This window comes from Pelmatolapia mariae, linkage group LG5 (genome assembly GCF_036321145.2).
Source record: "Pelmatolapia mariae isolate MD_Pm_ZW linkage group LG5, Pm_UMD_F_2, whole genome shotgun sequence".
In the NCBI taxonomy this organism is placed as follows: Eukaryota; Metazoa; Chordata; class Actinopteri; order Cichliformes; family Cichlidae; genus Pelmatolapia; species Pelmatolapia mariae.
The window spans coordinates 2,246,136-2,390,314 of record NC_086231.1 but is presented as its reverse complement, the minus strand read 5'-3'; the positions used below and the strand labels follow the sequence as shown (position 1 = coordinate 2,390,314).

The 144,179-nt window shown below is 42.9% G+C and overlaps 6 protein-coding genes and 1 long non-coding RNA gene across 7 annotated transcripts in view; 3 read left to right on the top strand and 4 right to left on the bottom strand.

The window, feature by feature from the left end:
- The window catches only part of ssuh2.1 (ssu-2 homolog, tandem duplicate 1), a 17,511-nt gene extending 11,149 nt beyond the window's left edge, over positions 1–6,362 (bottom strand). Inside the window, exon 1 of the mRNA XM_063472769.1 lies at positions 6,300–6,362. Within this exon, the coding sequence (XP_063328839.1) occupies positions 6,300–6,324 (25 nt within the window). The 5' untranslated portion in view covers positions 6,325–6,362. The remainder of the gene's footprint in view (positions 1–6,299) is intronic.
- Positions 6,363–7,915: 1,553 nt separating this feature from the next.
- Positions 7,916–11,589, top strand: dynlrb1 (dynein, light chain, roadblock-type 1). Its single transcript, XM_063472768.1, has 4 exons — positions 7,916–8,028; positions 8,348–8,423; positions 10,042–10,209; positions 10,904–11,589. The coding sequence occupies exons 1-4, from the start codon at positions 8,026–8,028 to the stop codon at positions 10,945–10,947; spliced, it is 291 nt and encodes a 96-aa protein (XP_063328838.1). The 5' UTR covers positions 7,916–8,025; the 3' UTR covers positions 10,948–11,589.
- A 1,873-nt stretch (positions 11,590–13,462) lies between these two features.
- On the top strand, positions 13,463–21,497 carry map1lc3a (microtubule-associated protein 1 light chain 3 alpha). Its single transcript, XM_063473325.1, has 4 exons — positions 13,463–13,631; positions 16,609–16,664; positions 17,514–17,620; positions 19,930–21,497. Exons 1-4 carry the CDS (start codon positions 13,592–13,594, stop codon positions 20,093–20,095), a joined length of 369 nt encoding a protein of 122 aa, XP_063329395.1. The 5' UTR covers positions 13,463–13,591; the 3' UTR covers positions 20,096–21,497.
- Positions 21,498–25,432: 3,935 nt separating this feature from the next.
- On the bottom strand, positions 25,433–30,425 carry eif6 (eukaryotic translation initiation factor 6). Its single transcript, XM_063473324.1, has 7 exons — positions 30,329–30,425; positions 29,932–30,081; positions 28,949–29,034; positions 28,628–28,803; positions 26,476–26,652; positions 26,211–26,395; positions 25,433–25,999 (listed from the first exon to the last, which is right to left on the bottom strand). The coding sequence occupies exons 2-7, from the start codon at positions 30,036–30,038 to the stop codon at positions 25,990–25,992; spliced, it is 741 nt and encodes a 246-aa protein (XP_063329394.1). The 5' UTR covers positions 30,039–30,081; positions 30,329–30,425; the 3' UTR covers positions 25,433–25,989.
- Positions 30,426–32,322: 1,897 nt separating this feature from the next.
- LOC134627338 (uncharacterized) lies at positions 32,323–41,594 on the top strand. Its single transcript, XR_010093896.1, has 3 exons — positions 32,323–32,792; positions 37,273–37,397; positions 37,627–41,594. It is a non-coding gene; the product is annotated as an uncharacterized LOC134627338 (long non-coding RNA).
- Positions 41,595–46,291: 4,697 nt separating this feature from the next.
- mmp24 (matrix metallopeptidase 24) lies at positions 46,292–119,605 on the bottom strand. Its single transcript, XM_063473323.1, has 10 exons — positions 118,986–119,605; positions 91,521–91,669; positions 89,307–89,423; positions 80,824–80,923; positions 79,228–79,432; positions 69,258–69,419; positions 65,893–66,107; positions 61,191–61,329; positions 56,476–56,742; positions 46,292–51,741 (listed from the first exon to the last, which is right to left on the bottom strand). Exons 1-10 carry the CDS (start codon positions 119,133–119,135, stop codon positions 51,377–51,379), a joined length of 1,869 nt encoding a protein of 622 aa, XP_063329393.1. The 5' UTR covers positions 119,136–119,605; the 3' UTR covers positions 46,292–51,376.
- A 22,218-nt stretch (positions 119,606–141,823) lies between these two features.
- Positions 141,824–144,179, bottom strand: part of fam83c (family with sequence similarity 83 member C) — a 16,323-nt gene continuing 13,967 nt past the window's right edge. The window contains exon 5 of the mRNA XM_063473321.1: positions 141,824–144,179. This exon is cut by the window's right edge and continues 381 nt beyond it. Coding sequence (XP_063329391.1) covers positions 143,801–144,179 — 379 coding nt within the window. The 3' untranslated portion in view covers positions 141,824–143,800.

Here is a 144,179-nt window from a genome sequence, read left to right as displayed (position 1 = left end):
ATTGAATAATCAGGCTGTATAGTACCATATCACCTATTAGAGCACTTCACTCTCACACTGCAGGCTTACTTGTTGTTCCTAGAGTATTTAAAAGTAGAATGGGAGGCAGAGCCTTCAGTTTTCAGGCCCCTCTTCTGTGGAACCAGCTTCCAGTTTGGATTCGGGAGACAGACACTATCTCTACTTTTAAGATTAGGCTTCAAACTTTCCTTTTTGCTAAAGCATATAGTTAGGGCTGGACCAGGTGACCCTGAATCCTCCCTTAGTTATGCTGCAATAGGTGTAGGCTGCTGGGGGATTCCCATGATGCACTGGGTGTTTCTTCTTCACTCCTTTTTTCGTTCTGCATGTAATCATTAGTTATTTTTACTCTCTGGCTCTCTTCCTGTCTGAACCTCTTGTTCAGACTGCTGCCTGCATCTGTCTCATGTGTAGTCGTGTTTTTTCAGTATAGAAATTGTTTAGCTGCTTGGATGAAACGACTGAAACGACTGAGACGCAGCTGTGCCATTTCAACACAGAGCTGTGCACATCAGCATTATCTAACACAGAAACAAAGGGGCTGATGGGAATAAGTCTCCCTCCTACAGTTTAAGCAAGTTAGGACAAAGTAGCAGCTTCACTATGAACACCATCTGAACACCCACAGCCTGGTTTGCTAATCTTTTCCTGGCTTTGAACGGATCACTTTAATTTCTGTCAACACACCTACACGGGACATCTAGTGATTCACTTCAGTGTTTGTCTTTAGTCTACACAGTTCCTCAGTATCAGTAACCTAAACAGTGCATAACGCCTCAGCTAGAATTATCTTTGATTCAAAAACAGATCTCTCTGAATAAACCGTCTCATTTGGACTCAGCACAGAACACTCTGATTTATTTTCATCAGAAATACATTTGTGCCCTTATTACTGACCTGACAGCTGCGACTATTAAACAAATTCATGCACATTAGGATATGTGAACTGCACCCTCAGCTAAATGGCGCTGCAAAATTAAGGCTCTCGGGCTAAATTTGGCCCACTTTATATTCTTAATTATGGCCCACAGCTGTTGACTGTACAGTGACACATGCTGTGTGCAAGATATGGAGCCACAGACAGAGCACAGAGATGTGGAAGCGTCACAGCAGCACATCTCAGCTCAAAGTTTCACTGTTACAGGTGAACCACACGATCACAGAGCTCTTACTTTTCCTGTCTAAACGTTTTAAAGTCTAACAAACCTTTTAGTCGACTGATTAAGGACTCATGTTGTACATGACATAACTTCATGACACATGCAAAGTTCATTAAATAATGCAGATCAGTAAACTATGAATGTGTATCCTCAGTTTTCTATTGATTGGGGCAGGGATAGCTCAGCAGGTAGAGTGGTCACCCCATGATCAGAAGGTCGGGGGTTTGAATCCACTGAACAGCTACCCTGAGGTACCCCTGAGCAAGGTACCGTCCCTACACGCTGCGCCTTAGTGGCTACCCACTGCTTCACTGAGTGAATGGTTCATATGCAGAGAGAGTAATTTCCCCACAGGGATCAATAAAGTATACATTATTATTATTGTAGTGATGCACGAGTATGTGTAAAATTTGTCTGGTATTTAAGGTTTAAACGTCTCGGAAGACATTCAAAAATCTAATCAATTAAAGTTGATCTACAGAGAATTACATTTTTATAGGACAATAATAAATCAGCAGAGATATAAACACAGACAAATCTATAAACACGGAGCCAATTAAACATCTGTTTTTCAGATTTATTGTTCACAGCTAAAGTTAGTTTTTATGTCCACACTGGTATTTGGTAGTATAATAAGCAATAATAACCCCCACGAGAAGCACAAATAGCATATTTTTACACAATAGATGCGATTAAACCACTTCCACGGCACCGTGCAGCCATTTAACATGTGCGTCACGATGTTGCCCGACACAAACACTTTGTCAGCAACCCAACAGCTCTGAGTGTTTTTCACCAGCCGGGTTTTCTTCCAGATAAAAATACAGAGCCAGCGAGCTCGTGGCGAGTGGTACACAATACCTCTGGCTGAGGGATAAAAATATCAGCGAGAAGGTGTTTCCCCCCACAAAAAGATCTGGGCTGAGATGGTCACAGTGTGTGAGAACGCTCTCAGGGAGGGAGGATGGAGGGAGGGTGATGGAGGCACATTAGGAGAGAGAAAAATAAAAATAGAGTCAGAGAGGGAGAGAAGGAATGTGAAAACAAAGCCAACTTATTACTGAGACTTTAGCTGGATAATACATCCAAAGCCCCTTCGTCTCCTTTTCTTTCTCTGAAGCTCACTTTCTAAAAGTCTGCTTTAACTCGAGATCATTCAATTTGACTGAAGTGACTAAATTTACTGTTTACTGGAGCTGCGATGGTTCCTCAGTTAGACCGTTAAAACAGAATTCATTAGCAGCTCTTCATTTTAATAAATCATTCGTTAAGCTCATCTGATTTTCCCCTACTGTCTGTCATATACGGTATATACTGTTACAATGTTGCAGGCCTAAATAATGAGCTCTGGTAATGAACTCTTCAGAGGCGATAAATGCTTTACGCTCCACTTCCAAACGCTCCCAGTGTGACATCGTCGTCAAAGACACACAGCTGGTCTCAGGGCGACGTTTAGGAAACAGTCAATCTGTCTTTGGTGCAGAAACACACTGAACAGAATCAAAAGTAATGGTGGCTTTGGCGGTCAAATAAAGTTACTACATGATTTATTTGGTGTTTTAATGATCATTTAAATGATCTGAAGCTTGTGTTTATCTTCAGCTCTTTGAAGACCACACTGTGCCGTGCTCACCAGTTTGGCTTGGTTCATTAAAATTTGTTGATTTGGTTCGATTTGGTTCGTAAATCTGATAAACTGGTTTTGGCAGACAGATAAACACTGAGACATAATCTCCAATCTGATCTTCTGTGATGTTCAGAAAAAAGTATTAATAACCTTTTTAGGTCACTGCGCGTCTCGTGACACGGCGCCGCTCAGCGTGTCCCCCTCACACCATCAGACACCTCCCACACACAGATTGAAAGGCTCCATTATTACAGCTTGTTTAGTGATGTCTGACCAACGCTGTGACCAAAACCTTTTGCCTGGTCATATTTTACATGTTGTCACATTGAAGTAGCAGAATGTTAGCCAAACTAGAGACGCAAAACAAGCTTCAAAAACTTGGACATTTTGTCCAGTTAAATGCTAAAAGCATTCAGTTACTATACTGGCTGTGCGATCTGTGCCTTGTTGCCAGACTCCTGGGTAGGTAGGACGTCTTGATAACTGCAGGTCAATAAGCAGTCCTAGAGACCATCTGCAACCATCTAACAAGGAAAAATAATGAAGAAAAAACACGTGTTCCCCATCCGACTGGAAAGTGGTTGCTGGAGGTTGATGGCGATCACTGTGAAGTACACTGATAAAACATCACTCACATCCACTTAGAGACCAGTCAGTGCAAGGGAGGGTTCACCTTCAAAATAAAAGTTTGCCTTTCAAAGCATGCTGGCTACAGCACAGAGGAAAAACCTTTATTTTGCAGGCTCACGTCACACTTTTACTATGGCTTGACTAGTAGTTTAAACAAGGAGACAGGTTGGCGTCTACACCTCATCACGCTCTTTGCAACCAAATGACCCGGCAACTGCCAAGAACCTGCAGCAACTACTGGGCAACCACATGGAGATCACACGTTTCCACAGGTGTTACTGTGGCTCCTCCAACCAACGACCACGGCAGGCTTAACATGAGGACACCGATGACGCGCAACAATAAACACATGAGATGCACTTCTGTACTATTTGCTCCTTTTATTCCACATTGTACTGTCCACTATACAAATCAGTACATAGGATCACATGTTAAACAAATGCACAGACTGCACAACAACTCACAAAATAAGAATGCAACTCACAAAATATTGCACCAATTACTATGACAAACTACAACATCTGACTATGATATTAACTAGTGCATTAAACTATACATCAAGTTGTGGTCAACAGAAGGTTTCCCCTCATGCTGACCCTACCTTTCTGCTCATCAACATCAGGTGCAGTGAACAGGTGTGTGCAACCACATTTATCATCTAAAACAAACCATGAGTCATGCCCCAAAACCGTGCACCAATACAGTGTGTGCATCTAAACCAACCCTTGTAATCCAAAAACAGGAAAAACTCATATGGCTCCTACAGCTGTGTTGGTTATATAAATGGAATAACATTCTTCATAACGTACCGTAAACTTCTAAAAAAAAAAAGAAGATTCATTAGCATGAAAAACGGTGATAATTCATATGTAAACAATGTGTGAGGACAATGTCAAAGCTCATGGCATCACATCCAATATGGCAGACAGGAATGCCCAAACCAAAGAGTCGCCCCCTGCTGGCCATTAGAGAGAAGGCAGGTCCCCGTGACCTTTGCTGTGAGAGACAGAAGCTCCAGTCGTTGGCAGTCACGTAGGAGCAAGCAAAACAACACTTTTTAAATGGTTATAATAATGACAGATCTTTGTTTTTATGACCATCCTTACATGATTTTTAATTTTAAACCCTTTGATGAAAAACAGTTTAGTTTCCTAATTTCCTGCATTTACTACATTTATTTTGGTATTTTAGAACTTTTACTTTTGATACTTTGTGTCTTTTTTAACAGTGTTATCATGGATGTATTGTTATGACCACGGGCCCTGTACATATGATAACAGTGTCGTACTCATGCAAATAGTTTGATGGCACAACAACATGCGCCAGTAACATTTTATAGCTGCGACACACAGCTCAACATCAACATCTAATCCAAAGCCTAATCTAAAGGTCCATGTGGTAATCTGACACAACAACCTGAAGTCATTAAAAATTAAAATATGACCATATTTATTTTTATTTATTTAATTCTTTAATTTGCCTGACTCCATCTGTCAGCCTGTCCATCATCACTGCGAACAAGAAGGGGCTCCGATCCTGATCTAATCCCACGGACATCAAAACATCACAGGTTCACAGTGATGAGTGTTCTGAAACAGAAGTGGTGCTCCCACTGCTTTATGTATTCCAAGGAAGAGGGAGGAAGTTACAAACTGATCATACCACACATCACGTGCATCGCTATGAAACCAACGGAGCAACGGGCAAGCTGTTTTGTGCCCTTGGCGTTATCAGCACCTGTAAAGGGAGTTGTCTTCTCCAACTGGAGGCTGAAATAAGTTCATCTAGTTTTAGAACCTTCCACAGAACAGTGTCACAACTAAGCATATGCATAAGCACTTAAATACTTTAAATTAGAATAACAGAAATTTTCTGTTTCACTGGTTAAAAGTCCACTGCCCTCTCTCCTAGACATCTCCATACCTCTGCAGGTATGTTGTATGGACCAACCACCCCTCCACTCTTCTTCTTCTTCAAAGCTGCCCTCACTTCCTCCTTATTAATTCTCAGTTTTACTAACACTTCCAAATTTACTATCTTCCCTCCTGATTTTCTTCAACACGCTCAGTCTGTTATCACCCTCACCTGCTGCACATCCTTTCCATCTCAATCATCTATCTAGCCAATAGATACGAGTCATTTATGGGACGTTATGGGCTGTCCTTGGGCAGCATTGGACTGTCTGCATCTGTCATTGATGGAGGTAGTGTCAGAAATATGTGCTGCTTGAGCTGCTGATGGACCATCAGTCAGCTGGAGTGAAGCTGGTTGCTGTCAGCCATCCTGCTGTGTGTTTTTTATCTGAGATCTTTCTTCTCCCGCTGCTGGTTAACTTCACTGTCTCTCACTTCCTTGTTCTGCCCACTTATCAGCCAATCAGCACACAGTGTCATACATGTCGAGCACCATGTGGTTTGGATTTTGGAGTACAGCAGGGGCGCACCTCTCTGCAGACGGACACCAACGCTGCAGCAGAAAGGAAGCCTCTGGCTTTTCCACCTCTCTCCTCCCCAACACTCCCAGTGCTCCTGTTTACTTTTTTCATCTCCCAGTAAAACTTTTACACGAATCAGACACGATGCATTGTTTTGTTTTGTAATTTCTTTTCTACTTTTATCGCGATAATACTGTAAGATTTGGATTATCGTGAGTTGTCCAAGTGCATCCCTGATAATGAGCAGACTGTGGTGCGTGTGTGTAGTGTGCAGAGCTCCGGGTAATCATTAACTCCTGAAACACAGAGGAGCGTTTTGAACTCTCAGCCTGCAGACGCTCCTGACAACTTTAAAGACCACAAACAGCCGAAGAGGAGCAGAGCGCTGGAATAAAAGCAGCTCTCTGCTCCCTTTGAACATGCTCACCCAAATCTTCTTCTTTCTCGTCCATTCCTCCGCTGCTCACAGTCCTTAAACGTGAATGAAGCTCCTAACAACAAGTCGCGCGCGGTCACGGTAACAATATACCACAACTTCCGGTTACAGTTTTCAAAGACAAAAGCTTCTGTGTGGGATACAGTGTGCCACATTTCCTGTGAGGTATGCGCTCAGTGTGTGAACTACAGCCGGATTTATTAGAGGTGGTATTTTCATAATTTCAGTGTTTTTTATTCTGTTTTGACTTTTCTTTAAAGTCGGTTTAGTTTCAGTTAAATTTCATTGTTTCAGTTTAGTTTTTATTGTCTGAACTGTTTAGTTTTAGTTCCGTTTTATTGGCTCCAGTGTCACTTTTAAACTTTGTGGTTTTTATTGTATGGAGAGCATACTTCACAAAATCGTTTTTGGTTATAAAAATGTTTTCCACATCTATCTTTATTTATCTAGTTAGTTTTATAATAACATTGATCTGCTGTTTTATATGAAGACATGAATAACAACACCAGTCAAATCTGTTGAAAATGCTTAAAGTGTTTGATGACTTTGCTCCAAAGGTCTCAAAAAGCCTTTTTAAAGTTCCTTTTCTCATTTTTTTACTAAAACTCTCGTCCATCGCGTTCCTGTTGGTTTTACTTTGAGGGGTCCGTCTGTAAGCTTCCGGTCCAGTCTTGGCTGCTCAGGTCTCACTTTACGCTGTCATTTTGTAAACAGGGTGGCCGCGCCCACCAATGATATGCAAACCATTCAGAAATAAATAAATAAAATACAATAAAACGGAATAAAAATGTCCAGAGTTTTCCTACTAGATTATAGTTTTTTGTTGAACTGCACGACATTTTACAGGAATATGAATATGTAATTTTTACCACATTAAAAACTAAAGTGCAAGTTTTACTTTATTAATTAATACATTTTAATCCCATGTTTATAAAGCGCTCTAAAATACTGTATATGCAGTATATATGATATAATATTTAATATGTTTATTATTTATTTATTAAACGTAATCATCTGCTGTTTAAACTTTACTGAATCTGACGCTCTGAGATTAAATTAATGAAATTAAATGAGAAAAATATGAGAACAATACAATTCTATAACCTATGTTTCTCCCTTTTTTTTCCTTCTTTTTTTACCACTGAACTACAGTACGGTAACAATTATTTAATTAATTAGAAATAAATTAGTAACATGTCACTCACATGGGACATTTCTGCACTGCGAATGCTTTTTAGTTTTGTTAGTTTATTATACAAGTTATTCTGTTGTTTTATTTTATTATGATTTTGAATTAGAGGCTTTACCTTGTCTGTATTTCTTAACCAGAGTCATCAGAACCGCGTGACTTTACGGCATTATCTAACCTGGGAAATCCCGGTTCTTTGAAATCACATGTTATGTTTTTAACCGAAGTGACTAAACAGTGTAATTTTTTATGGTCTCGATGCAGACTGTCCCACTTGTTTAATATTATTTTTATATGACAAAGAAAAACGAGGGCTTAAAATTTGAATTTATCGAGGCGAAAAGGAATAAAAGAGGCGGTGAAAAAAAATATTGGAGAAATCCGACTCTTCGGTTTGGACAGTAAACGTAGCAGTTGCCCCGGAGGTTCTTCTTCTTCGCTTGCCGTCAACAAAACCGGAGTGCTGCCTGCTAGTTTACAGAGCTTTGAGAGGGTTTTTTGGCACGAATTTCTCCACAAAAAACGAAAATGGTAGGATAAGAGGACAGTTTGACAAGTATCTGGTGAAACTGTTCACATATTTGGCCATCATACTGTAATTTATCAGTTTTACAGGACGGAATTTAATAAATTGCTAACTGAAGCTAGCTTGCTTTTGCTAGTCGGGCGTTGTCAGTTTAGCAGACGACTGCAGCTTTATTTTTAACCTTTTCTCCCCCTTGTGTTACCTTTTAACGCGCTCGCTGGGAGATTATTTTAATCCTGTGTTTGTTGCGGTGTTAAACGATTTAAATCCGTTTATCAGCTCACATGAAATGACTGATTTCTCACTGTTGTCTCCGTCCCTCAGGCTGAAGTAGAAGAAACTCTGAAGAGGATTCAGGGCCAGAAAGGAGTTCAGGGAATCATCGTCGCCAATTCAGAGGGTGAGACGACAATGATGTCATTTTCCCCCCTCTTTTAAAGACCTTTCCGCTCTTTGCGTGTTTCTTATTGTGACTGCCACAGTGTGTTTAGCAACTATAAGTCCTCCGGGGTCAGATCCAGAACTCAGGTTTAATAAACTCCGGGTTTGTTAAAACTGAGGCAAACTTTAGGTTTTATTTTTCCCGATAGAGGCCTAACTTAAATTTATAGTCTGTTACCATGATAACAGATCCTGTGACCCTTCCCTAATCGGTTACCATGGTAACAGACCCTGTGAGCCTGTCCTAACCTGCTCCCTGCACGTGTTATCTCTGGCTCCTCCCCTACTGTTACACCTGAAACACCCAACTGACCCTGGAACGCTGAAATCCCGGTTGAATCGATCCAAATATTAATAATATCGGTACCAGTGTCAGTATCAGATCGTGATACTTAGTTTCAGAGTGTTTCCTCAAAAAGTAGACATCCCTTTACAAACACAGTCCTCCTGCTCCTCCTCTTCCTCCTCCTCTCTGTCTCATTGTGTTTTGTTGTTGTGCCTTCACATGACCTGTTTGTGCTGAGCAAACACATGTAGGCTGTAGAGATAAAAAGGAGCAATCTCACAGCTGTAAGCTAAAACACCGCACACTGCCGTGTGTGGGAAGGCGATTCATGATCAGTTTATACAAACCCAAGAAAACAGAAGTGAGCAGTGAAAGAAACAAAGTGAGGAGGAGGAAACTCCCTCACAGACCGAGACCCCCAGCATGGAGACAGAGGCCACTGGTCTGCCTTTCTGGGACTGATTTTATCACACTGATGAGTAAAAGACTCAATTCAAACTTTTAAATAATGCTCTCAGCACCTTGAAACATGGTGCACTGCTCTGTCCTGAATAAACTGCCTTCATATGTTAAAAGCAGCACAACCTAAAGTATGTTGGATAATAATATCACAATGTCTGCAGACACTACAGTAATCATCACATAGAGTGCAAAATAAACCCGAGAAGCATCCTTAGTGCTGCAGCAGCATTCACTCATCTTCACGAATGACTTAAATCTTGTCTCTTATTAAATACTAAAAAAAATCTTCCATATATTGATTATTGTTTCACTACCTGATCAATAACAAGTTAAACAACATTTAGTTTATAAGGAAAACATAATTGTCATTTGTGGAAAACAATCCTTCGAGCTGTGATAATTCCATAAAAATCAGGAATGCTTGTTTCATATATGAACTTTCACATGCACTTTTTTCACTCTGTGAAATGACTTTATTATTGATGTTGACGTGTTTGTTTTTGTCTGCTGATTTTTATTTAACCCTGTTCCTTTAATTTACCACACTTACATTTTCATTGGTACATAATAAAGCTGGAATCCCATCAAATTATGAATTTAAATACTTTAGCTGTAACTTGACAGGACAAAATGTTACCGAAGACAAAAGTATTTTCCTTCTTCGTCCCATTTTTAATTAAGGTTTTTGTTGGGTTTTTTTTGAGTAATTGAGATCTATTTTACTGTTACGCTTCAGTTTCAGCAGCAGAGAACCAGTAAAATAAGGTGTGATGTGGTTACTGGGTGCCTCCACGTGTAAATGTCCATCTCATAAATGTTTTCCCTTCAGGAATCCCCATCAAGTCGACTCTGGACAACTCGAGCACGGTGCAATACGCCGGGCTGATCCACCAGCTGGTGATGAAGGCCAGGAGCACCATCCGAGACATCGACCCCCAGAACGACCTCACCTTCATGCGCGTGCGCTCCAAGAAGAACGAGATCATGATCGCTCCAGGTGAGAGCATCTGCTGGGACGCTGTTATTCCAGTTAACTTGACTTATAAATGCTTCAAAAGGCTCAGACACGGTCCCATTAGCTGAGCTGAAGCCTAGCAGACAGCCACCATCTACCTGTCTGTCAAAGAGGCCACAGCCCTAATTTTCAGTTTTACTGGTGTCCAAATGGAAGTGTTATAAGAAAAATTCAGCCTCTGTTCAGCTGTTATAATCGACAGTTATCCATAGAAGTGGTTTTCGTATCAGGATGACTCACTGCTGGAGCCTCTGGTGGACGTGAGCTGCAGTTTGTGGCTCTTCAGTGTCGGTTTCATCTTTCAGCCCTGCAGTCGCTGCTTTTGGGAAACAAGTTCTGGGGGAAAGTCGGGCATTCAAATCATGCCTTTTATCTGTTTACATAACTTTCCATAAGAATTGTGTTTTGCCACCTGCCATGTGAACCAGAAATGAGAAGTTTAGAAAAAAATCCTGCCCAAGTCCAGAGAGGTCAGCATCTGGCAGGGAAGATTATTTTACAGCTGCAGCAGCGGTTTAGTAAAACCTGAGATCAGCTGTTTTTATCATAACTCTACATTTTAAAATATTAAAATGCCCATTATTCAGATTATTTCCTGGCTAAAAGGGCTGGATGTGAACATATAAGATGCTTTCGTTCCTGAAGTAGTTTCATTTTTTTTCCTTTTTCTTAACAGATAAAGACTTTTTCCTCATCGTCATCCAGAATCCATCAGATTGAAGATGAAGGAGCTGACGTCTGGCTGTTCGCTCTCTTTATCACTCTCATTTAAACGGCCCATTTTCTTTTTCTCGTTAAATCAAAATTTGTGTTTAGCAGAAGATTTTTCATGGGAAGTAAGGTTGTAAGGTCAGGATGTGAAGGTGGAGATGTGTGATCCCGAGGACGGTCAGTCGGCCTGCAGGAGGATTTTTGGGTTGTGTTTTTTTTTTTCCATGTTTTAGCATTCCAGCTCCTCGGTTTGTGTGTGTGTGTGTATGTGTGTGTGTGTGTGTGTGTGTGCGTGCGTGCGTGCGTGCGTGCGTGCGTGCGTCTCATGTCACCATTTATTTCATGTGTAGCAAGCAGCCAGACGTGCACGCTGACACACGAGTGACCAGCGAAGTCGCAGACATATGACTGGAGCAGAGCACGCTGGTCTGCAGAGGTCCAGTATATGAAGCAGAACGAAGGACGTGCTTTGTTTTATTTAGCCCACCTTAAAGGAAAACTGCAGATTGTTATTTATTGTTTTGATGGTTAAAAATGTTAAGGAGCAGTATTTCACCTGTGAGCAGAGAGCGACACTACAAGCACGTCCCTGCTCTCGCGTCAAGTTTCTGTTCATTTGTAACAATTAAGAAATACAACAATTGAAAACTGTCCTGTGTCTTTGTCTCCTTACTGGTTTTTTGGGGGGGTTTTCTTGTTCAATAAGAGACTCGTGCATCTATCATCAGCTAAGAGTCTTTCATTTGAGTGTTTTGGTAAAAAGGAGGAAGCAGATAAAACTACTTGAAATATCATCCCGTTGCTTGGTTACACATTCAGGAGACAAAAAGAGGTCGGCATGTCACCTCAAGGAAAAACATCCAAAAACAACCCAGCAGAAAAGCAGCTGCTGAATGATGCTTGGTGTTAGGGTTACAACGTAGGAGGGACACTAATTTTGAATCATTATTGAAAATAACAGGACATGAGTGCATGTGTAGAGTCAGCAGTTACATCTGGTTTAAAAATGCTTTGAGGTACCTCAAAACAAGAGTTTAAAAAAAAGCTTTTTTTCAACCTCTGGAAGTTAAAGTCTGCTGCTGTAGTTCTGCCAAAGATTTGATTTCAGGACTCTGAGGCCGTGTTTCAGTCTTCATGTCTGACAGATCACTGCAGAGAAGAACTGCAGAGTCAGCTGGTAGGTTTCAGCTGATGCGTTTGCTAAAAGCAATCATTTTCACATTTCACGGTCCTTTCATTTTTTTGTGCATCACTTTAAAATCATCTTCAGCTGCAAGATTTGTTTCTTACACACTGCTGGGAGTTTTGTACACAGTACAAAGTAAAATATTTGTGTCTAAAATATAACGGAAGAAAAGTCGAAAGCAACATAATAAAAATATTTTGACTTCAACCATGACCTCAGTTCCAGAAAATCTGGGAAACTGTAAAATACAATGATTTGCAGATCTAATAAACCCATTTTTTCTGTGCAATAGAAGATAGAAAACATGTCATATGGTTTAATTGAAAAATGTTCCGAGCCTTGTTCCTTACACAAAAAGATTTCTCCAGATTCTCAGAATCTTTCAGTGATATCATGTGTTGTAGATGAGGAGATATTCAGTGTTTTCAAATGTTATATCAGGAGCAACATTCTGAAAATGTTCCACATTTTTATGATGCAGTTTCTATTGCAGGTAAACCTCTGCCTCCCTAAATGCTGTTTTTATACCCAAACATATTACTGATCTATTGCCAGTGAGTCACAGACATGCTAAATGTTCCTCCAGCTGTGTTTTTAGTACTGCTCACTTTTCCAGCCTTTCATTGCTCATCTCCCATGGGCGAATAAAGTACGAGTTTATGAGATCTGCAAATGATTGCATTCTTTATTTCAAATTTACGTTTTATTCAATTTTATTTTATTGTTTAATTGGGGTTTTACATTCTAACTTTTAAAACTTTAGTAAAGTACTCGAGTTACGTTCCACTACAGCACATATCTCGTTAATTCTCTCAATAACACTCAGTTTTGTCTTCCTGTCTTTATAAACGGTCATCAAAGGCACAAAGTATAAAAAAAGTAAAAAACATCCAAAAATAACAGCGAATGAACACAAAATAGTCATAATCACAAAGAGATGAAGATCATCATAGATGGAGAAAAATGGATAAAATCAACACAGCCGATGAAAAGTATATGAAAATGTCTATGAACACAAACAAAACCATCAGAGATCACTGAGACACCCCATCCCCCACCTCATTTAAAAGAAAACCTAGGAACGCCCCTGCTGAAGCAAAACACAGCCTGACATTACAGCTGATTCACGAACCTTTCATCATTTCCTCTCAGTACAAAATGAAAACGCTGCTGTGTCGTGTTAAACTCTAAACCACCGTGTGAATCGCGGGCTGGGGTGTATAACTACTTAAACTTTGCACTTCTGTTAACGTGAACGTAAAGCTACTCTCTGGGTTCAGGGATCGACGCACGGCCCCTTTAAATGCAGCGGGTGACGTCAGAGGCTCGGTTTACTGTCTTTGTTTGTCCGGAGCTGTTTTGGCTTCAGACGAACCAGAGACTCGAACCGAAGAGACGGACCTGCGCTGTTGGCTGTAACTACTGCGTTATTCATTTGTGTATAACTGTTTAATAACCGGGACCGAGATGCCATCCGACAGACCCTTCAAACAAAGGAGGACATTTGGTAAGAAAGCCCCGGGGAAGGTGTTATTTAGCTGGCTTAAGTGCCTGCAAACAGCCGCTGAGCTGCTAGCCCGTTAGCCGCCTAGCTCAGCTCTTTGTATTTAAAGTGCAGTGAAAGGGTGTCGGTGCTGTGTTACTGTAGCTGCTACAGGTGTCCGGGAGCTAGGGTAGGTAGGCTAACAGAGTATTTCTTTAGTCGCGAATCAAAGGTGAAAATCCCGTTTTTACTGTGTGAGGCAGCAGCCTCCGGGCCGAGAGGTGTTAAAGGGCCATCTGGGTCACTGTCCGGCTAGCTCGCAGCCAGCTAGGCCTCCGTTTACACGGCCGGATCACCTCACTGGTCTGTGTTTGCTAAAAGGAAAAACAACATGTGCTGACACATTATCCCAATACACGTGTTCAGCGATTTATGTTGAAATATGAGGTCGAGAGACAGCCCCCCAGAGCCGGGCAGGGAGGAGCCCGGAGTCGGACTCGTTGCATAATCTTTCCATTTACAGAGGAGCAGCAGAGATGCAAGAAACGCTGCATTCACCGCCTTCTGCTCTGTGCTTATAACCTGCTTTCAGCCGCTCCTGTAGACCTGTGCGTGCTGTTTGTTTAGCAGCTGTTTGAATTGTGTCACACTGACACACATTACAGAAGTGTTACACAACAGGGGACATGTTTACCACACTTGGAGTTACTATAATACGCTTTCCAGTTCACTTTTATTCATATAGCACCAGTTCATGTTAGGGTAAACACCCCCAGAACCCCAACAATCAGATGATCTCCTGTGAACTGCACATGGCGACAGTGGGGAGAATGAACATCCATTTAATGAGAAGATACCATTCTCAGGGAGAAGCAGCCGTCTGCCTCCACCTTTTTAAGGAAGGCAAAACAAACCACAGAAGAGAAAACAGCCAGTCGTCTGTTTATTGCAGCAGATACAATAATGTTTTCAAAAAACCCACTCAGCAAATATTTAAACGCTTCATTATAGAGTCGCTCTCGGACGACTAAGATTTCAGTGTAAACATTACTGAAGACGGGCGTAGCGACTGCAGCATCATAAATCCTGTTATGAAGCCCTGAGCTGAGCGTTTGCCCCGTCGCCATCTTGTTTGGATTGATCAACAGGAAAGAGTTTACTGAGGTCACAGCAAAGGAGCAGGCCGTTTTCCCATGAAACTCTGCAAATCTGCGACCAGATGAGTCGCCCTCTGCTAGCCATTAAAAAAAAGGATGGATCATTATTTCAGCATCTTCTTCCTGAAATTTGATGGTAGACGAAGAAAGAAGACAGACTTCAGCCTTGGTTGTATTCAGTTGCCGACACGGACAGCTGGAAGCACAACGGCTCCTGTTGTGCCGCTGCCTGGGGTGCATGGTAGTTGGTGCATTGTAATGCAAATTCTCTGTGGACGAGTCTTCACAATCACAAAAAATCAACAGTCACCGTCTGATACCAAAATTTCTTTCACTTGTGTCCTCGTGGACGTGAAAAGTATAGTCAAGGCTGCAGACAGATGGTTCAGGGTCACCTGATCCACCCCTAACCCCATAAAGCTTATCAGAAAGGAAAATGTGAAGCCTGATCTTAGAAGTGGGAGGTGTGACTCTCTCCAGGAGCCCAGTGAGGATGAATATTTACATTCAAACTGAAGACAGGTGATCTTGCAGAACCTGGAGCAGGACTGTAGCTGGCTTCCAATAATCACCTCCACACTGAAACAAAGGAGCCATTCACACTCAGCTGCTGCTGCTCTGAGCCACCTGAGCTTTGAACCCGGCCGGTATTTGAAAAAGGAAAAGCAGTTTTTCTGAAATAGGCCAGTAGGAGGTTCAGAGAGGGCAGCATGCTGTAAAATTAGATAGTGAGGCAGTAAAAAAAAAAAAAAAAACATTGCAAAGCTTGAAATGGGTACTGAAAGGAAAGCCTGTGGGGATTAAAGGAGACGTTTAACATAATAATGATATGCAAAGCTGTGAAGAGATGCAAACGCCAGAGCTCTGCCTTGAAAATAAAAAAGACTTAGTGTGGAAGAAGAGGGGAAAATACACTGATGTTAATTAACCACGTCGTTAAACAGATCCTCTCTGACTACACCTAGTTTACTCTCATGTCATTTTTTTCATCACTTTTAAGAAGCTTTAAGCATTCTTTACCTGAAAACCGACTAAAATGATCATTCAGTCGCCGGTTCGTTGTCTCCCAGTTAACTGTGTAGTTCGCTGACTAATTGTTGCAGCTGTGTGGGTGAATGGATCTCTGCACTGCAACTAAACAGCTCTGTGATCTCTGAATGCATTCACACATCGCACTAGAAATGAAACGTTACAATAGGGCGAGGAAGCAGGAGGTTAGAGTACACAACAGGGATGCAGCGAGGACACAAACCTGTAGCCTTGTAGAGCTGCGGTTCCATTTCTCCCTCATCTGGAATGCAAAATTTGTCACTTCTTGTGGATTTTCTGACAAAACACAAACTCAGTCTTCATCTGGAGAGGAGAGAACTTTAAATAATACAGATAATGAAAATATCCAGTGTTTTCCACAAAGTCACATCCTATTAGATAATAAATGAATTCGTGCTTATGTGTGCGGTGCATTCATAAAAGCTCATACTGAGCCAGGAAAATCCTGGAGCACAACAGAGCAGTAACCAGCTGCCCCACTGATGAACTCACCATCATGGCCACAGTATCCTTGGTGAGCTCAGCGCAGCGGCACATGAAGCAGCTTCTGGTTAAACTGACCCTACAGAGGTGACGGATGGCTGCCGTCACCAGCTGGTAGAGCTGGAGTCTGTCTGATTACAGGACTCGAGGCAACACCCACATGTCCAGCCTCACTGTAGGGAAGCAGACATGAAGTCAGAGTAAGCTGGTTGTGATTGGCTGGACTTTCAAAATAAGAGGATGGTTCCTGGTTCAACTGAACAAGAAATGAACTTTCTGTTTTTGTGACCATTTGTGTCTTTTCTCCACAGCTGACCGGTGCAAAGAGGTCCAGCAGATCCGCGAGCAGCACCCCAACAAGATCCCCGTAAGCTGCTTCACACCTAATCACACCACACTTCACTGAGCTTTGTTAGTGGAAATAAAGATGATTCCACTGGGATGAACCGGAGGTTACCAGAGTGCAGGAAGCAGAGGGTGGAGTGTCTGAAAGCAGCGAATCAAACCAGTCTCCAGTTCAGAGCGATCGATGTGATGCTTCGGTCCACAGTTGACCTTGTACTAAAAATGTCTTCCAGTCAGAGATTATATATAAAGATTTAGATCATATTACCCAGAACAGGTTTTAATCTGAAATTAAGTTTTGTTAATTTTGTCTTTGTGAGCTAAAATTTCAGATGTGACTTTAAATAATTACCTCAAAGTCTTACAGCTCACAGACTCCCTCTGTAGTTACACATTTGTGTGCTGTTATATTTCCATACAGCAGGAAAAAAGCCAGAAAATCAGGTTTCAACCACAGACTGTACATAAAAGATGGGCATGATTAACGTCATGTGACCTGTTGTGCAACTGTTGTTTACAAAATGAACATCGTGTTTTCTTTAGACAGACATGAGGCTAGCAAGCGTGACAAACAGAGGAGTCGCCCTCTGCTGGTCATTAGAAAGAACATGTTAAAATGTCCGACATGCTTACACTCAGGGCTGTGCAGGTAATTGTTCTAACAGACTAGAAGAAGGTTCAGTTCAAATATGGTCATGTGTAGTTTTAAAGAACATGGCAGCAGCTAAAATGCTAAAATCAAGCCTACAGAGCAGAACTTAAACCAATCAGAGACTTCATGGTGGCTGTGTGCATCTTTTGTATACAGTCTATGTTTGTAGGGCAGAGTTTTTGTCTTAGTGACACTCGTCTGTGTGTTTTGTGCCTGCAGGTGATCATTGAACGGTATAAGGGAGAGAAACAGTTACCCGTTTTGGACAAGACCAAGTTCCTGGTACCGGACCACGTCAACATGAGCGAGCTGGTCAAAATCATCAGGTAAGCAGAGCTGCACCAACATCAGCACTGCAGGTTATTAGCTGGCATGTGTGCATCTGTGTGTGTGTGCAGCTGTCAGTGAGCGTGCATTGTAGTCTGTAGTGTTTAAAATACATTTACTGCAGTTTCAGGTCGGTGGATCTGGCACAGTTCGGTTTGCCTGATGAGGAGGAGAGGCTCATTCTGTTCACAGAATAATGGGCCAATAAATTAAAAATTTTACAGTCCAGCAGTAAAGACATATAATAAACCATAATATATCTGTGGTTTGTGAGGCCACTGGTAATAATTATCATCCAAATGCTGAGGAGGCAGAAATAAGATGGTATTTTTTTCTTTTTAATGCGAATCAGCCATAAGAGTTAATTAGCTGTAGGTCCGTCGTGCATCAGTGGATTTACAGATGGTCAGCGTGCTGGAGTTTGTACAAGATGAAAGCGTTGGCCTCTAAAGTGAAGGCTGAGGGTGGAAAATGAAAGAGGAGGGAGGTGAAAAATAATAATGCAGAAGTGTTCTTCGATTCAACATCCTCAGTGTTTAGAAAAAGTGAAAGCTCCGTCAGAGTTTCTGTAATGAAGCAGGGTTCAGTTAACAGTGCTGGGCACTCTCAGCACACGTTTGTGTCTCAGCCTCAGTGAGGCAAAGATCCTGTGGTGACTAAAAAATCAAGGGTGCAGTGTACTCCACCCAGGACAAGGTCACCAGGATCTCACCCTAGAGCCACAGCTGGGCTTAGCCTAAAGAAGGCTTGGTGCACCCCAGTGGGCCCACCACCCAAGGGGGGCGCTGTAGGGGTTTGGTGCAGCGGGGAGGTCCTCGACGATCTCCTCTGAGACTCTGCTCAGGAAACAATGGCTCTTCATTTCACTGTAATGTTGTGCTGCCCAAAGCCCCGCAGATGACCACAGGTCCAACACAGGAACAGCATATAGCCTGTTAATTTTCAAAATAAGAGTCTGCAGCCTAAAAGCTCTGCTGGTGAAACACTTCCTGTGTGACGTGAAGCTGTGCAAAGGACCGAGCAGAACAAAGTCAGAAGTGTCAGATGGGTTCATCAAAGAGCCAGAAGCCACAGATGAGAGGTAACAGCTGATTACCTGCAGCTCAGGTGTGTGAAGCTGCTCCTGATGCAGACTGAGTATGTGCAGGTTAGGCTGTTTGTTTGATTAAAGAGTCTTGGAAATGATAACCAGCAAGTTTGACTAATAATTCAGTAACTGGAGACTTTTATGGAAATAAATCTTAAAAATAATCAGCGGATGAATCGATGGTGAAAGTGATCTGTGGTTCAGCCTTTACGGTGAATCGGCTGCTGCTTGTTGATTAAAAGCTCTAAACGAACATAAAAGGATATTAAAATCAATACGCAGAGAGACGGGCGGCCGATGTAAGACCTTTAGAAAAATGCGCTCGCTCATCCTGGACCTTCTCAGGACCCACGTGATCGACTTCTCAATCAATTCTAAGTGATTTTAGGCGCTCTTTATTTTGAGGCGAGCGGATGGGAGAAGAAGGCGGGGATTAAAGTGTGCGCTTTATGCCCGCCGGCTGTGGTCGTGTCATTCAGAGGCCAGAATGTCTCTGTTTTTAAAAGCCTGGAGTTTGAGTGAGTTCGCTTTATAGACATTATTTCATTCTTATTTTATCTGGGTCCAAAAGTACGGGTCACGCTGCGTACATGTGGAATATGTAACAATAGTCTCGATGTGATACACATGTCTACACGTTTTATATGGCGGTGCCTCGTACATCATGTCAGGAACCCAAACTCTGAACCCAACCTGCTGCTGTGCTCAGCATCAGTTACCATGGTGATTTAGCCAGGTAAAAGCCGCTTTCATGAAACAGAAATCTCTGACCTCAGCACCGCTCACCGAGCCATTAACCGCGCTCCGTAGTACGACCCTCTGAACCCTCAGTCTCTGTGAAACAGCAGCAGGAGGAGGCGCTGCCACAGCTGGAAAAAAACAGTCAAGTGTTAGAAAACCCACAGTGATCATTTCATCTCCCAGTTTCACTTCTATTCCTGCTGCAGAGGTGAACCCACACCCACTGGTTACACCTCTGTGACCCACTGCAGGGCCTGCAGACTGCATTTGCAGGAGTTCAGATAACTGATCTTATCTCCAGTTTGACCTTAAAAAGTGAAGTGATGGGTGGATACATTTTCCTTTTTTTGTAAGTCTATGACCTGCCCTGATTCGTCTGTCGTACCTCTGTTATAACAAACTGAGTTTATCCCGAGTGATGGAGAGTGTTGGCGCTCTTGGTAGCAGCAGCACCGTAATCCTCCTTCCTCCCTCCTCCAGGCGCCGACTGCAGCTGAACCCCACGCAGGCCTTCTTCCTGCTGGTCAACCAGCACAGCATGGTGTCGGTGTCTACGTCCATCTCTGAGATCTACGAGCAGGAGAGAGACGAGGACGGCTTCCTCTACATGGTCTACGCTTCGCAGGAGACCTTCGGCCGCTGCTAGGGAGGGAGAGCGGGGACGTCCTCGGGTGCTGTGAGAGAGGAAAGGGCGGACGACCAGAAACTCCGCCTCCAGCAGCGCCTTTTCTCCCCCCCCCCTCTCTTTCTCTCTGTCGTAGTCGAGCACCTTCTTCACTTTGGTCAGTCAGTAGCTCCAAAAACCAGAGAATATCCTGTGTCTCCTTCAAAACAAATCAGATCGGATTTTCCTCCCTTCTTCTGTTGGCCCCCCACAGGCTGAGTTCTCTTATTTTGAAAGGGTGACACAAACCGACTAGTGATAATGAAGTTTTTAAACGATGTCTCGATGATGCGTGATTGATTAACCGATTGGTTTTTCCTCCGTGACGCTACACACGTATCAAACTTGAAACCAGGCAGGCGGAGGTCAGGGTGTAGCCTGAAGGAGTCAAAGCTTATCAGTGCATCAGCAGATGTGTAAGCTAGAAGAGTAGAGTCTGAGAAATTTCATTTTTTCCTTTTTAAACTCATTTTGAATCTGTTTTATTGTTGTTTGAAACGTAGTTTAGTTTGTGTTTGTAGCTCCGAGTTTGTTTCCTGTCAGCCGAAACTCAGCGCGCGCCGCCCCGCCGCTGGCCAACCATCGGCTGACAATCGGGCTCAAAATTACTGTGATCCTCATCGAGCTGTTAGCATTTACAGTAATTTTCCATGTGCAATATTTCTCCTGACACTAACGCTGAAAAACACTCGCCGTTCATATCGTCTGTCTTCATTCACGACCCCGTAAGCACGACGGCGCGAGGTCCCGAAGACACTCAGAGTAGGGTGTGTTTGACGGGAGGGACGACATGACGGGAGGCTTTTATGCTTTTATTTTGACACGCTGAGGTGCTGCGCTGCGGCGGCGCCTCCTCCCTGTAAGAACACCACGGTAGCATTCACATAATAAATGTATTTAATGTAGGATCTGAATGAGCTTCTTTTGCACATCGATTAATACAAATATATAAAAAAAGACTTGGTGTAGGTTTTTTTTAGTAATTGCTGTATAACAACTCTCTTTTTGTATCTGCTCCTCGTTTCCGTCTTTAACAGGAATTCACTGACAAAAAAAGTTCTGCACTACAAACCTGCATGTTTTACTTTCCTTTTTTTATAAATGTTTGTTGATTTTAAGCTCTGGATGTGATTGTATTGTTTCAATTTAGTCCTTTTTGATGTCTCCCAAACCAAAAACTGAAAGTAAGTGAAAATATGTTTGAAACTGAAAAAAAAAGACCCGTGTTCGTATAAAGGATCGTATAATCGAGCTGTATTACAGAGTGTGTGTTTCTTTAGGCTTTCTGACGTTGTCACTGTACTGAGGGTGTACATAGATGCGTTGCTACAACCTAATTCAAATTATTTGCCAATAAATAAATAAAAAGTTGCCTTTAAAATGATGACTCGGCTTTTTTCTGCTTTGTTGTGTGAAGTCACTTTCAGAGGTCTGCTGACTGCGATGGTGTTCAGAGGACATAAAAACTGCTGTTGGACACCAAACTATGGACCTGACTGTAGCAATAAATAATGAGACGACCCTCCTTCAAAGGTTTTTGCGATAGTTGTGGATCAGTTTCTCGGGTGGGAGAACTCGCCTGCAGGTCCTGGGTTGTGTTGCATGTTTGGTTCCAGTCTCTCCATCGTACTGAGATCCAGCGAGCATGAAGGGTCGACTCGGCCGCGTGCTTTGGATCAGTGTCACCGCTACGTGCAGCTTTCAGGCCGAGGACCGCGGCTCGTCCATCAGTAGTTTCTGATAACATGCTGCACCTCCCTGCTTTGTTCCAGGCTGTGCTGACTCATCTCATTTTTTACGGTTTGACCCTAAAGTTCAGTTCTGGTCTCGGCACTTTGGTGCAGAGGTTTCGGAGGCTCATCTTGTGCGGGTGTTGAAACCATCTCGCTGCTTTCGTGCTGTGAAGTCTGTGTTTCACCTGCAGTAGCCTGAGAGGTTTTCTTTGCTTTCTGGCAGAAACATCAGTACTCTGTGTCGTCTGACTGCGTTTACTCTGACTCTGGTTTGGTATCAGCAGGACTACTCATCCTCCACTCCTTCGTCAGACACTGAACTCTACTTTTTACATCCTTTGTCTGATTTTTACAGTTCACTTCATCTCGTGAAGCTCTGTTCTTGTCTCCTGGCTCAGCAGCCACTGGCTATTTACACAGAAGCACCACAAAGACAAAGGAACTGATTATGGACTTTAGGAAGCAGACTCCTCCTCCTACCCCTGTCACCATCAGAGGGGCTGATGTGGAGATCGTTGAGGACTACCGGTACCTGGGGGTACACTTGGACTGGAAACTGGACTGGACCAAGAACACCAATGCTATCTTCAAAAAAGGGCAGAGTTGGCTTTTCCTACTGAGGCGACTCAGGTCCTTCAATGTTGGTAGGAAAATGCTGACCATGTTCTATCACTCGGTGTTGGAGAGCGTCGTGTTCTTTGCAGCGGTGTGCTGGGGCAGTGGGGTGAAGACAGCTGATGCCAACAGGCTGAACAAACTGATTAGAAAGGCTGGTTCTGTCCTGGGTGTCAGACTGGAGAATCTGGAGGAGGTGTCTGAGAGGAGAATGCTAAAAAAGCTTCTTTCTATCATGGACAACCCCTCCCACCCCATGCACGCCCCCATGATGGACCATCGGAGCAAACGTAGCAAAAGACTCATTGCCCCGAAATGCAGAACTGACCGCCACAGGAAATCCTTTGTACCGGTGGCAATAAGACTGTTTAACTCTTCCTCACTCTGTAGGTGATTCTCCTGAGACGATTACCTATGTTATTCTGTTCCCTCCCAGACCGTGCAATATTACCCAACAGTACTTATTGAACATTTGTTTCATCCCCCCATCATACGCTGCTACTCCCTTTATTCTATTGCACAATACTTTGTCACTTTCTAGAATCGCCTGCACTGATAGTTAAGTTATTTATTCACCAGGATATAGTTATGTATATTACTTCGTTAGAGTTATCCGATACTATGTCTTGCACTTTCCTTCTGTATATTACTGTACACTATTCTTATTGTATATATTGTATATCTTATATCTTATTCATCTGTTCCTCTGTCTCTCCTGCTGCTTTGAGCATGTACATGACAAAAGAATTTCCCTCGGGATAAATAAAGTTATTCTTATTCTTATTTATAATGAAACCTGTCACAGGTGTGGAAAGTTACCCTTAATAGTCAAGTAATCCTGACACGTCTGACTCCCACCCATCCTCAAGAAAACATCCACATGGGACAAAAACCATGTTTCACCTCTGTCATTTTAAAAGTTCCTAAACACCTGTTTCCACCTGCTTTGACTTAATTGTTGGACTATTCCAGAGTCTGGGGACAACAGCAGAGGGACCCTGTGGTATATAATGGAGCTGATGCACCAAACTGAGGCTTTAAAAACACATATTCTCTATTTTACAGACAGTCAAAGCAGCTGAGCTAAGACAGGAGAGATGTGCTGTCTTTGCTTTGTACCAGATTTCTAAAAGTCAAAGAAAACTCCACAAAAGTATCAGGAGTTATTTGTGACAGAAGGAGAGGAACAAGAGTGAAAAGGAAGGTTTAGAAGATGGTGGTGAGACCTGCTGTGATGGTTTGGAGAGGGTGGAGCTGTTCACTGAGCAGCATGGATCAGAAAGGAGTCCATCAGAGGGACAGAGAGGAGAGGCTGAGAGGGTTTGGACATGTGCAGAGGAGGGAGGGTGGACATGCTGGACAAAGGATGATGAAGATGGAGCTGCCAGGCAGGAGGAGAAGAGCTCAGAGGAGGTTCATGGATGTAGTGAAGGAGGACATGCAGAGGGTCAGTGCGATGGATGAGCTGAGACAGGAGGAGGTGGAAGCAGATGAGTCGCTGTGGTGCCCTCCTCACTTCAGAGCCTCCTTTAAAGCAATGTTTACATCTTCCATCTACACAGCTGTGATGTCACGGTGCTCATTAGGACCACTTATGTTTGAATTCAGAGCAGTTTCGGTGAAACACTGACATCGTTAGATGAACTTCAAGAAACCTGAAACCTTTAGGATCGTCTGAAACATTTTGTTTGGCTGAAAAAGTGTTTGTAACATTCATCCTCTCACAGGTGAGCAGCAGGTAAAAACCTCATGAAACCATCTGCACAACAACTAAAGAGAGACGAGTGGGAAAAACACATCATCTCTAAATAACAGCAAACTACTGATAATGATAATAATGGGGTGGCTGTAGCTCAGGTGGCAGAGCAGGTCAGCCACTAATCAGAAGGTCGGTGGTTCGATCCCAGGCTGCCTCCTGGCTGCATGCCAAATATCCTTGGGCAAGACTAACCCCATGTTTGCCTACTGGTGGTGGTCAGAGGGCCCGGTGGCGCCAGTGTCCGGCAGCCTCGCCTCTGTCAGTGCGCCCCAGGACAGCTGTGGCTACAATGTAGCTTACTATTGCCAATGGGTGAATGACTGAATGTAGTGTAAAGCGCTTTGGGGTCCATAGGGACTGAGTAAAGCGCTATACAAATGCAGGCCATTTACCACTTACCATTTAAACTGCTAAAGATGTCACCATTAAGCCTACAGGGGGGCTCTGTACAGAGGGAAGTTCCCACCCGAGTCAGAATTTGGCCTCATACTGTGAACATTCCCAGAGGCTCAAAAAAGCTGGGAAAAACTAACCTCTCTGCACTTTGAGGTCCTCCCACTCACAGTTTTCATATTATAAAGGGAACGCTGTGCATGGCTTCATTAGACGTGCTGAAAGAGCTACACACCACAGCAGGTGGCTCCATGTTTGATGCAGCAGATTTTTACACCAGATGCTCTTCCTGGGATTGAATCAGGTGAATGTGTAAACCTCTACAAAATAGAAATATATCACAGAACAACAACGAGCTGGCTCTGAGGGTTCAGGCTCGACAGTCTGCTGCTGCAGGTGTAAGCACCTCAGGTCAGAATTCACCGAAACTCCTGAAAACTTTAGAGAAGGAAAAAAATCTGCATAAATGAACATTGTTTAGAAACCTTTGTGTGTTGTAGCGAGTCCAAGTATTAAAAACAGAAGCAATCATTGTGCAGAAATAAAATCTAGCCCTCATTTCCTGTTAGAGCCAATTTTGTCCAAACTGAGGGTGGAGTCCCTCCTGAGGGTCACCAGATTCATTTTAGAGGGAAAAGCTTCGACTTCTTGGAGCTTTGCCCTCTAAAACAATCTTCACTTCGGTGGACTCCAGGAGCCTGCTGGCAGGAAGCTGCACATCATCTCCGCCTTCCTACAAACCTCTTATGGAGGTTTTCCAGCTGTGAGGTCAATCCTGACTGTGAGTTTTTGAAAGGAGAAACAGAAAAAGCAGCAAACTGATAAAAAGATGATAGGCTTTATTTTTTATACAAGACACACAAGACATTTTTAAGAAACTTCCTCCGTGTCTAGTTTGTCTCGTCACGCAGTCTGAGGAAGAAGATCCATCTCTGCAGGAGCGTTTCCTGTGTTTGCTAATTACACTGCGTTCTCATCGTTACTGTCATTATCAAATAACTTCAGAGTAAGTGAGCTGTACACAGAAACATACAAATTTGTTCTGACTGACTTTAAGAGACTAATCGAGCTGTTCTGTACCTGAAGCATCAGGGTCAATAATCACATCCAGCACAGATGCACATCGTCACTGTGTAACCACACGGTTATTATTTCTGCATTATTCCTCTCTCTGCCCGTCCCCGTTCCTGTGAAACCGTTTCAGCTGCCAGGATGTTTTACTCTACCCGGGAAAAAGGTGTTGGAAGTACGAAAGGAGAAACAGAAGGAGGCTGTTGGAGTTAAAGGGAGTCGTGTTGGGTGGAAGGAGAAGTTTGAGGTGGCGGCAGAGCTTCAGGCAGCAGAGCTCCTCGATGGCAGGAAAACGGGAGGCGGGTCTACGCCATGCTGATGGGAAACAGAGCAGAGAGGAGGAAGGTCAGACTACAAGGTTTACACGTCACCCCATTTCCACCGCGAGCTCCAGAATCAGAGTACGGTTACTGTCCCTCAGAGGCAGGAACAGCTGCAGGCAGTGATCCTGCTTCAAGCGCGTAGGACCAGCCCTCGCTGTCGTGAGTGAACGTGTTGCGTGAGTACAGGTGTGTTTGTGCGTTACCTGTCGATCAGCGAGTCCCTCATGCTGGTGGCGATGGTGGAGGGCTGCGCCGTGTCACCGAGTCTGAACACGCTCTCGATGACCGACAGCTCCGTGCTGGTCGTGTCCAGGCCGCAGAACGCGCTCCAGTCGTTCACCACCATCCCCGCCGCGATGACCTCGCTGCCCCGGTTCACCGTGCCCGCCTGAACAGGAAGTCGGTGACAAAAATTACAATGCGTCTCGTACCGTCGAGTTCACGTGACGGCGTGCAGGCTGTACTCACCACCAGGGGCACCTGCAGCAGCGACGACAGCTCGTCCTGATCTTCTATCGACGTCTTCGGGTGGACGAGGCCTCCCTGGTTGCTGAACGCGCAGTACGAGCCGACGAGGACCTGCTCCGCTATCGTCTGACGGAAAACCTCCACCTTCAGCGTGTCCGCCAGGATCTCCTCTGTCTCCTGGGAACAGAGTGAGTGTCAACATGAACCTGGGGAAAACCGTACTGCTCTCACAGCCACAGATTATTTTATTCACTTCAACCACACACAAACACGGCGCTTTAGTTTTAATTTAATGTTTGACATAAAACGCTGGCTGTAGTCCTCTTTGGTTTTTTCAATCCTCTGACCTCAGTGCTCTATTATTGAATCTCTCCCTGTACAAACACACAGTGTGAGCAGCAAACAAGCAGCTTTCAGGTGCATTACCTCCACCTTCTGACAGCTGTAGCACATTACACCCCATCAGGCAGCTAAAAACAAGGGAAACCTGTTTTTACAGATCACACTATCTGATAAATCAGGCCTGTCCAGGGTTTTCAGCACGGCTGACATTTTTTAGGTCCTGTTATGTCCCCTTGTACTTGTGCCTCTGCAACAGGAAGTGGATCACCTCCAGTGTCCAAGTGTTGATTCCTCAACTGATTTTCATTTTTGGGAAGTGGATGAAGTTGCACGGGGACAAATACGGTGAGTGGTCAAAGTCAGCGAGGACCGTGAAACAGCTCCTGCACTCTGAGCCGGCTGAGAAAGCACGAACCAGAAGTTCAGGTCACATGCCTCAGATGTCTCACTCTCACGCTTCATTTAGAGCGCAGACGTCCGCCCTCCAGAAACCAAACTACATGATGTACAGCAGCCGTCCTCAACCTTTTTTGCGCCACGGACAGTTTAATGTCAGACAATATTTTCACGGACCGGCCTTTAAGGTGTCGCGGATAAATACAACAAAATAAAATGATACGACCGAGACAAAAACTGTGGTATTTTGTAAATATAATAATAAACACGAATTTACTGTGTAATTGTGTAACTTTATTAGCAGCATCCTCCTGAAATGCACCAACAACACAGAGTAACATCCTCCTCTCTGCCACTTAATGCTCTCTGGTCGCTATGGTAACATGTAAATATTTCTTTCAAAATAAGACACACAACTACAACACGGGAAAAGACTCAGGGAAACAGAGTTAACAATAAAAACCCTGAAAACCATAAATTTCACACACGAGCCTCAACTCTCGCGGCCCGGCACCAAACGACTCACAGACCGGTCCGTGGCCCGGGGGTTGGGGACCGCTGCTGCAGACCTCAGTAAATGTGACGGTTTCTGTGTCTGAAGCTCTGACAGAGTTTAGACTCTGAGTCAGTCTTCACTCAATTTCACTCAGTGTGGAAGAACATAAAGACCAAACAGCACACAATGATAATGGCACACTGTCATCTTCAATCGATGGTGCAAACCCAGAGGAAAGATAAAAAACGGCGGGTGTCCTCCTGGTCTCCCTCCTCAGCCGAAACCTTCAGGTCTGGAAACTTAGGACTCTTCCTGTGAAATCTGCTCAGAGCCAAACGAGGATCCTCGATATGAAACAGAGGAAGATGTTTGTGCACAGACTGGGCTGTGGGAGGCGGGACTTCCACTGAGAGAGCTAAAAATAGCTGCCTGGCTGTTAACTGAACCTCTGACATCAGCTACATTTCAATAAAGTTTTTTTTTCTCAAATGAACATCTGCTCGACTGAAATGACGATTATCCTCCAAGTTGGAAAAATTAGTGAAATTTTAAAAAGAGAAGAAATTCAGTTTTAATTAAATGAATTTATTTAAGCTTTAATTCTAATTGGAAAAATCATTTAGTGAACTAAACCTGCTGCAGTGTGGCAGGTGGTGACCTTTAAGGAAGAGGATGAGCTGAAGAATATTTTGAATACAGTGTCTGTAGAGTAAATGCACAGCCTGAAACATTAAACAGAAACAGCTTGAAAAAAATATCTGAGTGAACTGAATGAGGTTGTTAGAAACTTCACAGGTGAGTAAAGAAGAGTTTCATATTTTACTTCACTAATTTAAGTAAAACGTGAATTATTCCAGCCAAACAAAATGATGTAACCCTCAGAACAGCCGAGGCATGGGGTGCGTTTGATTGTCTCACCCTGTCAAGGTCGGGATGGACCAGCGCGACGTAGTCATTGCAGGCGATGACGTTACCAAGCGCGGACAGCCTCTCCTCGACTCTCTGGATCCTCACGGTGTCTGGGAGGCAGTTTCTGATGTGCTGCAGCTCCTGGTCTGTCGTGTTGTTGGGAACCAGGAGGCCGTGACGATTTCCTGAACAAACGGGAACGAGTCGAGTGAGTCTGGCTGCAGCAGTCCGAGCACAGAGGAGTGCGATGGCCATGTTTATAGATGAAGGCAGGCGGTGGTGTGTTGTGAAGGATGCATACACTGCACACATTTATCCAGCTTTACTCACCCACACACATCCTCCCGATGATGCGACAGCCTGCTATGGAAGCGTGAACCACTGGGATGGTTTCTGACAGCTCCCCTTCAAACACACTGAACACACAACATCAGATTACTTCCAACAGACAAGGAAAATATACCAAGAACCAAGAGAAACACTGATATCAGTGATCACGATCAGTAGCCATGAGGCTTCCACTTTGTTGGACTTTCATCTCTGCTTTTTGCAGATGCTGTGGCTCTGTTGGTGGCCTCCAGCTCACACTGGAGCGTTAGCTGCAGAGTCTGAAGCAACAGAAATGAGAATCAGCACCTCCAAGTCTGAGGCCACAGTTCTCAGCAAGAAAAGGGTGGAGTGCCCATTCTGGGAAGGAGTTACTGCCCCAACTGGAGGAGCTTAAATATTTCAGGGTCTTCACAAGTGAGAGGAGGGAGGAGTGGGAGATGACAGATGGACTGACGCAGCGTTAGCAGCAATGTGGATGCTGTACCGGTCTGTTCTGGTGAACAGAGACCTGAGTGTGAAAGTGAAGCTGTTGATTTAGTGGCAGATCTACACCTCCACCCTCACCTACAGGTTCTGGGTAGTGACTGAAAGAATCACACTGCAGATGAGCTTCCTCTGACGAGTGGCCGACCACTCCCTTAGAAGCAGCTCGGTCAGGGACTCGGAGTAGAGCCGCCATTCCTCCTCATTGAAAGGAGCCAGGTGAGGCGTTCTACAGGGAGGAGGCCTGGGGGCGGACCCAGGGAACGCCTAGGTGTTTACCAAAGTGGTGATGGATGGAGATTATTAAGTTTATTATTATAACACAGCTGACTGAGACCGGATCACCTGGACTGACTCAGGTAGCAGGAAACACACCTCATTATAATAAAGGCTGAGGAATGTGACGCACCTTGATGACATCTTGCTGTAACTTTGGGTCCCAGATGCTAACTTCACCTCAGTGTTATCAAAGTGTGGTGCTTGTTCAAAGGTGAACTCACCTGTAGAAGTTCTCGGAGCCGCCGATGGCCACCAGGCAGTACGTGTTGGTCAGTTTGGCGAAGCAGCCGATCTCGTTGTTTTTCTCAAAGGCGGCTCTCACAGCCATGATGAAGATGGAGGAAGAGGTGGATGATTTATCTGTGAAACACCTGAAAACCAGCAGTGACGGTTTAAAGCCCGAAGTCACACCTGTTTGTCTGTTTACCTGGATATTTACGAGCGCTGACAACCAGCTAACCGGCTAACTAAAAAGCTACTTTCCCTCAGGTTAGCTTTCAGACCGGAAACGGTCACATTAAAACGTTTTTAAAATCACTGGACACCCTAAACGTCACACGGCGTGACGTCAGTTCTTCAATAACTTGGTCAAATTTACGTGAAAAGAGGAGAAATCACCTGAAACAGACTCGTGGCCTCCAAACATGCGATGTGGTGCCGTGCCTCAACCCCACGTGTTCACTTCCGCTTCGGGGTTAACGTGGTGACGTAAGACGTACCACATGTTTTTTTTTCTACTTTTAAAACAAACAGCGGTTCCCTCTTTAAAAATCTTAAATCTTTGTTTTTATTTATTGTCAAACTGGATTAAAAATATTTTTTATCGTTTCGTTTTTATTTTTTATTTTTATGTCTCATTCATAAAGTCTGCCCAAAAACACTGACGTGTCTCTTTTCGTTCCCGAACGTCCACAAACTGCTGTTTATTAATAATAATAAACACAATTTATTATTTATTTTTATTCACTGTTTTTGAAAGTGACGATTCATTTTATTATGGTCCCAATACAAAGCATGAAATTATCTGTTGCTTTATAAATATTGCTAGTTTCTGACCTTTGACCCTAGTTTGACTTTTACCCATTACTTTTAGAATAGAATAGAATAGAATAGAATAGAATAGCTTTCATTGTCACTGTTACAAGAACAATGAAAAGCTGTTTGGCATTTCTCTATGTGTGTGAAGTACACAATAGCGTAAGTATTTATACAATCACAGACAAATTTACATTTACACAAGAAAGATATGTAAGAATAAGAATAACTTTATTTATCCCGAGGGAAATTCTTTTGTCATGTACATGCTCAAAGCAGCAGGAGAGACAGAGGAACAGATGAATAAGATATACAATATATACAATAAGAATAGTAGTATACAGTAATATACAGTAGGATAGTGCAAGACATAGTATCAAATAACTCTAACGAAGTAATATATATAACTGTATCCTGGAGAATAAATAACTTAACTATCAGTGCAGGCGATGTACAAGTTATACATACACCTGCAAACATACGGATACACCCATGCAAACATACACGCACATACATACATATGTATATATACATGTATGCATGCGTACATACATACACACACATACACGCTTACATATATATACATACACATACATGCCATCATTAGTTAAATACATTAAATAAAGTCCTGAGAAGTTTTAGTCGTGTAAAGCTACAATACACTAATGATGTAAAACAGGAATAAATGCAGAAAACTGCAAAATTAAATGCAAAACTACACCGAAAGATACATTCAAAATAATAAGTGTGGTATTAAAATTAGAATTATTACCTCATGTCATATTAATAATCTGTGCTGTTCTGGATAATCTGAGATGAAGGTGCTCTGCCTTCTAAGTTATTTATTTATTTTCTTATTGTATTTCCTCGCGTGTTTCTGGAGTGATCAGCTGATTGGATCCTCCTGTTTTTCCACCATGTCTATGTGCCTGCGAGCGCGTGCACGAGCCCAGGAGGAGGAGGCAACTTGAAAAAAAAAATCTTTAAACCGTTTTTTCTTCCTCAACAACCTGCATAGCAACCGCCATCCTCCTCCTCCTCCGTCCTCGTGCTGCGGCGTGGTTTGCTCTCTCAGCCTATCACGTCGGCCTCTCCGCGTGACGTCTTGTTTTGGTGACACTTCCATTAGCTCGCCACCTGCGTGACGTCACAGCAGCAGGTTGGGAGAGAGGGGGGTGGGGTGGGTTACCAGGGCGGAGGGAACAAAGAGCGGCAGAGAGAAGTGAGAGGTATCACTCCGCCCCAGCGTTAAAGTCTGTTTGTACCTGCGCAGGTGCGCCCAGAGCGGCGTCTGCCTGATGCGGGGCACAGAGTGGATTTATACTTTCATCTTCATGTGAAGTGTTTCCAAAAGTTTCCTCACAGAAACATAAAAACATCCGAGGACCTGTCACAGGTAACGATGCACCTCTGAAGGGTTGAATAAACACGCCCACGCAGAGGAGCATAAGAGCTTTTTCTCTGTTTATGGATATTTTAAGTTTCTATTTTCACTTATTTTGCATCTGATTTTTCACCTTTTTCATCTCATTGTTCGTATCATTTTGCACGTCTCTGGTTTGTTTTGCGTCTGGAGGTTTACTGCTGTGATCACTCAGTGTCTGATGTCAGTTGTTGGCGTGTCCTTGTCATAAATTCTATTTTTTGTCTATTTTTAATCACGCTGGTCTCTTTGTGATCATTTTGCAGAAACCTTTTGTTCTTTACAGTTGTTTGTGTTTTGTGTGTTCAGCTGGGTCTATTTTTTTTTTTTTTTTTGTTTGTATCTTTGATCACAACAACACGTTTTCGGTCTTTTACCGTGGAAGTCTATGGGGCTGACTCGCTGCTGCCTCTGCTGGACGTCAGAGGAATTGCAGATTGTGGCACTTCCGCGTTGGCTTAGAGATTTCCGCGGAGTGATCCTTCTTCCTCCATCAGGATCTCCACAGCCTTCACTCCGCCGACACGTCGATCGGGATTCTCTGCCTGGAAACACCGCAAACTAATCGGAACCGGCGGCCGACACAGACGGAGCGGTCTCGCGGGCTTCGTGGGGGTCGATTAGGTGGGCTAAAATTAATCTGTGCTCCCCGAGCGGCTGTCGGAGCTGCTGTCCTCTCTGCAGGCGGAGCGATCAGATGTAAAGATGTTTGCAGGCTGGAGCGGACCCACGGGCCCACACGTGTCACCAACACGGAGTTAGAAAGCCTGAAACACGCGTGATCCCCCCCATAATGGGTGACACACGATGCTTAAACAGTCAGGACATGTTTGGTTTTTGTAATGAGGAGCAGGCCGTGGAGGTCTGATGAGGCACAGCTACAGAGACACAAACAAACACGCTTCTGGTTCCGGGGTTGTCCTCTTAGACTCCGCCCACATCGGCACAGGTGTTCCTGCAGAAGAAAAACATGAACCCTGCACACAAAGCAGACCTCTACCTGCAGCAGCTTGGGCGTGGTCTTTGAGTTTAGTTTTCATGCATCTTTTCAGCCATCAGTCTGTTTTTGTTGTTTTGCGTGTATTTTAAGTCTATTTTTAGTCATTCAAGTCTATTTTTAGACATTTTGAGTGTCTTTGTTCTCGGTTTGTGTCCGTTTGTGCGTATTTTGCACCAGTTTTTAATTGTTCTGTGTCCCTGGCATCATTTGTACCAGTTTTTAGTCATTTTGAGGCTCTTTGTGGCTGTTTTGTATGCAGTTTAAGTTGTTTTTGTATCTCTTTATACTGATTTAAAGTCTCTGTTGGGGGTTTTTTTCAGCTCATTTTCAGTTCTTGAGTCATCATTTTTGTTTTTTTCTTAGTCATTTGTTTCTGCCTCCCACAGACTGCTTCCTTTGAGATAACTGGCATATGTGATTTAATCTAGTCATTTACAACATTAAGCACTTTTATAATCATAAACCTTTACTGCAGTATTTCCAGTAGACATCAGAGATTTCTGGTCTTGTTTTTCACAGAAAAGGCTGATGTGGGATTTTAACCTGCGTATCGTATATCAGCGAATAAAGAAGCTGGAAACATTCAGCACATTTACAGTAAAAATATTAAAGTCGTGGATCTCTTACGCATGAAGCAGAGTCTAACGTCTGTCAGCTAACGCCACACAGTCCTGAATCAGTGACACCCGTTCATTAGAGCAGAGAGAGAATAAAACTGAGGCAAACTCGCTCTGGCTTTAATCGAATCAGTAATGCAGATAGGCTGTAATTAATCTGCTGCTGAGAGATTATTTATCTTAATTATTTCCTAGTGGGTGGACCCCATTCGTGCCAAAAGTCTTTCATTACTGACAGAAAAAAAGCGAGAACTGAAGTCAGCGTGGTTTGTGAGGCAGTGTTCGAGTATAACAGCATTCAGAGAGACGGCCTTCTGTGTAACTTTGGGCTCTTTGTTGTCACTTTGTGTTCATTTTTAGTCGTTTTTTAGTTGTTTTGTAGAAATATTGAGTCTTTTTGCATTTCGTCACAGTCATTTTCAGTCTCTTTGTGGTCTTTTTGCACCTGTTTTGTGTCATTTTTTCTTTTTTAAGTTGTTTTACAGAAAATCTTTGTGGTTTTTCTGCATTTTGAGTCTCTTTTTGTCATTTTATGTCTCCTAGATGTCACTTTGTCGTCTTTGATGTTGGTTTCTGTCCATTTTTAGTCATTTTGTGCCTCATTGTGATCATTTTTGTGCATGTTTTGTGTCTGTTTTCAGTCAGTTTGCCTCTTTGTGCTCATTTAAAATCATTTTGCATTCACCGCTGGTCTCTGTGGAGTTGTCAGATCGGAGGTACCTGCCACAGCGTTATGCTGTTGCAGCCAGCAGCTGCTTTCTATGGGTCACATGTAGTTTTGTGTTCAGATGGGAGCCCTCAGGCTTTGGAAAAGCCGAATCAGTTTGTCGTGAGCTGAAGAGGGCAGCGGCAGAGATAAGGAGGCGCACAAGTCAAAACAAAACAATATCTGAGAGGAGGGAGCTATTTTTAGCTCGGCTTTCTCTCCGGCTGTGATCCGTGCTGCACAGACAGCCGAGGAGGGAAGCGAGGCGACCGCTCTGAATGCTGATCGAGACACTCTGAAGTTCAGCAATGAAACACATGTCGCTGTGATGAATTTGTTCGGTGCTCGTTTGTTCCATTTTAACGGGACTGCTTTCTGACATGACTAATTTCTAACCCATTAATGAGAAGAACTTTGGGGGTTGCCAGATTATTTAAAATGCTCATCTTGGATCGTCTTAAAGGTCAGCTCTGTGATCGATCAGGGAGAGCACGAATAAAGCCAGTAAACAGAGCAGACAAAGATTTATGAATATCTTTATTTATCCAGGAACAAGTATCATGATCCTTTTTTTGTGTTGCTATGCAGTTCACCTAAAAACTCCTCTGTAGCCAGTGATGAAACAAGTTCAGCATGCATTTTTCTAAAAGTCACCAGGGGGCGACACCTCTCACCCAGTGAAATAGAAATCTGTGAGAAAACGAGTGTACAGTTCACCTGCTCTGTGACCTCGGTAAACACTTTCCTCGTGAGTTTCAGATCTGTAAATCTGTCTTGTTCCTTGAGCTTTTACCGAGCATTTTTTTGTGGTATAGTTCTATAAAAATGGAACGTGGCCGCCCCACCATCACCTTTTGGTTTGTTGCGTCCTAATATGAAGACTCAGGTTGAGCATTTTCCACTTTGTGTTTCGAAGCCGCTTCCTCACTGACCAACGAACATATCCCCAAAACATCTGTTTGTTGGAGTTACCAGCATTTAAGAAATGGGCCTTAATGTCTTGGCCTAACTGGAGTCGATGGCTGTTTTGATGGAGGTCGCTGCCATGATGTCACCCGTTGGTTTCTGAAGTCGCGTTTTGAACTTTTATGAGGCGCCTGATGGCAGCAAGCGACTCTTAATATATGCAAAATAAACCAAAGTACACAAATCTCCAGTAAAGACAGAGAAACACACAGCTTTTTTTTATCAACTTGGTTCAGATGAAAAGTGTTTGAAACTAAGCCATCAGCATTTTTACTGTTAAAACAATCCAGCTGTTCTCTTTTTTTTGTGCTCCATGTTTTAACGCTCATCCAGCAGATGAGCCTCCTCTGGTGTTAGATTTAGATCTGGGGCAAAGGTGAGGCTCATAATCACTTTTTATGTGAAAATTATCACAAGTTACTGCTTCGGGGTCCGGCCAGAAGGCCACAGCCATTACACATTTGTGAGGCAGTTAATATCTTCTTGTTTTACTGCCGCCGTTTCTTCCACTGGCTCGCTGGCGGTGTTAGAGACTCCGTTTGTCTCTGTGCCGTGAATGAAAAGTGTGAAAATATTCAGCAGCATTTTGTTCTCGTTTGTTCCAGAAACGTCCCAGCTGTCCCCGAGCTGGTGCTCGTGCGTCTGAGTCTGGAGCGTCTGGAGCCGCAGGCCGACCAATCAGAAGCTGAATGATTAGTTCAGTTGGTTTTTCTCTAAGGATGCATCATATTTAACATCAGCACTTCTTAACGGGAGGCCTCAGTCACACAGACCGGTCTGCAAACATCTGGCAGCCGCCGGTCGTTGCAGCGGTTGCCCATAGTTTATTTGGGTGACACCGACTTGTCTGGCAATCTGCCACCAACCAAAGCGAGCGGGTGGAGGTTATTGGTACAGCACCATCCTCACCACTGATATTATCCAGCGGCTTCCAGCAACCGTCACCAAGCAGGGCACAAACATCCCAACACTGCTGTGGCTCCACAGGACGTCAGCAGCAGGTGGAGCCGCGTAGATGCCGTGTTTTCTGTTAACAGACAGAACCCGCTCGCTCTGATTCGGCCTTCAGGGCAGAACTACAGAGGAACTCTCAGATCTGAGTGGATAAGACTGCATGATTTATTCAGACTCTCCAAACAGCTTCTGTTCAGCCAGTTAATGAACTTACCAGCGTTTATGCTTTTAGCTGATGATGGCGGTGTTTTCTTACTGTTCCAGCTCGTGAAGCCAGATGCACCGACACACACGTGTGTTTTATCGTCAGGGTAACACAATGCTGAAAATCCCTTCTGGTTATGTGTAATTTCCCAGCATGCATTACATGCCGGGAAAGCCTGGGCAGCTCGCGGTGATCGTGTTCGGCAGAGTAAGATGATCCCTCGAGCTGCGTCCGCCGAGCTGATTGTGTTGTGTCTGATTGGATTGGTGTCCTGGACGGGATTAGGGATGTCCGAGCTGATAACCAGGAGTGGCGCTGATGTCTGCTGTCCTCTTCCTCTCTATCAAGGCCTTTCTATCTCTGTCCTCTCCCCGTCTCATTTCACCCTCCACTGCATACATTATACCGCCTCTTCTGTTTAGATAGAAGAAGGGTTTGTGGGTAACATGCCTTTGAGTTTTTCACCCTCTTCACCCTGCGGTTTCTTTCAACCTGCCATATTTGCTATTTATTAACCCCAATTAAATGAGAAAACTTCTCAGGTAGTCACTGCTCCGTCTTCTCATTCGGCTCTGACTGAAACCAAAAGATCTTTTTTAGTGTTTTCCTTCTGTAAGTCCTTTAACCTCAGCTTACACCTGTGTGTTTTTCCTCAGGCGGGACTCTTTTTCATGACTAAAGATGGGAAGTGATCAGAGCCACGAGAGGAAGGCTGAGGAGACTGAGAAGGAAAGTGAAAAACATGAGCAGTGTGACAAAACTGAGGACGCGACTCCTGAAGGTAAACGCTCGACTCCATGATGGAAGCACAGCGATGTGTTTTTGTTCTCCTGCGTTCATGCCAAGAATCTGGTGTATTTTTAGTAACTGCTGACCTGTAATTATAAAAAAGATTGTTTCCTTTCAGAAGAGGTCGTACTCAGATTTTCATTTTACAGAAGTAAAATGTCACCGCGCACTGAAATGTCATGCAAATTTCAACATTTTTGAAACGTGTTTCTCTTCCACAGAGGTGCCAGGAGAGCTGCCCCAGTGCAGGATGGGAAACAGGAGGGTGGACAACATGTGTTTCATGATCTCGTGCACTAACTGGTACTGAACTGGTCCCCGTGTGTTGGGCTCATGATGAAACAGACACACATCTGTCTGCGTCTGTGCTGCTACAACAACAAATGCACCGGACTTCACTTTCCTTACATTCAAAACCAAGACTAATGATAAGAGGAAGGGATGGAAAAAGGATTTCAAACGATGGGTCACAAGATTCGTGGACTGTGTGGGAGATGCTTGGATTTCTGGTCATGCCAATAAAGACTGAGCAAAAGTAAAGAAGTGTTGCTCGTCATGCTCTGTGGGTTCAGACAGCTGTGTGAAAACGATCAAAGAGAAGCGAGAGCTGAACAAAGGTTGCTCACTTCAGTTGTTGATGTTCAGACAGAATTACACTGGAAAGGAAACGAAAGGAGGATGGAAGAGGGAAAGGAAGGAAAGAAGGAGATTGGGAAAGGGAAGGAAGTAAGGAAAGGAGAAGGAAGCAAAAAAAGGAAGAAAGCTGACAACGGAAGGAAAGGAAGGAGGAAACATGAAAGAAGAAAGGGGGTTAGGGAAGAGGCAGGAAGGAAGGGAAAATGGATGACAGAAAGAGAGGAAAGTAAGGATGAAAGGAAAGGAAATGAGAGTACCTAAGGAAGGAATGAAACAGGAAGAAGAAGACTAAGAAGGAAAGGGAACAAAGGAAGGAAAGGAAGATGAAATAAGGATAGCAACGGAGAAGTAAGGAATGAGACCAGAAAGGGCAAATGAATTAAGGAGTTAAGGAGGAAAGGGAAAATCAAAGAAGGGAGCAAATATGAAAGGAAGTAAAGAAGAAAAAGGAAAGAAGGAAGAAAAGAAGTGGTTTTGGTAAAAAGGAGACCTTTGGGTCTAATTTGTTTCACTCAGAGCTGTAAAAATCCAAACACACTGCAGCGTGTTCAGAGTTCAGCAGGAACGACATTAATCAGCAGACCTAAAGAAGTTTCAGTTTAAGACGTGATGGATTCATCAGGATTATCATTATTCAAGTCTGTGATAAGATTAATGCTGCATATCTGACACTTACTGTCTCATAATTATGAGAAAGTCTTCAGGTGGTTATAAATCATCTGTGCTTGAGAGGACGGGGCGACGGCGCTGAATGATTTAAGTTTAATGAATATGAGCTCGGGTTTTAACACAAGTGGCTCCTTTTTCTTTTTTTCAACAAAGTCGTTCGGAGAATGTCACAAAAGCCCCAACTGGTGCGAACAGACGGGGAATTTTACAAGAAACAAGAAGGATGACGTCCCAGCCGGAGACAACACGAGCCTCAGTTTGGTTATTATATCAGATATTACAGCTCGACTGAAAAACTCAGACAACTCCTGTTCCTGCAATAGTAAAGGAAAAAAAGGAGGAAATAATAAGGAAGAAAAGAGGGAAAAAAGGAAAGAGCGGAAGGAAGAAAAGGAATGACAGAAGTAGAAAGGAAGGAAATATGAAAAGGAAAGGCTATGAAGAAGTTGAAAAGGGAACAACAAATGGAAAGGAACAAATGATAAAGGAAAGGAAGCAAGGAATTAAGAATCAGTGATGGAAATAAAGAAGTATGGAAGGAAAGGAGGAAAGAATAAAGGATGAAGGAAAGACAGGAGAGAAGATGATGGAAAGGGAGGAAGAAAAGGAAACGAATGAACAAACTTAAACTGTAGTTCCTCCTGTGACCACTTGAGGCTCCAGCAGTGACTCAGTGCCTGTAAACGCTCTGCGGTATCTATGGATCGATTCCTCCTTCCTAACACCTGTACGGGGTTTAGAGGCTTTGTTATAACCCACCCAGCTGATGGGTCCTGTCTGTGTCAGAAAGCAGGAATCAGGACTAGAAGATAAGCCTGGTATTAAAATGTACGAGTCCTTTCATATGCTTTTACTCGTTCTGAGCAGCCGCCTACAGTGTCTCACATGGTGGTAGAACTTTTAAAGTTTACCCAGAATGCACTTTTTTGGTTTCCTGTGCTGAACTATCAGAAATCAGATCAATAACGTAGCAACGCTTGCTTCTGTTTCTCTACATCACAGACATTACAACAGGAAGACGCCCTTTTCATGTGTCACGGTTCTGGTACAAATAACAGAAATGGGAATTTTGCACAAATATAAGCTAACAATAACTTTGATAATGTTCGCTCATGTCTCATGTTGGGCAGACTTACTCACTACTTCCTCTTGTGGTCCAAAATGGTTTTACACGAGAGAATCCTGGTGCTGTTTTAACTTTGGGGATCTGTTTTAGACAGAACATCATGGATGTTGCTTCTTCACGTTCTCCTGATGGGTTCAGTTAATTTTACAATTAAAGAAACATCTTTTCATTTGACCTTCAAGATGAGAAAAATAGCAGCTGTTCAGTGAGGCAGGAGGACAGAGTGTAAGTCTTTCCATAGCAGAGTGTGGACGTGTGTCCTTGTGAGACATTAGCAGGTCGACTCCTCAAAAACCTCCGAGGGGAACCCTTAACTTGCTAAATGGTGATGCACTGACCCATTTCGAGCAATTACAGTGTCAGCCATAAAACGTATGAAGTCAAAAGCATGTGAACTGACCCAATGATCCATTTGGACGTAATAAAAGAAGTCAAATTTTCTCCAAATGACGCATTAAATCTCCATGAAATTAAAACGGAGTTAGAAGGCATCAGTGTGTCTGAGCTAGTCTGCTCCGTCCCATTACTGGGCAGGTGGCTGAACATATTGCATTTCATCAGAAGAGCAGCATACGTGTCCCTAAAGGGGCATTTCTGCAAAATACCACAAGGCAGATTTATGATGCACATCTGTTAGATTTTTTCTGCTCATCATGTTGCAGATGCTCCGGAGCAGTTAACAAACCTGCGAAAAATTCATCCACTATCAGGACTATTAAAAAATGAAATGTGCACTTTTTAGATTAATGCATGTACAGAAAAGTGATGTAAACACAGCAAAAATGCTTGTTTTCCTTTTTAGATCAATAAAAATATGTCTGTTATGCAGCAGCTGTCTGACACAGTCGTGATGAAGCAGGGAAACGGCATTAAAGCGAACGCAGAAAGATCAAAAGTTAGATTAACAACGTTCCTGATATACAGAAGGAAAAGGAGCACAGCTTTTGAAAAATTTTAAATGATGCCCTCAAACAGCCTGCAGGGCAGAGACACAGAAGTGTTGGTTAGTCAGAAATGTAACCACGTTGACGGGAAACTCGGGCGTCCAAAAATCAGTTCATTTCAGTTCAACTCAGACAACCATTATCTTTATAATGTGCTTTATAGAGCAAAAAGCTCACAACATCAGAGAGACAACCCCAACAATCACACAATCCCCCAATGGTGACAGCTGGGAGGAAGAACTCCCTTTTAACAGGAAGTGACCTCATGCAGAAGCAGGGTTCATGGGTTTCAAACGTAACTCTGGGCCCATCAGAGATGTAATCCATGACTCATGACGAGTTATTGATCTGCAAAAAAAGTAAAAGACTCGTCTTAGACAATGAAGTTTTCACTTTTATTGACAGTTCATTGTTAACAGAACAGGTGTTATTGGTATATGACCAGCGTGGACAATAAAACCAAAGCAAACATAGAAAAAAAAAGAAACAAACATCTCTGCTCCAGTCAAGTGTTTAAATAAGAAAACCGCAATTATAATTTTCTCGAGTCATTAACGTAAACATGCCTATCCGATATAAGCATCGTCATAAAAATGGTATAACATCGTGTGCAAAGGATGATGAGGTTCATCTTAAATAAGAGAGAAATAAAGATAGAAAACGTTCTATTTACAGGATGTCCGACTGGAACATGAGAAAAAACAAACTGTGCTTTAGTTCGCTTGTAAAGAAGTGAGCCAAGGTCCGATTTTTTTCATTTTAATTTTATAATCAACCCATTTAGTCATAAAAACCCAAAAATCCAAAGAAAAACCAAACTGTATTTACAGAAAACGTCTTTTTCTCTATAAGAAAAACAAACTGAATCGAATCTCTCTTAAAGCTATTTCTGATAAAATCTCCCTAGAAGTAATAGTAGTAGTGAAACTATCCAGAGAACATCAGTATATCTTCAAAAAGTCTGCCAGACTACCTTTGATATGTTTTTATTCTCCTACATTTTTTTAGACAACGTTAGAAACTAAAGGCAACAACAGGCAAGTTAAAGGAAGACTCAGCCACGTGACGCCACTCCCAGACCTCGGCCACGGCGACGCGTTTGTGTCGGTGGAATTTAAGAAAGCAGGTTTTTGCATTTGTTTTGATAAAAACGGTTCTGGATGCAGTAAAACGTGTTGTTTTGGATTTTACAGGCTCTACAGCTTCATACAACTCAGATTTTTGTCTCAATCACAACATAAAGTGTGTTCAGCTCATTCTGTGTCCGAGTCAATCAAACACTGAAACATTCAAAGGCAGTAGAAATATAAAAGAATCTGCAATGGAAACTATTTAAATAGATCTACGAGAAGGTTATGTAAAATAAAGATTCTGTAACATTTTCTTTCTTTTTCAGTTAATTGAACAGATCAGGTTAGCATAACTCACAAACATCATTTCACTGCATTCATTTCAACATCATCGTGTTATTGTGACTTAATCCTATTTTTATTTATCTGGTTGTTTTTAACTATTTTAGTGGTTTGACTTAATCAGCTGCGGTGTATCCGACGCTGTAGGCGCCACACTGCATGAAAAACATTTGACTTGAATAAACACACATATGTATGTATATATATATATATAATCCAGTAAAATAAATATTTCCTAGTTCCTGTAAGTTAGCAGCACTAAAAAATATGATTTATATTAATCTATAATGAATTTTTGCATTTGACACCATCAGGTAAATAAGAGTAATTTTTAGCTAATTATTTTCCTTTTATATGAATTTAATTATACAAACTTTTTTTGTTATACTGTCTGAAACTGCTCTCTTGTAAATGTGCACTGAGCCTCGATGGGAGTAAATAAAAGAAATAAAAAATATTTTGAGGTCCTTTCTGAGGTATTTTCCATCCACTGCAGCTGCTGTGTGCTGTCTAAGCAGCATTTAGTGTCTTACAGAACTGTTGGCATTACTTTGATTTTTGACATTATAGACAATGTAAAATAAGCTACATTGTAAACCTGTTTGCTCAAAGTAATTAAAGATTATAAGATAAATATATATATTTGGATAAAGATGATCCTTTTTCAGTTATCTAAACTGATTTTGATTTATTAACTTGGCAAATTAGATTTTATAAAGGTAATCAAAATATCTTAAAATTACACTTTTCACGAGCTCTTTGTCAGGTTCAGGTTATAAAACAATGAAGTTTTAAAAGCTCTGCTCGTGTAACGAAACAGGACTTTATAGATGTAAACATGTAATCAGGAACTGAAGGCTGTCTGTGGTTACTGCGTCCATCTCAAACAAATAACCTCATCATCCATCATCTTCACTCAGAGCTTCATCGGAGCCTCGGCTTCTCCTGCTGGTCAGGGTGGAGCACAGAGAGGATTACAGTGGAGCTCATTAGCTGTTAAGCTTATGATTGATTTCCAGGAGAAAGAGCAGCTAACATGTTATTGATCGGAAACACATCGATTTAAACCAGAGTACGTTTCTATATTATTACAGCTCTTCATATTTGTTTTGCTGCTGTGGACTCTGTAGGATTCGGCATGTGGACCAAACCAAAGCCATTCTGGGAGCCAGTCACACTGAAACACCACATCTAACATCACTTTAATGGTCGTTGGGACAAAGTCAACTAAAATAAAAAGTTTCATGATTTTTGCCCCAAAATTCTTTAAAAAAAATCTTTTTTCTCCAGGAAGTCGTATCTATCGCCATCTTTGACAATTCTCTCACCTTAGCTATTGCACACTGTATGGATTTATAATAAATGGATATTCTTTGGAACCATCATCTTTAGCTCAGCGTTTGGTGAATTCAGGAGCCTTTTGTTCCCTGTGAGTCCCTGAACAGTCGCATATTTGCACAGCTTTGTGTGCTCTGTGCAAAAACACACTGATTTACTGTGTTTCTTGTGTTTTTGCCTCCTCTGTGGTTTTGTTACTTAAACAGGTCAATGAGCAGGTGAAAGCCTCGTGTAATTAGTATATGCAAGGCCCCTGCTGACTTTAACATCTTCTAGCTCAAGTTATATATTAATAGTATTTTTGTAATATATTGTCACGTCAATTTGAAGAAGCCGTGAGCCTTGGTGAGTTCTCGCGTCACCCATGGTGTCCCTCAGGGATCTATTCTTGGCCTGGTTCGAGTTTCTTTATACCCACTCCCACTGGGATCCACTTTTGGAGAGCTTATAATAATTTTTCAGTTTCATCTATATAGCACCAAATCACAACAGCAGCTGGATCGAGGCAGTTTATATTGTAAGATCATCTGTTCCACAAAATAAACCCAAACTCTTTGCAGTTGCTTTTAGATTTTTTAGGATCTAAACTGTATCAACAAAAATGCAATAAAAAACCTGTGCATGACTTCAGCCAGTATGCTGACACTCGACACAGAGGCCACCATCAAACACTGGCTGTGGTGTACCGGCCTACAGGGAGGTCTGAATATGTTGTTACATCAGCATCAGTTTATTACTTCCCTGTTTATTTTAAAATTAATTTTAAGGTTTCATTATTTATTTTTAAGCCATTAATTGGGCAGATTTTCTAACCAGTTGCTTTTCCTGGTCTAAATCTTTGACCACTTTTACACTGATGCTTAAGACATATTGCACACGGACCTGGATTTTATTTGAGGTATAAATAGGCAATGATATATTTATTATGTATTGTATATTATATATGAAGATTATTATAGAATAGATTTGTTTTTAGACAGTGTATCAGTGTTTTGATATTATCTATACATTTTCTTCACAGCTGCACAGCACTGAAATCTTCAGATTATATTTAATTTCAGGGAATTGTTAGGAAACCGTTGGACCTGTAAAATAAAGTGTTACTACATCCACGATAGCTGCATTTCTCAGAAACGTTTCAAAAAATCTAAGATGTTGCTTTGCAGCGTCTCGTTGCCGCTGTTTCTTCTGAACGACCATCTCTGGCGAGTGTCACCCAGATCAGGAGTGGCAGTGTCAGATAACTAAGTCTACCTTTAAAGGCAACTCACTGTTGTCCGAAGCCACCAGAACATCGTCCACAGACCTGGGACAACATGACACAGACTTCTGTTCATTTCTTTGATCTTTTTTCATTCCTGGCCACCAAGTCTCTCCTTTTGTTAAACTGAAGCTGACACACAGACAGTTATGAGAGTAGGAACGTGGAACTGTGGAAAGAAGAGAAACGCAGTGCCAAAGTTGACAAATCCAACAACGGCAGCAGAAATGAAACACAATTCAAAGACAGTTTATCCCAGGTCTGCATATCCATAAAAGAGGACCTTTTGCCCTCTGTGACAAATACAGAACTGAGCTGAATAAATACGTTTCAAACTGAAAGAGCTGTGGACAGACAGTGTCCTTCACATACTTTAAAAATCTCATGTACATATATTTTGTCTTTATGCATGTCCCATAACTAATATGAATAATCTGATGACAACAGTACGTTTTCTTCCTGTATCCTTCTTCACTTTGCACAAACAGACATCTGCTGAGAACACTGTAAACAGCTATTCTTCTGTAAATCTCAGTAAATATATACAAAGACTTTTCTCCCAGAGGATTAAAGTAGAGGTGGTGGTGAAACTTTAGTAAAGAGTGCATGATTTAAAAATACCTTTATTTTTAAATCATGTAAAATACGATGGAAAATTTACCAGCTCACCACCCCTCCTGTGTAAAAACTGAATCCTCTCTTTAAGTACTGCAGGCCACTCGAAAAGCTGAACTTGCTGCTTAACTGAGAAAAAAACCTCCATAAAAATTTGTTTTGTACAACGATTCCAACCTGATGAGGATGAATGAACACAAGGTCTGGTTTTACAAAGAGATTTCAGTTAGATTTTCTTTTTTTATGGTTAAAGCGTAAAATCTAAGATAAGATAGATAAGATAAGATAACCTTTATTAGTCCCACACGTGGGAAATTTGTTTTGTAAAATCTGTATTTTTAAATAAAAATAAAACTAATCTATTGGATCTACAAACATTTAAATTTCACCGATTTCAGCTAGTTAAGGCTAGCTGTTGATCCAGTTTAAATTAAATCCAAATTTACCTCCTTATACCTGTCAGAAAATTTAAAAAAGTACAATATCTGAGTTACTGAGACTATCACACTGTAGTAATATGAAAGCTAAATCTGAGATTATACTGTAGAAGTATATATAAGCCTGATGCAAATTTCATCCCATTGTGGTTGAAAAAGTAAAGATCATAGTCATAGATGACTTTTAGATAAAAAGTATTGTTGCATAAAATGCATAGTCTACCTTTTGAGATTAGACAAAGCTATAAATACAGTACAGCCATAAACATGAGTGTAAAATTAAACTGGAATGACACCAGATAATTACAATAAACAGATTTATCTAAACCAAATATTTCACTTAGACTTTAAAATCTAAAACATTGTTCTAATATTAGGATCAGAACATTAACTCTAATAGTTAAATACAAATCTAATTTTAGGAATTTTTAAATTACAAATTGTAGCAAATTAAACTAACTAGTGTCAGTATGACTTTAGATGATTTAAAATGGACACTTTCACTGACCTCATAATATTACATTAGAATATTTATTATTTATTTAAAAGTTTTCTGCCTTTCACAACTGATTAGTCCGACTGAGAGTCAGCATTCAGATGTCTAATTAAGCCTGACTTTAAAGGTAAGCCAGACTAAAAGTCTGTCTTTGTGAAACCAGCCCTCGGAGTCACTCATGTCAAAGCAACCTGAAAAAGAAATACGAGTCAAGCGACCCACCGTAAAGTTGGCAGCTTTAACCCGAAAAGTGCTGAAAAACCAGCAACAAGAACTGCATGAAAAGTGTTTCCTTTAACATGAACATATACTGCTGAAGTGCCCTGGAGCAAGGCACTTAATCCCCAACTGCATCAGTGCAGCGACTCGGCGGCCTGCGACATGTAAGAAGATGTAAAGAGATTTTTAATCTGCCTGCTACCGTCATACATACAGTAAGTACATGATAACAACACTGACATTAGTAATAATGCTGTGTGCGAGCTAAATAACAGCACTCTGAGATTGCGAATCAGCACCGAGAGCGAGAAGAATGACGTAGGAGACCATTATTATTACACGCGTGTGCGCTGAAGCGGGGTGGAAACCCCTCGTTAGTGTTAGCGGCATGAAATGTTTATCCCCTCAAGGTGAATACACTGCAAGAAAACTACAACTCTCTATCTCCTCCTCATCTCTCAGAGCAGCTATGACAGCACTGCGCCTAGCCTGGAGCTACGCTATTTACAAACCACAACAAACAGCCAACTACCACCTCAACAAGCTCGAGGATCACACGACATCTGCCTGCCCCACCACGTTTCCTCCAGAAAAGTCAGGAAGGCAACCAGCTAATATACCCATCGAAACAGTTTACAGTTCATCAGCTCTGTTCATGTGCAGCATGTCTTTAAGCTCCGTTTTTAAAATTAAGATTTCAGTGTGACAATGAGACAGTTTTAAACACTGGGCCACCTGCTGAAAAAGCCTCAAGCTGAGCATTTTCCTCGTTGCTATCAAGACGCTTTGACCAACAAGGGGAGGATCTGATTGCATGCTTATTGTCTAATAACTTGACCCAACCTGACCCATATAATGACCATAACTTGTTTTAATCACTCAGACTTGAGACTAGTGACCGAGCCCACAGAGTCAACAACAAAGTGTTTACTGAGGTCACAGCGAGGGAGCATAAACGTCTGCACCACCAGAGGTCATTTTGCAACCACACCAGTCGGAAACTTTTCTTTCTTTTTACACAGAACAAGTGGACCATGAAAAACAGTAAGTCACCTTTTTGGTCATCAAGAACTGACATATATAGTCATCTGACCAAATATCAATAAGTATCCAAGTTAGCCTTCTGTTCATTTTACAGCTAGCTGCAATAGTTTGTCCTCTGCACGACTGCGGTACTTCGTGATATCCCAAGCTACGGAAAAGCACTCAAAGTCTCGGTGCACACCCGTTAGCTAAAGTTGGTTCACGTTCTAAACCTTAAGGTTTCTTGTAACGCCTGTGAGAACAGCCACACTGATCATTTCTAACTCTTAGTGGAGCCGCTGTGTTTGCTTTTGGAGCATTTGCACATGGAAATGTCTAATAACACCCAACCTAACAATAGGATGATGACAGTACACGTGACCCCGTTCTCATTACTTTTCAGAGTGCAGCTTTTCAATTTTCCTCTTTTTAAATTTCACCCAGCCGAGGAGCTCTGTTCAAACCATCAAGCTGAGAAAGCACAAAGAGAAAAGACGAGTTTGGTCCTGGAGGCAATTTTCTTTGGATAGACGTTCGTGTTTCCGTTAAGCTACACGACCCTCCCAGCAGACTTTTTCTGCATGCTGTAAACAGGCTTAAAGGTAAAAAAGCAGCAGAATGTCTTGTTCTGCATTTATTGGACACCTTCAAGGAACAGATATGCACTTTTCCCACCTAGTCGAAATAGTGCTGCGGGGTATTGAATGCCATCGATTTGTGCTGAATGCTGCGTGTGCTGAATTGCTCTCGACAGCAGCGAGTAATTGCAAGGATATACGCCGAGAACACATTCAATTACTGCAGGACAGAGAGCTTTGTGAATGAGCCGACGAAGGCAGGGTAGAGAGAGGGAAACCTTTTTAAATGTTTGGAGTCTCGAGTAGGTTTGTTGCACCTACTTGTGCAGGAATCACATCATTAAGTGTTTTAGGAACAAGATAAAACAGGGACATTGTGTTTGCCTGGGCTTAAAGCAGCCTGTATAAATGTTCAGCTGCGTCTGGATAAACAGTGACTCAGTCGGGATGTCCCAGCGGTGTTTTTTAGCTGGAGGTGCGAGGTCACGGACGGGGGACTCCAAAGCCCCTTTGGGGAGCAGAATGGCCTCCGCACAAACCATTATGAGTCATGTTAGGAGGGTTAATGGCATTTAAATGAGCAGCTTGTGTGTTTAAATAAAGCAGGCTTTATAGTTAGCACCGCAGCGCTGCTGTAGTGTTACATAACAGGACTCAAATCTGCTTCTTTGAGGGTACATCGCTGCCTTTGCGAGGCCAGATGGATAAAACTTTTCATCAAACAGCACAGACATCTTTATGTTGGCGTCTCACTCGGCAGCTGTTAGAAACGTCCAAACTTACTCCCTAAAATCCAGAAACACTTTTTCATTTCAAAGGAGCTAAGTGGAAACAGACTGGATGTAGATTTCAGTCCGTCCTAACAAATCTTAATGTACCAATCCCAAACACATATCATATAACTTCCCACTTTAAATGCATCCATATAACTTCATATTGTGATAGATGACTGAGCATATTTGCACAAAACTAACACGTAAAGATGTTTAAAACCATAAAACCTGCCAAGTTGAGCTAAAGACAAAGAGGAATATTGGCACTTTTTTACACCACACTGTAGCCTCCACAGTGAAATCGCTTGTCAAATCAAGTTGGATCGAGTTAGTGGTGCTCACTGGACATGACAGAGGGCTTCGTACAGATGGATTTAAATCCTAAAAAAACCCAAAAAAAACACACAAGAGAGGAGCCCTGATGGATTCAGGAGGAGGTCAAGGGGGAAACGATTAGAAGGACAAAGAGACGAGAGGCCGGACGGATGAGGAGAATTACAGCAGGACAGCGAGAAAAGACAGTCGGATTAAAGCGAGGGATGCGAAGGGCATGTAGCCCCTATTAGAGCTTTGTGAACAGAAGTACTTCATTAAGCTTGGTCAATGTCGCGGCGCCGCAGCCGGCATACTAATGCAGACCCACGCACTGTCTCCAGCTCCCTGCAGTCAAACCTCTCCTTTAACTTTGTATTTCCTGCCTTTCTTCACTGTAATTAGTCTTTCATTAATGACATTTATAGAAAACTGAAAATATGCTTTGGAAGAAACATCTCTGCAAATTTAGTAAAGTTTCCACCAAATCATTTTTCCATCGTGTTAATAGACTGAAGGTTGTGTCTGCTTTAACCCCTTTCTGCAGAAATGCTCATGCTCAGTATCTCCTTATGTTGAACTGACGAGGATACTAAGTATCCCTCACCAGGTGACCCGTGCAGTCGTAAGTAATCGGTCACCACACCGATAAACATTCACCAATTTTTTTCTAGTTACAAAGAGGCTGTCGTCTTATTTTCACTCTGATTGGGTCATAACTAAAATAAGTTTGGTGTGCGTGCCGTGGTAAAACACAAAGTCAGAGGTGAGAATAAATACTGACTATTATGTAACATTTAAGAGAAGCTCTGAAATCATTATTAATCACATGTATGTTCAGAGGAGGAAGAGCCAATCAGACACGAGGTTACTTTAAAGTTCATTCCTCAAAAATAAACCCTCACAATTTACCCAGTGATATGTTTGTAGCTGCATAAACACGAGTAGCTTTTCTCTGCGTGTCCAGTAACAACAGTCCGATATATTTTATAACATATAAAAAGGGACAGAAAGAAAATCTCCTGCTGGTAAAAAAGCTAAGTCAAAGAAATGGTTTTAAAGGAACTCACTCTGAACTTTCTGTTGTGGTTAGCACCACTGCTACATGCCATGAAAGGAAACAAGATTCAAGTAAAATGCACAGGGAGGGCATAAATCCTTTTTCCTGGTCCATGGTGCTTCATGAATGATATTTTCTACAATCATTAAAAAAAATGTCTCATGAGGCGTTTCATGGATTTATAGAGCTCCTTAAATCTGAGAGGATGTTTAAGAAGTTTAGTGTTAGCATTTTGCTAATCACAGGGCCTGTTTTTGTGCAGCATATTAATAAGACTGTAGAGCTTTTCCACGTCTATACGCCGATGACTTGCTATTCTACGTCTGCAGAAACCAATCAGTGTAAACAGGCAGTGTAAACCAATGCATTTGCTTTTTGAAAAAAATGTGGCTAGCTGAGGGGAACTTTAGATGGACCAAGACAATAGTGATGTTTTTTGTGAATGGTGAAAAAAGAGAGAAAAGGTCCTCTTTGACAGTTTAACATCTCAGAACAGCTGAACGCAAATCAAACAAACATCAGTGATCCACAGAGAGATCCTTGGTTTTTTTGTTATGGCCTTTCTACCTATATTTTATTTTCAAGTTTGATAGTTGAAACTGTTTCTCTTTTTTTCTTTAAATTTCATCTGACTTGTAGCAGTTCACATATACAAGTTGTTAAAACAAACTTGGAGGTGATATCTGGCTTAGAGGAGCATCTTTCTTTCTCCCCTCTTTTTAAATGTTCACTGAGCAGGAGAGCGGTGTGTTGTACGTCCCAGAAGAAGGTGTCAAAGTTTATGTTTCCCCCTCATACGATCCCATTTTAAGTGAAAGCACAACCAGAAAGATGCATTTTGAAGACTTTTAGATCGTTCTGGATGTGCTATAAGAAACAAATCTCTCCCACTCTGAGCCAGAAATCTGAATCCACTCCCAAAAACACCTTGTGAGTGTGCGTACATCTTTAAGCATTCATTAGCTTTTTGTCCTTTGCTAGCATTTTTGGCCATTAGCCTAGCTAACGCATGACTACAGCTCGACCGTCCTTCAATCCACGACCTTTGACCTATTCTGAATCAAGTTGGCTGTCATACCCACTCCTGAACAGGGTATTTATAGTAGTGCTGTGTCATGGTGTTTTGCTGCACTCCTTTGTTTTTAAACTGAAAGATCGTGTACACGAGCACCAGGATGCACAGCGACAGAATGCAAGGGATCACCACGGCGATGGCATTGACTGTCGGGGGGACGTCGTTGATGGTCACAATGATGCCGACATCATCCGGGGGCAGCTGGCGGTCCCCGGGGTTACCGTTGTTGCCGGAGCGCTCCATGTCGGACTGATCGCAGCCCATCCAGTCACGTAGGATGGACTTTGGATATCCAGGTTCCACAGTCAGCTTCTGGTTATCGAATTTCCAGTACTCCTTCCCCTTGTAGAAGTAGGTGTAGTCTGAGGATGGGAAGATGCAGAGGCAGGAGGATGGGAGAGTGATATCAATGAAAGACCAGAGCAGAGGAATTAGTCAGCTGAAGCAAAAATAAACAGAATACACTGCAAGTACAGCAAATTAAGCAACTACCCAAGGGCCTCAGACACTACAGGGACCCAAAAGACTTGAGGATATGTTGCTGTGTCTGATGAAAGTGGCTTGGCAGATACACACAAGATATCTTTGGGCAGAGGCGCCTTGAACTTTTTTTTTCAGATTAGTCCAATTTAGTTTGTGGAAGGACTGGCAGAGCATTTGTAGGTTTGTGTAGAGTTTTGGGAGATGTTCTTCGCTTTCTTTACTTTAAACCAGAGCCCGTTCTCACTCCCGAGGCGTAACATCCCGACGTTTTGTCACGTCCTGCGGCGTTCCTGAGGAACGCGAAAGGTGACCTTCCACGTTGTTATGGTACGCGGCGGTTTCCAGCCCTGTACTGCAGCCCTAAACTTAACCTTATCACTAAGCCTAACCATAACCTTATGCCTAACCTTAACCATAACCTTATGCCTAACCATAACCTTATTCCTAACCTTAACCATAACCGTATCCCTACGCCTAAACCTAACCTTATCCCTAAACCTAACCATAACCTTATTCCTAACCTTAACCAGCACTTTAATGAGGTGAAATTGTGTTTTCTAAAGCGATTTTAAGGGAAAAAGCGAAGATGTGTAGATTGAGTCCAAACGGTTCTCATGTGTCCGCAGTTTTCCGATGTCGTGACGTAGGAACGCCTTGGGTGCCCGAAAACGTAATATGTTGACGATTTGTCACCTAGCGTAAAATGTTACGATTTGGGAGTGAGAACGGGTTGTAAACCAAGCTAATCCGATTGCATTCAAAACCAGTGGCAAAATAACAGTGTTTGAGGCAGAACCAAAGATGTAGACTGACTGCAAACTATTGCTTGGCTGGACTTTGGTCAAGTCTACTTAAAACTTGTTCCAAAAGGAAAACTGTGACAGAAGCATCAATTTCAGTGTTTGAATGTCCTTGTTAGACTTTGTAGCTTTCGAGAAAACACGTGTTCAACATTTGTTGCCCTCCAACAATTCTTGCATCTCTTTATCTGTTATCTTTTTATATATTAGAATAAAGTGAAAATAAATAAAGGCTTCTTGAAAGAATGAATGACAAGAGCAAAAAAGTTGTGACTCAAATTCAGGATCTCAAGCCAATAGTCGCATCCCCGGGTTGATGATGCTGACATCAGAGACGGAGAGGCGATGATTATGAAAGTTTGTCACACAATAAATGAGCCATAGTTTAGATGTACATAAATATAAATGGTTCTAATGTGTTATTACAAACAAACAAACAAAAATCACGCTGCAGTAATACTAGTTATTGTTGTGTTTGTCGTTGAGGCAGGACACAGAGGCTCCACCACGTCGACTTCTGTGCAGTTAACTTCATGCCTGTTCATTTCCACATATTTGACGCACCCAAAGGAAAATATTTTAACAGATGAACTGTAAGGCAAAAATGCACGTAAGGGACTTTAAATATAACATCTTGTAATTTCCAAAACGATGTTTGTTTAGCATGTAGCTAAATAGAAATCAGCACTAACCCCTAAAGCTAGTTGATTGTGACCTCCTGGACGTTACGATGTTAGAGTCATGTGCCCAACCTTTTATCTTTTTTAATTAAGAAGAATCGTGAGCTTCAACATAGCAGCTGGATCATCGCCCTGCAAGCTTCAGAGCTCCAGCTGTGAACCATCTTAAACATCTACTCTGGTGCCACAGGACCACAAAACAAACACTTCTCAACCATATTACACACATATTGCATGAGCAGCTACTGGTTCAGTGTCAGAAACACTCGAGGTTTCTCGGGTGAAGTGGCGCTGCACTTACTAACACCAAACAGCGATTAACAGGAAACTCCTGGAAAACTGTCTCTGAGGGAACGAACACGTCCATGCACGGCACAGAAAAACGCTGTCCTCCACTCTGAAACTGTAACTCATCCATCTGCAGCGCTGGTGTGTCCCTGTGGTGCAGGATCTTATTAGAGGCAGTATCATTTCTGTTGTGATGTGGCGGCTGTAGGCAGCGACCATTTTCTGGTCCCAGCAGTGGATGTTCTCACTGAAGGACATTGTTATGCAATGCCCGCGAGACGGATGCTGTAACAGGAAACACCTCACTCAGCGACACGTAAAGAGAAGAGTGCATTTGTTAGCTAATATCACTATTTTATAAATATCAGCTGTTTCCTCTTCAGGTATGTGGAGGCAGCCCTTCAGTTCAGCAAAGAAACCATCTTATAAAGTCAAGCATTCAGAATTTTACTGTAGAAACAGAAGCAGGTGGTTGGACGTTCTTTAAAAATGAAACAACTTTGGGGCTCAATGGATTCTCCCAGTGGATCAGTTCGTCTCCACGGTCACTTAAATCCTGTTTGTTGTTACTGGATGTGCCAGCTATGATGTCACTAGAGCCCATCATCATTTAACTGGTGGTAAACAAACCAGATCCAGTTTGTGATAAAAGCTAACGTTTGCTCTAACATGTTGACACGCTGCTCGTCTGCACACACGCAAAGGTAAAGACTGACTTTGAAGGTTTTTCTGAGGACACGTGGTGTCAAACATCACTCTGGTTGTTGCTCTGGAACAAATTCTCAATAGCAAGTTGTGCAAGATGATGTGCAGCGTCTGGCAAAGCAAGAATTTCTGACATAGTGACTAAAACACGGTTTGAACCCAGCTCTGTATGTTTACTCCTCCACAGACTCCACTGTGAGGGGATCACATGCCGAAGTAGCTCAACAACAGAAAACACCCACAGGGCTTCTTGTGCCGTCTGCCTTTTCGTCTGCTCCATCACCTCCAAACAGCCCCGAGGAAACCAACGCACAGTCGCACACATTTGTCTGTTGCCTCTAAAGTCCCTGCAGGCCGGTTTCTCATCAACAACACAGAGACACCACACCCGGCTGGCCTTGTCGTCCTGTCACCACGTCGCGCATAGATCGACCTCAACTCCACAGAGGAAGCCGCAAGGTCACAAGGTCACCGCTCAAGAAAGGAAGTGACGATGGACAGTTTTCTGTGTCTCACACCTCTGTCGCTGCATTTTATGATCCTGCAACATAAACAGCCGACTAACAGGGTTTTTACTCAGGTGTCCACATGTACACGGGTATTTTTGAAAATGCAGATTTTTATATGCGTTTGCACCTTTCGTCCACACGTAAACGCCGTTTTCGATCACTGAAAACGGAGATTTTCAAAATCTCAGTTTTTGCGTTTACGTGTGGACGAGGAAAATGAGATTTAGTCACACAACGTCAAAGGACGTGATGCTGTGCGCCACGTTATTGTTTACATGAGATCAGTTTCTACAATGGCGGATAGAGACAAAACACTGTTGCTGTTAATCTATCTGCAGTTTGTCCACGCTTACATACACACACAGTTACTGTCCCTCCATTTAGACAGACAGAGGCGTCAGAGTGAACATTCAACACAGACGCTCTCACAGCCTAAGTCCTGACGTCGTCGTCAGTTTTGAATAAATTAAATTTTTTAAATTAAAATTGATGCATGCTGTATGCATTTGGTTCACTGCTAAGTTGTGAGTCTACATCAGCCAAAATACTGTTTTTGGTTATTAACATTTGAAATGATGACGTCGCTTGAAAAGTAACACAAAATTAGCTGCTTTTCACGAAAGACACAAAAACTTTTCAGAAGTAAACCCTGTTTACTCTTTCCCACCCCGGCTTCTAGACTTCTGATTGGCCAACATTTCTACACGGCTAGGATTTGGCCTGTTCTTGACAACGTTTGATGCGTTTTTGCCGTTTACATGTGGACGGAGATATTTTTCAAAACTGCACGTGTGGACGTAGCCTCAGTGTAAATATAAACTGCTGATTGTGACTCTGCATTACAATTCTTCTTCAGTTTACATGACAGTCAGCTGAGTTTGTTCTATGCATTTTTAAAATGGACATATTTTTCTGTCAGCGCTATGTTAAAAGTAACATTTTTGCATTAAAATTGCTTTTACCTGATATTATGTATATTATGTAACTGACTGGAGTCAAACTCTCATAAAAAAATTGAATTTAATTCAAGGAAGTTTATAAGAAAACAAATGTAGGAGACAAACGGTAAATATGTTGGAAGAAATTAGTGCTGTCAGCGTTCAGGTCGTTAAAATGACATTAACGCCATAAACGCATTAACGTGGCAAATCTCCGTTAGCGAGGTACCATGGATCGCCCTGTGCGTGGGGCTGCACGGCGTCAACGCGTTAGCACGGTTAGCTCGTTTAGCTCGTTAACGCGTTAATATCAAATGTCCAAAACCTTTTGTTTGATCTGTAGCAGAAATTCTTCTTCAGCTTGCGTGAAAATCAGTGTCAGAAAAGTTTGAACATTAACACTGAATCAAAACTAAATTAAATGGTAAATGGCCTGCATTTGTATAGCGCTTTACTTAGTCCCTAAGGACCCCAAAGCGCTTTACACATTCAGTCATTCACACATTCACACACTTCAAAATTATACTGAAACCATTGTTTTTTCTCGTGTTTTGAAATCTCTCAGCTCCAGTGTTGCCGTCGTGCACGAGGCGACGCTGAGATTGATGAAGGATACCTCAGAGCTAAAAGCTTCTGATTTGACCGGATCTTGTCTCACGCCTGAAACCAAAAGAATAATTAGCTGCCACTCACATCCCTCCCTGCTGATGAAGGCCCCCTGCGGAGCGTCCGGTATTCCCTTCCACACAGTGATGGGTTTGGGGTATCCTGCGTCTGTGGTGTGCTTCTCCTCGTTGTAACGCCAGTACTGGTCCCCTTTGAAGAAGTACGTTTTCCCGACGGGCTCCCACCGCAGCGCCGTGTCGATGCCACTCTTGGGGAGGGAGCTGCCCAGCTCCATCAGGCTGTGAGGGTACCCTGGCTCAGCCGTCACCTCCCTGAACACCCAGTATTTATCACCTGGAACCAGTTTGAAGAAGTAAGTGAGCATTTTAATATTTTCAGTTTGTGTTGTGATATTACACAAGCAGCAACAGAACTGCCATAAATGCAGTTCCTTTAATGTCCACTCGGGGCTCCAGTGAGTCAGTCCCCACAGACCCAGCAGGTTTAGTCTTTACGGTTAGATTCAACCATAACGACCTGGCTGCCTCCATCTTCTTTATACAGTCTGTGGTTAAACTTTATTGACTTGAACTAAATTATTTATCCTCCAAACAGTCTGAGAAAATGTGTTTCTCCCTCAGTTTCTCAAATGATTATTTAATATTTGAAATTACAGATATAGATCATCAACAATCGATTGTTCTCTGGCATACGGCCGATCCGTCTGCCAGCTTTTCTCTTTGTAGGTTTCAAAATAAGCCGCTAGCTGCCAGGAACACTAACGGAGGCGAAAACACGACCTCCCTGGCATCGTATCATAAATAAGAATCTTTATAGATACTCTTGTTTTTGGCGGTGGGGTTGCACAGCACAGAAGACTGTGAAATTTAACAGCCGTGGTTAAAGAGCGGTCGATTTCCACTACAGCGAGAAAACAAAGATTAAAACAGCTGCTCTGTAGCTTTGTTAAATATTCAGCTCTCACTGTTCGGAAGAAGGATATGGGCGAAAACGCAAAGAGACATTAAATAAATAAAAGTACTCCATGAAGCCCCTTTTAAAGGCTGATTAAATATCCTGATGTGACAGCCGCTCCTTTAGGAAGCCTGTACTGATCATCTGGAAAAACACACACAGTAAAAACAAAGATTAATACAAAGGCACTGAATCCCAATTATGTCCTTTACAGACACTAATAGCTACTCAGCAGGCATTTAAAGCAGTTTATAATGTACATTATGAATTAATGGGTCGATTTAAGCAGGAAATTACAGTTTCTGATGTTTTTTTAATGTCTTTTACATCCTTTAAATTGAAGGCTTGTAAACTGGAAAGTTGGATTCAGACTTATTTAAACATTTTTGTACAAACATGTGTTCGTCCTCACAAACATGAGAATAAAGCTTTGCAGTGCGTGTGAGCGTGCATTCATATCTTTGTGGGGACCAAGAATTATAGGTTTGCTACGAGTTTGAAGCCATTTTCGAGACTTAAAATGTGATTTTAGTGTCAGGGTTACAATTAGGTTATGGTTAGGCTGGGTTAGGGGAGGGGCTTATGTCAATTAGATGTCCCCACAAGATATGAATACCCAATGTGTGTGTGTGTGTGTGAGTCAGCAGCTGAGAGCTCAGACAGAGCAAAGCTATTAATTTCTGCTCCTGGCTGGCAGAAGATGTCGATGAACGAGGGGCCCAAAAGTCTGAGAGCACGGCTGAAAATCCTTCACTTTATTTCATTTACTTGAGAATTTATCACCAAATGTTTTATTACAAATGAAAATATGATGTGACAGCGTTCCTCGGAGCTTCCCGTCATGTCACTCAGTCAATGTTCAGTGGGGTGAGGTCGGGTTACCGCAGGTTTTTCTCTCCTCTCGTCCTGCCTGTGACACATAAATCAGTCTGGACAGTTGATTTTGAAGCACGTCCTACAAAGCACCTGGAGCAGAGAGGAGGTCGCACAGGTGTGTCCTTTTTACCTGTGGCATGAGGCGCCCACACATCCAGATCATGTCAGGAGGAGGACTGCTTTTTGGATCTGTGTTGCTATCCTACCCAGCTCAGCGATGTGAACAGAGGATGGGATGAGCTGGTTAAAGAGTCCATCGATTCTGTTTTTACACACTGAAGGTAAAAACACTTAAAAGGACACGCCCATGCGTCCTCCAACATGGCGTGCTGAGATTGATTTCCGGTTCACAAGCAGGAGGAGACGAGGAGGGGCAAATTGGAGAAATGAGAAAAACCCTCAGCTAGTGTGGGTCTGATTCTGGTGCCTCTATCAGGGCACTTCCTGTTTTATTTTGAAGGTTGGATGTGACTTTTTTCTCACTGTTCTTTCCTGAGAGTCCGTTTGACTGTCAGATCCTCGCACTCCTTGTTTTTCTGGGATGAACCTCATTGATTGTTTAAGACATTCCTGCTGCCATCGGCCTGCACGGCTTTTTGTTTTTAATCATTAATCATGTGTTTCTTTGGCTCTTTTCTCATCAGTGTGACGCAAATCTAAGATTAAGATTTGAACACAAGTGAATGTGATGTCCTCAGGAGTGATGTAAAGACACGGAGTGTGTCAGTGCTGACGGGAACGTAAGAAAGAGCAAAAGAAAACGAGAGACACAGTCAGCAGGAAGGGGATGAGGGAGGTTTCATCCTTACGCTGAAATTCTATTACTATGGGCCGGGTGCTCCCCGCCGCCACACCATTCTCTATTTCACACTTTATTAAATATATTTTCAGGAGAAGGCGGGCATGCAGAGAGCAGGACAGAGCGCTGAAGCAGATGGCAGGCAGAGATTCTGGAGAATTTTTCAGCTTATCAGGTAAAATCAAGAGGTTTTTTTTTAGAGCAGGTAAATTCAGCCTCAATGAAAATGAGAGACACAGAAATCTTTAAGCTCAGACTGAAGGATTCAGACCTGAATTTATATTCCACTGTTTAATTCTTCATACCTTCTCATGTAAACATCAGACAACCGTTAAAAAAATCTGATTTAGATGTGGCTGATGTTCTTATCAAGATCATCTTTTGTGCACCTCAGGATGTCTGTCACTGTCACTCTAACAGACAGCAAAACTGACCTGAATTTCATGTGGAAATTATTCAGCAGTGTTGGGCAGTAACAGAATACATGTACCGCCGTTATGTATTTAAAATACAAAATATGAGTAACTGTATACAGTTACAGTTACCGTTTAAAAAGGTGGTATTCAGAATACAGTTACTTTGTTGAAATAAATGGATTACATGGTGGTATTTTCCTGTTTCATATGTTCGGCTATGTCCTCTCTATTTTTGGTAATTCCACGCCGGTGGAAACCCAAACAAAACATGCAATAAGAGGCTCAAATGCCCGTGTCTCAATCTCACATCTCATAATTACGTGAAGAAATATTTTTTTAAATGATTTAATATGAAGGCAACAGGCAGAGTGTTACAGGCATCGCCCTAAAGCATGTAGCCTGATGGGCAGTGTAGTCCATGCTGCAGGGAGAATGGACTGCTATACCCGTTATGTGTCTGTGAGCGAGGGAGGGAGAAAAAGGAAAAGTCTGAGCTGTCATCGAGCAGAAACTGGAGCTGGAAGCTTGTAAATATAATAATAACCACTGCAGCCAAGAAGAGTGCCTGACGAGCCCATTTGTAAGTAAGCTATTAAGACTCAACTGTACACTGTGTTCGTGTTTTCCTCCGAAACAATAAGTTCCGTTGGAGCAGCCTTTCAACGCCTCTCTCTGTCTCTCGCTAGCAAAGTTGACCCAGACAACAAACCAAAGCTAGTTTTCGGCTACGAGCCCGACACGAACCCAACGTATTAGCCAGAAGTCCCTTTACTACGGTTCGGAGCCGCGGACCTTCAGTAACAGGAATAAATCACAGCAATAGGACATTCATGTAGTTGTAAACAGCATGATAATATATTAAGTAATCCAAAGTATTCAGAATACGTTACTCTCATTGAGTAACGTAACGGAATACGTTACAGAATACATTTTGGGGCATGTAATCTGTAATCTGTAGTGGAATACATTTTAAAAGTAACCTTCCCAACACTGTTATTCAGGGTGTAAATGCATTGATCCAAAACTGAAAGGACATATCTACGTCAGCTTCCTGCAGGCAGGACAGCGCTGGGACAAGAGGACCAGCAGCAGCACACACTTTGCTCACCACTTGGCCGACATCACAGAGTTACCTCCCTGCAACTTTGTCGACTTCTCAAAAATGTGAATGACACTTAAGGATCGCTGCTTTGACACAGTGGAGGAGAACAAGAACGATTTAGCATAACGTGATTTTGCTGAGAGATCTCAAAATATTTGAAAATGTTCCAGTGGTGCATGAAAAGCCGACCGTTAACACGACAGCAGGCTGAATTTAAATGTAAGGCTTTTGATTTTTATACACCTGCTCTCAGAAAACAGGCCGAGCGTGTGATGCCTGTTAGTACGGCTGCTAAATTATGCAAAATAAATAAGTTTGGTCAGTAATGAGATCATGTAACATCAATACAACATGAACCAAATGTCCCTCAGTGAATCTAGAGTATAATTGAGGGTCAAATAAAATTCAAAGTCAAAAGGAGTGAATCGCTGCACGTGCCTACCCGCTATGCAGTCTTAGAATGCTCCTCCATCTGTTGATGCCATTAACAAATACGACAATTATCTATACATGTGTTTGGACCCTCAGAAATAAAATCCTAGTTCCAGGCAGGACTGTGACGCACCGATATTAACTGTTAGTGAGTGTAGGAAAAAGGAAACTATTTGTATACCTCAAATTTTATTCCACATACCTTTGAAGAAGACAAATTTGCCGTCAGTCCTCTCGTAGGCGGCGTCGATGCGAGGTGGCAGGCCTTTCCAGAACTGATCGATCTGCATGGGGTAGCCCTCCTGCACCTTGTTGTTCCTGAGACGCCAAAACCATCGGTCCTAAAAAAGCCCCAAAATTCATCATCACTGCAGAGCGCTGTGCTAAAACGGCGGCAACGTCCCAAACTCCATAATTAGACAAGCGTGAGAAGGAGTTACAGGTGACCTGAGGAGAATCTGAGTCATGCAGCTGGTCAAAAAGGACGGCGAGAGGAGAATGAAAACTGGCAGAGATAAAGAAGATGTGTCATTAGTGACGGTACAACAGTGAAGTCCTTCAGCAGAACCAGATATGCTTAATGTGTAACAGCTGAAGCGCAACAATTATTATCAAATATTCTCATCGTTAACAAAGTTGGCTTCATTTTTTTATCTGGAGCTTTTGTGGAGAATGTGTTTAAATGTTTTCAACAAAAGAGAGAAGCTCAGAACAACAGAAACCATTGTGAAGGTAAGAGGAGAAGAAATAACTGGAACAAAAGACGAGCAAAGAAGAGACAGAGACTGAGATGTGAAAGAAATGATTATGCAAGTTAAGAGGAGGACTGCAGGGAGGGGAGGCAGCAGGAAAGAGATGTAAAAAGGAGGAGAGGAGGCGAGCATAGAGGAGAGAGGGGAGCTGAAGAGGAGGAGAAGAAGGCGAGCATCAATCTGAGCTCATTATCATTTGGCTTTCGTGAATCTAGGACACAGCCAAGCTAAGTCCCCCCGCTGAATGATGTGCGCGCGCACACGCACACACACACACACACACACACACGCTTGTGCTTCTATTTTTGTGGGGACTCTCAGTGCTTTTCCACAGAGGAACAGCCTAAAAATGTCCTCGCTTTCTATAAATGTCAGTATAAGTTGGGTGCACACGCACGCGCGCAGCTTCTTGCCTGGCCTAACATCATCGAGTGGACGCTAATGCTTTTCTGTCTGAACCCAAACAGAGAAGAAATCAATGCTTTGCATTCAGCAAAGAAGCCATGAGTGCTTCTCACAGAGGAAACATCCCATAATGAGCGTCTCCTTTTAGACGCCCACCAGCTCTCGCTGCTCTTTATGTCCTCGCATGCCCCCGTCCTCCAGTTAAAAGGAGACAAAAGATGCTTGTTTTCCTGACTGATGATGGTGCATTCAGGGACCCAACGTTCTTCCGTGGAAAATGGTGGCTTCGTTTTTAACTATTATTGATACTTATTGGATGCTTATCTGTGTCATTCAGGGGCACATGAGAAAAGCTTTGCTTTGTTTATTACATGTTAGTGCCACCATCTGTTTTGTAGGTGGCATCAACTTTATTTGTCAAAGGAAAACCAAAATGAGCTTTGTGGGTTTGTTAGGAGAAACTCGACTCTTGAGTTTTTAAAGTGGCCCAATTTTGTGTTTCTTTGTTTCCTGTCATATGTCTCCTGTTTAGTGGTGGGCGTTCATATTAAAGAGGTTTCTAATAATAGATGCAATCCCAGTGAGCTGTTTTAAACACTCAGTTTAACCCCGTTTTTAAAACTCTTGAGCCTGTATGATATTACAGAGAGGACATATCCAACATAGTCATCTCAGGTGCAGAAGCTCCGCCTACCCGCCTTGTGTTTTTAAAAGGAAGCCGATCAGAATACAACAGCATTCATTAGTAATACTTTACATTTCTGACTTAGTTTGAATCAAGAATCCATGTTGGCCACTGATCTAGCAGCCACAGCGATCCTGTTTTGAAGTGATGACTGAAGATTTTCTCCTGTTTTTGTCACAATGGGAATGAATCCAGCAGCGCAGACGCAGACAGACAGGTCCAGCTGAGACTGACAGAACAGAGAGACACTCACTGACAGGCAGGAAGGACAGAGAGCCAGACGAGTCTGTGACCTTTTCGAACATTCGGTTTAAATATCAAAGACATCAAAATGAATTTTTCTTCTTCTGCTCAGGATGAGATTCTGTCTCAAAAACAGAGGTAGGGCTAGCTGGCTAACTGCAGGCTGTAAAAACAATAGGTGAGATCCAGGGAAGCATTACAAGTTTTACAAGTTTCACAAGACAAAAGTTAACGATTGGTTGGTGTGACATTACTCTGCACCATGTTGGACTTTTAAAAACTCAGCACTGTCCAGTATAAGGCAAAGAGTTCGAGGCTGCAGGGGCAACGGTTAAGCCAAGCTAGGCTGGCTAGCCTTTAGCAGTGCTAGTGGTGATGAGTTTTCTGAGAAATAAAAAACTGGATTTGTTGCAAATTGTTATTTTTTTAAGCTACTGGAGCCTCACATTAATCACATCTTGCTGTAAAATTAGCTTTAGCACCCAAACCTGCACTTCCACTAATGTCCACTTGAGGCTGTCTCCAACAATGAGTCAGTCCTCACTGACTCCCATATTAAAATGATCCCTGCTACAAAAATAATACGAGTCTCTATGGGCTAGCATCCTGTTTATACAAACGGTACAGGTGGTAAACTGTTTATAACTCACGTTTAAAAACTATATTAAGAATTAAAATTAGTCTCATGATTTAAACTCATTTCAAATGCAGTTAAGTGACTAAAAATTCATCTTACTTTGTACTTAACTGCACAAACAGACCTTCCACATCCTAATATTTTATTTATATGCTGCGTCACACTGATGTGCAGGTATCTGTGTGCGTTACTTGGCAAGCTTGCTGGTATTAGCTCATCTATCTACAGTCTTTGGCCTGTTGGGTGCTTTGAATATCTAAACATTTAAAATATATAATTAAATAAAGCCATAAAGTTTATACTACTACATGCAACATGCTGTAAATGTACACGCCTGCTGTGTGCTGGCATGCGAGCGCCTACAGAGCTGCATCGGTGGGTTACTAACTGTACTGGAAGCATATGACTGATGCTAATGATCATAGGTTGGATAGCGCCATATGCCACTGGGCTGCTTCTTTCATCTGACGGTACCACGAGAGTGCTCGTTTTTAGCACCAGCGGCCCCGCGGTGGCATCCAAACCCATAATGTTGGCAGTGTTAAAGCCGTCGTTACCTTCCTAAACACTAATCTGGACCACGCCGTCCAAACCTGCCTTTATGGATAATGATTATGAGACATAAACTTCAACCATACTTCCAACTTCATTCCTACTCTGCATCCTCCTCCCGTAATGTTCAATTAAGCTTTATCTAAATCCCCCAGTGACACCCTGTTTTTTATAGCAACCCACGGCTGTGTGACTCACCGTCTGTAAGAGATAACAGCCATTAATTACAGACACAACAGCATCCTGTTCAATAAGCTCGTGTTGGAACAAGCACTCAGGTTCTTTAACAGGATGAGATGTCAAAGAAATTTATTGGTTTGATGCATTTAAATATTTCTTATTTAGACGTTTTAATGTTTCTCTTATTTGATGGAAACCAGTTGGCACTAAATTTTTGTTCTGGCCTTTTTTCATATTTTCATTTACAAATCTGGAAAATAAATAATTTATTAAAATATTTTGCTCTGCTTTTACCCAGTTTTACCCATTTTTTTAAATACTTAAAAAATAGTTCTTTTATGTTATTGTAGAGATATTTTAATGTGATATGAGATTTGTTGTTGCTTTACTTTAATGGAGTCCCTCATAATTTACATTGTTTTGGTGTTTTCAATGCTGTTGTTGAATATTTTCAAAAATATTTTTAATTTTTTTTCATATCAATTAGTATTATTTTAATTATTATGATGATGATTATTATTTACCAACGTGTTTGATACGTGGTGTGCTGCTTGCAGCTTCATCATTGTAATCACCTGAAAAATTAAATTTGGCTGATCATATGTCATATATTTAATAGGACTAATGCAATTATATATTTTCCTAAATTGGGAAATGTAGTTAAAAAATTATGTTAAATTATTTTTTAAAAATTAAAACTGTTGTAATGTAACTTTTTTGTTGCATTTGTGGTGGAAAATACAACCTTTGATGAATCAGAATTATGATTAAGTTTGATATTTGATACCAGGTCTTTAATGTATCCCAATAAATCACCACAGAAAAGAAAAATCCAGGAGTTAGAGTTCCTGGAAAGCTACAGTGACAGGTTTTCTTGGGCGTAAAGAACAGAAATGGGATGAATCATCGATCTTCTGCCTGTTTGTCTGCGAGCTGCTGCCTGATCCGGAGCTGAGCAACCAAACTTGGCAGACAGGTACATCGAGCATCCTGAAGGCTCTTATCTCTATCAGATATTATGATGTCATCGCATTGCTTAGCAACCACGTACCAACTTGCAAAAATGACATTTTTAATAATTATTATGCATGCACAATATCTTACAATACCATCCTGTCATTTTAATTTCACAACAATAACACCTCATTGAAAACTTGAACTTCATCTGTGGATGATAGATGACGTCAGACTGCCAGTCAGCTAAAATGATTTATCATATTATTTTACTGGAGATTCACCAATTAATCAAAGGAAAGGAAATTAATGTGACAACTGATTCACTCAAAAATAACATTAACTGGCTTTGATTTGTCACCTTGGTCAGCTGTCACAAGTTTCTGGCTTTGTCAATAACGTGAAAAAGTAATCAAAGAATTCAAAAATGAGCGACTGTCAAAGAGACCAGCACAGGGACCACAGCAGGCGTCTGCGCCGTTACGTCTCCGCTCACCTTGAACACGAACATCTCCCGTCTGAAGAAGGCCACAGTGTTGAAGTTGCCATCGCAGATGTTGGGTTTGCCGTTTCCAGGCAGTGCGGGCCGGTTACCGGGCGGGTGCGGCGGACGGGAATGCCGGTCGTGCTTGCGCTCGGAGGTCGAATGCGTCCGTCGAGAGGGTAAGGTGGGTAACGGCCGGGTGGGTTCCAGCATGGCTGTGGGGATGCCTGGAGAATCACGTCAATCACAGCATGAATCAGTCGGGCACCGTGATTGGTTCCAGAGTATCATTAAGAGCACTGAGACTCAAAGACCCACAGCAGCATGAGTCACTGGGTCATCAGCTTTAGCTGTGCAAACACAACTTCTTATGTAAGACTCTGTGAGACAGCATTATGCAGACCGCAGAAACACAACTAGTCCATTTGGTTTAATGACTCATTTGTTTTTATGGGCAGAAGGAAAACCTCGGATTATAAATCTGTTTGCTTAAATCGCTGCCTCGCATCGACACGGGAGCGAGACGCCTGAAAACAGCAGTGTGGCTCATTTCACCCCATCTCGTTTGTCCATTGTGCGTGTTTTTGGTGATTTTGTGTCTATTTGTGGTTGTTTTGTGTGGTTTTATGTTTCCTTTGTGTCTCTCTGTGTTTTTCTGTCTCTTTGTGGTTAGGTTTTTCTAGTTGCGTGTCTCTTTGTGCTGCTTTGTGACACTTCTGGTGATTTTTTTGTGTCTTTTTATTGTTATTTTGTGCCAAGCAGCCAAAAATAGATCATTTTAGGCCACTGCTTTGTGGTTGCTTTGCCTCTCTTTTTCATTTCTTTAGTCTGCATTGTTTTGTGTCCGTCTTATTTTCATTCTTTTCTACTTCCTCTGCCTTTTATTAAAAAACAAATAAAAACCAAACAGAAACTCTTTCTGTTGTAGATCCGTCCATGACAAAGACCCTCAATGTTCCAACAGGAAAAGAAAATCTATTTTCTTTTTTCTAAGCGTACCAACACGAGTCGGTAAATTGCACAGAAACAGTCTCGTTGTAAAATGAAGCCCTGCCGTGTGGTGCTGTTGTGGCGGCTGGTATTTTCAGGCGCTGGAGTGTGAGAGCAGCACATCCAGCAGGATGAACTTTGAGCAGATAAAATAACAGGCTTTGTTATCCACACTGAACAATGAAGTGCAGCGGAGAAAAACCGCCGACTGCACAGTTCTGCCCGGTATTTCCCTTCAACGCTGACTTCAAATGTCACCTGTGTATCATGACCTTTAATGTGAGGCTCAGTTGTTGTTCTGAGGGCCGAGATAACCTTCTTGCTTTGATTATTAAAGGAAACCAAAGCAAAGAAAAAGAGAAGCGCGATGAAAAATGCTGCAGATACAGTAGATTTAAGCTATCTGGGTGTTTGTGGGCTGTGAGGGATGGTGCGGATAGAAATGTTCTTATCTTTAACAGAGCAGACGTGTTTCTTTTTCCTGCCTTTTCTTTGTGTCTCTGCATCACAAATAAATGTTACACTACATTACAACAGAAGCTGTCGTGATTACTTCAGCGCAGACAGAAGGCCTGTCAGGAAACGCGCCTGCCGCTGACAGGCCTTTGCTTTCCTTTGTTTACTTAGAAAAGTTCAGTGAAACGCGAGGCTTTGCGCCTTTTCTGAAATGCAACAAAGCGTCTCTGGTGTAAACACAAAGGGAAAGACTCGCGTTTTCTTTCCAGGCAAAGACGGCTCAGGTCTGTTTATCAGCCGGGCTCTTCTTCACGTTCACCGAGCTCCGCTGCCGGCCGACGGACACCGAACACTTCTGCAGCTGCACTCGGGGCTTTTTCAATTAATATTTCATATTCAAGGTTTACTGGTTTTTGTTTTTGCTTTTGCATCTCACGTGAAGTCACCTGTTCAACCAGTCAGAGGCAGAAAAGAGTCAAAACATCACGTTTTTCATTAAACGCAGGCAAATTTCTTTAAATGAAAATGTGTAGTGATTTGAAATATCCCTCGTTTCAAAGTGAAAAGCTCTAATATAAGCTTCATATATTTTCCTCTTTGCTATAAAATACACACTCTGTCCTAGAGAAGGCGTTTGCACAGCACAGACTCAGGATTGACGATGCATCTATAACGTTAGCATCTTCCTTCTGGTTAAGGCATGCAGGCTTTTCATAAAATGAAATCATAAAAAGTTTAATTATAAAAAGTTTATGAAGCTCATCCTCCTGAAACGTGTGTCATAAACCTTTTATTCACCACAGAGGTTATTTCCTGCGACAATCCAAAACCCTGTGAGAAGCCACTGGCTGTTTAGAGGAGATGCTAACGTTCAGGTTGCTCATGCTGCACTCTGTCCTGTGCGTTCTTGCTCAAGGACACGTCGGCAGGGTCCGAGATCAAACACATAATTAGCCACAGCTTCATGCTCAACAAAGACTGTAACCATGATTATTTTGTTCAACAGTGATATTTTTAACTTTACTTTTCAAACATTATCCATCAAATATTCATTGAAACTTATATTTATTGTTCCTCACCGACTCTGTGACATTAAACTGATTCCAAACTGCTGCAGACTGAAGTCTGTAGGATGATAACGTGGACCGCCACAAAGAAAAGAACGAGACGAGAGCACTCGAGTTTACATTTCGATTCACTGCGCGGTCCTTCTGTAAACTGCTTTTATCTTCACACAATATTTGTGTATTTTGTGTCATCCTCACCCAAAATTGTCCGCGTCAGTACACCGTTAAAAAAACAGAATGATCTCCTCAGCTGGACATAACCGGTTCTAAAAAAGACATCTATGAGAGGAAAGTCTCTTCATTTTTTGAATAATTTGGAATAAGTGTCTTTAATTCAAATTCTGGTGCCATTCGATTTTCTTGGTGTTTATTTTGACATTTGTTGAGTTCTACTTCCTGTCTATGTGCTATTAAAAAAGGGCATTGGCTAAAACCAAACCTGGATGGATATTTGGGGGATTTTACTTGTTTCTCACACTTGGAGACAAAACTGACGTCAATGTTTGTTGAATCGTCTGAAAAGTTGAAATAAAGAAGTGACTGAAAATCTCTTGTTCTTCAATTAAAAGGACAAAAAAACCCAAACTAACGATGTTTCTTTAAACAAATGACTGACTTATGATTTTTGGTTTTTTGCATGGATGATCCAATGATGGTGCATGGACTGCTTCAACAACATGCCTCATTCACCCATTCACTCAAGCACCGTTTCTTAAGGACTTTCTAGCTGACATTGACACAAACTTGGCGGTCAGTATCTCGCCCAAGGAGAGCCAGGAATCAAACCACCAACCTTCCGATTAGTAGACGATCTGCTCCACCGCCCGAGCTACAGCCTACACAGAACTAAACCCGAGAGCTCACCGTAGATCTTCTGAATGCCCTGCAGGTCGTCCAGCGGCAGCTTGAAGTTGTGCGTGTCCATGTACTGGTAGAAGGGAGCCATGATGGCACTGGGATCGTTGGAGTGCTCCAAACCCAACGCGTGCCCCAACTCGTGCACCGCCACCAGGAACAAATCGTTACCTGGAAAGAGAGGAAGAGGATTAGAGGGGAGAGGAGCAAGAGGCGACAAAGAGGAGGAGGAGGAAAAAATGATGAGATTAGAGAACGCAAAGCAGAGAAGCAGCATTGCTTTCAACATCACTCACAGCGCCTTAAAAGCTTATTTCAGAAATCAGGTGATAAAACAGAAAACAGGAGCATCTCTGTGCTGCCTGCAGGCCTTCGCTGCCGGTTTCTGTTCATTAAAAGAAAATCAGTTTACTGAGAAAGCCTCAACATCTCCCTCCTGTCTGAATCAGAACAAAGCCTCCCCAGTGTAAACAGCAAAGACCAAAGACGGCGTCAAAGGCGCCGGCAAAGTGAGCTAAAGTTAGCCTGTGATGTGTTGACTCATCAGCTGTGTAATATGAATCTCACATCAAAAGCAGAATTGGCGGCGAATGGAAGCGACTGTCAGGCTGGTGAATCCAAAGCTCCTGTTTCTAAAGTCCACTTCTTCAAAGGCTGCTGCTTGACGAGGATTACTTCAGAGCGCGGCGTACTGTTTGCCTGCACATCTTGTAAAATTCACAGAGTTCACAGTCTCACAGAAAGCGACTTTAAATTCATAATCTGCAAATGTATAAATAATGTACGGCTGCCTTTGAGACTACAATACGCTGGAGAACAAGCAAACATGTTGAATTTGGAGCAGGAAGCTATCAGAGTGGAGATGCGTCACAGTCAGGCTGTTTCATTAATGCTCCTGTGATGACAGGAACGCTGCATGTTTGCTGTGGCCCGCAGAATGGGCAGTAAAATACAGCACTGTATCATCTGCATATACAGCGGTCCCTCGTTTATTGCAGGAGTTACGCTCTAAAAATAACCCGCGATAGATGAAAGTAGCCAGCTTTATTTTTTTACTGTTATAGATGTTTTAAGGCTGTGAAACTCCTCACTACACACTTTATACACTTTTCTCAGACAGTCATGAACATTTTCACGTTCCTCTCTTGTTTAAACACTCTCAAAGTTCAAACCTTTGTAGAAGAATAAGTCCAGTATTATAGAAAGAAACCAAAGATCAAACCCTGTTTTCAGGTCCAGAACATGGGAATAGAGCAGCTGCAGAGAATTCCACATTAATGAATCAATGGTACGGACGTAGAGGAAGCAAGAAGAATGAGCTGAGTAAAGTTTGACTTATCTGTTTTGTTTTGCTTAATGCGCCTTATAATCCGAAAAATACGGTAACTTCTACCTTCCTTTACCATGTCCAGAAGTCCAACATGTTGTGCGATGGTTAGCATCTTCCTCTGCCTTTTGGGTGCTACCGCAGGTGCCGTTGACGTCAACGCTGTTCTGTTTGTTGTTTTCTGCTAGCGAAGATTTATGTAAATTTGACAAGCTGAACACATTCTGTACTGTACAGGAGACACGGCACGAGATTGAAAGCAAATCCGCGAAACAGCGAGGCCGCGAAAAGTGAACCGCGTTATAGCGAGGGACCCTGTAAACTAGTTGTGAGATGAAAATTTGAAAACAACCCATGTTCATGCGCACAATTAATGCTCCGCGACGTGTTAGAAACCTTTTGTGAGTAGATGAAAACTCATAATTAGTTGTCAGTTTGTGTCACTGTTGGTCATTTCAGCCTGTTTTTGGCCTTTTTTATTCCCTTTGTTTTTTGCCTCTTTGAGGTCACTTTGCATCTTTTACAGTCGTGTTGACCCCTGTCTTTTTTAAAACTCTCTTTGTGGGTCTGATACATTTTCTATGTAACTGCTTTTCATCTTTTTCATAAGTCAGGTGCTAATTAGTCATTACATGGCCGTTTCACACCTGGATAGTTGTTTTGGACTTCTTAGTTATCATTAGTTGTGTCACTTTTGGCCATTTTGTGCAGTTTTATGGTCGTTTTTTTATTTCTGAGAATCACGTAGAACAGTTTATGCACCACAGCAGAACCAGGCGTGGTGCATCCTCACAAAGACTGCTCAACAATTCATCAGAGCTCACATATGCAGACATAAATAAACAGGATTTCATTCAGATTAAGTACCTGAGGTCCAGGAAGTCTGAAGGATGTCTGAAAACTGAAGGATGTGATTGAAGCACAAGTTGAGGTTGTGGAAAAAACAGGCTTTTCAATAGTTTTCAATTAAATTCAATGGTTTCTATTTTCCAATTAAAGCACCTGATAGCAGCCAGAATAACAGCTCCAGTTCTACAGTTCACGCTGTTACGTGTGCTCTTATCACAACTTATCAAAAGTAAAAGTACGAAGGAGAACAGAAGGTCTTGTTTTCCCGGACGTCGTGTATTCATGTGGGGTTTTTATTACAGCCAGACTCTGAGCAGAGATCCAGAGCTGCTGTCATGTGTTTAATGACTTCTTACTGTCTGAATGCAGAGCTCAAATTAATACTTTCCCTCAGCTTTGTAATTGGTTTGACTCCGTTTGAACCAAATTACACAACATAATTATCTTTTTTCCTTTACCGAGGCCACTCTGTTTGAAGATTATAGCCTCGGTGGCCTGCGCCTGACTTACAGACTAATGGAGATGGAAATGAGCAGACGCCGACGACCGTTTGTGTCAATCCTTTTATTCATTTTCAGTTCCTCTTTCCGAGGTCTCTTCCAATTCGACTCATTGTTTTCCTGTCTCATTTATTTTATTCAGGAGAAATGATTTTTACTGACCTATAAACTCATCAGCGTGTCACCTAAAGTTTAAAACTAGTCATTTTAGAGTCAGTAACAGGTAAAGGGCTTTCTCTACAACTTGTTTTATTTTTTTTTAGAAAAGACTGAAGTGATGTCAGTGTGAAATTTCTGTGTTTCCTGTTGAAGTTTAATGGGGTCCAGTTATATATTTTGTTTTTCCTGGCAAGTTGCTGTATTTAACTGAATCCAGTGGTTTTATACAAACTTGCACTAACAGCAGCACAGCATTATAGAGAAACAGCCAATAACCCCGTCCACCTCTGGCAGCCATTACAGCGTTTTCCGTTTGACTGAAGAGGAAAACAAACCCTGAATCTCAATTAGAAAACGTGCAGCATTTTCTAAAGAAAACCCAGACGTGGCTGAGGACACATTCAACGAGGTATTCACAGATTTTAGCTGGAAGGACCAATATTAGTACGTGCTATTTCTGACAGACCGACAGAAAAGTCACGATCAAGAATGAGAAGAATTAATTTATGTGAGGACACAATTCTCTGACAGAAACACGATCGCGACTCGAAAGCAGGGAAACCTTCTTAAACTAGCATGCATGACTTTAGACAGTGAGATATGAAATGAACATAATCGAGTGATGTTGAAAACACCAAACCAACAGAAAGCAAAGCAACAGAGTGGCTCGCTAATGATGACGACGTGCCTGCACATCATCCCTGGTTTGAAATTCGGATTTAGTGCAAGAAGTCAGAGAGCTAACTTATTCAATGCCCAGGAAACACACCACATGTAGGTCAAGAAAAACAACGCGATGGTTGCATCAACTCAGACGTCCTTAAAGCTGTACGGTGCATCAGATTAGTGCAGGAAAGTCGCGCAACATGAAAGTGAAATGAAAACATTTTTATCATGAAAATCAGTGAATAATCATGACGAATGAAAGTGATCTTAATACTGAAAAATCATTGTAGCCATAGTTAGAGTCAGCAACTCGTGGGGCTGAGAGAGGATAATTCCAGAAGGACAGTTCCTGGCTTTCTCCAAAACTGAGTCCATCTTTATACAAGTGTTAGACCTGTGATTAAAGCAGTGGTTCTCAAAGTGTGTGGAGTTCTGACAGGTGGACTTGCGCCCCACAACATTTCCAAAAGCACAAGGGAAGTGTTTCTGGGGAGACAATAACCCGACGGACCAGTTGCAGGAACCAAAACATGCTAGGTAAGTGTGTTTTAATCTCATGATTCATAGAAAACTGATGACGGACTTTTAGGCTAATAGTTAGGCTAACACACTTACCTCATGTTTTCTTTCCTCACAAAACCGATAGATCCTCCACTTCTTCTAAGTGCCTCTCAGCGCAATTCTTAGCATGTTTTGGTTCCTACAACTGGTCCGTCGGGTTATTGTCTCCCCAGAAACACTTCCCTGGTGCTTTGGGAAATCTGTTTTTTCCTATTTCCGTTGTGTTTTTGTGCTTTTGCAGCGTTTTTCTTATTGCTGGTATTTTCTTAAGTTACAGTCCGTTTGGCCTCGAAGGGCCACTGTAGTTTATTATTGAAATAAAGTTGCAGCTCGGCTTTTCTGTCATTGTTTCGTTTAGAAAATGAAAATATTTCTTCCTGCCATGTGGGGAATGATGTAAAAAGTTTGAGAACCACTGGATTAAAGGAACATTGCATGTTTGCTGTGGCCCGCTGAGCAGAATGGGCAGTGAAATACAGCTCTGCATCATCTGCATAGAAACGTACAAAACAGTGAGATACAAATTTGACTATTTTATGTTCCAGTGAGAAATGTGAACACTGCATGAATGCTTTAATTTTTGCACCCAAGTTTAAGAAGTACGTGTGGCTACAGAGTAAGGTTGTTACAATATTGGCTTAATCTTCATGCCCTCCTGCTGCCGTTACTCTGTACTGTGTTGTTTTATTCACTTTCTCACACCTTCACAGACTCTGGCTCTTCTGTCCTTGTGTGCTGCAGTTTCTTTCATCCCTCTCCTCCTCTGCCTCTTTTTTATGTCCCCCTCTCTCACCACTGCTTTCCTTTTCATCCTCCTCCTCCTCCCGCATCCCTCCAGCAGCCTTTATCTCCCCTCTCTTTCTTCCACTTTGCAGGAAAGATTAAGATGATTTCAGAGCACAAGACGTACACTTCATGTACAACGGCTTGAGGGAATCCCCCTGCGGTCGCTCTCCATTTCTCTGCCCGTCCCCTCGTGGTCGGTCTGCCTTCCCGCAGTGACGATAACGACTTCTTCTATCACGCTTGCCCCTGCAGTCGTCTGTTCGCCTGTGATAAAGACGATGTTTGATATGTCTGTGATGAAACCTGTTTCTCAAGTAGTCCCAGTCTGACGTGTCCACAGAGCCTGCTTTGTTAAACTGGAACCCGTCGAAATGAGTTCATCTTATACCAGCGATCAAAATTACCCGCCAAGAATATTTTTTCCTGTCTGGCAAAAGTCATTAACACACTGCACACTTTTCATAAAAACACATTTTATCAATGTTCCCAACTTCTGTCTAGATAATGTCCTTTTTGAAATAGTCTTACAATTAGGAGAGGACAGATTTATTTAACCCTCGAGTCATCGCTTATATAATCAAGTCTGTAAATCGTAAAAATGGAAGAACACGTCCTTCCCTCGACTCGAGACAGAAACATTAACTGTTGCGTTGGTTAAACTTTGAAAGCAGAGAGAGCCGCTGTACCCTCTCAGAATCAGCAGATTTTTTATTTACCTTTATATATTTAATGAAACAATGTAACGTTTTAGCTTCATGCAAGAGAAACTGTCTAAGTTACAGAACCTCAAAGTTCATTTCACCTCATTTTTTCCTTCTGTTCTGAGCCATCATAAAAAAGCAGAGGAGATGTCCACATGAAATTTTCAGGGCTGAATAACGTTAAGCTACGTTTTTCAATTCAAACTAATTTTTAATGCACCAAGAGTCTAAAGAAAAAGTCTGCTTTTCTTCTTCAGAATGACTTTTCTGTGACCAGCTTTGAGCACCAGTATCACAGGATATATCCCAGTTTCAATAACCTGTACCAGTTTAACGTCTATGATGTAGAGCAGGGGTGTCCAACTCCAGGCCTCGAGGGCCGGTGTCCTGCAGGTTTTAGATCTCACTCTGGGTCAACACACCTGAATCACATGATTGGTTTATCACCAGGCCTCTGGAGAACTGCAAGACATGTTGAGGAGGTCATTTAGCCATTTAAATCAGCTGTGACGGATCATCTAAAACCTGCAGGACACCGGCCCTCGAGGCCTGGAGTTGGACACTCCTGATGTAGAGGAACAGAAGCAGGCATTGGTACGCTGTTTCTGATCATTCACAGCTAAAAACTCTGGGGGAAAAAGTGCATTCTGGGTAAATGCTGAATGCTCATGTCACCACGTGGGATAGGTGGCTGTTTAATCAACTGACAGCGTATGAAAGTGTCAGGGACCTGGGTCTGAGCGAACCAGGGTCCATGAGCAGTTGTGGACTCATATTATATTGTGTCTTTTCAGCACTGTGCTGCTGTCCTGTTTCCATGCTTGTGTATGTATAGGAGGTGTGTGTGTGCGCGCGTGTGTGTGGGTGCGGCCGTGACGGGCACCTTCAGGCCTGGTGGGTGTGGCCACACATAAGGACCTCACACACCTGCAGCTAATCAGGATCGTGGGGGGAGCTACATAGGAGTAGCTGAGAGCTCCTCGACGCTGGATCGTTGAGTTAAAGTCCAAGTGAGTGCGTGTCTAAGTGTAGCGTCGTGCTGGTTGTGTATGCCCGCGGGAGTAAGTGTTTGACGGCTGCCTCTGTTGTTTCCTGCAGGAGGAGCGTGGAGCAAAAAAGGGCAGCACGCACGGGGAGTGCAGAGAGACACGGGAGTAAGAGGGAGCTCACCGGGATTAATTGTGTTCTTGTTATTTACTCCACTGTAAATAAAACGCAATGTTCATCGCAAGAGTCCTGCGTTTGGGTCCTCCATCCCCACGGTCTGCCAGCGCAGCCGTGACAGAAGGGTCTTATGTCTGAAAGACCTTATGTTTGCCTCCATTTGACGACAGGATCATCTTCTAGTTGAGATTCCTTCTGTGTCAGAATCATTTTCTAATATGGGATACAGAATGGGAGAAACCAGCCAAAGAGCCAAGAACACCAGCCGTGCACACGATCAGCCGTGCACACGATCAGCCGTGAACACGATCAGCCGTGCACACGATCAGCCGTGCACACAATCAAGAAGAACCGGACTTTTCAATATTTCCAATGCTCATCTCAACTGTCTGCAAATATTGCTCGAAAATGTAATTTATTCAACAGCTTCTGATGAAAAAACTGTAAATAAGTGGTTTTGCCCCAAATCCTCGTCCAGCAACGCTCCTGGCTATGATGGGAAAAGCCCGCTCAGGGCAGCCGCACGTGCTCAGGGTGTGATGAAGTTAAGAATTAAAAAAAAATCAGATATGACTGTAAAACTGATCTGGTTGCAGTTTTTTAACAGAGCATAAAATATTTTTTCAGCTGTAAAAATGTCCTGTGGACACGTCTCACACCTACAGGGTCAAATTCTGACCCACTCACGATGGTGCGCCTGTAACTGAGGCAAAGATTTCCCAGGGCCTCATTAAATATATTAAAGTTATTGCAGTTGTAAACACCAGTTTGCCTCACAGGTCTGCTAATGCTCCTTCAGGCCGGTGCTGCTGGCTGAAAAGCAGATTCACAGACAGTCTGTGGGATTTACAACAACAGCTACAAACAACTTTTAACAACCGAAACCAGAAAAGAGCAAAGGAAGATCAGGGAATAAAAGTGTGCGTCTGAATCCTTTACACTTTATAAATACATGTAGTTACACGTAACGCTTCATTCATAGTTTTCCTCCCGCCTCTTCATGGGAACTCGTGCCCTCAGCTCTGTCCTGCAGGAGTCAGCAGGTTAATAACGGAGACCGTCCCCTCGTCAGGTTTTAAGCCCAGGTGAAAATGAGGTCGGTTCGTCCTCCCAACGTCCTTCTGAAGCTGATACTGTGAATTAGTTTTCACAGAGTCTGAGAACTTCCCCGTCTCACTATCTCGTCTCTAATCTTTCAATTACTGCGTGTGTGTCTGTGTGTGTGTGTGTGTGTGGAGGGATTTTAGAGATAAAGAGGCTTTTTGAGGACGTGCAGAGAGGACCTGTGACCACACAGACACGCTGAGAGAAGATTCAGCGATTAATCAATAATTTTACCATTTTATGTAAAAACCTGTTCGTCCTGACAAACTGGTGCTTCGGTGCTTTTTCACGGCCAGCTCGACTGCTCTCTGCCTCCATCACAGGTTTGAAACTGATCATTGAAGCACTGTTACACATAAAAGCCAACGTTGTTACAATAGTTTAGTTGTCACAGTTAAATAGTCAGTGTTTAGGTGAATCTGGTTAAGTTTTTGGGGGTAGAAGCTACCAGTTTCATATTAATTTTGCATTCATTCATTTAAAAACACAACAAAAACAATCAAATGTCCAACCTTATCTCTTTAAAATGCTGACGTCTTAGTTGTAAGACCGCTTTTCTTCTTCACTGGCTGTTGGTTCAAGTTTAAGCACCTCCTTGGTTGAGGTTCAGGAAATAACACAGTTTGGGTAGAAATCAAACTCCGGGGTTTAAAAATGAAGCCGGCATCTCAAAGCTTTTATTCAAGGCACTTTCCATCCTTGGCTCTTAATTAGCCATCAGCACAGTGACAGCAAAGAGCGACCATACAAGGAGCTGGCCTTACCATCGGGGCACATTTGGGGATCAATGTGTTGCTGAAGGACACAGTCACATTAACATCTCTGATCTCTTTCTAATCTCTTTATGGCTGTTCTTTAATTACATCTTTATAGTTATGATGTTAAAAAGGCACAAAAATCTTTTCTGTCTCTTAGCGTTCGTTTTATATCTCGATTGGATCATTTTGTATCTCTTCGAACTCATTTTGTTTCTTTGTACTTTTTTCTGTGTCTGAGTTTATTTCCTTTGGTGCACTTTTGAGTTTCTTTGATGTTTTTCTGAATTTAAAGATATATGATACGATTTCAGTGCAGGCTCATAACTGAATCCAAGCAGTTCCTCTAATGTCCAGTTGAGGCTGGCGGTCCTGAGTGTCAGTTTCCACAGACGTCCATGTAAAAATGTCCAAACTTACCTCAGAAATATGTTTTCAGCCTGATACAAAATGCAGCTTTGATCTTTACAGCTAATTTCACTGTGAAACTAATCAAGTTAGGGAACCTGGGCAGATAATGCCAACACCCCCATAATCACCCATCTTTCATATGCAGTCTGTGGGTAATGCTAACCACATGCTATAAGCACACTGTAATCTAAGATAAAGTAAAACGCCATTTTCTTTGAATGCTAGACAGCTTCTAAAACATTTAAATAGACTTGGTTTGTTTAGCTGTTTCATGCATCAGGGGCAGCTGTTCTGGATCACTATCTTATAAACAGTTCGAGCTGAGGATCAAACCACAAACCTCGCAAATGATCCACTCTTCCACCTGAGCCATCTATTCTTTATGTTTAATCGTTTGATGTTCAGACCCCTGCTGTCTGCGGAAACACCGCCTGCAGGAGGAGAATCAGTGGTTTGCTATGTTTATACGCGCGTCTGAATAAAAGTCTTCATTAAAATGAAAGGAAATCGTGGACGTGTCCTTGGATGCTTATTTCAGCCTGAAACAGAAAAAAAGAAACTCGGGCTGTAATGTGGGAACGCAGACTCAGAGCTTCTCTGTCAGAGCTAATTCTCGTTTGTGCTAATCTTTCAAACCAGATTCCTTCTCCCGCTCTATCAGTGCGCCCTCCCCGCGTCTCGCTCTCTCTCTGTCAACACGTTAGTTATTCAAGCAGAGGGAATCTGGCACAAGTCATTTGTCAAAGTGAGATAGAAGAAGAAGGAGAAAACTACAAAGTGAAGTGTGTTTTCGCCTCCATTTTTCATCCAGTGACTAAACAGAGCGGCGCTCAGAGATACGGCGGCGACGACTGAGGACATCTTCGCATTCGAGGAATTTAATTTACAAAAGTTAGTGAAGAAAATAAATGATAATTTAATCCATTAGCTGGTGTTTTATAACCGTCGCTCAGCATGTTTCAGCGCCAAGGTCAAAGAGACAAAGACTCGGCTAACCGTCGTGGTTGGCGTTGCCAAGCGTCCAGGGCTCATCGGAGTCAAAGTGCGTGTCTCCTCCGATGCCGGCGCCGGGGAAGTAAGCGTGGGCCAGGAAGCCCCCCTCTCCGTCGAACGGGGAGCTGTCACCGTGGAAACCAGAGGCGAAGAAGATCATGATGTCAGCCTCTTTGCCCTCGTTCTTGATCTCCGAGTACGGCACCTCCTGAGCGGGATCAGAGGAACAAACAAGGAATCAATATTTCAGAAGATTAAAAATACTGTGAGTTATATGCGCATCAGAAACGATGGCCTGACTTCTACTGTACAACAAATACTTATTTCATATAAAAATGACAGTGACTGTAATCAGAGGTTTACTCTTTTAACAACATATGTTTTGCTGTGGTGTGTCCAAAAAAGGCGGAATCAGCTGTCCGTGCTCAAAGACATCTTCCTTCACTGAAACGTCTTCTGGGCTGATAAACAACAGGATTTCTGCACATCTGTTTCAGCTGAACAGCTGTTTCCAGCAGCTGGACTAAAGCTAACTACAGGTACATGTTTTTATACCCAGCCATGACTCCACAGTGAGCAACACAGATTATAAACCAGACGATAATATCACAGGTTATTCACTGATTGCAGCTAGAACAGCTCGAGTGCTCGATCAGTGGGTTTCACTTCGAGGCCACGACGACACTGCTGAAGGTCGCAAACCAAAGCACTACGAAGCTCTTCTGTTTATTACAGCGTCGAAGGATCTTCTGCTCCTTGTGCACTGGAGAAAGGTGAACTTGATCCAGAAACCACCACTCTATCGATTGATGGAAACAGTCATAATAGCAGCTCCTGTTTATGGACTTTTCACTGTATGTTATTGTAGTCTGCTGTGGTGTTTAGAATTTACTGACATATTTTCCATTGTTTGGGAGACAGACACTATCTCTACTTTTAAGATTAGGCTTCAAACTTTCCTTTTTGCTAAAGCATATAGTTAGGGCTGGACCAGGTGACCCTGAATCCTCCCTTAGTTATGCTGCAATAGACGTAGGCTGCCGGGGATTCCCATGATGCACTGGGTGTTTCTTCTTCACTCACCATGTACACCTCTCTGCATTTAATCATTAGTTATTACTAGTCATTGTCTCTCTTCCACAGTGTATTTTTTGTCCCGTCTTCCTCCCGTCACCACCAACTGGTTAGCAGATGGACGCCTGGTTCTTCTGAAGGTTTCTTCCTGTTAAAGGAGTTTTTCTTTCCCACTGTTGCCAAGTGCTTGTGCACAAGGGTCGTCTGATGTTGGGTTTTCTCTATTATTGTACTGTATTGTATCGAGATGATTAATGAACACAGAGCATGAGAATAACTGTTTAGAATAATAAAAAACTACCCATTAATCGATGTAATATTTAGCTTTTTTTAAAGGTTATATGTGCGATGTAACCTCTCTGTCCAAAGCAAATTTCTCCCAAGGAAGACAAATAAAGACGCTTTGACTTTTTTTGAGTCGTTCCCTTACAGTATTAAGTGCCTCGAGGCGACTGTTGTGATTGGGCGCTACATATGTTCCAGCTTTCAACCTGCATGACTCAGGCGTGTATCTGGACGTCTCACCTGGAAGGAGAGCGGAGTGACGGCCTGCCACACATTGAAGGCTTGTCGAATCGCTCTCTGGGTGTCCTTCTCTCCAACTTTGGGGGTGAAGTTGGATATGCTGCGAGAAAGAAAAAGACACCACAGTTCAAATAAACAGCGTGTTCCCACATTCACTGTGAGGTGAGCAGAGGTGAGTGAATGCGGCTGTGATGATTGTGTTGCCTGTAAAACCTGTGCACGCACACAACATGTGCAAGGAAGCATCGGCTAAAACAACAAAGACAATAAAAAGTGTCTTTGTTGATGCAAAGATCCAGACCTGTACACGCTTTAGTAAAATCAGCGGATTAGGATTCAGTAAGAGTCAACGAGCAGCACGGTCGGCACGACGGCTGATGCGTGTTCGGCTGGAAGAGACGAACGAGGCAGAAAGGTCATTATAGAGTAATTGCAGGAGACGATGTGCCACCCATAGCTACTCTGCTGCTGCTGCAAGAGAGAGGATGGGAGGCATATCATTACATGTTTTATCACTCACTTCACTGTCACTGGAAACACTTTCATGTAGCGTCTTTAAAAGCAGCCTTTTAAACCTTCGGTGTCACTTTCCAACCGTGTCGGAGGAGACAGGAGAGCGAGTCGAGGAGCGAGGGAGCGTTAGAGGACAGATGGGAGTAATTGGCAGAGGCAGAGAGGGTGGAGAATGGAAAAGAAAAGCCAGGACAGGAGAGGGAGAGCGAGGAAAAAACACGGCGGGATAAAACAGCAAAGCAGACGGCTGAGTTCATTTCACACAATCTGTCTCTCGACGGGGGAGCAAAGGCTTTGTTCCCAACCAGAAACATGCATTATGGAAATAAATATCAGCACATTTACACAGTTGCTGTAACTCAACATTCATTCATGAGCACGGCAGCTTCCTGATGTGAGAAAAATAAGTCCAGCTGGCAAAGAAATAGAAATGTTTATAGCACTTTACAGGTAGTCCCTGGAAATGGATTAAAAGTTGTTGTGAGCTGTGATGGAGTGAATAAAAAAACGTCTCGAACGATCTAGAAGATACAGATGCAGATTGAAACTCGACGAGACGCCAAAAACGAGTTTATTTCACCGCTGAACGCAGCTGGTCATGTATCATGCTATGGTGCTTCGCTGGCATGTCCCTCAAACCAAACAAGCCCCTCAAAACTGGACTAATGCCCTTTGACCCCCATCTATTCCATAAACACAGGATCCAGAGAGCTTCTCCTACAGCTGATGGGCCTCCACCTGAATCCTGACTCCACGATGGGGAGTCATCACGAATCCCTGTTCCCTCTCCTACGGCCTAAATACCTTGGGAGATCCAACCAGGGGAAAGATGCCCTCAGCAACGTAGCTGCTTGGGTCAGAACCATACACCACGTTAGGGTGGAGCTTCATGGGGTAGTAATTCTTTGGATTCACAATTAGTTGCTACCCCAAGTGGAGGAGTTCAGGTATCTCTGGGTCTTCGTTCATGTGTCGGGGGAGAGTGCAGACTGGTTTGCTGTGACAGCGAGGCTGTAGTACAGAGAGACGTGAGCACGAAGCTGTCAGCTAGCTACGTTGCCACGCCCACCCGTGAGCACCATCTGTGGGTAGTGACTGAAAGAATAAGATGGATACAAGCAGCAGAAATGACCTTCCTGTCACAGGTGTGTGGGCGCCTCGTTAGAGATTCAGGAGGAACTTTAATCTGTGCTTCATATTTCACATGGACAGGATCCACCTCAGTGCTTCAGTATCTGCTGTGGGTGCACCCAAACACCTCCTTGTTGGTATGTTTTGGACATGTCCAACCAGCAGGCCACCCACGCTGAGAAGGTTATAAGTGAGGAACACGAGAAAGAGAACGCACTGGAGGCAGACAGTAAAATCCAAATCCTTTATCCAGGCAGAGGTCACGCACAAGTAATCAGTGAGTGAAGCAAACAAATCCAGAAAGGGGAAGACAAAAAGATCTAGAACACACCCAAAGGTCACACAGGAGGAAACCGAAGATTAAAGACTGGAAAAAACACAAAAACAAAAAACTAGAAGCCTGGAAAATTTGACTTGGATTATTTAACATGTCAGCAAATTTAATAAAATCATAGAAACCCAAGGGACACACTCAGAGACAAACGCACACAATCCAAACTGAAGGGGAAGACTGGACTATGGACTAATCAGGGAAACAGGAGGGCAACGAGATCCAGAGGGAACACCAAGGACCAGCAAACTCTAATACAAACAGACTCGAAGGATTAAGGAAATCTATAGAAATCAAAACACAGATAACACCCAAACTGAGGACCAGACTGAGAGAACCTTCTCATCAACGAGAATATATTAGAATTAAACTCCAACAAACCTGAAAAACCTTGAGAACAAACTGCGAGCGGTGACAGGAGGCGGCGGCTGGGGACAGGTACGTCCTGCCCCTGCAGCCCACATCTGATAAGCTTCAGGAAATTGGTTCAGCTATCGTATACACAGCAGCCTGCACAGATGGGGCCTCCTCCATCAGGTTAATGTATGAAAACTCAAACAACTGGAATTCTAATGACTGATCATCTGCAATATGTCATCAGAATCACATCATTTGGAAACATCATTAATAAACCTATATTATAGCAAAGTTTGTGCTTTTTCATTTTTTGGTTTGGTGTTCAGAATGAATTCAAAATGAGGTCACATAACAGGAAATGAATATGTGGACAGAGTCAGTGACGGCTGTGACAGCAGCTCACTGCGAGTTACATAAAGCAAAGTTCATCTTCACTGAAACCAGATCAGAAAACAAAACAAGATCAACCTCGATCGTTGTGCTGGAGCTAAAGAGAGCTGCTCTTTGCAACACATGGAAGAGAATCAACGATCAGCTGATCCGAGAAATCATTTTAACGACTCAATAATAATTCTTCAAGGAAATCTCCAAACATGACGAGCAAACATCTCGTTTCTCTTGGTTCTTGGAGTTTTTTGACCAACATTTAAGGATGCAATTGATTAATCAATATTAAAAATAATCATTAGTTGCAGCTCTATTAGTGCAACAACATGATAATATCATATAATATCTGTCTGAAGTGGACAGAAGCACGTCTGAGGAGATTTTACTGCATTTCATAACTGTGCCTGCAAATCCTCTACGAAGTTTATTTATAAATCCAACTCCCACCCTAAAGCCTGGTGATTAGTGTGTGTGTGTGTGTGTGTGTGTGTGTGTGTGTGTGTGTGTGTGTGTGTGTGTGTGTGTGTGTGAGACAGACAGCTAGGTAGCAGTTGTATGATTTGAGTAAATGGTGTGTAACGTTACAGCAGTGAAACTGGCCAAATGACCTGTGGCCAAAACACACAGATGGCATACTGTCTGACACACACACACACACACACACACACACACACACACACACACACACACACACACACACGTCTAGCACTCGGTTGGATATGCAGACACTGTAGTCTCACACATTTAATGCATTTAGATAATGAAATGTGCTGCACAGATTTCAGGTAATGGGCGAGAAAAAGAGGAAATCAGAGAAGATGACTCCAGGAGTTCTTTGGAGAATCGGAAACGGAATCCTTAAAAGGGAAAAACCCAAATCGACAATGCTGACAGGTCACTATAGTTTGCAATTAACAATTAGCAATTTCTTCCCACAGGGTGGAGGCTCTCTCACGGCTCACTCACGGTTTGTCTGTCAGCCAGTGGTGCTGGACAACTAATGAATTCTAAACACAGAACCTTAACATCAGATTTTTATCCACCATGCAGAAACATCTGGAAACATCTGATTGGCACCAGCTTCATTTTTCAACATGACAATGATCCCAAACACACGGCCTGTGCCATAAAAGCATACCTTTATATAAAACACACAGTGGAACACTGTCAGTCATGGATTGGCCTCCACAGAGCCCGGACCTCAACACTCCTGAAGCAGAACAAGAAGCTGAAACATCCAAAGGAGAGCTTTGGATGTCCCTCAGAATGCCTGGAGAACTATTCCCAAATATACTTGAAGACATTCCTGTTTTACCAGCAGGATATAAAGGAATGAGGCATCTGCATAGTACTGCATGTCCACTCTGTTATCATCTGTGTTTATAGCCTCTATTTTAAACATATCCTTAACATATTTCTTTCCTACAGCCAATACTTTCCTCCATCATCCACAACATTTTTAAGATGTAGGCGAGCATTAGCATTAGCTGCAGGACGATGTACAGTAAGTACAATCAGACTGTTTAAGTTACTGAACGAGGTAAAATAATTTTAGCTAAAGCAGCCTGAGGTGGTTAGCTTAGCTTTAGCACAATTTGCAAACACCAAAGAGAAGATCAGGCACAAAAATGATTTTCATTTGGAATAATTTAATATCTACCTGCTGATGGTGCAAAGTGAGAAGGATAAATCCTGAAGGGAGCATGAATATGTGTGCTGCGAAAACATTTTATGTCACAGTGAAAGGGATGAACCCTGTGGAGAAAAATAAAGGAGGATCCAAGTGCAGGCACTCGTTGAGGTGTGAAGGAGTTTTATTGTAAAAATAAGACACGAGTAGAAGATGGCAAACAGAACTAAACTATACTGGAAAAAAATAAACTACTAAACACGAACAAGGGTGAGCGGAAGCAATGAAGGTTGATAACAGGGAGACACACACAGCTGATTCACAGGAGATAAGCAGACAGACCAGCGACTAGAATATAAGAAGACACGACTTAAATACACACAGAAGAACAGGGAGATTACACACAGCTGGGGAACACAGCTGGAAGAGATTGACGAGATGAGACAAGGGAGGCAAAACTGAATACACTCACATAAGACACGGACTTTCACAATAAAACAGGAAACAAGAAACCATTACACAAAGACGCAGACTAGACACAGAACTAAACCTACACTAAACACGACACACAAACCTAAGAACTAATCTCTTAGCAAGAATAACTGAACATAGATTAATAATAATAACAATAACCAACAAAGCACCACAAGAGAATGAGAAAAGAAGCCATAATGCAAAATCACCAAACGTCTGACCAAATGTTGAATTCTGAATTATTTAATAAGTTCAAATGTCAGGGAAGAGTCACATGAATCTGGGAATTCACCGTCTGGATCAAAGTTCATGGAAAAGGTTTCAGCAGCTGTCTGGATACTTCACTAATATACGGATCAGAATTTATGGAAATACTTCACAAAGAACACGAATTTCTACACGACTGAAGGGATTCATCCTTTAGAGGAGCTTTAACATCTTTATCTGATTGCAATCCATCGCTGAGCTCAGTCGGAGCAGCTCTAAATGCAGTTATTCTCTTCTTTTGTTTCTGTCCTTTGACTGGCTTTTAATGAATTTGCTTAGTTGCAGAGGCAACGGCATAAAAGGGAAAACATCATTCTTCTGAGTGCTCTCTCAACTTCCTTTGGCCTTCACTTGTATTTTCTTCTTCTTTCCAGCCTTCTCTACTCTTCTTAATATCCACCTCCTGCACGGAGGCTTTAGTGGAAATTTTCACTTGGAGATGCACAGTTGCATAATCCTGCAGCTACAGTATCGACACGCAGCCCTGAAATTCCTCTTAATGCAGAGCAGAGGCAGAAAAAATCCTCCTGTCTGAGCTCATCGCTGTCACTCAGGTAAGCGCACTGAACGGCAACCACCTTCATATCGTATTGTTTTGATGCAGCATGTGAGCCGGGTATGTGTTGGATACACACAGAGCAAAATCAGGTTAGGAGCACACTGTGTGGGAGCTGCTCTCTGGAGTTGTTGTGTAGATGTACACGTATGCTGAGTTTCCAAAAGCAGCTCCTCTGGATGATTCAACGCCTTAAATCTAAACCTTTAGCGTTTATTATTAATCTCTGTCTCTCTTCCACAGCATGTCTTCATCCTGTCTTCCTTCTCTCACCCCAACCAATCACAGCAGATGGCCCCGCCCCTCCCTGAGCCTGGTTCTGCTGGAGGTTTCTTCCTGTTAAAAGGGAGTTTTTCCTTCCCACTGTCACCAAAGTGCTTGCTCATAGGGGGTCATATGATTGTTGGGTTTTTCTCTGTATGTATTATTGTAGGGTCTACCTTACAATATAAAGCGCCTTGAGGTGACTGTTGTTGTGATTTGACCCTGGATAAATAACATTTCCTTTTTAGCTACAATAAAGAGTAAAATCTCACTAAGTGCTTGGAACATCTTACAGTTTTATCTGAGCTAAAATTACTGCTACAGTGGCTCAGTCAGCCTGACATCTTCAGATCAATGCATAAATACAAATGAGTCTGGAACCGCTCAGTTCATTTCTCACATTCAAAGGGCTGCAAACCAGAATCTCTCTGGAACAGACAGACCTGTAACCAGCGTTAGATTCTTCATCGTTTAAGAGCAGTTTTGTCTCCTTCAGAGAAACTATCCTGTAATTCTGTGTGTGAGATGGAAACGTTCTGCAGTCCGAATGAAAACAACAAGTTCGTGATACTCGGGTTTTAGCAAAGGGCTGCTCACATTCAACCTGCAGAGCTGCAAAGATCATTCATAGTTTCTCCAGTTCCAGTTAATGAAGCATTGGAAGCTTAAGCTCAGCTCCTGCACTTTCAGTGAAGGTACGCCCATAATTCATGCAAAGGATCCTGGATGTGACAGTAAGGTGGCCCGAAGCGCAGCTTGGCAGGTGAACACGAATACTGCATGGATTGTAAATGATGGAACACAACCAGCCTAAACACTGGCTCCATATCACAGAGTGTGAGTGGAAGAGGCTGGTCTGGCTGGCTCTGGAGATGGGCCGGTGCCTCGGAAGAAGAACAATCGAGTTAGAAATGATTGGAGCAAACGGCTCGAGCGACGGCAGCCGAGCTGAAGACAACACTGCGAGAATGCGACAGCAGATAACAGGTGAAACACGAGGAGGCCCGAGGAGACTCAGATGCAGTAAGGGGTAACTGGATAGCGCCGATCGCACGCTGTGGGTTTTATGTAACGTTGTAGAGTGGATCCCAGTAAAGCAGCAGAACTGGGATGCGCCCAGAGTCTCGTGGGAGCTGCATAATTTACATTAGACCTATAAAACTCTGAGTGGGATGGTGTGGAGAGACGGGGGTGGAGGAAAAGCAAGAGGAGGCTGAAAGGGGATTCAAACATCTAAATAAGAAACTATTTGATCTCAGATGTTGAAGCAGGAGAAGAACAGAATTAAACAAAGACGTGGAAAATTTCAGCGAGAGGGAGAAAAGCAGAGACGATGAATTTAACCAGAATGAAACGAGAACACACGATACGACAAAACCAACCAGAGACATAAATAATATTCACACAGAGGTGCTAGAAAATGACAAAGACAGAGAAACACAAGGATTTCTACAAAGAGATACCGAAAGGGAACTCGTGGTGGATGAAGGTGGAGCTATCAGGAGGCTGCTGCTCGCATCACACTTCAAATCAAAATGGAGGATGCTGTGATGTCACTGAGACTTACAGGAAGGTCTTTCACTGCATTAAAGCTCTGCAGAAACCTTTTCTACTGAAACATGAGAGGGAAAAAAAGTTCATCCTGGACTCATGAGTGCCGCTCATCGAGCAGAACCACTGAGAGTTCTGGAGTATTTGGAAAGTCGTAGCAGATAGCAGTGAATGCTGAATACTAAATGAGCTCAATGAGAGAGAACGAGACACTGACTGTTGCTGACCTACAAGCTAAACCTGGTACTATGCTTCTCCTCTCATGGCCCCTGATAAATACACAAATACAAACTAACCACAGCCCCATTCAATAAGGAACATTTTGCTTTTAACAGTTACGACGAGGCAGTTTATTAAAAACAGCCACAAACAGTTAAAGTTCCCTAAAAAAAGATTTTTGGTCCCCAGAGCTGAAACTAGAAACAGAGGATGGAAACGAGGCGTTCAGGGCAGCAGTGTTTACTTACTGTTGGTCATTTTTACCAAGAAACTGTGAAAATACACAAGTACTGTTTCAGTTTGATTCGTGGCACTGAAGCTGGATTTGAATTTGAGAGAGACGCAGTCGGGGAAAAGAAGCAGAGAGAACTAAAGTAGGAGACAAAGAGAGAGACAGAAGAGAAAAAAAGTGGGCAGGAGCTGGGATGGGTTCAGAGTCCCGTGGGACGGCTCTAATCTGCATTAGACCCACATTACACGGCCGAGCTGCTGGTTGGATCACACAGCCGAGGGTTTTACTGTACGTCCACAAAGAAGTAAAGACGGAGAGATGTGGGTGGGTGGATGTAATGTATGGATACGTGATGTGTTCAGGGTACCCTGGGACGCAGCTAATTTACATTAAGCCCAGGCTGGGAGAGAAAGAAGGAGGATGAAGATGGAAACAGAGAATTAAGAAAAAGAAACACTCACTCAGGATCCCATTAACATGTGCCGGCCTCTTTAATAGCTGTGTTAGCTCAGAGCGCTCAGTTACTGCCATCTTAGAGCTCATTATGGAAAATGAAGTCAGGTATGCACACCTGTACGAGATCCTTTTATCTCTCCACTTCTGTCCCGTCAGCGCGTAGCGTTTGTTCCTCTGCCGCCGGCTGGTGTGAGGATGATCTGGGACGCCACAGCGAGGTCTCCTCATCCACCTGAACACAACAGCAAAATGTTCGTGTTTTGGCACAGACTGGATGGTTTCAGCTAAACAGGGACAAAACAACAATTTCAGTGAACCGTGTTTATTGGAAGCAGCTTTGTTTTTAGGGGAGACACGGCTGGAGATGGTTATGAATTAGTTTTGCATTTGCAGTTACAGGACCAACTAAACTATCTCATGTCTGCTAATCATCAGTGCCATTTTTAGTTTCTCTTAGCTGTTCATTATTCACCAAAGCAGCGCACCACAGCCGGTAGTTTCACATATTTGCTTTGACACATTTTTTAAAGAATCGATTTCACTGGACGCTTGAACCTGGGTGCTTTCACATGTTAATGTAAACTACGTGTAAACCACTTCACTGTGAGGCCATTTAAAAGTACTTTTGGTAATGAAACTACAGAATTGATCTAAAACTGTTATCACCAGGGGGCAGCGTTTTACAACCAAGTGTGCTGAGATATTTTCGAATGTTTGCTGACGCTCTGGTTACCAACTCTTCCTTAGGAAGCTTTGCTTTTTCCCATCATAAATAAGAATGACATACAGGATGTGCTCGGAAGCTCCCGGGACACAGTTTTTATGCTGATGTTAAGTGTAGAGGACGTTTGGAAGCAGTTATCGAGCTGGGAGAGCGTTGGTGACTTTTAGGCACCCGCCTCTCGTGCTGCTCAGCGCTTTAACTCTGTAACATTTAGAACTGATCACTGAATATCGGGGAGTGATAAGACTGATAATCTTTGAGTTTAATGGAGATGCATGATCTTCCAAAGAACTCTTGGAACATAACGACAGCCATTAGATTTCTGCTAAAACATTTTAAAAAGCAGACTGTTGAAGATGATGTGAGGATGAGCAGCACCCACAGGAAGCAGATTCACTTGTGGAGAGCAGTTTGTGTGCTGAAGCAGAGGAAACACATTTAAATTGAAAGCAGTGAGGCTGATTGCTTCTGGATGGATTAAGTGTCTGTGAAATGTCAAAAGGGGGTCAACGCTCAGCTTCGCAGAGCTCCTTCGGATTCTTTAAATCATTGTTTCGAATTTCTGGCTCACGCTTTACATTCTGCTTCAGTCGTATCGTTTTCACAGCGTCGTTTCAGACACTTCAAAAACATCTGAAGAACAGCTTCAGACGACGCGCTCAGCAGCAAACAGCAGGCGGACGCCGTCAGAGACAAGCTAGTAAATGCAGTGCAGCTAAAGAGGCTCAGGTTAGCAAAAACAGAAGAGTGTAACACTTTAAACTGTTTATACTGTTACACTGGTGGGTGGTCACGTTAGTGATCAGAAAATGAAGCTTTTCTGTTTCTCCTTAAGTGGAAATATTCAATGGTAAATGTAAGTGTGGTCCATCGTTTGGAGATCACTGCTACAGACACACCAAAGTCAAGCAGCATAGCTCACAGGCAGTGGCTGCTGCCCCTCAGTAGGTTTCTGGAAGCTAGCCAATCAGAACACAGCAGGCTTTCATGGAGCAGAGCCTTAAAGGCGCAGGAGCTACCGTTTTGTTTCAGGTAGAGGATGAAGTGAGGAGCACCAAAACCCAGATTAACAAAAAGTATTTTTTTGGACTGTGAATAAAAATAAAGATTCACTTATTGAGAAATGAGCAAAGTTGCAAAGAAATAATATCATATAGTATAATGTAGTGTGTGTCGTTTGTGTGTTAGCCATACAAAAGGAACATTTACACAGTAATTTAAGGTGTATTAAAATATCATCATGTGCATTAATAAAATATTTACTGATTATTGAATACACATTATCATGACAGCTTTTCTGAACAGGGCCAAGAGATGAAAACTGACAGTAACAGGATTGACAGATTTCTCTCTCGCTGCCTGCGAACATGCCTTCCCCCTTTCCTCGTCCTTCGTGTTTGACCAACAGTAACAGATTTTCCAACAGCACCGAAGGCTTTTAAATCTACCTCCGACTGATCTGGTATGGAAATCTCATTTTTTATGATACGCATGTTTGATTTGGCCAAGATGTTACACCACATGCTCTTCATGATGCAACGGTCCCCGCCTGCACGAGGAGTGCCCTGCCTTTTCCACTTTTACGGAAACGTCCCGATTACTCACTCGATAGTCGTCTCATCCAACACTCCCGTCACAGGGATGCCGTAGAAGCGCTGCATGGCGGCCACGGCAGACTGCATGGCCTTCTCCTGCCGCAGGTCTGATGTCCGAACGTCGTGAGGCAGCAGGTAGCCGTAGTTCTTCAGCCACGTCTGAGAGAAACACAGACAGAAGAGGTCGGTTACACAGGACTAACCTGCTAGACAGTAGAGCTACAACAGACTTTCTGTAGATCCTTCCTAATTCCCAATTATAGAAACATAATAAACATACATCATAGACTTCTCCAGTGTGCATATGCACAATAAAAAGCTGTGGTATTGTCCATGGTGCTGAACCGCAGGCCAAATGTAACCAGGTTGTGTAACTTTAATAGAAAGGTGTGCTAATTATTTTGTCATGTTGGTTGCCTTAGACACACAGGTTTATAAAATAATTGCAGACAGATATTTCTTTAAGTTTCATGGTGTCAGCACAGCACCGCCCGCAGCACCGCCCCTCCCCACCTTCCCACCAATAAGCTGACAGCTGCCATTTGGATTCAAATTCACGCTCCTTCTAGGGTCTCACCGTTCTCCCTCTGACCTGCTGAGGAAACCTTTGATCATAACAAAATATTCAAATATTACAAAACAGGCTCTCCTTACAGCCCCAGAGAACAATCGCACATTAAAGTTTCCCTCAGTGTTCAAGTAATTCAACAATAACTCCTGCACATCAGCAGGTTTGCAGCAACATGCAGCTGCCAATAGCTGGTTCAGTTTTTACATCACCAAAATTTAAACAGTTTCATGTTCCTGTGGCCTCAAAACACCACAATTTATTGGAACAATAGTTCAAAACACAGAAAAAAGGCGTAACGAGTAGGCAGACAAAAAGATTCAGGGTGAGTGAAAAGAAGACATTGAACATGCCGGAGAGAAACTGGGGTGCCAGTTCCTCCGAATCCCAGAAAATCAAATTCACACTGATCCAAAATCGATGCTGAATCCACAGTTTTCCTCAGATGAGTCTTATTACATCGTATTTTTCATTTAGCAGACGCCTGTCTCTTTAATGTGACATAACACAATCTCACAAGCCTCCGGAGGGAGAGCGAGGAAAGGCAGAGAGGAAGACGGGTAAATGAAGAGGAGGGAAGGGAAGAAGAAAAGATGGAAAAATAAAAAGGAGGCTGTTGAAAGAGCGAACAGCAGCACGGAGAGATAAGAGGCAGAAGGTTTCAGAGGGAGAGGACACGAGAGGTGGGTGAGGTAATGAGGGGGGAGGCTGAGCTGTTCTCTACAGTAGGTCATTAATAATTCAGAGCGTGGCAGCCTCTCCCAGCAAGTCCGGGCCCAGAAAAGCGAACGCCTGCCCGACCACAGACGCAGGCAGCTTTCCAACACCGAGGGCATTTATGGAAGCCCGTTTCCCCCAGCGAAGACGCGTCGAGCAGGAAAACACACCTAAGAAGATGTTACATTAAAGTCAGTCAAGATAAAACCTGTATGTGAAAAACACGACGTTTGACCAACGTTAATTCAAGATTATTGAACCACTCATGAGACAGATTGGGAACATTTTTCCATAAAAGGGAGAATTGTGAGATTTCAGTTCAATTATTTTATTTATATAGCATCAAATCATAACACATGATGCTTAAATTACAATATTTGCAATTAAACAAAGCACGTGAGGTCATTTTTTAAGCCAATAAGTCAACACAATGAATTATTAGGTGACGCTGAAGAGATTAAAATGACAAGATTTCGAGGAAAGAGTCAGAAATATGATAGAATAAGTAAAACTGATGTGGCAAAGATAAATATTTAAATCACTATAAACATAATAAACAAAAGTAGAGATAAAAAAAATCTAAATTTGTAAACATAATTTTAAATAATGGTTTTATTTATCAAATAACATTTTAAAGAGTTAAAATAGTGCAGCTAGTTTAATATGTCCTGAAAGCACAGATGCTCTTCCATATTTCTAGTCTGAACAGAGGAAACATGAGTCAGCATGAGCGTGTCTTTCTTTTATTATAATCAATAATTTTACTGGACAGCTAATTGCTGTTGATGCTCACATGTGTTTAGATTTGAGATGCAGGGTTTCTGATGTGAGAGCTGGTCTGTAATTCTGCTGTTTAGCTAACTTATTTAGACTCTGTGCCGATCTGCTTTTAATCCAAAGTGTAAATGTAGACACAAAGTGCCACATGGTCCGTGAGCTGAGAGGAAACTGACTGCTTACAATCCAATTAAAAGCTCCCCTGCAATAAATCTGTGGCGATGACAACTTCCACTGCAACAAAACATCTAAATCTGATTCATGTGATTTCATCCTGTCCCATCTGCTCAGGCAATAAAAAACAGAAACATATCTGAGCTCCGGGCAACAAACACAAACTCTCTTACTGCATCTGGCAGGCCTACGTTTCACTGTGAGAAGGAAACGAGTCAGTAAGGAGCAGCGTGCACGCTAAACTCTGCAATTACAGACAGAACGAGAACAATGAGCCCGTTTGGTTTGTGAGGACCGGGAAATATTTCCAGACCTCTGAAACAAGTGTGAGCCCTAAAGCTGTGATTCACTCGTCGTACATCTCTTTGAAGGCTGGTCACTTGTAGGAGTTCCAAGCTCTGGTTGCCTAGGTGACCTAATTTATTTATTACCAGGTCAAATGTCAATCAGCATATCCATTTATTTGTAGCTGCTTCAGTCGCTTGTATGGAAGGTCGGTTCACCCTCGTCGTTATTTCACAGTCGTGGGTAGCTGCAGGTCAGGAGGTGCAGCAGGTCGTCTACTAACAGTAAGGTTGGTGGTTCGATCCCTGGTTGCTGTGCATGCCAAAGATACTGAAGTCTAAGTTTCTCTCTGATGGTTCCATCAGAGTGTTTAATGTTAGACTGAAAGCACTCAGGCGCAGAAAAAAGCGAATGAGTCATGTTGTAAAAAAGCACTTTGAGAGCTCAAGTAGAGCCAGTGCGTTTATTTTCTGTTCCAGTGTTTGCATCGCTCAAAGACAAATGTGAAGCAAAGTTTTCCTTTGGTTAAGATATTAAAGAAAATCTACCAGAAGCAGAGGATAAAGTAATTTTTATTTTTGCTGAGCATGAAAGCAAAGCTGTCGATTTACTGGTCAAACTAATCGATCTCTTACCCTCATTTATGGTCACAAACTGAGGGTTAGACTGCGGCACCCACGAGCTGGACCTGGATAAGCCACAGGATGAACTGATGGATGAGATCAGCCTATCCACAACACGCGGTTAGCCACTAATATGTCATCCATTGCAGGAGCAGCTGGAAACAGGGTCAGTACATCCAGAATTAACCAGCCGATAGAGGAAGAACAAAATAAAGGAGGAAAATGAGTGAAATTATAGTCCTTAGAGGTGTTTCCTGAAATATGTTACTGTTATTTGAGCCCAGCTGTCAGCTGTACTCCTCTTTACTCCCCTTGGTGCTTTTCTAAAAACATGCCAGTAACACAAGGCTATCCTTTGCTTCGAATGGAAATAACAGTCTGCTCGGGTCCAAGTTGCAAAAAGCAAAAGTCCATGTGGCCTGCAATGTGTTGTCACTGAGCAGAGCTGCCTGCCTACACGTTTTAACTGCAGTGCATGCGACCGTGCATGAGCCATCCGGGCAGAGATGAAAAAAGTACAACAACAGCAACTGATGGTGTGTGCAGCTGTGTGCAGCTGTCCTCGTCCTCATCAATGAGCGTGAGTCAGGCCTCCGACACACCTGATTCAGATCTCAACGCCTCTTTGAAGTTGTCCTCCGAGCGCCTCGCTACGATCATTTTAAATCCACACGCACTGAAATACTGAACTTTCTGCTTCTGTGAGGCCTCTGAGGACCCCGTACTGCACCGGTCACTGTGTCTGTGAGTCCTCATACATGTGCATCCATGTGGTTGTGTACGTCTGTGTGTGTGTGTGTGTGTTCAGAGCTTTGATGGAAGTGTAGTAATTGTTGTATAATAGCAGCTAGTGAATTATTTAATTCAAACTGCTTCCTCTGAGCTGGCAGCTGCTGGGTGAGCACACACACACACACACACACACACACACACACACACACACACACACACACACACACACACGTTTTCATCACTTCAGAGGATGTTACATTCACTTACATTTATTTTCTGAACACTTAAACTGACCATAACTTTAAACACGTCCCCATTTTAAAACAATGATTTATGACTTAAAGATTTTCTTTGTCTCTGAACTGAAACCGAGTCCCCGTCAAATTCACAGCCCATGTGTCCTTCTGCTTTACGAGGTCTCGTTCTGACATGATACCCTCTCTGGGCTTTTATCCAGCCTGCACTCTAACCCACAGATGGACCGAGTGCCACCCGGTGTTTTCACTGAAGAGCTCAGAGTTGCAGCTTTTGTTCGGAGCCATCATTTCCTGTTGAATCCAGAAACTACCAGATAACTGGTGCAGGGTGTTAGCTTTCACAGTCTGAAAGCACAAACCTCTCTACCTCAGACCAAAGTGATGCCATCACAACAGCACAACAGGTAAAGTAATCATCTTTGTAGAAAGAAATAATCCCTTAAATAAAATCTCCATCAGCTGGAGGCAGGACAGCGTCCGGGCCGACTTCTGTCACACAGCTGTCAACCAACGACCACGCCGCGGACAGCAAAGCCTCCTGTAAGCCTTCAAATCTAATTAATGGGCCAATAATTTCCCACAGGACGAGCGCACACATATTAGAGAGTCTGAATTTATCAATGGAGGCCATAATTGCTGGCTGAAGAAATGACAGGCTTAGTATTTCTACTAAGATGGTGCTTTCTGAATGGAAGTGAATAGAACTTGAGCGGGAGGCGTTCTGAAGCCACAATCGAGTGACCGTTAGATGCATAATTCACTTTAAGCTGCTTTCATACTTCTTTGAACTGCGGACTGATCAAAAACACTTTTAGCGTCTCTGAAACTCACAAGAAAATGAAGTTCAAGAGTTCAAATATCACTGTCTGTTCTTCACATGTGGCAGGAAAAGTGGAAGGTGAGGCTGACAGGTGGATTAGTGTAGGCGGAGCCTCCTATTTCCCATGTATCATTCTACAGTCCAGCCCTCAACTTTGGTCACGAGATCTGGGAATGAGCGGAAGAGCAAGTAGATGCAGCCGAAATGAGTTTTCTCCAGGAGCTCGGAGCAGAGTCGAGAGGAACCCTCCGAGGTAGCTCGGGTATCTGATCGGGACACCTTCCTTTGGAGACTCTTTGGGCATGTCCAGTTTGGAGAAGACCCCGAGTTAGGACCCAGAACTCATTGGGGATCTGGCCTGGGAGCTAATCGGGATCCTTCAGGAGGCACTGGGAAGTATTCTTGCTTTGCCAACTGCCACTAAGACTGGAAGAACCTGGATGGATCTTCTGTCACTGGTTGCACTTATCCAAGAACACGTGTGTTATTATATACTGGATATTAAATGAGATTAAAACAATAAAGCACATGTGAGTGAACAGGAAAGGGGAGATGGAGGAAGATGATCTGCTGTGAAGAGTCTAAGTTGGGAAAGCGAAACTACAGCGAAACCACCTCCGTGCTTCATGTATGCGCCTCACACAGCGGGACTGCAGCGGCATAAATCACCTCCAGCACTGAGCCCTCCACACGTGAACATGTTTAATTCATATTCTTATCTGACTCGGACAAATGCTCGCTCGCAGCAGGCGAGCGGTGATTCATTAGACGTTGTGGGAGTTTCCGACGCCATGCGGCACGCCTTTCAGTAAATGAACAAAATACTCGGACCGTTATCCAGAGAGAAGGACTGAGGCAGGCAGCGGCACATTTACAGCCTCAATGCTGCTTATGCTTAAAAGAAAAAGGCAAGAATTCCTCCTGTGAGCAAAGATTTATGATTTATGGCCTTCAAGGGTTGATTTTTGTATGTAACAGAGAGACGTTCCTACTGCTCAACAATCAGGGTCTGAAATATCAGATACTAGAACTCTAAGTAACTTTACATCTACCGAAGGAAATAAATTAGACGTGTTTCAGACATGTCTGTCTGCTGTCGGCTGCCCTCACTGTCAGGTGTGGAGAGGCAGTTTAAACGATGGGAGATGCCCACTGGCCCGATATCTGTGGACAATCCATGCAGGAGGAAACACCTGACAACAAGTTACACCTGTCACAGTCTTTTCATCGAGGGAGGCTGAGCCAGAAGGCAACAGAGACAGAAACGTGACGCTGTGCTAAATGCTGATATGTGCAAATCATTTTAATATCAGACACCAGAACTGGGAAATCTTTCTTTCGGAGAAATAGCGGTTCATTTTGAATTTGAAGTTAATCGGTTTGGACGTGTGCAGAGGAGAGACGGTGGATTTACTGGGCAAATGGAGCTGACAAGCAGGAAAACAGGAAGACCACAGAGGATGCTGGGATAGGGCGAGATGGAGGCAGATGATTCGCTGCGGATAGTCTGAGTTTCCTCTGTGGTACATTATGACAATTAACCCTTTAAAGCCCACCATTATCTTTATCTTTTTAACAGCTGTAGTGCCAGTTATTGGAGCATTTCAAGTTGCTATACATCAATACAACCATTATATCACAAATTTTAATAACATGTATGCATTAAGTCCATAGTAACTAGATAAACTGGAAAAGAGTGCAATAAACTACAAAAACTTGAAAATCATTTGGTTTTTACACATAGTTACAGAAATTTCAGAGGTTTATCCCTCAAAACTGTAAACACAGAAAAAATTGCACAAAATAGTTTCCAGCCAACCCTTCCAACCCTTTTAAGAAACACTAATTTTTATAAACTGTGGGAAAAATGAAAATAAATGCTATTGTGCACAATTTGCAAAAAAACTGCATCAAAATAAATTATTTCCAACAGTGCAGTTTACCTGGCACGGATAACCTCCATTAATGCTGACATCAGGGCGTTCTGGAGATGCTACATTCAGACGACGTCTCTCTGAGCCATAACCACATTCTGCAGGGATACAGCGGACCTGCCACCCACTGAAAAGCTGTTCACTGTTTATGCTTTTGTCAGTTTTAGGGTCTGAATTGAATAAATGCAGGTGACATTTAAGGGAAGGAAGGTACGGAGAGTAAAAAAGGAGAGTACGAAGGAAGGAAAGTAAGATGAAGCTACTGGAGCATAAAATAACAAAGCCATAAATATGAGCGCAAATAAAAACCACGAGGGTAACACAATAACAACAAGAGAAGTGCTTTAATTTCAATATTTTAATGGTGCTAAATCATATTTTACTTGCATGAAGGCTGCGAGTGAGCGCTGCATGCTGATGATTCAGACCTCACTGAGGCAGCAGTCCGTTTTAATGCTGCTGCTGTTGCTTGTGGGGGGCGGCTGATTCTGAACCTGAGCTTCAGAAACCCCCCCGCAGGCCTCTGAAGATGACAGAGAACAAAATACAAATCAAAACAAAATGAAGCGTGAATTCTAATTTCTGCAGCCTGGAGCAGCATCAGTCATTATTCAGGGGTCAATAGTCACTTTGAGCTGAGTCACCCTCTGCTCGGCTCGCTGATGAGAAGGTGTAGCCTACAGTAAAGTGTCCTGCTTACAGAAGGTGACTCATCTTTCACTCTGACATTAAATTATGAAAAACGAAGAAGAAGGCTGCTGGCTAAAGGATTACTGCTTTGAAATGTATGTATACAAAGCACGCAGCTCTACAGCAGAGACACCGGGATTCACATCCAGGCTCCTGTCAACGAGACGCAACATGAGCACTTCCACTGAGCTTTGATTAAACACGGTGTTTAGATGAACATTAGACAGCATGATCAGATATTTTAGCAGAAGAAATCATGTTTTCATACCATTTTTAGCAGAAAATCGTGACTGTTCTCTGAGATACTCAGAGGAGGATGCGAGGGCAGATATTAGGATGCCAAAACTCGTCTTCAGTTGGCTCAAAAATGCCAAAAAATGCCACATTTTTATCTTCATGTCTCCACAACGTTGACTAAATTAAGCCAAAAACTGCAGTTCCTCTAATGTCCACTGGAGGCTCCAGCAGCGAGTCAGTCCCACGTTAAAACATCCAACTTTACAGCAGAAATAAACGAAACGTTTGGACAGCGTTTCTGCTTCTGAAACATTTTAATGCAAATATCTGATGATACAACAGAGGACGTTTTAGTAATCCTTTACCTGCTGCACTAAATTATAGCTGTCAAATTCATACTTTTAATTAAACAAATAAAAAAAAGGAAAAAGTCAACATGGAGGCACAAAACAATCCTGAACTGAGGTTTAAAAATACGGATAACAATGACAAACATCCAGCTTTTAAATACAGTTTATGGGAGGAACTCGATGAACTCATAAAACAACAGTTAGGCCGGACAAACCCCGCTCCTCAGTTAAGACCATGGCTGGATATAACTCTTTTTTAATACATAAATTAATCTGTCTATTTGTTTATTAGTGGAGGACTGTGCTACAGCCATCTTTGTGTGACATCTTTCTCAAAAAAGCAGGAAATTATCTCATTTCTAATGGTGGAAGTTTTTCTGTACTTAGAGTTTATGCTTGAAAAATGACCATGAACTCATCTTCGTCAGCCGTTTGTATCAAGCTCTCCTTTTAGCTGTAATAATGATAATAATAATGACCGACCGTATCATGGTGAAAAAGAGCCAACCAAGCTGTTTATGCCCAACTCTAATCAAATACAGGTGAATCTGTTCAGGCCTGCTGATGTATGTAGTCATTCTGCAGCAGTTAATATATAAATGTATTCTGTGACGAGCACTTAATTTAACATATTTATCAAAATATCAACCCTCTGCCTCCAATCTGCACACCAAACTTCTCCCCCGCTCGCCTCCTCACGACTCATCTGTCCTGTTACATAAATGCACAAAACATGACAAAAAACTAAATTTCCACCTGTGAAAATTCTGCTTTATGAACCAAAACACTTTGTGTGCAGCACCTGGTCTGCACGTAGAAACAGCTTAAACCTGTTACAGGTGAACTCAGAAAAGCTGGATCCATCTTTAACTTTACATTTTCCAAACATGGATCGATCTGCCTGGAAAGAGGAAGAAAATACTTTCTTTGACCTTTAATAAAACTCCATTAGGGCCTCGTGTTTGGGTCAGGGTTCTCATGCAGACCACTTTAGTCACAGTGAGACAGGTAATGAAAAGATCGGCTAATGTAAGCATGAGACGCAGCCAAAGCGAAGAAACAGCTGCATTAATGCGCTGTTAATGCAAGATTAGAATAAAATATTAGAGGAGGCTTCACTCTTTAATGTGCTGTTTGTTTTACGGCCCGGAACGAGAACCGGGACAGATCGTAATTTCTCAACAGCACTTCAAACCGCAGCCTCATAATCATTAAAGTGTTTGCCTGAAACCTCGATAGATTCACTCTGCAGCCACACACAACAAAGAAAAACTACAAAATGAGACATCTTGTGCGCTGGTGGAAGTCTTCAGATATTTTTGTCTTTATGAACATTTCTTCTGATTGATTCGTTGATTAACTGACTAACAGCTGATATGTGCCCACGCCGGCCCTGCAGGAACACTAAAGCCACAGTAAAACGTGCTGTGGGCACTGATATTTCTTCCTCCTGGTTTGTAACAGCCTGTCTGTTTGCATCTGTGTCCACCTGTCTGCCCGTCCACCTGATTGGCTGCGTCCCTGTCCGTCTCGGAGCCTGATTGGCCGTCTCTCCCCGAAGCCTCAACCTGTGCGTCAGCCTGCCAGTGTGTCTCCTCCGTCTGTCTGCTGCGATAAAAATAGACCTCGTCTCCCCCTGCTAAACTATTTACCGTCGCAGCTTGAGTGCAATGGGTGCAACCCGCCAGGCACTTCCCCCGTCCGAACACCGTGCACAGCCTGATAAGCGGGCCGTTTAGCATGCTGCATATTTTCTCTAATATTAGTTTGTGAAAAGGACCAGTGTGTTTTACTTGTTCTGATGATCACCAGAAGAAGTCGATGATTATTAATCTGCCATTTTCTTCATACGTTTTACTTTGTGCATAGTCTGGCAGAGAGTTCAGATTCATCTCAGTTCTTCCATCATATCTTTCCCTGCACTAAACATCCTGATTCCATGTTAGTCCAACAGCCACCTCGGGTTTACCTGACAAGATAATTCCACAGGAAACCTTCAGGTCCCTTCTGTCATTGGTCTGTACATCAATATGAATGTTTTAAAAATGAACGCTTGGAAAAATGTGGAAAAAAAAAACCTCACAAATTTTGGATGTAATACAGGGCTCTAGAGTGCGACTTCTCAAAAAAAAAATCCAGCAGTTTACTCGACCAGCTGTTCAGTAAAAAGAAAAAAAAAACAGTCTCTGAAACTGTGAAAGTCTCTGTGTGGTCAACAGCAGACATGCATTATGCCCATATCGTGGTGTAAACTAATCAGAGATAGTCAAGGGCGGAGCCTCTCAGATGCCCACGCCCACGGTAAGATGTTCAGATATTGAGATGTTCAGTTCGAAGCCTTTGAGGCACTTTTAATTTGGACTTTCTTTTTATTTGATACATCTTGTAATATTTTAAGTTTAAATTTCAGCTCAGTGAAGCACAAGAACATGTTCAGTACTGTATTTTTCGGAGTATAAGGTGCACTTAAAATCCTTTAATGTCCTCAAAAGTGCGCCTTATGTATGAATTCTGGTTGTGCTTACTGACCTCGAACTGATGTTATGTGCTACACGGCGCTCAAAAATCTGTCAAAACATTTTAGCACGACTTTGCTAAGCTACGAAGCCGCACCGCTTGATGGATTGTTGGAGCATTACAGCTACTGTAGTCAGGAGCCTCGTGGAGTGATACGTACTGTGCTTCAACATAATATTATATTATGGTGTGTGTATAAGGACCACAAAATGGCACCTGTTCGGAGACATACTTACGAAGCTGATTTCAAACTCTATCAGTCACGCAGCAGAACATGGGAATAGAGCAGCTGTGAGAGAATTCAACATTAATGAATCAATGTTACGGAAGTGGAGGAAGCAAAAAGAATGAGTTGAGTAAAGTTTGACTCATCTGACTGTTTTGTTTCGCTTAATGTGCCTTATGGTCCGAAAAATACAGTAACTTATGGACAGTAATTAAGCGAAGAGATGCGGCTGAAAAATTTGGGTGCACCTAACTTTTGCGCTGGTGCAACCGTGACAAAAGGTTAGTCGAGAGGCCTGTAATATTAGGAGAAAGCTGCTCTTTCTAGTTTGCATTTGGTACTCGGTGGTCAGGAATATCACACTGACGTTCATATAAGTTTTCCATATTGAAGCTTTAATCTCTCTGAAGCTATTCACTTAATTTGGACTGTTTTAAAGACTATTGTGTTCTCTGTGTATGAGAAGCTGTAAGTAAAATATATCACACATGTGGTCTCCACAGGCCTCAGAGTCCACTGTCAGAGATCACACACATATTCCACTCTACAGAGTCCACATTCACAGAGCCACAGGACCTGATACTTACCCTAAAACATCTGAAAGGCAGATGTTTTAGCATTTTTAGTTCTAAAAATGCCCCTAAAAAAAAGAAATCATTATTTTTTTGATGCTATGGGAAATTTTCCATAATTCCTATTAAGACTTAGAGCTTTCTCATAGAACTGTTTTAAAGTAGCTCCCCATGGTACCATCACATACTGGCTGGCACCATACCGTGTACTGGTTCAGTATCAGTGATGCACATAATGGAAGGAAGTGAATCTGTCTGAACTGTGGCAGAGAGACGATAGCGTCAGTTTGCACTAAAGGTTCTTGCATGAGGTGCAGCGCTTCCCTTTTCACTGTAGCATGAAAATGAAAGCACCAAAATATTCAGGGATGATGTTTGATCAGAAATGTCAGGAAAGGGAAGTGAATCCTTTTGGACTCACCTTCTGCTGTTTTTACAAACACCACGCTCAGTAATATGATTCCACAGCACAATTTATAAGTCAAAACAGACCGCGGTGCCGTGCGGTGAGTGATTAATGAATGAAATCAGCGCTCGCTGTCGCACCCAGAGAGCTAATGTCTGCTGCTGCAATTTGATATTTGTGCAGAAAATGAAAACCCGGCATTGTGTCTTGTCAGAAAGGATTCCCTCGGAGAACAAAGATCGGAGTGAAGAGGAAGAATTTGAGATGTTTGGTAATGAAATTTATTCCCATCATTTCTGCACTCTGCCTCTTCAGCCTGATTAGACGAGCGAGACGCAGCAGGAGGAGACGATCCAAAGACAAATCCCTGATGCGATCAGATTCATCATGTGGTACAAAGTCAGGGCTTTCACCCTGGAAACTGTAAAAACCGACTGAGTCGAGAAACAAACAAGAGGACATCATTTCCACCCGGGATGAGGACGATGCGTCTCCCTCACTAACTGTTCAACCATCAGGAACCAGACTGACTCAAATAATTCACGTTAGTGACATAAAAAAGTCTTCAGATAGAATCAAACTACAATGAGACACAAAATGATGATAGAGAGGCTCCAAACAACAACAGATTTAAAACTACAAAGACTCAACATGTCAGCACAGAAACCCAAAAACACAACAGGCACCTCACAGGGTAACAAAAAGGCTCAAAATGCCAACAAAGCCTCAAACAGCCACAAAAAACTGCTTTCAGTTACTCTGTTATCCACAGGAAGTCAGCCCGCGTTTGATTTAGCAGATTATTTTTACATCAGTCCCAGTTCTTCATGGAAATGTGTCAACCACTACAGTTTGTAGCAACAACGGAGACGCTCAAACTGCCAACTAAAGGAATCAAAGTGACAAGAAACAAGCTTGAAATGAAACAGGAAACCCCCAAAACATGACCACACTCAAAATCCAACAGTCTCAGAAACAAAGAGACAGCAACGTGATTCAAAGATACGGCAACAAAGACTCAAAAATAAGAGAACAACGAAAGAACAAAGACAAGAAAAACAACAACATCAAAGACTCAAACAGCAACAAACGCTTGAAATAAGAACAACAGACATCAAAGAAATTCTGAACACCGAAAATGAAAACAAAGAAATCCAAAATTACAGGAACAAAGACTTAAAATGGTAACGCAGAGACACAGAAACACAATAAAGACACCGAAAACTACAACGAACAACAAAATAACAAGAACGACAAAAAACGAAAATAGATTTAAAACAGCAACAATAAAGGATTCAAATAAACAACTGAAATTTAGAAAGATGAGGGCAACGAGGCCGAAAATGATCAAAAAGAAATTCCAAACAGCTTCTCCTAATATTTCGGAAGCTCGGGGGTCGGTCTGCATCCAGGGAATCGGGAAGAAACGACCCCGACAGCTGACTGTAAGTATGTGACCGTGATTGTGGCCGTGCACGCAAACATACAAAGCTGCTGTTCAAGTATTCATTTATCAGTACAACAAAGACACTTCATTTTCCTCCATCACGAAGCCTCGCCGTCTCCATCTACGCAGCAGCACAACAACAACAGCTCCCTGCCGCCGGGGATGCATTTGTCACAAATGTTCAGTAAAGCTTCCCTCACACACTTTCTCACACTCGCTCGCTGCCTGCTGTGAGTGTTTCTCATCCGTCAGCTGAATATGAGTGCTGTGGCTTGAAGGGGGCACCTGAAGAGATTGTAAAAGGCTGAACGGGGGCTTTATTTTTGGCTTCCTGGCACCAGCTCCAACCGTTGGTGTCGGGCAGCCTCGATGGACGCTTTGATTTGATGTGACTTGATAGAAAAATAAATAAATATGGAACGAAGCTTTCTCTTGTGTGCAGAGACTTACAGATAGACATTCACATCCTGTTGTTCTCTATGTTTCAGTGTTTGAAGTTGAGAGTATTCACTTATGTTCATCACCGGGCTTGCTCGTTTGTCTGCTTCCTCAGAAAACCAGCATGCGCCGTACTCCTGTACCTCTCCCACCCTCCTGATGGACCATCAAAAACCAGATTACAATCAAATTAGCAGAATTAAAGGTATATTTTATATTCTGTGCTTGTTTTCCTCTCCTGACACCTACACTGGCACCTTCATTACAGAAATCCTGGTTCCATTTTCCACTTGGTAAAATGCCCGGATTTGTTGAAAACACACAAATCTATCACTCAACTTTGATTAGGGACACACTTCCCCACAGGACGCGCGTCTCTTTCCAAGCCTCTCTCTAAAACATATTGCAGTAACATTCGGTCAGTTCCAAGCAGCCTCTGGGGCTCAAAAATGGAGCCAACGCTGTGCTGGCAAAAACTGCAGTTCCTCTAATGGCCACTTGAGGCTGGCTCCAGCAGTGAGTCAGACCCCACAGACTCCAATGTTAAAATGCCTAAATTTAGAGGAGAAATAAACATGTTTTGGTCTTTGTAGCTAATTCCCCCCTTCATAAAACATCTCAGGTGGCAAAGTGGGATTTCATTCACCCAATTTAAACTTTATTAAGGCTGAAAGATGCCGGCATGACCGCAGAGAGTGGCAGGTGTGCTGACAAAGACGGCCGTAGCTGTTAGCTGTCCGCTAGCTAACTGGAGTCCCTCAACTGGACCGTTCGTGCTGTTGGAGCCTTTTTAATTAAATGGTCTGACCAATAATGTGGCTGCTGTGCAGTACATTTTAAAGCACGTCCACAAAGTCTGACCTCCAGTTTTGGCGGCGAAATTCTAGGATTTTAATTATCTCTTGCTTAGCGGTGATTAAAAGGTGTGTGTGTGTACCTGTGTACTCCACCCTCCAAATAATAATAATAATAATAATAATGGATTGCATTGATATAGCGCTTTTCGGGACCCTCAAAGCGCTTTACAATTCCACTATTCATTCACTCTCACATTCACACACTGGTGGAGCTACAGTTGTAGCCACAGCTGCCCTGGGGCAGACTGACAGAAGCGAGGCTGCCATGTCGCGCCATCGGCCCCTCTGGCCATCACCAGTAGGCGGTAGGTGAAGTGTCTTGCCCAAGGACACTACCGGGAGATTACTGAGGACACTTTACGACACAGAGGCGGCCTCTATGTGGTTGTTTGATGGGGAGGTGGCAGCATGGAGAGGGACAAGACACAGATTAATAGACTAGTAATGAGGGCCAGCTCTGTCCTGGCCAGGCCCCTAGACTCCACAGAGGAGGTTGGTGAGTGGATGATGTTAGCCGAGCTAATGTCCTTTATGGACAACACCTCTCACCCCTGACTGTGGAGGCCTGAGCCAGACCTCAGCAGCAGACTGTTAGAACCAGGGCGTAGGACAGCGGGCTATCGCAGGTCCTTCATGCATATATACCATCATCTAACCCCACTGCACTTTACCAACATATAAAAATCTCTGTGACGTCTCTTCTAGTGCATTTTACTAATTATAAGGAACCATTTGTACATTATGCCAATTACTCTCGTATTTTACTGGCTTTTTTTCTTATTTATTTTTCTATTATTTTTATTCTTCTAATAACTGAGCTTCATAGTTCATACAGGGTGGGACGTCAAATTCATCTACAGTCAATTTTTAGAAACAAGTGACTCATTAAGTCGGCTTTATACAAATATGTAAAATGACACTTTTACAGTTGCTGGTGTTCTCCAGCAAAGTTAGTTAATCTCTTTAGACTTTCAAAAATACTCTGACATGATAAAGGTGAATTAATTAAGGGATTTATGGTCGTATACGTATACTGAACTGCAGGCATACAGATGTCTTAACTTTGAGTCATGAAGCTTCATTCTGTGACGTTTATTTATCAGATCAGCCTGAAGAAGCAGCTGCTTCATGTTTCAGTAACAGCTTCTGTGTTTACAGGGATGGACAAACTAAATACCCCTTCTTCCCACACACCACGAACAGAAATCAGACAACATGAATAAATGGACCTTGAGGCCAAAAACCAAATTAAACTGAAGATGATCATCTTCATGCATTAAACGCATGAAGAGAAATCCGTGACTGAGCCAAAAGCGCTGTCAGTGGTTTAATCCAACACCCTGCAGGGCAGCTCAGAGAGAACAATCCAAACTGTTGTCGGATCTGTCGATCACTCAGTGACGGACTCTGTGAGCTGAGGAACTTCAGGAGAAAGCGGACTCGAAGGAGAGCATGAGCACAAGCTTCAGAAATGCTGACTCTGAGCTGTACTGATAGAAAACAGGACTAACACAGCAGAGGTCAAAGGTTAAACTCCCACAGGGCCAATCCGAGCTTCAGATGTATGCAGTGGGTTTGCTGTGAGGCACTTTGGAAAACGGGATGATGTCACTGTGGGGCGAGTGTGCTCAGACTCACAAATGCCAAACTTTCACCAACTGAAAATAACAGCACTGTTTCAGGCACGATGCATTCTGGGAGGTTCCCCCTGTGGGACCTGAGAGGTTTTCTTTCCACTCAGCCGTCTCCCGGTTCAGCTCGCAGCCGGATCGATTTGTTGATAAAGACTTCCGTAATTAACATTCACGTGAAAGGTCAAAGTTTTAGATAATCAGATCAGTGCATGCACAAGAATCCCCGTGAGTCTGAAGCTCAGATTCTCACAGTTACTGTGGGGCGGGTCCTACAAAAGGCCACGCCTCACAGTTACCGTGGGGCGTGGCCATTTGTAGGATTTATTTGGATGTTCCTGAGCACTGATTGGCAGTTATCATGGCTTCCTGTCCAAATATGGTCATTTTCGGACAAAATGTTCAAACTGTGACTTTGAAATGAGTCCAGACACAAATGTGCGACATCACGTTAAACACAGGTCAGTGTTACCAACATTTTTTTTTTGCTTTATTTTGTTATTTTCTCAAATTTGTCCTATTTTTAATCATGTAAATATTGCCACTTTTTTGCCCTCACAGAAAAATAGGAGGTCTGGTTTTATATTTGTGTTGCCTCTGCGTTTACATGTAAACACACTGTGATCAGCACCATCCACGGTGAACAGGCTACAGACGCTCCAGCACAAAAACAAGGGTCATAAATTGTCAGATGTTTCAGAGCTGGCAGCTTTTCACAGGTTTGTGAATGTTCAGGAAACGTAGAGCCGAAAATAATCTGATTTTTTTTTTATGAAAGTCGTACGAAGAAAGTCAGAGTTTGAGCTCTTTCTGCTCTAATACTTGTTTACATCTCACAGTAAGTAATTACTCCTCCATCACACCGATCACAGCACACATGGACACACACGCTGCACTTTAACGTGATGTCTAACTTAGAAAACACCTGCCGTGAAAGCGCACACTCGTGTTTATGTAACACGAAACCCTTTTGAGGAACGCCCGGGTGGGACTGATGGGCTCACAGCTATGACCTCATGTCTGTGGTTTCATATAACGCTCACACGCCGTACACGTACACGGCGAGACAAGTGCCGGACGATCAGAGCGTGCAGGATGTAGCGTAGCTGCTCGCCTTTGTCAGACAGAGAGGAGGGAGACGCAGAGCTGGGAGATGTTAAACAACTGAAGTCTTCAGATAGCTTTCCTACATCGCCACCTTCTCCAGTCCAGGGCTGGTGTTGCTCCTCTTCCTGTGCTTCCTGTCTGCCTCTTACTGCTCCTCTGTGTGATCTTGGATCCACTTCCTTTGAAGGGTAGCTCCTCATGTGGCTTCTCTTTTTTTTTACATCCCTCCTTTGTTCTCCTTTGACTTCACCGGAGCCTTTCCCTGTTTCTCTGACAGTTTAGTCTGAGCGCGCTCCCTCAGTCTTTGTCTTGTTTCCAATTTATTTGCAGAGTTCGGATCCTTTGCACCACCTTTGGACATCCCGCCTCGTACCCACAGCACCTTTTGTTTACTACAAGACTTCAGAAAATACAGTATTTGATTTTGTAACTGTTGTTCTGCCCCCTTTGGTGTCTGGATCATCACCTCATTTCAAAACCAACAAAAGAAAAACACCACAGGAAATGCACAGCAGGCTCCACATACACAGGATATATTTGACTGATCCTAACATCAGCAATCAGGCTAAGTGGTCACATGAAGCTGCTTATTAATCTAACTAAGAGACAGAATATAACCAATTACTAAAATGGACAGGTCCACTTAGATAATCAGAAGCGTAATATTAGAAAAGCAGCACAGACACGATAATAAGCATAATAAGCACTGTTTGAATGTTTGTGTAAAGTGGTCACATAATTACAAATGTATATTCATATGTTTGGACGTACATGGAGTAAGTCTCTGTTAGCTGTGCAGCATAGGTCTCTGTGCAGATGTGGCCCTGTAATGTGGGCGAACACCAAAAACACCAGGGTAACCCTGGAGGTACCTCTCCCCGCTGCACAGTGAAGACCTCTGCAGCAGCTGTGCAACAACAGCAAAACACACACGAGTACATCTGAGAAACGTGTCGTGGAAATGCGGCCAGCAGCCGTTCAGATACATCCGCCTCGATGGATCGACTTCCCTAGAGCTGTGAGCGCGAGTGAAAATCCAGCATCAGTCAGGGTGTGAATCAAAGCCATGGAAACGGAGGAGACTCATGAGTCAACAGGAGCAGAAGCTTTACCTCCACAACATCCTCAATAATTCAAAAAGCCCTTCAGGTGCGCAGCTATACCTGTGATGCTCACAGCTCCTGTCAGGCCATCCCGGCCACATCCAACTGGAAGACGGGGCGGGGAGCCATCAGCAACCATTGGCAGATTTATCGTTTTGAGGCGTCATTTCTGATAAAATGTTTGTTGTTGCTTGAAAAGGCCGATCTCCTCTGTGGTGCTTTTAATCAGAAGATTTACAGATGACAAAAATATGACGAGAGGAACGAGCATCAAACTTCATATTTTCTTTTGACTGAAGCTTCAAACTTTATAAAGGTAATTTTCAGCTGCTGAGCTTTTATTAAGCATTGTTTACAGATTGCATGAATAAGAAACAAGTTCAGCTGTTATGGTAAAAGCGCAGCTCTCAAACTTCAAAGCAACTTAAAATATACCAACATAAAAATATGATTTTTTTGGTGTTTCTATAATTAGTAAACACATCTTCTAACTTATAAAATATTTCCCTGTGCAAACTCTGAGAGGCCTCAGGTATATCCATCTATTCACTGCCTAAAGCTGCTCTCATGAGGATTATTACCTATTTATTTATTGTTGTAGTTATCATGTATATTCCAATGGCATCGTTTTATGCTTCTGATGCATGCTGGTGCTCACATGACAATAAAACATGTGATCCCGCTGATGTTTAAGGAACAGGCCATCATAAAAAGTAATCGTTTATCACATGATGAAAGACACTGCGCTGAACTGAGATCAGATTTAATAAAGTATCTGCAGCCATGCATTATTAGATGAAGTGATTACTGTGTTTATGTGAGAGTGAATTCTTTTACACCAGATGTTATAAAGAATTAAACAAAGGTTCGTAGAACTGAAGGGAAACAGGTCCAAAGCAGCTCAGAGGTCATTTGCATGAAAATTTAAATTTAATCCAAGTGCCCGCTTTAAAAAATAAAAACTGATGAAAGACTGAAGCTGCTCATGTCCACTCAATAAAAAGTTAATGCACAACCTGCAGGGAATGGCTGAGAGTGTAAAAGGGTTCAGGGTGGCTGTTTAACAGGGTCCGTGCAGCTCACTCTCATTTTAAACATGCACTCCGCCGAGTCACATGTTCAACTATACAAGCTGCTGTTCTCCTGCCTCGATGAGCAAAGCTGTTCTCGTTCTGCAGCTACCTTCTTTTATGTTTTCCCCAAACAACGCACTTCTTAAAATGTGTTCCTCTGTCTTCAGGTCGGTGTGTGGGGCTGATCGCTGGGTTGTGGGGGATGAGCGGTCGGCTTCTCTGGTATTTTTATGTGATTTGATTTTTGCACTTTGGTTGGATCAATCGGATCAAAGCGTACGTTGCTAATCCAGTTTATAACGTAAGATCCAAAACGTCTAACAGCAAAGATGTGACTGCATCACTTCAGCATCGTTTCAATGTGAAACTTTTCAGCATGCAACAAAGGCTCGATGTCAGCAGCGCCCTCTCAGCGCGTGCTCAGCGAGGATTGATGGACAGATGGATGAACAGATTTATCAACAGATCAATGGAGATTTTATGGATGGATGAAGCAGAAGGGAAGAGGAGGTCTGAGTGATGGACAACGGGATGTGGGAAGTACTTCGGCTTTGTTCAAACTGCTGTCAGCTTCCAAATGCTAGTCTTCTGAGCTCTGTTCAGACGCACCATAATCAGATAACAGGCTTACAGCCCTGCGCGTCACGCCTATGTTTTCGCTTTAGTTTTGAAAGTTCACGATAAAAAATCCTGACAAACAGATCAGTTAGTTTACGATAGCGATGCACATTGCAGAGGTACACCGGGATGATGCGCCCAGCTGCAGGCGCAATTAAGTTCACATCCTGGTGTGAAATGGTTTCCTCTTCCTGTGCTGCCACACTGATCAAGCGTAATCCTTCGGCGGCGCACCCGGGGAACTCGCGGAGAGGCAAGATGCTCTTACTCGCACCACGCACGGATTCATTTATAATTAGAACGGCACTCAGATTTCCGTCCTGCTCAGCATCTCCAGCGCGCTGCAGGACTCTCATCTAAAGCTGCAGCCTAATGATGCAAGAAAACACAGTGCTGCGGTATTAACAGCGATCTAACAGCCTCTCGACTGCTGTATGTCTTACACAATGGCTTTCCATTAAAGTCCTGCTGGTGTTTTGGGATGTTTATGCTTGTGATTACATCACGACACCAGCTTTACTGGATGCTGAAACAATTACTCGATTTAATCAATTAGCCACCTGACTGAGAATTAATCGGCCTCTGTTCTGGGAATCGTGTCTGAAAAGCCTCTGTAATATTGTTAGGCCTTCATTAAAAAGTTCATAAAATGCTAAAAAAACAGAATATTACAAGATTTGAATGTGCAGCATCTTCAATCTCTGAGTTAATACTTTCAATCATAAAGCAGCTGCACAGGTCAGAGGCAACCTGTCGCCACAAAATCGTGGTGCGACTCAGACCGACTGCAATCACTCGCAGACACACTGGAAACGGTTTGCAGTTAATCTGAGTTTGTGCTGATGAACGCAACTCATCTCTTTGCACAAAGGCACTCGACTGAACGGGTTCCACACAGCTGGATTCTGCTTAAGTTTCCATATAACTGCTGATTTGTGGTTTTCACTGATTGTCACAGTTAATAATCATATTATCAAACTGACTTAACTGATGGGAGACAGACTGTCACAGTCATTTTGACCTGACTGTGATCACTGACCTTTTCCCCCCATGTGACTGTAGCATGAGACAAATCTTTGATTTTGCAGAATTAAATAAGGGAACAGCCCAGAGCTCCAGATTAGGGGACCGTGCACGGTGTAAAATGACAAGTTAAAATAAAAATATGGAGTAAAAACAGATCAAACTTCACATTTTCACATTTCATGAACATTTACAGAAACACAACGAAGATGCTGAGATGTCAACAGCACGTCTCGGTTTTTGTGCATTGGTGAAACCACAATCGTCGCATTACAAACTACAGTTTACTTCCTGGAAGTCGTATTTATGATCCAAGCAATTAATCAAGATCTGAAAATATTTGGAACTTTCAGACATCGTTGTGCCGCCTGTCTCGCGTCGTGAGACCGATGCGTCTTTGTGGACGTTAGCTCCCGCCTGGTGACGTTTCCCTGGATGGTAGCCATGTTTACACGTGCACAATCTGATTAAAACTCAGATTAGAGCTTCAAGGTGATCCGATCCTTACGAGCGTTTTGTGCATCAAAGGTTTCAACAGATTAAATAATTCTGATACGTGCAGAATTGTCCATCTTCCCAGAAATAGTAGAAGTTGTGATTTCCGACTGTCAGGATTTCTCACACTTTCAGACACAGACCAGTTTTCTGTCACTCCCACCACGTCTACCACTAAAGTAACTGACCTGCACAGTCACAATAAATTCTCTCCAAACATGAGAAGAAGTGTTTGCACAAATCCAATTAATGATTGACGTAACCACCTGGAAATTTTGAAAATCTTCTGACTGGCTTGTTTACATAAAGCATTTTTATTCCCATCAGACCTTTAATCCGGTTACGTGCGTCCATGTAAACATGGCTAATGTGTTAAGACACTGCTGCTGATGTATACCTGGAAAGGTTTGGCAAAAGGGATTTATGTGTGAACACGCTGTGATCCTGCTGAAGAGAACATTAAGAAGCTCTGCCAGTCAATCACGACAGCGAGGACCGCTGACAGTCCTTCCTCTGCCAGTGACACATCAGACTTCCACTGTGCACAGAAGGAGCAGCCAGAGTGGAGCAGCACATCAGGCAGTCATGCATATTATGAATTTATATCATGGCGGTTTGAAAAGCACGTAAATTATTAAACAGGGCAGGTTGATTGAGTTCAGCTGAGCCAACCATCCACCGCATCTCTGCTTCCAAGTCCTTTGAACGGCTCCTCAAATGTAGTTTGTCCTCGGCTCGCTGCATCCCAACAGAACAATACCCTCATCAAATGCACAGTGACAACTCCTCTTATTTACAGCTGCAGCTCACACCGAGCGAGCGGCAAAGTGTGGGCGAGGAAGACAATGGAGGAGGGAGATGGGCGGGAGAGAGGAAGACAGAGGCAACACTGTGGATCGGGAAAACTCTGAAGAATAACGTCGGCACTTCACTCCAGCGATGGCAAATCGGGACAAAGCTTATCGATAACAGGTGCGAATTCACACCCGCCCACACAGGGCTCGGGTAAGTACAGCACAGCAGGCTCATTTAGCCCATTTCTCAGGTGTAATGTAGTGTTTACAAGCCTCCAGGGACGGCCCCTTTCTCCCAGCGCTCCTCTCCTCCAGGGAGGGAAGAGAAAAACAAAAACCAGCCTAGAGAGGTTTGGAAACGTGCTTTTCCCGTCATAACAACAAACCGCTGCCATCACGACAACTCAGCCTGGACGTTCTCCTCATCGGTCATCTTCACATTATTTCTGCCACGTCACCACCACTGGTGTCATTATCCACATCCACAGTCACAGCGTTATAATCCCAGCAAAGATACTTTGTATCAAAGGGACATGAATGTTGCACTGCACCCCTCAGTGTCTTCAGCACCTAGAAACATCTTTTGTTTAACAGTGACTCAGCTGATTGGCTGCTAACCTGACATTGGTTAACACTGGGTTAATCATCTGTTTATGAAGCAGCAGCACAACAACAGCAGCAGCTCCGGCCCACACAACAGTTGTTTGTTTCTTCTAGTCGCAAATCCTCGGATTGAAACACATTTGTAGGTTTTTAGGCTGCAGAAATTTGACCAATTGTGTAAACAGGCAAACAGACAAAGAGCGCGGACGAGCGAGTCAGCTTCCTTCTCCCTCCGCTCCCCCTCTTTCTCTGCCTGTCTGCACAGAGAAGCATCTGTGTTTTCACTCCTGAGCGGCGGCGTGCCCACAACTGCAGGGCTGCGTGTTTGTGTCACCGCGGCAGCCTGAAGGTCGCGCCGCTGCTCGGCCACGAGGTGCTGAAGGGTTCAGAGTGACGGCTGAGTGTCGAGAGATCAATAACTTTCTCTTTCTTTGAATCGCGAAAGCAGGGCATCGTATCAACCACAGTCACCCAGCCTCAAACCCAAAGGTCTTCATATTTTTGTGTGCCAAAGAGGACAACAAGGACATCTGAAGCCTGGCTATGAGTCACTGTAATCACTGCAGCGCTGATTTGAAATGAACAGTTTGCCCGTGACGTCCGTTTTGTTGTGAGCACAAACGAGCAAATGAAGGAAAATTAAAGTTGAGGAATTACCTCATGCAGTGCAAGTGAAATATCCACATTAACAGGTGACATATTAATAATCTCATGTGGAGAAACAATGAATTTAATTTGAGTAACTGACACTGTGCAATACTTAAAATAGGCTGAATCCATTCATTTATTTACGATCTGCCACTTCATCATTATTAACTGGTAAATTAAGAAAATGAACTATAAGTGTCACTGCATGCGCTAATTAGTCATCAGAATGGACTAACTGTAAATATGATACTAGTTTAATGAGTGCCTCTGTAGTGGTTTTCATATCCGCATTTATTCATTTATTTGCATTTTTAAAAGATTTTTTGAAGAAGAACTCCTAAATAAAAACTTAATTCCGTGTTTTTACCATTTAAGGTAGAATCTCATTAAGAGCTTTAATGTCTGTATAACAAAGAAAAAGTTCATCCATGCAAAACAATCCATTTAAAAACTTTATTTATTTAATTTATCTATTGATTGCTCTCTTTGAAGTCATCAATATACAACATTTCATGGTTATAAATGAGCAAAATGAAGCTTTCTAGTGTTTTGTTTTCACATCAGTGATGTCACAGGATTTCTCCTGCATAGAGAAGTTTGATATTTAAGGCTGGAGTAGCTAAATGTCATTCATTTATATACAGGCATCACTATTTATTTGAATGCAGTCATTTTAAGTTGCAAAGACAAAATAAATCTGCCTGTGTATTTCAGGGTGAGACCAAATGTTTTTAATATGGAGAACTTGGAAATTGTGATTCAGCGTAAACTTGCAATTTCTTTATTACATTTTGCACCAGTATTCGGGTGGTTTGCTGACAGATATATTTATTCATTTCTCCTTTTTGATGATTAATGACGATGATTAATAACCCTCTGCTTCGTTTGCTTCTCTTTCACCCTGAGAGGGTGTTAATCAGAATGAAATTAAAGTAAAGCCCTTTTGTTTTAGAATTAGCTTTAATTTTAACATTGTGTGTTCACTAATCAAATATAAGTCTCACTTTTCTTTGCGGGATTAGAAATATCAGGGAACGCATCGTTTTCATCAAACGAGCCAATACAGACTCACGGCACAGCCTTCCTCCCAAACCTCCAAGTACTGAGACTGCAAACCTCATTACATCCCAGCAGGAGAACTCACGATTTCAAACTTTCACATGATGAGCAGCAGCATGTGAAGCAGACACATGAATAAACGGCACCTGTGATGTGATCAAAAGCTTCCCAGAAAAACATGAAGGCCTGCACAGATGTGACCTCTGCAGCCTCAGCTGTCACACAAAGACTTCAGCATGTTCAGGCAGAAACACACACACACACACACACACACACACAACATCAGCAATCAAACAACTTCCACAATCCATGTGACGGCTGGAGCTTCAAGACCGAAGCTGTTAGGAGTCACCCAGTTCCACGTCCGATGCCTCCCCACGTCTTCCCTGCAGGGGTTTCAGTAGTTTGAGCTTCGGTGGTTTTCTCAGCCCCGACCGCGTCCTCCAACTAAACACTCATATCTGACATTTGTTTCTAAAATAACCCTGTAATCCTGAAAGTACCAGTTTAGAGTTCAGGGTACATACGTGCACTTATTTACACCGCTGCTAGAAGTCGTTTAAACCTGAAACTTAACGGCATGTTGCAATAAGCTGCTGCACAAACAACATGTTGTTTGTTAAGCCTCAAAATGTAAAACAAACAAACAAACAAAAACTTAGCAAACAATATAAACAATGTATCGTTTTTAACAGTAAGAAACAAATGACGTGATGAACTGCCAAAAACTGCAGTTCCTCCAACGTCCAGCAGAGGCTGCAATAAATAGGCTCAAATAAACTTGTTTACAGCCTGATATATATAAATAAATAAATACTTTCAGAACAACTGTCGAGGACCTGAGAATGTTTTTATAAATAACATCTGTTGTTTTTCATCTGCTTAGATTGAATGAAGGTTTAAACTTTGCATTATTAGAGGCATGGCCTCTCTGATTGACAGCCTATGGATGTAGCTTGCTAGCTAAGCTAGCTAGTATTGATAATTTAGTAATTACTACTGCGAAACACATGTGGCCACTTCTGGCTCCAAGAAAACTAACATGGCAAAGTCAGAAAGCCACAGTCGAGGATTAAAAATGCTGACTGCAAAACCAGCGAGTACTGTGGCTGCTTCCATCTTTTACATACAGTCTGTGTTTGGTACATGTTCAGGACCAGCAGAATCACATCGAACATTTAATGTTGACCAAAGGCAGCTAAAACCTAAACAAGGCAAACAGCAGTGACTTTTAAAAACTGATAAAAAGTCATTGATGTTTATTTTTTCCATGAAAAAACAATGAAAAAGACCAGATTCCATTTTATTGCATGAAGTCACTAACATTTAAAATTTAGAGGGCTTTTAAGTTTTCAGCGAGATGTTAGGGGACATCACCCTGAGCGGAACATTTTGTGGAAAGGCATTAAAATGAAACTGAACAACTATTCTGAGAGCATTAATAATATTTTTGCAGCATGTGTTGAGTAAAAGCAGCTGAAACAAACACCTTCCTGAGTAACTCTTATTCATTTTTGTTATTTTTATTTCTTTATAAGAAAATGTTGGAAAATAAAAAGAGACAAATATCTGCAGAGCTCCGCGGGTCAGAGGACACGTGTGTTTTTGTTCATTACACATCAGCGTCATTAGAATATTTCGTGTTTGTGGAGCCTTAAACAAAGACTTCACCTTCAGCTCTGCGACACGTCACGATGTGTGTGTTGGCGGGGGGGTGGCACGGCTCATTGGTTGTTTGTTTCAGTTGGAACCGCTGCAGCTCAGACGGGTCTGTGACTTCACAGCCGCGAGCTCATCGCTGCTGGAACAGCCGCGCGCGGCACAGCCACGGGCGCCTCTTTGTCTCTACCAAAGTGTCACTTCACGAAGACCACGCGCCGAAAACACCCACTCTCATCACGCGTGACCCAAACGCTCAGCCAGGTATCATCCTGCCTCTCAGCAAACATTGCAGGGCCGCACGTGCGCTCTCCACACTTGAACTTTCTGTGCGGCCCGAGACAAAGCCCGGCCCTCGTGCACGAGCAGAACAGGTCTGAGCATCCGCGCGCACCTCTCCTCTCCTCCGACTCCCAGCCAGCTCCATGAATTATGGAGCGAGGCTATATTTGGAGTGTGGAGGCAGAGGGAAGGGGCTCGCTGTGCTGCTGGAGCTTTGTTCACTGTACGCGCTCATCATTTATTGACTGGTGCCACGCGCTCTCTCCTGCACGCGCACATTCACCCTCAGTTCTAATTAGAGGATGATGGGGGGGGGGGTTAGCAGCTGTCAATCAGCTGTCCCAGTGAGGGCCGAGAGTTTCTCACACTTGCTTCATCATTTAGGACCTACTCCTCCTCCACCTCCTCCGCCCAGCCAGAGGAGGAGGACAGCCAGATATCTGCGATCCACGCGTGACGAGACAAAAACTACCAGGAGCGTTCACGAGTAAAGGCAGCGGGCATCCCCCCAGGATGGGAACAAAAGACCCTCTCTGACTCCAGGGGGGTGGGGTGGGGGGCTGTCACTTTAGAGTGAGGTTCAAGGCTGGGGAGGGAGATGATTTTTTTTGGGGGGGGGGGGCAGGGACGTGGAAAAACATCCCGAGGACCGCACGACTCTCCGCTCCAGCCCGCGCGCGTTAACGCGGAGGAGTGATGACGGCGTGGGTGTTTACCCCACTTTAACACACACACGCACACCTCCTCGCTCACCTCCACGATGAACGTCTTCTCCTCCCCGCACGCGGAAACGACCCAGAACAAAAGCGGGAAGTAGCAGGTCTTCCAGCAGAACCCCGGGAGCCTCGCTTTCCTCCTCCTGCGCCTCACTCCTCCACCTCCGCCTCCTCCTCCCATCGCCATGGCTGTATCCCCGAATTCCCCCCCTCCTCCGCCTCCGCTTCCCGCCGGTGATGTCCAGGCTCCTGCTCCGCTCTTTTACCGGAGGAAACGGTCCGTGCGCTCCTGCTTCATCCCGGCCACGCTCACTCGCGTCTCCGCCTCTCCGGGCTCCACGCACCGCTGCTGTGATCGCGCTTTGGGTTCGCTTCACTGAAGGGGCGAGCGGCTCACGAAGGTGCAGCGGGAACAGCTGAAGGAAGCCTGGCTACAATAACGCGGGGATGCTGCTCCGGTCTGTCCGGTAACAGCAAGGAGGAGAAGGGGGAGGGACCGAGAGAGGGAGAGAGAGAGGAGGAGAGAGATGGATGTTGTGATGGATGTTGTTGCAGTACCTCTTTGCCCACACCAGGAGCGCTGCAGACGCAGAGGACTCGTCTGTGCGTGTTTTATCGTCCCTCGGAGGTAAGGAGGGTCGAGATTTCAGAATCAGAAAGCTGGTTTGGACGTTGGGGTTGAAGTGGGCTCGTTTCTAATGGAAAAAAGTAATAAAGAAGTCATGGAAACTTTACATTTCCACACATTACACAGAGATGATGCTTGTGTACCCGGGAGGTGAGGTTAATGGATGAGGGGCCACGTTGTGTTTAAAGTCAGAGTCGCGAAGGTCGCCTAGAAACATTTTCAAGGACATCCAAAGCTCTTATTTGGATGTTTCTGTTAGGATGATCCCACACTGCTTCAGTAATGCTGAGGTCTGGGCTCTGGGGAGGCCCATCCACGACTGATACCGTGTGTGTTTTTATATCCACTTATGCTTTTACTGCACTGCCACGGTTTGGGATCATTGTCCTGCTGAAAATCAAAGTTTACAGATAGCAGATCAGACTCTGGTGGTCCTTTTCTGAGTTCATAATTCATCAGTTTATCAAAGATCTCCAAAACCACTGACTGACATGATTCTGAAACCATGACAGAGCCTCCGCCGGGCCTCACAGATGGCTGCAGACTCTCAGTGTTGGACCTCCTCCTACATACTGACCATTATGTGGCTCCATCTCTCCATCAGCCCATGTGTCAGGGCTTTGCCGGATTTCTTCCCGTTTCTTAAGAACATGAATTTCAGATGCTGTTCATTTACTCTTCCACTTCTTCAGTTTCTTCACGTGTTTAAGGACACACACCCTGCAGAGATATAACAGGTTACAGGCTGAAAGCTCTTTGGGAGTCACTGTGTTGGTGCAAAAATACTATTTTCCATCAAACTGTGTTATCTTTGATCTAATTTAGATCTAATTTAACATTGATTAGGTTTTAGGTTTGGATTAGGTTGATCTTATGTGTAGATGCAACACTGGCTCTTCCAGTGAGTTAGGCGTTTTGTCCTTGAATGACTCATAGGTTCAGAAACAAAAAAATATACTTTCAAATGAGTCAGGTACAAGGACGAAAAAAAAGTTGCTTAAGATCACTTAAAAACAACAACAAAAAAAGACAGTCTGGCTCTTTGGAAGCAAAATCTAAAGGCATGAGGTGTGGAGGTTTGAGACCTGTGTGTGAGCAGCACATTAATGATGCCACCAAATGAAGTGCAAACTGTGTGTTGCATTACCACATGAATATGAATGCATGAATATGTTTTTACGCTTGGTCCTAATTAGCTCCCGAGTCTGTTTTACACTGCTGTGGTTGCTAATAGAAAGAAAATCAGCCAGGCTGTTTCCACTCAGAATATTCAGTCAGTAAAATTAATTTCACTTTGAATTCAGCCTGATTTCCATGCTCACCTCTGGGACGGCGTCAGAGCCGAACTCGCCGAGTATCTTGTGATATTCGAACGTGTCAAGATTTCGGAGCTCGAGTGTGCAGACGTTGGCTCTGTGATGAAAGTCGGACAGAAGTAAGTGAGGCAGCGTTCAGAGTGCTATTCAGTTATTGTTTAACTGTTCAATCATCACTCATTCAGGTGAGAAGAGACTTTATGTCATACATAATTTAAATTGAAATAAAAAACTGTGTAATGTATTTTGAGATGTGATGAGTCAGATTTGCTCTCCTGTTGGTGGAACAGGAGAGCTGTGAAAAACCTCTTGATGCACGATCAATCATCCAGGTAAGTAAATCCCCGTTTCATCGACGAAATGTTTCTCCCACTGAAAACGCTACGTCCAGATGAACAGAACCAACTTTTGGGGAATCAGAAAAACTACATCGTGCCTCTATTCTCCTCCCAGCTCCTCACCACAGACTGTATATAAAGATGGACACAGCCACGGTGATGTCACAGCTTTGTGAAGTCCCGTCTTGGCGTTTTGAAACTGCATGTGATGAGCGAGGTGTGACTCTCACTTGACTGTTGCAACTGTCAAACACAGCTGAACGCTCCTCCTGTTTGGCTCTGACGGCCGTCCTAATTTTAAAAATCAAATCAAAAATAAACAGACGTGAAGTCATCACTGAGCTCAGAGATCAAAGCAGGAGGACTTTCTCACAGGCCGCCATAGAATCAGACTTCTTGTTGCAAGCACAGCAGTCTCCCCCTGCTGGTCAGCAGAAAGAATGCACCTCCGCATCAGCCCAAGTTTCACAGTCTGTTCATCTAAATGAGGGGTGGGGCCACTCCAGGCCTCAGGGGCCGGTGTCCTGCAGGTTTTAGATGTTTTTGATCCAACATGGGTGATCTAAATGGCTAAATGACCTCCTCGAAGTTCTCCAGAGGCCTGGTAATGAACTAATCATTTGATTCAGGTGTGCTGACCCAGGGTGAGATCTAAAACCTGCAGGACACCGGCCCTTCACACCAGGAGTTCGACATCTCTGATCTAAATGATCTAAATCAGCAGAACCAGTTTTAAAACTCTAAGTCGATCATTTCTTCTGCTGTTGTTTTAGTGTTGAAGCCTCCTCCATCACGCTGATGGGTGCCAGCCGTCCAGCTCCACCACCATCGTCGCCTTAAAATAGGGACTTCACTGTGTAGTCTGATCACCAAAAGCTTCATCATCATATGCACCATCAAATAAATCACTTAATGTATCTTTATGCCTTTCAAACAAGTCTTTACTGATTGAAATTCGCCCACAGAGGACTCGTCTCCATTTAAAGAGGCTGATTATAAAACTGAAGACAGCCGTGGTCCTAATTAAAGATGACAGTCTGCTTTAAATATCATTGCAAATATCACAGAGGGGTATTAATCATTTGATGCAGGACACTTTGGAAGATGTTTGTTTAAAAGAAAAGGAATTGGACTGCTTTCCCGTTTCTGTGTTTGATCGTCTGGAAAACATTTCCAGGTTTATTTGTGGATGAAACTTTTCTGAGGAAAATGGGCATCTTTTCAGTGAGACAGAAGGCTATAGCAACACTTTGAGTCACATCTGTTTATCTGCAAATTACTTACCATTTTATTGCTTCGCAGTTTTCCACGCTGTGCCCGAACAGCTCCTGATTAGCAGATTACTGGATTATTGCTGTGGTAATAATGGGACGGATGGCTGAGCCGGATCGAAGCTGCGACGGGGTGACCTTTAATGTGACCGATGGCCTCTTGGACCACCCGGCCGCCCTGCTGTTATTTATTTATTTATTGCTCGCATACACAGAGTGCTAAATCTGAAGCAAATCTCCTTGACTACAGCTGCGCCGTGCGTCACTTGGCATCATTTGACAGGCTCGCTCGGACGCCCGCGACGGCGGGTTTGAGCAATTTCCGTAAATCCACACGTGCTGCACGTGCACGCAGATATGACAGTGCGTGCACGTGTGTCAAACACACAAGCAGAGCAGAAATGACAGCGCCCCGCTCGCATTGCACCGTAATTTCCTTTTACTTTAAATGGACTGTGGCTGCAGGAGCAGGAAATCAATGTAATGACAGTCCTGTCCAGCCGGGCTCTCTGTTCAAACCATATAATTCAATCTATAGAGTTTCAGACTCTGCTGACGTCACTGCGGAGACATTTTCCTCCACCTGCTCCACTGGAGCTTAAATTTTGAACGAGCTCATAGGTTATACGTGTGTGTTCAAAAATATATACCTGACCGCCTCTGTAGTTCTCAGCTTTGCTGTCGTGTATTTCTTTATCCCTTTATAACATTTCCAGTTGTTTCACAGTATTTTATTTTGTGTCTCCTTCAGTTTCTGAACACTTTTTTTGCTTTTACTGCCATTTCTTTTTTTGTTCTGATGTCTGAGTCACAAAACTGCACAAAGTGACCAGAGGCAGACAGAAAATGCAAGAAAAGGTGCAAAACTATCACAAAAAGACTCTAAACAACCCACAAACAACACAATTACAGCAAGAAGACAAACAAGCACTAAAGTAAGCGACTCCACAACAAGCAGAAAAAGACACAAGAAAGAAAAAAAAAAAAAACACCAACGTGATGCAAAACTACCACAAAACAAAAGTGTGAAAGAGACAAAAGGTACAGACACACAAAAGAGGGGAGAAATCAGCCCGACGGGTCTCAAAAACACAGCTCAAAATGTAAACGAGAGGAAACTGCAGCAAAAGAAGGAAGAAAAGCGCACAAAAAGTCACAAAAACACCACAAAGAGATGCAAAATGTCAGCAGAGAAAAACAACAACATCAGTGTGAGAAATACCAAACACAAAAAGAAACTGAAGATGACCCAAAAAAGAAATAAAAAATGAATTGGAAAAGATAACACAAAGACGTGTAAGAGCTGAAAAAAAACAAACAAACAAAAAGAAAAAAGACAGGAAATGACCTCAGACAGACACAGGCGTCACCACCTCCTATCCCAGCATCCTCCTCTGTGCTCCTTCACTACATCCATGAACCTCCTCTGAGCTCTTCCTCGTTTCCTCCTGCCCGGCAGCTTCATCGTCATCATCCTTTGTCCAGCTTATCCACCCTCCCTCCTCTGCACTGACAACAAGAAAAATGCATTAAATGATATGAAAAAAGCCAAAGATGTGCAAAAAGACAGCAGACACAAAACGACAACAACAAAATGCTTTAAAGCATTTACATTTCTGCTGTAAAGTTGAACATTTTAACATGAGGGTCTGTGGGGTGGACTCACTCTGGGAGCCAGCCTCGTGTGGTCATTAGGGGAACTGCAGTTTGTGGTGTGCTGACTTCAGGTGCCTAAATCTAAACATAAACAGATTCATTTGCATCATCCTCACTCTCATGGATTTCTGCAGCCTCTATAGTGTCTGTGTTCAGGATCTTACTGTCCCATAGTCCTTACCCACAATCCTCTGTGCTCACTGGCAGGCGGCGTGTGAATAAACACCATCTGAGAAGAAGAGCCAGTTGCCAACAACATTATTCGGATTATTATCCATTCTCTGGCTCGTCATCACACACTCGCTCCTGCCCCTCTTCTTCACCTCAGCTGTCCACCTTCGCATCACTTGGTTGCATCATCTGTCAGCTCCATTAATCAGTCTGCCGCAGTCATCCTCGCTCTGGTTTCCTGCCTTTGTTACAAAGAACTTGTCCTTTCTCTGCTCTCACTGACTTTTCACACTCATGCTCTCTCTTCACTCTTCATCGTCTCCTGTTGTCTTGCGGCCGTTTCACGCCTCTCTCTCCCTCCTGTTCATCTCTAACAGTTTCTCGTTTGTGGGTTTGACCCACGTTCCTGCAGCAGGCGTGTTCCCTGCTCTGGTCCGGGACCACGACTCCTTTTGTTCCGCAGCCTTTTACGGTTAACAGACTTTCATTAGCGCTCCGTGTGTGACAACACTAACGAGTATCCAGCGAACGCTCGCCACGCTCCACTTATTATGCAGCTGACATTTCAGCAGGACTACAGCCGGCGTTTTATTGCCCTCCTTAGATCACCGGTGTCAGTTTCAGCCTGAGGTTTTTACACTTGGTCCACACCATGAAGCATCAAGCTCTGAAGTTCATCAACAACTCAGTGGTGAGTAGCTTCAAACTGCGAGTCCACCACGGATTTTGTACCTCAGGCATTTAAAGACCTTCATACTGACCCCTTAAACCCCAGGTGACTTTTCTGGAGCTCCCTCTGACAGGTGGCTTCATCGTGTGATACAGCATGGACTATAAGGCCACGAACAGAGCTCGGCACATCACTGAGCCTAATCTGCCCCGCTGACAGGAGGCGTGCACCCGGCGCTGCCTCAGGAAGGCCCCGAGAGCTTGAAAGGACACGGCAGCTGTTCCCCCCGATGCTCTCTGGCGGGATTCAGGATCCATGGATCACAGCAGAAGCACGACCACTGAATAAATAAAAAGTAAAGACGAGCAATACAACACCTGGGCTTTTCTTTTGATTTTCATGTGCACTTTTTCTTTCTGTGGGAATGATTTTAGATCATTTACAGTTTCTCTATCGACGCCTTCCATCTCGACTATCTGACATGATCAAACTTTAAATAAACTGTATGTTTATGGACACACATCAAAGTGACGCGTGACACATCCAATCACATGACACGATGAGTCACACGCCGTCCCCGTCCACTCAGACATGAGAGCCTGAGCAGTGAGAACAGGAAGCTGCTGTGGTCGGTCCTCCTGAGGCCTGTGCTGCAGCTCGGTGAGCTCACTTCAGGGTTAATTCTGCCTTTTCAGTTTTACTCAGGAAGAACAGCCATACAGACCGGTATAAAAAAAAAAAAAGGACACTAAGCGAGGTATGTTTATGTACGTCTAAATCCAGTTTCATTTGTTGCAGGGTGAACGACGGTTGGACTATTACAGCCACCGTATTTCTGTTCCCAGTGTCGGCATCATAAAGTCAGGGATGTGACCGCTCAAGTGTGAATTTAATTAGCTCAGCGAGAAAACGAGTGTGTGAGTCTGAGTCACCACTATAGTCTGTTTTTCTTCTCATTCTACCTACGAGGTTTTGTTTATGCCGCTTTCATCTAATCGATAAGGAGACGGTGGAAAGCAATTCTGAAACACAAACTTTCCCTGGAGAGAAAATCTAGCATGGACGTTGCAGAGACAACGCCTGGTAAGTACCTCAAACCAACATCGGAGACGCGTCCACGATTTTGGAAGCATTTTGTAATCGTGACTCAATATCGACCACAAAACCAAAACATGATGACGCTGACTGAGCCATGAAATGTTTGCAGGTACAAAATCTTCGACATGACAGCTGGGACAGCCTTCAGCCCGCCTCCATCGACCTGACTTGGAAAAGCAGATGGACGGACGGATATAAAACAGTTGGATGCTGCTCAGATTTATCAAAGCTCGGCCAGTTCAATATGATATGTTCACTGTAAATAACGACTGTCCAATCATATTGCAGCAGTATTCACTGCACCTACAGGACTGATCAAATGTCAGGTAACAATCCAGGTTATTATCCATAAATGTGTGCACGCTCCACAGTGGGAAACATGACCCTGAGCAAGCACTTTGGCGACAGTGGGAAGGAAAAACTCCCTTTTAACAGGAAGAAACCTCCAGCAGAACCAGGCTCAGGGAGGGGCGGGGCCATCTGCTGTGATTGGTTGGGGAGAGAGAAGGAAGACAGGACAAAGACATGCTGTGGAAGAGAGACAGAGATTAATAACAAGTATGATTCAGTACATAAAGAGCAAAAACCTGAAATGGACTCAGTGTGTTACATGTTTTATTAACTTCCTCTGTGCCTATTTATTTTATTTAGGACAGTGCATGTTAATGAACATACATGTAAAATAAAGGCTCTGTTGTTGAATGTCGTGACGTGCACAGTAAATGATTGTCATAGAGGCCATGAAGTGAAGTTATGGAATGACTGTTGGTATTTTGGGTGACATGGTTAAATGTATTTGTGTGTGGATGATAGCCTGGAGAGATGAGGACACGCCCACAGCTGTTCCACACCATGTTTGTGGAGGATGTTATGGCTTTGACAGCACTGAGTCAGCTTGTTGGCAGCAGGCACCCACTCAGGAAAACCAGCAACCTGGACTTCAAGCAGGAGAGACCGCCTCCGTGATGTCTGACTGTAAATCACAAATCAAATCAAATCAAATCACTTTTATTGTCACATCACATGTGCAGGTACACTGGTACAGTACATGTGAGTGAAATTCTTGTGTGCGAGCTTCACAAGCAACAGAGTTGTGCAAAATACAATAATGTAAAACAAGCAAAATATAAAAATGGCTAATCTAAAAAGTAATAAATATATGTACAATATGTAAAGGTATATACATCATTCCCACAGAATCTGGTAAAATTAAGAAGTTTGGAACCTGTACATGTTTTACTGTCATTTAAGTAAAGTTGAAGTCCGTCATGTTGTATATGTAATATGAACAGACTGAAGGTTAAAGAACAGGCCAAATCACTGCAGTCACACTGATGACGGGATGCACAAGCCAGGTGAGTAAAACCAAGCGTGGCCAGTAAGAGCTTCACTGCAAAGCTGTGAACTACTTATACCTCCATCCATCTTCTTCTGCTTATCCGGGGCCGGGTCGTGGGGCGAGCAGCCTAAGCAGAGAGGCCCAGACCTCCCTCTCCCCAGCCACCTCCTCCAGCTTGTCTGGGGGAACACCAAGGCCAGCCGAGAGGCTGTACTCTGAGCCCCTCCCAGATGGCCGTACCTCTCACCCCATCTCTAAGGGAGAGGCCAGCCACCCTTTGGAGGAAGCTCTACGCACATATCATGACCATAGATGAGGGTAGGAACGGTGGTCTCAGAATCTCATCTCTGCTTTTCGCAGATGATGTGGTTCTGTTGGCTTCATCGGGTGATGGCCTCCTGCTCACACTGGAATGGTTCATGGCCGAGTGTGAACAGATGGGAATGAGAACCAGTTCCTGGAGTGGAAGAGTTTAAGTACTTATACCTATTTATTAAAAAATAAATCAATAAACTTATTTGTATAGCTACACATTCACATTATCCATCTGTCCCAGTATTTATTTTCACCTTATGAACGCCTGTCTAAAATTCATTGAACAGACCAACACCTGGCTGAATAACCTGTTTTAGTGTTTTTTCCTTCTTCTTTAAAATGCTGCTCGTAAAGGGAATGAAATGCTAACTGCAAGAAGTTCTTGATGCACGCTCGATAATTTAGGGAAGGAAATACCATAAAAGTTGATTCGGTTTAATAAATGCAACATTTTCGCTCATCCAGGTGACTTCTTCAGTCTGAGTCAAATGTAAGAAGAGGTAATGGTGATTTCAGCTGCTCTCATACAGCAGGAGAGCTGGAAGACCTGCAAACATGACAAAGGTTCCTCGCCTGTGTTATTTTTCCCTGTGATGTACAAAGTTCTTAAACAGGAAATGGTTTTAATGCTGGATTTGCTCTGAGCAGACAGACACCTTCACCTCTGCCTTCAGTGTGAGCTGACGTTCACAAAGGAGTGTGTGCAGTCGTGTGGTGTGGAAGCGTGAAATAAACACACCTGTCAGACAAATGAAAAACATTTTCCTCTTTTTACAAGCTTTGGAGTCTGGAGTTAGCGCAGAGGGCAGACGGGAGCTGCTTCCAGCTGAGCGCTGACCTACTGAACTCATTCCTGACACGTCTCTTCCCTCCAAACTGAAGAATAAGTGCAGCTTTCCACAGACAAACATCTGCACAGCGCACTCATACAGAGAGATTAACAGGTTCTAGTTTTTAGTTGTTTTGCACATTATCGAAATCAAATTATTTCATTTTGGCAAAAGAAAAAAAGTACTGCCAAAACTTCATTTCCATTTTATAACCATTTGTTTTTAATGTAGTTAAACCTAATAGTTATTTATTGTAATTAGACCAGCTGTTCTAGCGGAGCAGCGACAGAGGAAAGGAGCCGGTGGAGACCAAAAACAGAGCTAAAGGAGAGAACACTGGATTTACATCCACCGTCGATCTGAACTCTGAAGCAGGAGATAACTTCAGGTTTGACTCTGAAAAACCTGACACAGAGCTACTCGCTGCTTTTCATCTCTCTGAATCTTTGCAGTCACGCGTCAGTTCACTTCGAGATCAATCGGACCACTTTGAAAAATCTGCAAATCTGAGTGTTTGCACTGTGCGCCGGTCATAGAAAGTAGTAAGTAAAATTTATTTGTATGGCACTTTTTAAGACGGTAATCTACAGGGTGGGCCATTTATATGGATACACCGTAATAACATGGGAATGGTTGGTGATATTAAAGTCCTGTTTGTGGCACATTAGTATATGTGAGGGGGCAAACTCCTCAAGATGGGTGGTGACCATGGCGGCCATTTAGAAGTCGGCCATCTTGGATACAACTTTTGTTTTTCCAATAGGAAGAGGGCCATGTGACACATCAAACTTATTGGTAATGTCACAAGAAAAACAATGGTGTGCTTGGTTTCAACGTAACTTTATTCTTTCATGAGTTATTTACAAGTTTCTCTGTGTTCACAGCCATTGACATGTCGAAGAGGTTAACACGTGAGGAGCGGATCGAAATTGTGTTGATATCTGGTGAACGCAGTAACCGGGTCATTGCAGCAGATTTCAATGCAAGACACCCTACGAGACCACCCATCTCCCATGTTACAGTTAGCAAACTGCTTGCTAAGTTTCGTGAAACTGGTTCAGTGTTGGATTTGCCAAAATGTGGACACAAGAAAACTGTCACTAATGAAGAAACATCAGTGGCTGTCCTAGCTTCATTCAGCAAGAGCCCACAGCGTAGCACTCGCCGCATGTCACTGGAGAGTGGCATTAGTCGAACATCCCTTCGGCGGATATTAGCTACTCACAAATGGCACCCTTACAAACTCCAGCTACTGCAGCATCTCAGCGAGGATGACCCAGATCGGCGCACAGAATTTGCAGAATGGGCAAAACAAAAATTGGAACAGGACCCTCAGTTCACGCAGAAGATTTTGTTCAGTGATGAGAAAAACTTTTATGTGAATGGTGAAGTTAACGAACAAAACCACCGCTATTGGTCTGACACTAACCCACACTGGATGGATCCCTCCAAGACTGTTGGAACAACAAAAGTGATGGTTTGGTGTGGTATATGGGGTACAACGATAGTGGGTCCATTCTTCATCAATGGAAACCTCAAGGCCACTGGATATTTGAAATTGCTACATGATGATGTGTTTCCCTCTTTATGCACTGAAGCTGGCACGTTCCCTGAGTTTTTCCAGCAAGATGGTGCACCACCACATTATGGGTGCCAGGCCCGAGCATTCCTAGATGAACAGTTTCCTGGAAAGTGGATTGGTCGTCGTGGGCCAGTTGAATGGCCCCCAAGGTCTCCCGATCTGACCCCCTTAGACTTTTATCTTTGGGGTCATCTGAAGGCAATTGTCTATGGTGTGAAGATACGAGATGTGCAGCACCTGAAACTACGGTTGCTGGATGCCTGTGCTGGCATTTCTCCTGCGGTGTTGCTATCAGTGTGTGAAGAGTGGGAGAAGAGGGTTGCATTGACAATCCAACACAATGGGCAGCACATTGAACACATTTTATAAGTGGTCAGAAACTTGTAAATAACTCATGAAAGAATAAAGTTACGTTGAAACCAAGCACACCATTGTTTTTCTTGTGACATTACCAATAAGTTTGATGTGTCACATGGCCCTCTTCCTATTGGAAAAACAAAAGTTGTATCCAAGATGGCCGACTTCTAAATGGCCACCATGGTCACCACCCATCTTGAGGAGTTTGCCCCCTCACATATACTAATGTGCCACAAACAGGACTTTAATATCACCAACCATTCCCATGTTATTACGGTGTATCCATATAAATGGCCCACCCTGTATTACAAAGTGCTTTACAGGGAATTTAAAAGCATCAGACAGAACAACACATTACACAAGAACCCAAGCACCCGTCTGAATAGAGGAGTTTTCAGCTGTTTTTTAAAAGAAGCCACAGAGTCAATGGTGCGTAGAGGGGGAGGTCAACTGGTCCACAGTTTTGGTGCTACGGTTTGCAAAGCATGATTCCCGTTTTGTTTTGAAATAGGTCCGTGCAATAGGGTGAAGAAACTCGATGATATAAGTGGGGGCCTCTCTTTGAGTGAGGATTTTAAACTGATATCTGTTCCCAGCTGGAAGCCAGTGCAAGGACTTACAATGGAGTGATAGGAGAGAATTCATGACTATGGGTTAAAAGTCTTGCTGTAGCTTTTTGGACCCCTTGAAGGTGATTTAACGAAGCCTTTGACAGACAGGAAAAAAGAATTACAATAATCTAATAGGGAGGAGATGAACAATGTTGGGGAGTAACGGAATACATGTGCCGCCGTTACGTATTTAAAATACAAAATATGAGTAACTGTATTCCGTTACAGTTACCGTTTAAAAAGGTGGTATTTAGAATACAGTTACTTTGTTGAAATAAATGGATTACACGGTGGTCTTTTCCTGTTTCATATGTTCGGCTATGTCCTCTCTATTTCTGGTAATTCCACGCTGGTGGAAACCCAAACAAAACACATTAAGAGGCTCTCATGCCCGTGTCTCAATCTTGTGGCCCATGTCACCTCTACTTGTGCGCCACATAATGACGTGAAGAAATATTTTTACATTTTACATTTGCATAATGACTGAAACCAGCCCACTGAAGGAACAATGGGCTGGGAGGTCAGTTCCTGATCCTTAATATGCAAATTCTCATGACCTGCAGTCAGCTGAGACTGAAGAAGTCACCTGGATGAGTGACGAAATGTTTCTCCCACTGAAAACGTCCAGATGAACAGAATCAACTTTTGGGGCCATACCCGTTATGTGTCTGTGAGCGAGGGAGGGAGAGAAAGGAAAAGTCCGAGCTGTCACGGAGCAAAAACGGGAGCTGGAAGCATGTAAATATAATAATAACCACTGCAGCCAAGAAGAGTGCCTGACGAGCCCAGTTGTAAGTAAGCTATTAAGACTCGGCTGTACACCGTGTTCGTGTTTTCCTCCCAAACAATAAGTTCCGTTGGAGCAGCCTTTCAACGCCTCTCTCTGTCTCTCGCTAGCAAAGTTGACCCACACAACAAAGTAAAGCTAGTTTTCAGCTACGAGCCCGACACGAACCCGACGTATTAGCCAGAGGTCCCTTTACTACGGTTCAGAGCCGCGGACCTGTTTTATATATGCGTGGAATAGTTTTCTATACGAGATCGCTGCAAAAAGTGCAGCCTTACCTAATGTCCACCTACTGTTACTCATTTATATTAAGATTTAAACATCTAGTTGGTATTGGTATGACGAGTAGCCTTCAGTAATAGCAATAAATTACAACATTTCAAAAATGGGAGGCTGGGTTACATTTTGTCTGACTTCTGCAGAGGAGGGTAGGCGAGGGCTCTGTGAGGGAAACAGACAACCAGGACTCCAACAGGTGAGTGTTTGTGAGGAGGGCCCACAGTGACCTCTGCAGATAATCTGCAGTGTTTCAAGCAGTCCTGTGATGTTACTCAGTGTTTAAAGTGAGCCACAGCACAGCTGCTAATGAACATTTGTGCTCAGGTGTCTGTTATACAAGCCCGACCTGCTGATCAGAAGATGTGCAAGAAGATTCATTCAACGTGAATCAAAGAACGTAGATGCTGATAACTGAGTCTGAATTCTTACTTTACTGTTTCTCCAGAACTGAGGTGGGTGAGGAGCGGCGAGCACGAGTTTTCCAGAATGCTGATGTGGTTGAAGGCGAGCAGGCAGATAAGTTTTGATACATCTCTTTGGTTTTTACAGAAACAGAGCAGCTCCACGCTTCAGCTCACCAAGAATTTCACCTGGCAGAGAGAGGAGAGAAAACCTGCCCTGGGCCGTGACAGCAACTTTAAACTCATTTACTCTTAGTTATAAAAAACAGTAAAGAAGGTCAGAAACAAACATCTGAAGCTCCGTGCTAAGATTTAGGATTATGTAAGCGCACATTTAAACCACAAGATGGCAGCACTCTGACGTCCTTCACTCTGATGCTCCTCCTGTGAATACTGAGCTCCTGAGAGCCGCAGACAGCTCAAACACACTCAGCAGCCACAGTTTGTGTGTTTGTGTGCGTTTCTGTGCTCAGGTGGTGAACATGACACATGCTGCAGAGGTGGCGGGAGCTGAGAGTGACCTGGAGCTCGCAGGCGGGAAAGGTTTAAAGAAACTCTCCTCCTGTTTGGCCGTGGCTTCTCTTTATTTTGCTCACAATACTGATGCTAAGAATCGAGGTTACTGAATTCAGAGACAACACAAATGAGGAAGCAGTGAACCTCAGGACACACAATAAACAGGCCTCACCGCGCAGAGGACAAACAGAAGTGTTTGAACTTTTATCAGTTTTGCTTCTCTTTGCTGATGTTTGTGTCACATTTTGGTTTTTGTGTCATTTTCATGATTTTATTGTTTTATGTGAAATGTTGGTGCTTTTTCATCTCGTTTTAGTCATTTTGTTTCTTATTTTGTGTATTTTCCTCTTTCTTTTGTTTTTGGGTTGCATTTTGTAACTGTTGTGTTTTTGGTCTGTTGTCACTTCAGATTTGGTGATGTCATTTTCAGCCAACAGGAGAACAGTGGATGAGTGTTTTGTGTTAAGCAGCCAAATATCTGAGGTGCATGCTCCTCTTCATAAAAACACTGCACTCTTCTCCTTGTTGCTGCTCGTTTCTTTGTCTCCTCCTGCACGGCTGTTTGTTCTGAGCCTGTTGTGTTAATAAAGCCTCCGATGGGCATTTCTTCAGCTTTGATCCTTTACAATAAATTCCAGCGAACAGTCGTCCACGTCAGCGGAAGCTAAACCGCAGTCTGCCCAGATCAGCCGCGCCCCGGGGAGCTTTGCATACGACGCTGAGCTCTCTGTGCGTTTTCATTCCTGTGAAAACCTGAAGCCAGTGTGAGCTGCAGGCCATCGGGCCGCTGTCACCGTGGGAGGTGGGTTTACGTCTTCACCACTAAACTGATCTTATTTGCAGATGCTTTCAAATCACATAAAGCTTCTATGAGCCAAAGAAAAGTTAGATTTTTTAAATATTTACTGGTTTAGTTTCTTTTTTTTTACTAAAGCAGGATGATGATTTCTGGTGAGGAGACCAGGTGAGGATCTCACCTGTGAGCTTTTCTGGCTCAATGAATTATAAAACATTATCATCAGAGGCTCTTACAGTTATTATCATCGTTCTCTAAAATGTTTATAATGTGTATAAAGCACACAAGTGTACAAAAAACTCTGAATCAGTAAAAGTATTTTAGAATCACTCGTTCATGTCGTGTCCAGTAAACCAAGGAGAGAACGGCTACACGATCACAGACAATAAAATCAATATATAGTCAGTTTATTTTATTTATTTAGCAAGTTTAAAAACAAAGTGCTTCATAATAAAAACAAATAAACTGGGAGGAAGACGCGGTTTGAGTTTTGTAATTGTTATTCTTTGTTTTTATATCCGAGTCCTGCTCCTGGTTCTGGTCTGTTCATGTTTAAGTCTTGAGGTCCCTGATTTTTTAGCTGTTTCTTGTGTTTCTTGTAACTTTTAGATTTTCTGTGGATTTTGTTTCCTGTTTTTGGATTTTTCATGAAATTCAATTTCCACCAGAATAAAGGTTGTTTTTTTGTTTGTGCAGTTGGTGTCAGACATCTGCGTTTAGGTCCAATTCACCACACACCATAACGCACACACTCACATTATTTGCATAAAATAAGACAACAACAAACTGTCGTCCAGGACGGTTCAGCAGTACGCAGTTTCCAAAAGGTTGCAGGAAATCTGACAAAAGTATTTTACTTTTTCCAGATCAAACTTCGTCCCTCTGATCGTCACTTTTAAAGCGACTAACATTCAGAGTGAGAGGTCTCTGTGAGGCTAATATTCAGTGGTAGAAAACCTAAACCTAAATCTATGATTCTGCCGAAATTATTCAACTTTATCACAAAAAATTAAAATTGAGGTGACTGAAAATAAAAAACTGCAGTTCTTCTAACGTCCACTTGGGGCTCCAGCAGTGAGTCAGTCCCCACAGACTCACAGGTTAAAACGTCCAACTTTACAGCAGAAAGAAACACGCTTACAGCCTGATGCAAACTGCAGTTTTAGTAGAATATGTGATCTAAACTCAGGTGACATGCCAAAGCTGAAACCTCGGTCTGAAGAGTTACCCTGAGAGCAAACGCTGTTGTGAAACTCCCCAGCAGCCACGAGGCTGAAAACAGGAGGAGACGCACCATCGGAGAAGAAAAACAAGGAAATCATCAGCAGTCAGACTTTAGGAGACTGACTGTGTCTGAAAATGTTGCTGTGGCTCACTCAGAACCAGAGGCAGACATATTTGTGGCTGCAGCTTGTTGTTCTGTGTACTGTGCAAGCCTGTTTGACCAAATGCTATTTATAACAAGCCAATTGTTATTTTGGGTATCATTGCATCATTGTTATGTTTGCATTGATGGAAGGGATCATGAAGACACTGTGTGCTGAGAGCTACAGCGCGATAAAGCAGCCACGGCCCATCTCCGAATACCACGGTAACCCTTCAGAGACGAAAACAGAGTCGGTCCTAGTCCCAGAAACAGTCATGCCTGGTCTACAGTCAGTTTAATAATACTGTACTGATGTAAAATATTTTACTTGCAAGGTCAAATGTTTTCTCTGTAATAGTTTGTTGGATCGCCTTTAGCTTTGATGATGACATTAAATCACCAGAGCATCATTTTGATAAGCTCATGCAGTGCTGCAGCATTCATCTCCACGCAGAGATCTTGTATGGATGATGGGAAAGTTGAACTGCTGCAAAAAGTCTCCTGCAGCAGATCCCACAGACTCTCAGTGGTTTAAAGTTCTGCACTCTTTCATACTCTGAGCCTGACGACTGCTCGAGCTCTCATTTGGAGCACGCTGTGCCATCGATGTCCTGAAGTGTCGAACAGAGCGACTCCAGACTACGACACATCCCCACAGACTCACACAGCGGGCACTAGGCATGATGGGTGCATCACTTTGTTGACCTCTCTTCTTAGACCACATGACCTTCATCCATTGCTCCAGAGCCTTATCTTTATGCTCCCATGCAAAGTGCCTTTTTTCCATAATTAGCATAAGTGTTTTATAAAGGCTACACAGCTGTTTGGGCCCACACTGAGTTCTCTTCATTAAACATGTGGACATGCTCTTACTTTCATTATTAAACAGCTTCGGTCTTCTTCTGACATGACTGCTTAAAAAGAAATGTATAAATCAGCTGAAACATGAATCACTGCAGGACTTTCTGAGCTAATCTGACCCATTTCCTCAGTTAAATCCACGTGGAGATTTTTATTCACTATTCAGGGTTTCAGTGAAGTGATCGGACATTAATGCTGTGTTGTGTAACACTGTTGCGAGTCTGAATTTAAATCCTAAATAGAGTTCACACCTGCCCCAAAATGCTGAGAAGACAAAGCTTTAGAACAAACATAGAAACCCCCCCAAAGGAGTCGAGGGACACAACGTTTCAGAACAACCCTCGATGGACGGCACGCATTCATCCACCGAACACCCCGAAGGTCTGTTACAGAAGACAGAGTCAGCAGGAAGAGCGCTGCATCCTGAAGATAACGCACACACAAAGGGCCGGTCTCCAGCGTGCAGCTGCAGGAAATGCTGCTGGAACATCTAAACAGGACGCGCTGCAGCTCTTACAGCAGGCTGCTACAGCTCGCTTCAGGAATGACATCACAGCTACTGCCTGTTTAAACATCAGCACATCTGTGCTACAGCTCCTCACACCGTCAGCCTTTCACCTGCGAGTGACTGATCTGTTAACAGCGACGTGTCTGCAGGTGGCATCTTTCACTTTAGCCATTATAAAACAGGGCAAAAGACTTCAGTGCAAGTAATGATCGGACATTAATAAAAAGCTTCAGTAGCAAACTAAGCCCTTTAAAGCATCTCCACATAAGTCTAAGATAATTAATGGGAAGAAGGACTTTCTATAAACAATTATTTAAGCACTGACCTCAGCATAAAAAGGCACTTTCTGAAGCCACTGAACGTTTGGCTGGGAATTCTTTATCTGGGAAGTAAATAAGGTGGAAAAACGGCAACACGTCCTTCGTTAGGTGACATATAAACTGCTGCAGCCTCAAAAAGTGAACACACTTTCTTATTGAGTCTAGATGGTGACTGTTCTGCGTTCCTCAGTGCGCCGTCACCTCCAATCAGCTGATTACAAACAGCAGTAAGAGGCGACTTCCTGTAATCAGAGGCTCCTCTGATGTGCTGCACAGGAAATGTCACAAAGGCCCAGCATGAAATCCCAAATGTTTAACGCTCAAAAACAACAATACCATAAACACTCGTTGTGTCATTTATTTATTTTATACTGTGGGTGTAAAAAGTGAGACGCAGCTGAATGAAAATTCCTCTGAAAGCTCCTGACGAGCACTTTAGATAAAGGAAATTAAGATAAAGAGAAGGCTCTTCACAGAGGTATGACTAACATTTGTTTACAGCTGATTTAATCACTGGGTGTCATTAAAACTGAGCACGTGGTTAAAAAATGAGGTTAATCCCTCCGTGCTACTTGTTTTCAGCCTCTTTGTAGTTATTTTGCATCAGTTTTCTGATATTTTGTGGTCATTTTTATCTCTTTGGACAGAATTAAAGCCCTGAAATACTATCACTACTTAGAAACAGCGCTTTACCCTGATGGGTGGTTTTTAGGGTAGACGAGGCAACACGAGCTTCCCTGCTCGTGTTCCACACTTGACTGCTGTCACTGGATTCTGTAACACTTCTCATGCCTGAGTCATCCACACTGTCAGCCAAACTTCTCCTCACAGTGTTTTGCAAGGCTGAAACCAACTATGCAAACGAGGAAACAGAGTAGCAGTCAAGGAACAACTTCAGTCTTCTAAGATACAGGCCCAGCTAAAGGAGAAAGGTGCATGCAGCTGCAGTTTGTGTTCCTTTGAATCATTTAAGAGGTTGGAAGTTGAATTTTAGCAGACTAACTTATCTCCTGGCCACAGAGATACTAGAGGAAGGTTAAGAAGATGATCCAATCACGCGTGCAGTAATCAGTAACCTGGATAATGATGCTCGTGGTGTATGCAGGCACATGACAGAGAATGAAATCTAAAAACACTCAGTGATACACAGTTTTATATTCATGCACAGGTGCATCAAACACACACCTGCTAATGAGCTCAGTGACATCCAAATAAAATCCCACAGTTTCACTCACCAACACTGGACCTGAGCTCTTGGACAGTCTGTTCGTACAGCAGCCAAGTTATTGATCAGATAATGTCATCAGAAAAGTTCCAGCAGCACAAACACGGGGCTCCAGTTAGCTGAGGGGAAGCCTAGCACACAGCTAACAGCTACAGCCACCTGTCAGTCAAAGAGACCACGCCCCCAGTCACAAACTTTAAGCCTGAATACAATTTAAACAGGTGAGTTCTGCAAACATTCAGTTGTTATGAAGGAGAAAATTATTTATAGGGATCAAAGTAGCTTTCTATCAGTGTTTACTCAAAAATATAACGTGTAAAATTACTTTTTAAAACTAATTACTGTTACTTTCTCCAGGAAGTAATAAAGTAATTTGTTACTTGTTAGATTTTTTTTTGCGTTACTCTGACCTGTTAATAATACAAACCTTAGGTTACAGTCCTGCACACTCACATAAATCCCTTTGATAATAAAAACACATACAGTGTTTGTGTATTAACACAAAGCTGAACACAAGCCCAAACAGAAACTTCACTGCTGGCACGACCCAGATTACCGAGAGCCGCCGAGCAGGTTTTTAACCCCACGAGTTCATCAAGTGTAGCTGACAGTTAAAAAAACAAAGTCTGGGCTGTGAGCAGGCACGCAGTAACCCTAATAAACCACCTTGAGTACACCTGTGACTGTAACAACCAGAGCTGCGTGTTAAACAACATCTGCCATGCAACCCACGGCTCACATCTCCACCTTTACATTAAAAATCTGCGTTTTAATTGAATCACGATGCGCCCAAACTTTGACTGCATGACAAATTAAACTGTATTTATGTTAGTTTAGCTTTACAGCACACCGGCGGCTCGTGCGCTCCTTTCCTGCACACAAAGAGATATTTTAGTCTCGGTGTTTGTCTCGTGAATTATGGGTTTGTGTTCCAGTTTAGGGACTTTTGGGAGAGATTTCTTGGATGATCCATTGTTCACATATCTCTGTCGGCCGCAAGCTTTATTAACTTACATTGTTCGTGCTGCGTCCTGTGACCCAGAGCCCCGTATGGACTTCCTGACAGGAAAACCTTCAGTGCTGAGGCCCAGTGGGAAACACCGAGCCTATGTTTGGACACAGATTTAAACATGGCTGCAACGTTCTCACTCCACTGACCTGCTACAGACCACAACCTGCTCCTGGTGTCACCCACTCATAGTTTGTAGTTACGACAGAAGGAGCATTCAAAAGCTGTCAATTTTTTAGGAATACTTGGGATAATTTCATTTTTTGTTTTAGCGATGGTGCACAAGAAAGTCAATCTTTAGGGAGCTGAAGGTGAAGTAACATGAACAGTAAGAAAGGAGGAGTATGGGTGGAGGTATGGTTGACAAGCAGCTTGCGGAGGCAGCAGCAGGTATGCACCTGAAGCAGTTTATGCCCCAATCACACAGGCCTAGAGACCAGTCAGTGACTCCATGGTAACCACTGGTTGCTAGGGAAATGTGTTTATTATTCAGCAGGTGAGTGGTTGCTGGAGGTTGCTGCACCAAAAACCTTGTTGCAGTTAGGGATGGGTACCGGTACCGTTTATGTTCTGACATAAACGGTAGTAACCAGACCGGTGCTTTATTTCGGTGCTTTTGTTTTTCTTGAGATGTCATACACTTTGGATTCTAGCCAATCATTTTACCTTTACAAGGATAGTAGGCGGGCCCAGGTACGTACGTTCTTTTAGAGCAGAGCTACAGATTAAAAATGCCCAAGGCGAAGCGGTCAAAAGTCTGGCTGTACTTCACAGCAAAAGATGCAAACTCAGCAGCCTGCAACAAGTGCTTTAAGCCCCACGCCCCCGGTACCGCGAGCAAAAAGGAGGAGATCACGTTTAATCGGTTATAACACAGGGTGAGAAATATAAGTCCAGACATGTGTGGTATCCACAGAAACCTCTGAATCTCAGCTAAAATGTCATATAAACCATTTCTACAACCACCAAACTCAACAAAAAACAAGCCATGATTAAACGAGCAGTTATGTAAATGCGCACAAGTCCGCTAAACAAACAAGGCGAACCGGAAATTCTCCAGACTTCATGTAACCGGCTAAAGAAAGGCTGGTTATCTTCCAGAGCTATCACTGACTCCACACACCAAGTTTCACCACACTCTGACCAAAATTCACTGAATGAGCCGCAAAAGAAGACCACAAAAACACACAGCGGCGCAAATGCGCTAAGACAGAAATTGGCTTACCGTCCAGATTTCCTCCGTTATTTTCGCCGGTAGCCGGTAGCCACGTGATTATCAGCAGTTACCACGCCTACCTAGCCGCGTCAGAGCCGTTTTCTGTCAACAACCTCCATTTTAGACCCACCTATAGACACGTGACTGGACAGAGGTCACATGCAGTAAATTTGGGCCCACGTGGGTTTTGGCCTTGGAACGTCTGATTGGTTGAAGTAACGTGAACGTGGCATCGTTACTGTGACTCTATTGGCTCAAACAATTAAAAAGAGGTGTCAATCACGCAAATTGACCAAAAGAAACCAAAGTTACAGCCCCTCAGAGTTTAAAGGGCCAGAGGCCAATTAAACGCTCCATGGCAGAAAAGGCCCATTACCATGTAAATGTGTGGTTAATTCTTCAAAAACGTATTTTAAAAAAAAAGCATTTTTAGGCATGTTAATAAAATTAATTAATGTCTGCTCTTTAATACCTAAAAAAATCAACTGGCATGGTGTCCAATTGTGTGCCAGAATTGGACATTTTTGTACAACGTCTGGATATTCATGTATTGACAGCGCTGTAATTTTTCACTGTTTCACTTTAGAAACATAAATCTTTGCACAGATGATGTTTATATGTTGTTACGGTTCTTATCATTTTGCAGAAAAAAAGAGACTGCTAAAAATAAAAACATGAGAGGTTTTTGGACGAAGTTTGTGTTCTCCATTCTTTAAGCACCGGTTCGAGCACCGTTTAAGCACCGGCACCGTTACCGATTTGGCACCGGTATCGGATAAAACCTAAACGATACCCATCCCTAGTTGCAGTTACTTTGGTTGCCAGTGCGGATTGCCCGTAAATTGCATGGAAGACACCAACTTGTCTGCAATCACTCAGCTACTCGTTGTGCTGTGGTGTGCTTTGGTCAATCTGCAACTGACCAACGCAAACACAAAGAGGTTTTGGTGCAGCTAATTTCACCCAAGCAGCCTTCAGCAACCAGTTGGGCAATACACTTATGAGCTCATCGGCTTAGCTGACGTCACTGGCAACATCCCTGAAACCCCGAAATGACTGATTCTTAGTGAAACACGACATCAGGAAGGAAGTCAAACGATGCTTTTCCAAGCAGCCTCCAGGGTCTCACCATCACATTTGGACAAATAATCTTCAGGTCTGTGAAGGAAAGTTCAGACAATCAAGGGAAATTGAATTGATGCATATTTAGTCAAAATGTTTGTTCTTTAACCAACATTAGTTAATAAGTTGGCTGTCATTGCTCTTTAATCTGTGCAAATATGTCTTGCTTTGAATGATGTTTCTCCTGTATTATAGTGATGTTTCTACATCAAAACATTCTTAAATACAGGCAGGAATCATTTTACTCGGTTTTATGGAAAAACGAACACTGAATTCAACTTTACCTTCATGTTTTTATTAAATTTTGTTCATCTTACAAATTAAAAACAACTTAAACACACAAATTAACTTCAAGTTCACATTCTCCAGTAAATAAACTGTAAAAATAAAGTCGAAGAGTGTTTTTCTTAACAATGACCCAACTTCATGTACTATATACAGTATAATGTACATTACATGGGAAAACATATACAAATAAATCAAATGTCCAGCTGATTTGGGGGCAAATAAAAACAGAAGGCGCCCACTGAATGAGCAGTAAACAAAAGACACACATCAGAACTATTGATCAGTATCAATCCTTATTGCTTAGAGTGATTTTACGTCCTCATCTGCTGCTCCACTGAGGAGGAATCACTGCGGTGCAGAGTGATGAAGAGCAAAATAATTAATCATTTATATACATATCTACAAGTTTGCTGTAAAACTGTGCAGCGGGAGGAACGAGCCTCCGTTACAAGGAAAGCTGAGGAACGTAAATGTAGATTCTCGACACAGATCGTCTCATCCGATGTAAACAAAATGCCCTACGACCCTGCAGTTTAGTTTCTCCCGACTTTCCCAGAACATGACGAGCACCACGAAACATCCTGGCATTGCTTCTACTATTCACAGCACAGATTGCTCCCTGTGCTGAACAACGAAAGTAAAACTGTGACCGAGACTAACCGAGGCCGCTGGAGACAGGCTGTCGAAAATGTGACTGCAAACCTTAAGGCAGGATGATCAAGGCACGTGTTGTCGTACTCCCAGGAGCAAAGGTTACTAAACTTCACTTTACTGTTTGTGGCTGGATGTAAGATTTCTGTCAGTATTTCCAGGTTTGGCTTGTTTGAATAAACTGTAGAGTTCAAACAATTGATTAATCATCATTATTTTGATTGAATGATTGTTTCACTTATAGTCACGATTAAACAATAATGATATGCCAGTTATCTTTAATCTTCTCAAAGATTTTCATTGTCATCGCTTTAACAGTGCAAACTGAATATTTTGAGAGATTTAAATTTTTACATCTGAACTTTTTCCCATAATAAAAAATCTTGTGTTCTATCTAATTTAATATTTTTTTACTTAGTGGTAGTATATGGCATGACTCGTTTACAGAGCAGAAACAGTCGACTGTCAGAGTAAAAATCTTTGTTTGGTAGGTGACTCACTGATCCCTTCATTTACTTAATGAGAACAAAAAGATGAAACAAAAAAATAACCTCAGATTCAAACTTCTCCAATAAGAACTGTGGAAGTCACAATGTGAAACCCAACAACGTGATCGTATTAATCTGCAGAATTCCAGCAGTATTAGTATCAATGATCTTTTTTTAAAACCATCACCATATTTAGAGCTGAGCCCCAGGCTGGGATCCAGTCAGATAAACGTTAGTTTCCATCTGAATGTAGCATAAACGTTCACTAAATGCAAGAAAAATCTCTGTGGAGGAAACAATTCTTCAGCCCTGTTATTACAAATATTATTATATTCTTTAAAAAAAGCACAATAACTGCAGAATCCTAAGTTTACCCAAAGGAAGAATTCAAATTGTTGCTCAGGAATGTTGCCGAGTATAAAAATGTAAAGAAATGCCCACATGAAAGCCTCTCGAGTGTTGAAGGCAAAAATTCACATTTCGATGGTTTTCACGTGTCAGCAAACAGTCAGTGGCTTATCTTTGAAACTTATTTCACCTATGAGAACATATTTACTCAGGTAGTGACTGTAGTTGAATCATGATGTGCAGACTTAGTAAAAGTGTGATTTGTTTGGTAAACTATGACCTCAAAAAAAGCCAAAAACCTCTCGTTTGATAAACGGGAAACCACGCGGAGCCAAAATGGCTCCTCAAGAGTCTTAGTTTCCTGTAGGGCTGAGGTCCGAAGACCAAACTTGAGCAATTTCCAAGATCTCAGAGTCTTTTCTTTATAATATAAGATACCAGAGGAATGTTCCGGAGTCACATTAACCTCTCTGATGGTTGGCCTTCAGTCTAATTCGTGCCCTTGAGCTCAAAGCGGCTGTACACTTGCTTGGGCTTCATCTTGTTGTATTGGTTCACCAGGTCCAGCTTGCTGTGGCCCAGCGTCATTCGCTTCTGGTCCTTCCGGCTTATTATACCGACCGGAGAGAGTGGCGGCGGTGGACTCTGCTGACTCTCCGGCTCAGTTGGAGAAAGGTCCGGTCCTCCCCAGGGTGAGCCGTGAGGAGACGGAGTCCTCCGGAAGTTGTAGGTGTCCCTGTCTTTAGAGTTGGATGACAGGAGGTAATCTGAAAGTTTGTTGAACATCCCGCCGGGGAGCCTTTGCTTAGGCGGTGGTTTGGTGTCATTGACTGGGGAGGGTATCGAGGAGGGGAAGAGATCTGGTTTG

Bases quoted from the DNA above. Each gene is read 5' to 3' on its own strand.
- dynlrb1 (XM_063472768.1), top strand. The intron at 8,424-10,041 runs GTGAGACGACAA...TTTTCCCTTCAG, and splicing joins CATCGTCGCCAATTCAGAGG to GAATCCCCATCAAGTCGACT. The intron at 10,210-10,903 runs GTGAGAGCATCT...TTTTCTTAACAG, and splicing joins CGAGATCATGATCGCTCCAG to ATAAAGACTTTTTCCTCATC.
- map1lc3a (XM_063473325.1), top strand. From the start codon at position 13,592: ATGCCATCCGACAGACCCTTCAAACAAAGGAGGACATTTG. The intron at 13,632-16,608 runs GTAAGAAAGCCC...TTTTCTCCACAG, and splicing joins CAAACAAAGGAGGACATTTG to CTGACCGGTGCAAAGAGGTC. The intron at 17,621-19,929 runs GTAAGCAGAGCT...TCCCTCCTCCAG, and splicing joins GAGCTGGTCAAAATCATCAG to GCGCCGACTGCAGCTGAACC.
- mmp24 (XM_063473323.1), bottom strand. From the start codon at position 119,135: ATGGCGATGGGAGGAGGAGGCGGAGGTGGAGGAGTGAGGCGCAGGAGG. The intron at 91,670-118,985 runs GTGAGCGAGGAG...TGTTTCTCTCAG, and splicing joins AGAAGACGTTCATCGTGGAG to ACGTGGCTGAAGAACTACGG. The intron at 51,742-56,475 runs GTGAGTGGCAGC...TCCCATCCTCAG, and splicing joins CTTCATCAGCAGGGAGGGAT to ACTACACCTACTTCTACAAG.
- eif6 (XM_063473324.1), bottom strand. From the start codon at position 30,038: ATGGCTGTGAGAGCCGCCTTTGAGAAAAACAACGAGATCGGCTGCTTC. The intron at 29,035-29,931 runs GTGAGTTCACCT...TTGTGTGTTCAG, and splicing joins GGCTCCGAGAACTTCTACAG to TGTGTTTGAAGGGGAGCTGT. The intron at 28,804-28,948 runs GTGAGTAAAGCT...CCGTTTGTTCAG, and splicing joins CATCGGGAGGATGTGTGTGG to GAAATCGTCACGGCCTCCTG.